At 40.7% G+C, this 142901-nt stretch overlaps 9 protein-coding genes across 12 annotated transcripts; 2 read left to right on the top strand and 7 right to left on the bottom strand.

Moving 5' to 3' along the window:
* Positions 1 to 3065: 3065 nt before the first annotated feature.
* Positions 3066 to 10466, bottom strand: zpax4 (zona pellucida protein AX 4). Its single transcript, XM_030779140.1, has 18 exons — positions 10323 to 10466; positions 9981 to 10078; positions 9519 to 9649; positions 7089 to 7178; positions 6822 to 6949; positions 6452 to 6595; positions 6251 to 6325; positions 5820 to 5990; positions 5620 to 5716; positions 5291 to 5514; positions 5060 to 5213; positions 4661 to 4869; positions 4373 to 4490; positions 4069 to 4274; positions 3852 to 3969; positions 3511 to 3680; positions 3303 to 3397; positions 3066 to 3195 (listed from the first exon to the last, which is right to left on the bottom strand). The coding sequence occupies exons 1-18, from the start codon at positions 10464 to 10466 to the stop codon at positions 3066 to 3068; spliced, it is 2502 nt and encodes an 833-aa protein (XP_030635000.1).
* A 31165-nt stretch (positions 10467 to 41631) lies between these two features.
* LOC115816992 (diamine acetyltransferase 2-like) lies at positions 41632 to 45384 on the top strand. Of its 2 annotated transcripts, none has more exons than XM_030780207.1 (7): positions 41632 to 41659; positions 42379 to 42462; positions 42928 to 42979; positions 43119 to 43202; positions 43798 to 43899; positions 44134 to 44174; positions 44481 to 45384. In XM_030780207.1, the coding sequence occupies exons 2-7, from the start codon at positions 42400 to 42402 to the stop codon at positions 44652 to 44654; spliced, it is 516 nt and encodes a 171-aa protein (XP_030636067.1). In that variant the 5' UTR covers positions 41632 to 41659; positions 42379 to 42399; the 3' UTR covers positions 44655 to 45384. The 2 variants fall into 2 exon arrangements, with proteins under 2 accessions (XP_030636067.1, XP_030636066.1); XM_030780206.1 differs by lacking the exon at positions 41632 to 41659 and adding an exon at positions 41688 to 41806.
* A 2380-nt stretch (positions 45385 to 47764) lies between these two features.
* tnfsf12 (TNF superfamily member 12) lies at positions 47765 to 54160 on the top strand. The gene is made up of 6 exons (XM_030780204.1): positions 47765 to 48357; positions 49854 to 49935; positions 52306 to 52362; positions 52495 to 52518; positions 52694 to 52821; positions 52988 to 54160. Exons 1-6 carry the CDS (start codon positions 48184 to 48186, stop codon positions 53240 to 53242), a joined length of 720 nt encoding a protein of 239 aa, XP_030636064.1. The 5' UTR covers positions 47765 to 48183; the 3' UTR covers positions 53243 to 54160.
* Positions 54161 to 57145: 2985 nt separating this feature from the next.
* Positions 57146 to 106520, bottom strand: chd3 (chromodomain helicase DNA binding protein 3). The gene is made up of 40 exons (XM_030780173.1): positions 106355 to 106520; positions 104017 to 104159; positions 103589 to 103762; positions 102703 to 102830; positions 101697 to 101935; positions 101124 to 101251; positions 100146 to 100275; positions 99424 to 99599; positions 98126 to 98386; positions 97518 to 97721; positions 96658 to 96875; positions 96361 to 96492; positions 96084 to 96174; positions 95628 to 95819; positions 95255 to 95455; positions 94857 to 94994; positions 94461 to 94582; positions 92677 to 92850; positions 91969 to 92110; positions 91388 to 91519; positions 89923 to 90040; positions 88573 to 88697; positions 88025 to 88256; positions 87088 to 87254; positions 85088 to 85265; positions 83968 to 84054; positions 83651 to 83736; positions 82080 to 82213; positions 81776 to 81920; positions 81119 to 81284; positions 77877 to 78025; positions 77374 to 77629; positions 76975 to 77112; positions 76693 to 76824; positions 76096 to 76204; positions 75289 to 75421; positions 72380 to 72575; positions 69723 to 69886; positions 69013 to 69139; positions 57146 to 59369 (listed from the first exon to the last, which is right to left on the bottom strand). Exons 1-40 carry the CDS (start codon positions 106518 to 106520, stop codon positions 59266 to 59268), a joined length of 6237 nt encoding a protein of 2078 aa, XP_030636033.1. The 3' UTR covers positions 57146 to 59265.
* A 1533-nt stretch (positions 106521 to 108053) lies between these two features.
* cyb5d1 (cytochrome b5 domain containing 1) lies at positions 108054 to 110275 on the bottom strand. The gene is made up of 4 exons (XM_030779139.1): positions 110155 to 110275; positions 109997 to 110073; positions 109540 to 109758; positions 108054 to 108284 (listed from the first exon to the last, which is right to left on the bottom strand). The coding sequence occupies exons 1-4, from the start codon at positions 110273 to 110275 to the stop codon at positions 108054 to 108056; spliced, it is 648 nt and encodes a 215-aa protein (XP_030634999.1).
* A 1378-nt stretch (positions 110276 to 111653) lies between these two features.
* dnajc3b (DnaJ (Hsp40) homolog, subfamily C, member 3b) lies at positions 111654 to 119767 on the bottom strand. 2 transcript variants are annotated; one of them, XM_030780194.1, is made up of 13 exons: positions 119338 to 119767; positions 118171 to 118281; positions 117605 to 117729; positions 117323 to 117397; positions 116881 to 117024; positions 116359 to 116540; positions 115901 to 116020; positions 115587 to 115692; positions 115176 to 115296; positions 114290 to 114422; positions 113796 to 113944; positions 113222 to 113383; positions 111654 to 113045 (listed from the first exon to the last, which is right to left on the bottom strand). In XM_030780194.1, exons 1-12 carry the CDS (start codon positions 119420 to 119422, stop codon positions 113232 to 113234), a joined length of 1503 nt encoding a protein of 500 aa, XP_030636054.1. In that variant the 5' UTR covers positions 119423 to 119767; the 3' UTR covers positions 111654 to 113045; positions 113222 to 113231. The 2 variants fall into 2 exon arrangements, with proteins under 2 accessions (XP_030636054.1, XP_030636053.1); XM_030780193.1 differs by having other exon boundaries at positions 111654 to 113383.
* Positions 119768 to 121049: 1282 nt separating this feature from the next.
* cldn15a (claudin 15a) lies at positions 121050 to 122726 on the bottom strand. Its single transcript, XM_030780205.1, has 5 exons — positions 122382 to 122726; positions 121759 to 121923; positions 121545 to 121626; positions 121296 to 121403; positions 121050 to 121146 (listed from the first exon to the last, which is right to left on the bottom strand). The coding sequence occupies exons 1-5, from the start codon at positions 122596 to 122598 to the stop codon at positions 121050 to 121052; spliced, it is 669 nt and encodes a 222-aa protein (XP_030636065.1). The 5' UTR covers positions 122599 to 122726.
* Positions 122727 to 126290: 3564 nt separating this feature from the next.
* On the bottom strand, positions 126291 to 128766 carry fis1 (fission, mitochondrial 1). Its single transcript, XM_030780209.1, has 5 exons — positions 128721 to 128766; positions 128157 to 128289; positions 127822 to 127898; positions 127627 to 127732; positions 126291 to 126892 (listed from the first exon to the last, which is right to left on the bottom strand). The coding sequence occupies exons 1-5, from the start codon at positions 128763 to 128765 to the stop codon at positions 126792 to 126794; spliced, it is 462 nt and encodes a 153-aa protein (XP_030636069.1). The 5' UTR covers position 128766; the 3' UTR covers positions 126291 to 126791.
* Positions 128767 to 128963: 197 nt separating this feature from the next.
* On the bottom strand, positions 128964 to 131713 carry LOC115816996 (cytidine deaminase). Of its 2 annotated transcripts, none has more exons than XM_030780211.1 (5): positions 131621 to 131713; positions 131158 to 131268; positions 130950 to 131061; positions 130632 to 130689; positions 128964 to 129694 (listed from the first exon to the last, which is right to left on the bottom strand). In XM_030780211.1, the coding sequence occupies exons 1-5, from the start codon at positions 131625 to 131627 to the stop codon at positions 129581 to 129583; spliced, it is 402 nt and encodes a 133-aa protein (XP_030636071.1). In that variant the 5' UTR covers positions 131628 to 131713; the 3' UTR covers positions 128964 to 129580. The 2 variants fall into 2 exon arrangements, with proteins under 2 accessions (XP_030636071.1, XP_030636072.1); XM_030780212.1 differs by having other exon boundaries at positions 131158 to 131248.
* Between the last annotated feature and the right edge of the window lie 11188 nt (positions 131714 to 142901).

Genomic DNA, 142901 nt, shown 5'->3' with positions numbered 1-142901 from the left:
TCCACAGACTTGTGAATAAAGCACTGCCCTCTGGCCAAGGGACATACCAGGTTGACATGGTTCCCTACCAGGATGCTGCTTTCTCCAGCCCTCTCAGTGGGAGTGTGGAGGTTCAGGTGGACCAGCGGGTGTACGTTGCCGTGAGCGCGAGTGGAGTTGACAGTAGGCAGATTGCCACGGTGATAGACTCCTGTTGGGCCACACCTACCAGTGACGCTGCATATAACATTCGCTGGGACCTCATCACAGAGGAGTATGTGATAAAGACATTTAAATTTTTTCTCATTGTTATTAAAAAACCTTTTAGATGCAAGGATCCTAAAATGTTACTTTGATGACCACTCCTTGTCCATTTTCAATGCACATTTATAGATTGAGGTTGAATGAATGATGTATTGTACTGACTTGTCTCCAATCTCTGTCATCATCTTTGCAGATGTCCTAATCCTACTGACAGTACTGTTGAGGTGATTCAGAACGGCATTTCCACATCCAGTCGTTTCTCCTTCAGGATGTTCACCTTCACCAGAATCTCTGACAGAGTCTTCCTGCACTGCCAAATCCATCTGTGTCTTGTAGAACACGGCAACTGTGCAACAGTGAGTTTAGAAATCCCTATTTCTTTATATTGGCCCAACACTGCCAGTTCAGCCATTACAAGCCTCTGTTGGGTTGGTTGTCTTTTGCAGCCGTGTAATCAGGAAAACCATCAGAGGGTACGTCGGTCAACAGCCTTCCATGATACAGCCACCATTTCCCTGAGCCTTTGATATGAGTTGGACAGAGAGGTATGTGATATTTAAACCGCTAACTAATAACGATAAGGTTATGCCTATTATTGTACAGACAGTAGTTTAACATTAACTTTAAACCTTTTATTCTGTACTTCTCTTTTGCATTGCTTACACATTTCTTGCTTTGTATCATTTTATTCCAGACACTGGATTCCCAAAGCCAGAAAGCACATCAGTGGCCCTGAATCCATATATTACAGTTTGTGATTACTCACTCAAATGGAGCTGATTTCCAGGCATTAACCTTCTGTACTAACTGGCAGTTAATAGTGTCTCCTCCAGAAAATCATTTAGAATTTAATTTTTGGAATGAATTAAGGTACTAAACATAATCAGAGAATCAAGAACAAGTGATTTTGTGGCATGGAAATTTATTTTTTGGAACAGGGAACTTTGTTTATATTGATTTCTTGACAAATTTCTTTGGTTGGTATATCTAAAGTATTTCAGCACAACCATAATTTTGCTTCAAAGCTAAAAGTGCAAAAGGTCAAGCTAAAAGTACATACTGCATAAAAACACGTAGAAGAAATCTTTCATGTTAAAGTACTCATCTGTGTGGACCACCTTTAGCCTTTGCAGATAACTCATGCAACTCTTGCCTAGACAGTATGTCTTTTAAATGAAAACATGGGCTACTCCAAACACCGGACAGTCATGACTGCTTTAGTAAAATACTCCAGATTTTCCATCTGTCTCATCACTGACAGCAGTGTAGGTAAGTAGGATCCTTACCCAAACCCTGTGGTATGAGGGCATCTACAATTTTACATATTTGAAATCATACCAACTCCATTTTGCCTCTGAGAAAGTGGTCAGCACCACTAAAATCTGCCCTCGTAACATGGACAAAACCAACTCATGTCTACAGTATACCTCGACACATCTTGCAACAATTTTGGATCACCTCCCCAAAGAGGAAAATAAATTGTTTTAAATTAACAGTTTGTCTCCAACAATTTTGTTACCAGTCAGAAACACTCAAGTGTGGCAAGTTCATGTCAGGTGAAATTCTGCAGATTCACTCAACTGACAGTGATGCAGTTGCAACTTGGACAATGACATACTGGTCAAAATTTTGCCCTTCACCCAAAAATGCCCTGCTGAAGCATCACGTACATCCGTTTAAAGAATACATACTCTAGCATGAGAGGAGCTTTTGATCCCTTTCACCATCAGCCATTAAATAAAACTTAAATCTGTATTAAAGTTTTTAATTGTAGACACACCTGGTACTGTTCCTGGGGATGAGCCCTGCTAGTCAGAATCCAAGCCCAAACCAGTTCTAAGTATCTTGTAAAATATAAAACTACTAAATCTCGTCATTGGATTCAGGATATAATCCCCTTATCCAAATAGTAAGTCATTCTTTAACTCAGTGATCAGTATAAATCCAAAAAGGCAAAAGTCCTCAAATCCCCCGCCCCCCCCTCAAAAAAACCCCCTCAATTATGGCATCAGTTCTAGCACAGAAAAAGTTAAAAAAAAAAAAAATCGGGTAATTTGTCATGAGCAAAGTATAAAACTCTCTGGCCTCTTAAAGAATCCCCTCCTTTTCCTAGAAGGGGAAGGTTTAGTACAGGATACTACTTCCTTTGTTTTAAAGCATTACCCTTGGGTTTCAGAATATTCCAAATGCACCAATGCTTATAGTCTATGAAAATGGTCCCACCTACAGAACTGCCTTGCATACCATTGTGTGAACATGTTATTCAACACTGGCAGATGTGTTCTACAAAAAGCCACACCACCAATAGTAACAAGCGCATTTATTGAAAATGGTCATTAAAACATTTTTTCTTCCATCAGTGTAAAATAGCACTAGTGTTCATTCATTCTTGTAGAAAGATGACAGTATTAAGCAGCAAATATTTTACAACACAGGTGTTAAGCAACTGAAACTGACCAAAGTTAGATACCCGCCAGGAGAAGCAGCCTTTTAGTGTACCTATAAGTCATTACCTTTCAGCAGTCTGACCACCTTTGTCTGATTCGCCACATTTGTCCTCCAAAGGAACACTCGGACATATCTTGCTGGCTTTTGAGGCTTTTCAGTTGAACTTCTGACTGGTGTCTGTGTAGGAGGGATCCTCTCTGTGGCAAGCTGTTTGACTGGAGCCTCTTTAATACGAGTTGTGGGCTTCAACACGATAGGACTTGGAGTGACCTTTTCTAAAGAGGGAAAAAGCCCAAGAAAATGAAGTGGATAGACAGACACAAAATGTTCAAAAGAGGAATAACTCCAAATACACTGTATTAACCAAGCTGAGTTCACTTGCCTTTCATGGGAATTTTGGGCTGTTGGATGGACCCCATCCCAGGTGCCTCAGCTCTGAATTTCCTATCTACAAACAGTCTGTTGATGCCGTGTACTGGATAGACGCATTTAATGATCAACCTGCTCAGATGACAAGGAGTCAGGAGTAGCCCACACATCTTAACACTATATAAAAGAAAGTTCCATAAGAGGTTTATACAATTAGTACTCGCAAACATGAAAGTTCTTACTTTGAAAGTTCTCTTGTGACGACTGGCTTCTTCACAGAAGCTAGAGCCATGTCAAACACGATTTCATTCTCATAAGTCACATACAATTTGTTAACCTGTTAAGGGAAAAAAAAAAAAAAAAAAAAAAAAAAAAAAGTAGCTTGAGCTGCTATGAAAATAGTTGAAATACTATAAGCATGGACCAGTAGGTGGTTAAATGTTACTCCACCAAGACTCTTGTTCCACAGGTGTTCAGTCCAAAAGTAAAGAGAACTCTGTTTTCATCCATTTGTTTGGGTTTACAGGTCTTGTCCAGTAGGGTTATTCTTGTGTGGTCTGCTTCAGGGACTGCTTTAGAGACGTCACTCACCACAGTCATGACCCCGCTGGTAGAACAAACTAAAGAGGACAGTCAAACCTGAGCAGTTGCAACACTAACAAAAAAACAGGGTAAAGGGCAGGCAAAGCGCCCATCTTACAAGGACATTCCCTCTTAATCACCAGCCCTAAGAGAGCACTGTTAACATTAGTCCCATAGAACTACAATTAGGAATGTAACCCCTTAGTTACCTATGAGCTCCGAGGTATTGAAGGGACAGCGTTTGGCTGTAGACTGCACAATTTCCAGGCTTTTTGCATCTCTCGAAATAACTTCAAAAGTACCAAAGAACTGCTGCAGAGTAATATTCTGCGAAAATGATGGTAAGCAAAAGGTTAGAGCCAGTGGATTCTCATTTGTTGGTCATTTCAAAACAAGCCAATGACCCCTCCACCCCCCTGCCCATACCTCATAAATGTAGCCAGTGGTGAAGAGAGGAACATTCAGAGTTAAAGTCTGGCTATCATTGTGCATAATGTATCCACAGTGGTCTGCCAACTGCTGGGTGAGAGGGTACTGCCCAATGCAAACTTCCCACAAATAATCAAACTCCGTATGGTCCAACTTAAAGCTGATGCCCGAGTCAGTGCAAAGGGCACTAAAGGCAGGAGGGACTGCGGGGGGGGGGGGGGGGGGGGGGATCATTAAAGTCAAGCACACTGGAATATTCATGACTCAGTAACATGGATTCTGTTAGATTTAAACAGCTTACAGACATCCTTGATGTCTGCCACCACAGAGGCTAGATGGTAATACTGCTCTCCCTTTGGCATGATGCTCAGGGTGTAGTTGATGTCCAAAGAGTACTGAAGGACACCCTCATGGAGGTACTAGAGTAAATGCCAAAAATAAAGGTGGTCAGGAGCAGCAACATGAGTCACCCAATGCAGCACTCATTTGAACCCAAGCCTGAGATGATGGGTAGCATTAGAGAAAGCTTCAGCAGACTTATAAAATGGGTCCAAGGCAGTTAAGCATAATGCTTGAAGTGGCAACCCACCATCTTAGTGACAACTGAGTCCTCAAATGGCACCTTAACAGTGTAGCCATGGGTGTTGTTGGAAAAGGGGATCTTGGTGATGGAGTACCCCCTTTCAATAGCATCAGGCAGTGTGAAGTTGTACCCATTGAATACCACTGTTACCAACTCCACATCAAAAGGAAAGTTACCAACAAAGACAGTAAAAATGCGTTCCTTTAAGACAGTCTCTGCAACAAGAAAATGGGAGTAGAAAAACTGAAGTTGCAGTACTCCCTGCCGTAAAAAATAGAATGCATCTCACAATACGAACATACATACAAGCATCCAAACAGTGAAAGCAATTTATCAAGACAAGATTAAACAAAAGAGCATCTGTTAACTTTGATTTCACAAAGTTCTTGAATAAACATGACTCACGGTTAACGGTAAAAGGGTGCTGGTCCAACAGAGGGGTAACCAAAGGCCTGATTTGATTATGTCTGGTCTCAACTCCACTGTCATCTACAAACACATGTTCATAACGCAGCTGGACCAAGTGGAACTCGTGGTACACGTTCTCCATTACAAAGCTCTGGTGACAAGTGTCAAATCAGTCACCTCACAGCTGAATATCCCAGACAAATCCACATCTCAGTATCCTGCCCTTACCTTTCTAAAGGCTCCCTCAGCAGCATAGGGGACACTAATCTCCACAGTCCTCATGTCAGCAGCTATGGTATAGCCATGGTCTATAGCGGTTTGCTCATCCAAGAGCTGGCCATTCATACCAACGCGAATCTGCTGGCTCTCAAACCCAGGGAGACCAGATACAAGTGGCGCTACTACCATGGGAGTCTCCCAACTCAGACTTGCACCATCAAAACTGCCATCATCTGAAACCATATTAAGAGCCAGCTTGTGCTCGAGATGAATCCACCTCAAGCTAAAAAATAAACTTAGGACAGCATATTTTTCACAAAGCAGTCACAGTTCCTCACTTAATGTACACGCAACAACTAGGTCCACCATTATAACCATCCATCTTTGTCTGAAGAATATCGTTGGACGGAGGACTTCAACTGCAAGGCCATTGATCTGGGGGGGGGGGGGGGGGGGGGAGAGAAGACCCACACAGTTGAGCGTAGCACAATACAGACTGCATCCAACTGAAATTACATCTGTACTCATGAAACTTCACCATTTCGATGACTGAGTGTCGCTGCCCATAAGAGGAACGGAACACAACCCTTCCAGTTGTTGCATCCAGGAAGTAGCCCATGTTGCTGGCCTCCTCAGTGGACATGGCTTCTGGAAGATGACCATCCCCTAGGAACATCACCTGCCAGGCTGACACAGCAGAACCTTGGGCCTACAAAAAGATGGTAAGTGACGTGACTTGGTCTCGAAGTGTGATTACAATCTAATGTACTGATTCAGGTCCTTAATGCAATGGCTTCAAGGCTTTTGGGTCAATCGATCAGCAGACATAAATTGCGAAGAGTTCAACCCGAGTCACTGGTGCTGGAAAGCCACATATATACATACATACATACATACATACATACATACACACACACACACACACACACACACACACACACACACACACATAATAAAAAAAAAGCTTACTACAGAGAGTGCAGTAGTCAAGTCCTCTTTAAAAGTCCCTGTATAAGGACAAGGGAGATCACTCTTCACAGACACCTGGGATCGAAAAGAAATTCAGAAACCAAACTATGTGGAAGCACTCTTTTCTACATGACTCTTCAATTGATCTAGTAAGCACCTTCATTAGAATTGCATTTAGAGCCATTCCATAGATACAGATACCTCCATGTAGTTTTCCTCACAGATGACCTCTCTGGGAGCCCAGGGTAAAGTCAAAGAGCAGGTCTTTGAGATGTTGAGTGTGGACTCCTCACCTTCACGATCAACTGTGATCAACTTGAACTTGAAGGTAAAGACTTCATCATTCTGTTGAGTGTTGAAGGCAAATGGACAACTCAAATGGTTGCAATCAACCACCCAAAAGTACTGGCTTGCCAACACTTGCATGTAATGCTACTTTGAAAGACTTTACTGAGGAGACATTAGTAAAATGTTTAAAGTGTAGCATACAAATGGGCCTGCAACTGACTGAAAGTATCTCAGTTTTTATAATATGGTAAACAATGAATGACATCATGTGATGATTAATTACCTGGTTATCAGCGTGGCAGGAAAAGTAGGAGGCTCTAAGAAACACACGACCCAGTAGGGGCAGGACACTGTATGTGTAGCCACACTCTGAACCATACTGCTGAGTGATGAGGTGAAACCCATCCACATCTGACAGGACAAATCACAGTCCCAGAAACTTTTTAAAAACTTATTCAAGATACCAGCATGAATCAGTCAAAGAAAAAAAAAAAAGAAGCTGAAGACCAGAGTTCACTTGGTTTATTTATACAGCAACAGCTTTACCTACCAACAGCTTCAAAATGAGGCTCAAGGCCTGAGGATGGCAGAGGAACTGAGATAAGGAGGTACCGATCTGTACATTCAACCTCAAAGGCACCTGGTTGAAAAGAGCAGAAGGAGATAGCATAGTTCATGAATATGTTCAAAACCCAAGAATGATTCAGTGACAACTTCATAGCAATAAAGTAGCATTTCCTACTACCTGTGGATTCATCACACTGTGCACCAATGAATATTAGGAACAGTAGAAACCCTCTGGAGGAAGAACAAACACAGTGCAATAAAGGCAAATTTCACTTAAACACTTCCAAAGCCCAAAACAACTAGCCAACACTTATCATAGACTCACCCTGTGCAGAATTCAAAGGCCATCTTTACCAATTGAGTCTAAAAGCGTCTAAAACTAGGGAATAAAACAGCCCTTGAAACCTGCACTATAACAGACACATCAGGAACCAACAACCTTCCAGAACTGCTATGAAAAACAGAACAGAACCACAGAGGTAGCAACTTTTAAGCAATTTAGAATGACTGGCCAATCAGAGTTCAGCTGTGCTGATTGGTTAATTGGATAGGCAAATGGTGAAGAGGGTGCAGAGCTGGGGTGCATTCAAACAGTCTTTTCTGCTTAGGAAGGTTCCTAACTAAGTGAAATGACCCAGACAGATCTGAGTGGCAGCTGTGATAAGAGCTGTTCAAATTCTCTAAATGCTAAGGAGAGGTGCCTCAATGTTTCCTTTCAAATCTCCTTTAGCACAGGGTACACTGGACCATCCTTTACGAAAGGAAAAGAGAAACTGCCGTCCCACAACTCCTTGAGGCAGCAACAATCGGCCGTTCATGAAAACAAGTGATCAACATGACTGGAAAGGGATACGAGATGTTTTTAGCCAGCTGCTGTTTTTAATTTAACATGTTTGAAACTTAAGAATGATGATATGTGATTTAGTAGTAGATTTGTAGTCCTAACATGTTATGCTTATCTTGCATAAATGTAACAATTATTTCCATGCAATCATACTAATTTGGATTCGTGTCGATAAATATGAGTGGGCAGGAGGGTGAGCATGAGTAATCATTCTCAATGTGACAACTATTTCATAGCCTATATTCCTTTTTTATTTCAATTCCAACCTTGGTAATGAAGTAACATTTTCACCAGGTTGACCACATTTATATAGCCTGCATGAAGCAACATGGTAAGAGCACACAGGATGAAAACTCCAAGATGTGCTTTTAGTAGTCCACCTTTGGAACATTGTAGTTTCACCATAGCAGACCCACGGCAGTAACATCTGCCATCGAATAATTACGTAGCCTAGTGTAAGTGCAGTCGGATTCTCTTAAGAAAAGACAACCACGGTGCTAAGCCCTCATGAATTCTTCTTCCCATCTTTCCTTGACCTCATGACATTTTCCAAGGTCAAGGAAAAGTGGTTAGGAAAGGACATAGGACATACTTTTTTTTGACTATTTGGATGCACCACTGGCCTTATGCACATATGGTTAGAGCCAAGACATGTCTTAGGTAAATTCTGAATCAAATGTGGCCTCCTTCGGCACACTCACACTTAAATACTGAAAATGGAAATGTACCTTATCCACAAGAGTTAATATGTTTTACACACTACTGTGAAAGGTCAAAATTACTAGATTTCCTATTCAGACCATCTTCAAAATAGATCCTAGAAATTGTATACAAACCAAAACCACTGTAGATGATTAGTAAGAATAAACTTAGCATCAGCTCAAGTCAAGGCTTATTGGAATGATATAAATGGTTTAAAACAGTTCAGTTTTCTGCATGTCATTCTTTTTCCAGTTCTCATGTGTCATTTTTTTCAGTGTATTACACAGAATATAAAGAAACAGAAAAAAGCACTATGTTGGATTTCCAATTTGTTTAACGAGTTGTGGTTTCTCGATCATTGGAAGTAAAATAAATTCAGGTAGGAAAGGAAAGGTTGGGTAGGAATTTTTTTTTTTTTATTATTGTCAGAGGAGCATTTTGAGGGACACAGCCATTACAGAAATCAATGCCCCCATTAAAACTGGAAGATATGACTCAGTGAAACCTGGGGGAAGAGGTGATAAAACTAGGGTTATATTTCTGGCTTGGACAAATAATGGCACTTTACTAATGTAAGACTGTGTATTCACAGCTGAGATCAATATAAAACCAACCACTGTGTTCAGAATTTGATGCTTTTAGACCTTGAGTCTGAGGACCTGAAAAAACACAAGAAGCCAGAATTCACCAAAATGGAAATCAGTGTATGTTAAGCAATCTACCGGTCAAAATGCCATTGTACATATTTGATAATCCTCTATATCTGCTTTCTGCACACAGGAAAATTACTGTCATTTTATTATTATTACTATTATCTATCACATATAAAACCAATGTTCCAAGACTATGACCTGTTTAGAGGCTCACCCTTTGTGGTCGGACCACCTCTCATTTCAATTATGGAGCCAGCTCCCATTGTCCATGGCTCATTTGAGGACATGTGGTCTGTGTACAGGCGAGTGGTTTTGGTGACGGGATAATGACAGCGAACAGTCAGCCTTTATGGAAAAGTACTTGAAAGTAAAAGTGTTTAACCTCATACACTCAAAAAGTTTTTTCTTCTGTATGATGTTCCCCAGGCTCTCATCAGAGTTTATTACATTTAAGGTAATATTTTCCACACTTGTTTAATCTGACCATTTAAATGAATGTTGGCAGCTCAGAACAGTGCAGCTTCATATAGACATGGCAAAAGAGGTTCAATCTGGCCAATCAAGTACTTTGAAGAATTAAGTGGTATAACTTTACCAAGGAAAAAAATAAATAAAATGAAAGCTATTGTCTTTCCAATAATTTGCACTGGGCTTATCTGAAGTAATGAAAAGGTACCTTAGATCAGAGTCTCTGGTGATAACGGATGATTGGTGTGGAGCGAACTCTCGATGAAAAACTACTTCATTCTCATAAACAACATGGTTTGACTCAGTCTGAAAAGAAAACAAATGAAAGGTATTCAAACATGGTGGAGACATGGCACAGCCTTCATTTATCTCACCAACTTAACCCTGACGACACAAGACATTGTATCTTCATACTAAAAAAAGGCATCAGTGTTCCAAAGGCAGATGAAATCTAATATGTTAGTTGTAAACGACATCAGAGACAGGTAACTTAATACATTTTCTCATAACTGTATGAGAAGGTGACAAAAACATTTGTCTTAACACATACCCTCACTTTGGTACCACAGGTGTTTACTATGAAGGTAAAGGGAACACGAGACTGGTCCACCTCTTTAGGCCGGCAAGTAGAATCCAGAAGAGATGTTTGACTCGGTTCCACTGGTGGCACAGCCATAGATGTGCGGGTCACCATGGTAACCACTTCACCAGGGGAACATACTAGAAAGGTTTACTGGTCTCTAAAAAAATGCCAAAAAGCTCTAAGTCCTTCCTTTACAAGAGCTAAGTCATTATATACATAGCAGGACAATTTCTAAGATGTACGCTAGCTATCAAGATTGGGCACTTGTATCTGACTAGCCAGAGAGGTCAAGCAAGCACTGAAAATAAAGTGTCTGGTCACACAAGAGAGCAATGTAGTTATCTGCATCACAAACAGACTGTACAAGTTAGTTCACTGCTCTCAAAAAGGCAGTGCTGCACTGTCACTCCCATAGTTTGCAGTGTCTTGCTGTCCCTGGAGGTGATTTCAAAGCTTCTAATGAACTGAGTCAAGTTAATGTCCTGCACAAGAAGGGAAGGAGAAGAGAGACTGTATTAAGCACAGCTATTAACCACTGACAGCCAAATACGCACAACATATTTAAGACTACTTACAGATATTAGAAAACTTCTCTTTTTAAAACAGTGAAGCCCTCCAAAATTCTTGACAAGTCTTGACCTGTGAATCCATCACTATTGCTAATACTACAAAACTTTACATCATAAGTAAATCCTATAGTGAAGAGGAGGACCTCTGATGTACCCACGATGCACTGCTAGCTCTGGGGTGAGGAAGTAATGGCCGATGCCAACTTCCTACAGGACGTCCATTCCTTGGTGCTCCACCGTGAAGGTGATGCTTCTCTGGTTACAGACTGCAGTCATGTGGGGTGGAACTAAAGACAAACAGCAATGCAAGTCGATGGCATCAGCTTCCCTTATCTTTTTAGGCCACTGCAACAAAATGTAAAATCCCACTTCATGATACTCAAGTAAAACTACATATGTGGTAATACTACACACTATACTAGACAGTGGCGTGCTGTCAGGGCAAGCAAGGCAAGCACTGCTGGCCTAACTTTCCTACACGAAAATAAATGTCAAAAGATATATCTCTTAAGAGTGATAATTTTCTATGTATATGTACAATACACAATCTACTACTGTCTATTTGTGCTTTTCTGCCGTGAATAAGCTGTGCTTGCCTACAGCTCGTTAAACTCAACGGCTGATCTGTTCCGCTAATGTCATGGGTCCCGTTGAAAAGTGTAGGCGAAGGCAAGCGGTTTTAAAATCACTAGCCCTGACATCAGTTTTTACATTGAAAGTTTTAAAAACACACTCGCGCCTGCGTATTGTGACCGCACGATGACGCTATGGGATAACTACCTGACTGGCGTGCTACTTTTAGCAACGTTTCCGCTGAACTCTCTACAGTTGACGTTACACAGTTAACATCAGAAACATAGGAAAGGCAAGCGTTCTTGAAACTGCTTGCCCTGTTCTGAGATCAGTTGTGTATTTGTGTCCTGTGTTGGGCGGTAAAACGATTGAAACAGTCCATTGGGCCATACTGGGCAGACTACAAATTCCAGAGAGCAGTATGGTTATGCTGTATGTCCATAAAATGGTATGTTTGATGTTAATTTTCAACTTTTTTGGCTGTTTCTGTAAGTGAATGAACTTATTGCCTACATTTGTTTATTCAGTTTTCACAAATAAATGGGATTTGGGAAGAAAACTCACCCCATCAATATTCTTGCCATTTTATTCCTTATGGCTCACTTTGAGTTGCAGTCGCATTTGAGTTGCATTTCTAAAATTGTCTGAAGTCTTTTGTTCAGAGTATGAATGACTCGCATTTAGTTTCATGTTACAACTGATCAACGGTGGCATAACAGCCAAATTTGAAATAAGGCTAATAGAAGGCTAGGCCCGCACCTGCAACCAATTCTGTTTGTAGGCTGATGCAGTGAAGAGGATGAGAGAGTCAGTAATACATTATTCCCCATCTTCTCAAAGGTTTAGCGATATTCTCTCAAATATATGAGAACACTGAAAGAATTCATTTTACCTTTACTGCTTAAAGTAATTGATAAACACACCTACTTTTACATCAAAACTCGTGATACGTCAGCACTCTGATCAGCTGACTGCGGTTAATGCTGTTAGCGGCCGCCTCAAAAAAAGGTAACCCTTTAGTGCAAAACCAGAGCCGCCGCTACGTACACACGCATCACGGGCTGTGCGTAAAGCACCAAGCGCTGGAAGGGGCACCAAAACCGCAATTACACTTTGGGCACCCAAATGGCCATCTGCTGTACTGGGGAAAACATGTTGACAATCAACACCACAGCATTTTCTAACGATAAAGATCCAAGCAAGACAAACTGTGATGCAAGTAGATTTTATTTTAGATTTTGTTTGATCTCTTTGTTTTACTGCTTCACCAGGCCCAGTCACCCGGGAAACAGCAGGGCGGTCCTAAGCGGCGTTGAGCTGCTTCGGGCAGCAAGTTGGTCTGTCCGAGGGCAGAGTTCAATAGTGTCCTCTGGGGGGTGCGGGAGCTAATACTGCTTTACACAGCTATAACATGATCCGAGAAACAGAACTGGAAATGTCTGCATCCGATCACATTCTGAGGTATGTATGTATGTATAAATAAATAAATAAATAAACACAAATTCTCTGGCTTTGGAGGGTCTCTACCACATGTATGAATCAAACATAAATACTGTACCTTGAAGTATTAGAAGCAGACTACCCATACAGGCCTCTTAATATTCTTAAACCTGCAAAATATATAAATGTGGTTATTTACTCATACATGATAACTGGATTAAATAGAGCCCTGAAACCTGAATGATATCATGGATGAATAGACATAATTTAAGACTCTAATATTAGTGTTTCGACTGTAACATGCTAACATCTAATCTAGAAACAAAAAGTTAAGCAGAGACTGGCAAAAATTCCTCAAACTCTGAAAGGAGATGATTCAGTGAATAGTGCTCAGAGGATAGGAGACATGCTAATCTTTCATTGCCTTGAAAGGAAGGCCGAAGGTGTGGTCTCTTCCACTTTGACCTGCGGGTGCGTTTCCATGGGGATGGTAGAACAGTAAGGGCTACGTGTGTAGTCAGAGGAAGGGTATGTGTACTGGTGTCATTCACTGGATATCTGCACTGTAAGGTCAGCCTTCAAACACAGAAACTGAGTCCGTCACCATAGAACTTCACATAGCAGCATACACATTAATACACAGATAACAAGATTATCCTTTGATGAGAGGAAAATGAGAGATACCAAGAGGGAAAAATTCTGATAACTCGTATACTGGTTTTAAACTGAACAAAAATAGACCATAAATTACTGCAACTAAACATCTGCACTTTACCAATCAGTTTATGGCTTGAGGCCTATGGCCATTAAGGTGTGTGTAATAATTGTGCTTACATAAACAGATCTGTGAGGTGTTTCTTACCTGTATGGGGCATCTTTGTGTATGAGGGGATCATCGGTGGGAAGCTCCTGGACATATCTCACTTTATTCTCATACACCAGGTAATTTCCCTCCACCTAGATTGTTAACGAGCTTCAATTTGTCAAACACACGGAACCACGGGCAGATAAAACAATCCAGCTCTGTGTGCAGTGTAGTTAAAGTGTTCAGTCTCTGTGTTTGCAGGAGTCCAACTGCAATCACCTTCATTTTGGTCAGAGTTCATAATCAAATGAATAGGTAATACTGTTCCAGTGCAAACATCACATTACAGTGGCAGCTTCTGCACTGTAGCTTCTTCCCAATCCATACACTCAGAGAGATGAGCAGGAAAATTAAAAGATTTCAGTTGCGTGTTTCTGCCAATTTCCTCTCTGTGAGAACTCGGAGCAGGAGACTCACCTTTCGGGTTGTGCCACACGAGTCCAGACTGAAGTTGAATAGGGCTCTGGAGCCGTCTGTGGCCGTGGGCCGGCAGGCCGGGTCCAGCAGTGTGGTGCTGTTGGGCCTAGCGGGAGGGATGGAACGGGTTGTATCTGTAACTACAACCATCCTTCCCTCTGGAAGGCACACTGTAAAAACAGGATACAGTACTCAGGCAAGTCCAAGGCAGGCCCAATGCCTCATTATGAAGCACAAATTCTCAGTTAACTCCACAGAAATGCAATACAGAGAGAGAGGGAGAACTGGGCACCTTTAAATTATGAGCTCAACTCTGGTATTGTTGGAGCAACTGTGAACAGCTGTGTTAGTAAGGTGTCAAGTAAAATAAGAAATTGTGTGTGTGTGTGTGTGTGTGTGTGTATTTTTACCAAGCAGTTCTGTGCTAGGAAAGGGGCAGCGCTGGATGAGGGTGTCCTCCACTTTTAGTGTCTCCACGTTAATCACACTCACTTCCACCTTGGCAACCAGCCCTTGCAGAGTCAGCTCCTACACAGACACCTCATTGCTCAGTGTTATGTGTAATCTGTTTAACACTAGAGTCACTCCAGTGTCATCGCACCTCGTCAGCCAGTAAAAACACAGTAAAAAAGGGCATCGATTTTTAGCAAAGACAAGTTGGAATGGAGTCTTATAGTAAAACATATGATTAGAGAGAGCAGCAAAGAGGTAACAAAGTGATTTTTTTAACCACAGTGTTAAATAAGGTATGAAAACGGGAGTGGACCAACAAGTTCCTGAATAGAGTTATCCAAACACTTTAAAACTCTACCACCAACCGCAGAGATATTTGCCAAGCCTCTTAAACTGCATGAGGTACACAAACCTGCCCAATGGCTGAGTGTGTTTTCACACTTGGTCCCTTTAAGGCAGTTTTTTTGTGAAGGCAGAGTGGCTAAACCACAGTTTTCACGTACAAATGAACCCTTCAGCTATCTCAGAATCCTCTGAAGCAAGCCAAACTCAGACTGTCTCAAGAAGTGGTCTCAGTTTGGTTGAAGTTTGCAGTGCGGTTCACTTTATTGATGTTTCACATACACAGAGCCCTTCTGGTTCACATGTTTTGAGAACTGCTTTTGGAACAAACTTTTTCTTTCTTTTTTTTTTTTTTAGTTCTGAGCTGAAAAAGACCAGCAATAAATCCATGTCCTCTTTTAAAATGGAGACAGTGTGCATACAAAACAAACTCTGTTTCTGTTTTTTAGCTTTTGATTTACTAAACAGGGGATAATGTTTGTTTTTTTCTTTTCCCCACCCAAGACAACCATATGTGAAGACACCACAACTCTTGGGAATGATTGGTTTGCATTGTGTGGAGAAGCCTATATAGTTACCTCAAATGTCATGCTGGGATTGTACAGAGGCATGTCCACGCTGAAATAATCTTTGTCACCGGCCAGCATAAACCGCCCCATCTCCACCAGTTCCCAGTCCAGTCTTCGTCCGCCCACATACAGCTCCAGCTCCTGCGCCCGCTCCCCCGAGCCGTAGTGGAGCAGCACCAGGATTCCTCTGTCCGTGCACTTTCCTTCCAACCAGGGACTGACAGCTGCAATGGTACAGATGGCAAAGAAAAGTTCAGCTAACAATGCCAAGAGGAGTCCAAGGCATAGAGAATGGCAATGAAAGAAGTAGGAGGCAAAAAAACCCTAAAGCATCAGTGACAAACAAAAATAAGACTAATAAATTGTGATGACTACGTGTGGCAAGTTATGCTTTGTTTTTTTTTTCCTCTCCTTCAGGCATGGGTTTTGGTTTATTCACCAGTCATGGCTGCAACATAAAGGGTTTGATAATATGTTGGTCTGTACCTGGCCAACAAAATGCTTAGATCGGCAGTTGTATCTACAAGTTTCATCAGTGTAAGAGCGCTGATCAGGGATCAGTTTATACTATTTTAATCCAAAATGTAGGATTACATGGACCAAGGGGAGCAGATCCAAGATCAGCAGTCTTACTCTGAGATGCTAAATAGATGAGGTCCCTGATCTCTAACACAGACAAAACAGGTGATGAGGCAGTCTGGGCATTAAGCAAACGCATCTATGCCATTTCAATGAAATAGCCGGTTTACAGAGGACTTCAAAGTGGTTCACCTGTCTCTTTCACATCACACACCACTGTGGCGTTGTATCTATAGATCTCTCCATAGGGTGACACATGTAGGGTAAAAGTCAAGAGCAGACTCTGTCTTCTGTAGCCTCCACCAATTTTCTGATCAAAGAGAAGAATGTTTATTCTCGTGAGAACACTCACAAACTGCATTCCGTTAAAAAAAAATGTTTTACGTCACTAAGGTGTGACTTAAAAGTTGATTTTTACCTTCTGAGTTGTCAGTGAATGTGAGAATGGGACCTGAAGCAGATAGGCGTGGCTTCCATTACTGTGAGGGATCTGGGAGATGTGGAGACCTTGATTTCGCACCTCCGTCAACGACAGGCTGCTTCCCCCCACAGTAATGTTTAGAAGTGAGACCTCACGAGGAAATGTCCCCAAGATGACCGAGAACAGCTCTGTTGACGGGACTGTATCTGTGGGTGCAGCAGAGAACAGATGACCAACGACACCAACTGCCAAAGCCATCTATAGAAAAAACAATGACTAAATATAAAATAGAACCCTAGTAAAATGAGAAAAATCACAGTCAAGTAGATACTCGATGTGAAGTTTGTGGCCACCTCTGCCAAAGTGATAACAATTAACTGCCTGAGGAGTCCTTTGGACAGGGTTTCACCCCCACATCCATTTTGAAAATGTATCTTAAGCAACAACAACTAGCCAGAGTACACAAAACAAAAACGCCTGAGCCCAAGTGCATAAACCACTGAGGAAGAGGAGACCAGAAAAGAAAAAAAACATTCTGAATGCCATAACACAAGATTTCTCAGCTCATATGTGTGTGTTTTCTGTGCGTGAGCCTGCTCGTGTCCTCACTGTTTATGAGAGTAGGCGCTCTGGGGACATATGGTGTGTTGAGGAGCCTGTAAGTGCGATGTTGTGTCAGAGGCCAAATTGCGTCCGCCCACCCCTGCATGTAGAACAGGTCCACAGAGACGGCCTGGCTGTACCGCCCGTTCACCACACGGCTCTGAGAGAGGGAGGCAGGGACAGATGGAGAGAGGGACTGACCGAGGGAGGAGAGCAGCGATTATTTAGCACATGTCTGTGACCCAGTCATGTGAGTTTACTCAGACTTAAAACAACCCACTGGGGCTCTTTCTGGTTATTTTATTTTTTGTTGCTGTTGTTTGTTTATTTGTTTTGGTCTGGGACTTTGGAGATGGCTGACTGTAATGACACATCACACTTAAAGCAAGACATTTTGACACCTGATCACACAGTTACTTATATTTAACCCAACAAATGAAAACTGCTCCAACATTAATTATTATATTTCACCGAAGAAGCGGTAGAGAGAAGGACGTACATAAGCACTATAAAATCTTCGGTTTTCAAGCTGTTTTGCTAGCAACATCTCATCAAACACGTCGCACTCAATTACAGTTTGAACTGGGATTTTTTTAGTGTGATGGTTACCCTCACACGTCCCCCTTCAGCTCCAAACGGCACCCTGATCTCCATGGTCCTGCCCCTCCGGCGGACGCTGTAACCTCGCTCTCTGTTCACACACTCCATCAGGGCTCGCCCGTCCACTCCCATCTGCACACCCTCCAATCGCAGCCAGCCAGAGACCAGGGGACGGAGGAGGAGAGGAAACGTCCACAACATCTGAGTGCCATCCACCACGGCTTCATCTGACAGAGAGAGAGAAAGCAAAAGAGTGAGTCAGTGAGCGAGTGAGTGAGTGAAAGAGAGAAAGAAAGGATGAAACAGAGCAAAGATTGATTTAAGAGTCAACAGGGGAATCAGTCTAAAATAGAATTTCACAGTTTTCAGGGGAGAATTTTTTTTTTTTTAATTATTTCAGACTGATAGAGGAGCACATCATAAATAAAAATCAATAAGGGGTACACAGGCTGTGTCCTGCAGTGCCACAGCAGTCATTCATAGACAATGGATGTCAGTTCATAATTATAAAAAGGTTTGAAAAAAATATTCTGACTTGTAGTGCAGGCCACAGAGGCATCCAATGAGATGACAGATCCTTGGTATGGCAGGAGAATCACAGCACTGACCACATCCACCTCAATCCCTTCTTCCTATGGAAAAGAGGCTGAACTGCATTGGTATATTTGAAACATAAACAGGAAAACCTACTTATCGATATTGGTATAGAAACAGTATAAATAATTCTTGGATAACAGTATAAATAATTCTTGGATAACTGTATAAATAGTTCTTGAATAACTAGGACCTGGACGACTGAGAATCTTCACAGACATATAAATAAGACAGATTTTGGGAACTGACGGTAGATTTACTGACTGAAAGTGGGGTGGATATCACTTACTTTTAGTGAGTAGGAAAGTGGTGACGCGTAGCCGCAGCGCAGGAGGATTCGGGTTTCTGTGGTGACAATGTGGTAGCCCAAGCTTTGAGCCTCTTTGATTGGCTTCGGTGTGTCATGGGCGTGGCCTGGCCTGTGAAACAGCACAAACCCCGCCCCAAGCTGCTCAGCTCTCTCCTCAGAATTCTGAAGGTGTTTCAAACAGAAGAAATATTAAAATATGGAGAAAACAGAACAGGAGATGCTAAAGGTCACCAGAGATGTTGGCCTTGCTTAATGTGAATAGTGTTGAACAAGCATGTCCTGTTTCTCTTATGGCATCTTGTCTTATTTCAGTAACTCTTTTTGAAAGAATTTCTGTTAACGTCTTATTTAGCAGAGAACATGTGTACCATGGATGTCATATTGATCCACTTCACTCTCTCAGCAGACACCACAGGAATCTGTCGCTTTAAAGAAACCTAGAAAAAACACAAGAGATCATATGTAGGACCAAGGACTCACTTTCTTGTTTCTGTAAATAGGATCATTTTCTTGTTTCTTTAAAGAGGATTATGTTCTTGCATCATTTTCTTGTATGGAAGTGTCCCAGGTTTGTACCAAATAAAAGCAAGTCCAATTTTTTTTTTTTTCTTTTCGTACACCCACCTCCATGTAGTTTTCCTCACAGGTGATCTCACGAGGGCCCCAGGCCTTTTGGAGAGGGCAGAGAAGAACAAAGGGGTACACCGAAACCGTCCCATCATGCTTCCTGTTCACAAACCACACCCGCAGCCTGAACTCAGACTCTCCCTATAGCCAAACAAAACAAGGGAATGACTGCTTTGGAATGGAACATTGTCTATTCATGTAGAGAAGGTGGCAACATGTTCTACAGGAGATAATAATAATTAAAAACATACTTATTAACTCTCCAGCCGCTGGAATAACCATCTTAATTCATGCATGGCTGTGCACGAGTGAACACTGAAAGTTAGAAATTTACTAGTCTGTCAAAGTGACTGAATATGAAGATTGATTGATTTGAATAAAAAGGCCAGTGTTTTCTGGTTCCAGCACATGGGACCCACAGATCAGTGTACTGTGGTTCCACACCACCTTTAACACAAGTCACTGAATATAAGTTGCTAAAAAGTTGAATCAAACCATACTCTGTAGGTCTTCAAGAGTGAGTTTAGGAAACACCAGGCCACACAAACACACTACCCTTAAAACAAAGGACTAGTCTTTGAGCAAAATATCCCTTAGAAACCCTGCTTCCTGTACTCTGCAGAGGAGTAAAACAATTCCTTCAAAGTGTGTGAAGATATCTGGTATTTCCTCCTGGGATAACTATCCCACCTTATTGTCCACGTAGCAGGCCAAGTATGAGGCCCGGAACACAAGATCTCCATGGTGATTAAAGAGCATTGTGTAGCCGCACTCAGCAGCTCGCCGGCTGGACAGGAAGTGGACGCCGGAGTCGTCTGTAATACAGTAAACAATGCATTGTTAAGGGCTTCACATAAAGACAAAATACATTCCACTCACACTGAAGGAATCATACATAGCACAGAGTTATAATTCATTATAGCATTGTAATTTATTCAGTAATGAATAAAAGAGAACAGCAGATACCTTGTACTATAAAACCAGTTTTGGGAATCTACTCTCCCCCAACCTGCCCTGCAGCCAAGCCTTAGAACTAAGGTTCTCTGAGAATGCTTAAACCTGGACATTATGTTTGAACATTTACCTTCGACGTCAAATCGTACCAAGGGCCAAAGAAAGCTAGATTTGACGGACAGCCAGAAGTGTCGTTCATGGCATTCAGTGATGAATGTTCCTTCATGTGATGAGGAGGTTATTAGTCCAAGACACATTATGGAGACAAAACAATGATATTTTTAAATTCAATCTCCATTCATGGCACAGACCCCATACTGCCTGCTCTTTTTCAGTCTTACTGCTCCGTAAAATCCATTAACTTGTCAGAGTAGGAAGCCGTAAGGAAAGAATTTGCTCTTTTACAATGTACATCTGCGTTAAAGTGGCAAACATGAGTTATTTGAGGTCAAAGTAGGTATGCCAAACACCTGCCATGCTCAGGAGGAGTGGTGCCATAAATAACATCCAATATATTGCAAAATATTACATCACTATTCATAAAAAAACAGGGCTAACACACAAGTAAACAAGTCATACGCAATTGAACAATATCCATTCCTTTGAAATTGTCTGTGCAGGTGTGAAAAACAGCTGCGGTGTTCTTTAATTTCCTGTTTTGGTTATGACATAAACTCTCTGAGCACGCTGTTCCAAGCACTGTCTGTGTTTACCAGTGAGACAGTTGACTCATCCATTGTCTTGAATTCACATGTACACGATCACATTTAAAAACAACCTCGATTTTTTTTCTCTTGACACATAAAATTTGATTAAGATTGAGTTAAGGGTGAGCTGGTCTTAATTCACATTATAGTTCATGGCTAAGGTACAAAATAAAAACCGAAAATAGGGAAATGAACCTCTAAGATTTAGAAAAGGGCTTTGGTTTGACTTACCGGGTAGTACAAGGATGGAAAAACCAGTGGGCAGAGCACAGAGGAACGCTATGCTGGGAGGATAGGAGAGGCCTATTGATAGTCCACATCACAACAGCATAGTGACAATACTTTTTTAAAAGAAAAAAAAATAATAATCCGAATCATCTTCTGTTCACGAATTTGTTTTTTTGTTGTTGTTGTTTGTTTTTTAACGACAATTTGTCAGAATAGCCAAGAGTAACAAATTCCTGACACAGCAGGCCAAAGCTATTCAGCTGTACCCAAAAGCCTAAGAAACACACAAAATAATTGTACCTTAGGCGCATCTCGAAGCCCCGATGGAAATGTATACTGGAAAATGTCCTGCTTCGGAATTTCCAAGATTCAATTTGAACTCAATCGTACAACTATCTTTTCGGCAACTTGTTCAATTTGCAAATTCTACCCCCAATCGGTTCTGACACCATTTTGACCGTGCCTGGGAGAAACACCTGTCAGATAATTGTGCACCTCTGAGGCACGTGCCCATCATAAAAAAGCAAGGCGTAATTCACCTCAGGGCTACCAAATTCCGCCTGGCAAGCATAGACCTCGAATAATTGGTCTCTTAATAAAACTGAAATCATATAATAAATAAAATGAATAAATTACAACATATAAAATGCCTAGGAATATCACTGTGGTCTTTGTTTTCAACTTTCATCCCTCATACAACAGGTGATATTCTTTGTTTTGCGCTTTGCTTATCAGTAGAAACATTTAGATGATCCCTTGCACGAGACCTCAGCTGCAAGAAAATAAACCAGAAGACTCGCGATCAACCGTGGGTTATGTGGATTAAAATGTTAACCTCTGAGGATTAAAAAACGAACCAATACATAAAACGTCGGCTATAAGAGCAAATAAGCAAAAATTAAAGGTTCGCGCGTCGGAAAATCCGAAGAGATGCTTATATAAGATATTTTAAATAGATCTTATTTTCAAGGCGTGACTGTGCTTGCAGCCATCGTGAATGACGATACATCGGTGATTTTAAGATCGACCACTGTGCCAACATGAGTACCAGCAGTGTAAGTGTTTCTCAAATATGTTTTATTCAAATGCATCGTCAAATAACAAAATATAAGTGCGATTGGAGAGCTTCGTGCCAGCATCAGTTTAGAAGCCGTATTGCAAATTTAAAAGATCATTTCATTTTTTTCTCAAATGTTTTCTTCCGTTTTTATGTTTCTGGGCATATGTGCATTTGTCAGCATTTGCGATGCTATGCTGTCATTTCGGAATAGCCGCAGAAGTACTATTGAATCTATTTATGCTAAGAACACAGGAGCGCGTTGGAGGCGTTGCTAGGAGACAAGAGGTTGGCGGAAGGGCAGTGGTACAAGTATTAAAAACTGCTTGTCTCTCAGATATGGGTTAACCTTTGTTTGACTGCATCATCCAGGGACATATAATAACGACGAGGCCTGTACTTGAAACTCGAACAACTGTTGTTTATTGTACAGTTTTGTTTGTTTGCTTTTAATTTTGGGAACAGAAGAAGGAGAGAGACCAGAAAAGAAGACTGCAGTGCTTTCTATCTGACCTGGCAATCTTGGGGTCTTTGCAGGTGACATTTTGATGCAAATGTGTTTTGAAAAAGAAAAAAAAAGAGAGTTTATACGCTTAAAATGGCCTTATTTTTCAATTAAGAATATTTGCATAGTCATATGAGTTATATTTGCCATGTCATTCCTTTCAGAGTTTTGTCATAAGCCTAGTGTTTAGCCTGGTCCCTAATTTCTGACAGCCCTCAGTTTTGATAGTCCTCACTCAACATGTCCTAATGACAGCCTAGCAAGACCCTCAGCACTGATCATCTTGTGCACAAACACATCAGACTCAAATCATCAATGGATATGATTACCAGATTATGGTTTGTTAGTGCTGTCTTAAAACAAAACAGTTTAGTCTATTAAATATCCAGATCTGGAATTGGACTGATGCTCTAATTTATCACAAGACTATTTTAATGATTGTAGGAGTACATTACTACACAAAACATTTTTTTGCCTCAAGTATATTGGTGCGAGACTAGATTTGACCGAGACCTGGTTCTGAATGTCCCTTATTGCTCTCTGTCCTCAGGGTTTTCGATACTTCCAGCCTTGGCTCAGAGGAAGAGAGGAGCTGCTACTGACAGTAGTCAATGAGGACTTGGTTAGTTTCTCACACTTTCCCTCTTTCTCTTTCTCTCTCTCTCTCTCTTTCTCTCTCACTCCCTCCTCCCCTCCTCTCGCACACTCCATTCCTTTTTCATTGATAATCATAGTTTATAATATCATACAGATTCAGTGACCGTACACTTCCACCTGCACTATAGCAAACACTGGTTAGAGCGGATCTGAATCAGAGCGATGGTTACAAAAAATGGCCACTAGAGGGCACTGGTGACTTTATTTGACCATGAGACAATAGCAGAGAAGACACAGTACATGTTATTATATTTAATACATGATTATTAATTTTCATTCTTGTATCTGTTCGTTCAGGGCTGGCGTTCTCCAGGGTTTCCTGTCTCAGTAGCATCCTCCTTCAACAGTACCTCTTCCAGTAGTACCTACAGCCTGGGCAGTGGCTATGCCAGCTCCCCTTTACACGAGGAGGGGGATCCACAGCCCAGACAGCACCATCCACAGAGCACACCACAGCAGACCAGCAGGTGGAGGACACACACACTCAAATATACATACAGTGCATGTGCAGTATTAACTGTGTAAGCATACACAAATATAGTAAGTCAGTCGTCAGTAAGAGACAAGAAGTTCCCTCACCATCCTCAAAGCTGAAGGGTCACATATGCACATGCTCTGTGATAAATGTAATATGGAAACAAATATAAATGAATTCACATAAATACACACACAAACAAACAAACACACACACACACACGCACACAGAGCTAAATCCAGTTCTTACTGTGTCTCCTGAAGGAATAGTGAATCCCATCTTCTCCCAGCCTCACCCAGTGAGAGAGAGATTGCTGTGCCTGTAAGTAATTATAGAATTATCATATCTTATTTTGTGTTATTTTATCTTATTTATTTGTTTAATGAAGGTTTTGGAGTTATACATGTAGTGTTATAAGGAGCAAAAGTAAGAACTGGTGCTCGAGTAGTGGACTTCCATTCTACATGGTCTGCTGGTTGTCTGAATGGGGATTTATGGGAGAAAAAGGGTAATTTCTCTCTGTGCAGGAAATGAACTGCACTCTGTTCCTTTTGGCTGGTTATGCCAAATATGGCAGACCCTACGCCTGGATACGGTCCAATCATGAACGTTTGGTCAACATTGGGGGAACTGATTCGTTAGTGAAAGACACACCCATGAAACTGAAGTCTGTCACAGACTGGGTTTGCACTTCAAAAGGTTTGAAAAATATCAGTTATGATATATCAGTAGAAATATCACAACTAAAATGATTTTAGAACAACATGAGTTCCATTCCATCCCATTTTACTCACATTCTATTCTATTCTGTTCTATTCTGTTCTTTTCTGTTCTATTCTATTCTATTCTCGTGCTTACTTTTAGAATATGCAGATTACACTTTCGTCATTTTATAATAAGCTCTCACATTTTACATATTTGATATTTTATAATACATAATAAAGTATATTACTGTACAATGTGTCAAATCTATATTTGATATATTCTATAATAAGCTAGCAATATGACAAAAATTCTCTAAGAGTAGTTAGAGTGTCTCTCTGTAATCTGTTTTTAGGAATTCGAGTGTGGGATGTGGTAAATGAATTGGTGGGACTTTGTACCATGCCCCCTCCTGACAACCCTTTCTCTCTTGACATGCGCTACCTCCAAACTCTTCCCCTTCCCGAACGTTTCTTGGTGACTGGCGCCCTCCTTAATTTCCTGGAGATGATTGTGGTTCAGGGCAGTCGTGAAGAAGTGTTCTATGACATGGGTGGGTTTCAAATTGTGTGACCATTTAAAGAAACCATGTAGCTCCTATTAGGAAAATCCTCCTTCCTGTGAGGTAAACTTCTATATTTATATGTTTTGTCTTCCAAACCCCTCCCTCAGACCCTCTATTTTGACTAGACGATAACTGGAAGTGAAATGGAAAAGCCACTGATGAGCTAACTGGAAGTCCCCAGAGAAAACCAGTGCTTTCAGTTCCATGAAAGACCAAGGGGCTAAATGGAGATAAATCCAGACACACAGTAGAAAAAAAGGAAAAATGGGCAAAAACCTGGGACACTAATTAGACACAGTTCTCTCATGTGAAAGGCAAACTGCTACTAGAATGTTCCATGCCTGTGTGTCTGTTTTTAAGTTTACCCAACACTGTGTCGCAACAGTGTTAGTATTACTAATGCCATTTAGTCACACAACCCAAAGTCAACTCAGAGCTGAGCTCTTGTTACAGACTTTTAAGAGATTTTCACACCCGCCAGGCTGCCTTTTCATTTACCACTCCCTTTCACTCTCATTTTTGTTCTCACAGTTGTGGAAGAGACAAGGCCACTGAGGAGACTCCATTTTCAGAGCCTTGCCGAGGTGCAGCGACTTCACGGAGATGTCAAGTGTGTGGCCTCCTCACCAGAGGAGTCTCCCAAAGAGGAGTGAAGGTCTTAAGGCAAACATGACTACTGAGTCTGGACATTGCAGTCTGACTGAGCACAAATGCAACACTGAGTAGTATGCCATCTTTCAAATGAGAGAGTAAATTCACAGAAACACTGTGTACCTGTATTAAGCCACAAAGGATCTCACCAAATGATCCTCTGTTGAACGAATGTGAACAAATGTGAAACCAGTTCCTCCTCAACCAAAACATAGTGAAGGACCAATACTAGCTGGGGTGGACATTTCTAAATTCATGTCGTAAGGAGTTCAAATCACACTGACTGACTGGAACCTAAGTCTGATATTGGTTTGAATATAATCTGTATTTAGGTCATAAACATTTTGCTCCATAGTGCAAAAGTTTAGTGTATAAATCTGAATTGTCAGTGAAACACAGCTATTTCAGTCCCGGTAGAGGTGAGTCACTATTTGTTGGTATTATTACTAAGCGTTACCATTTATGTATTTGGAAAAAATAACATGTCTCTTCACTACAACAGCTGTGAGTCGAATCCTAAAATGCCAAAATCCGGTTAAAATGTTTAACTTGTGTATTTTAAGTGAATTTCTTTGAAATTGAACAAAATGAGTCACAATGGAACACCCTTGTCCTTTGGCACAGCAGACAGTGTTCCATGATGTCAAAACAGACCTTTCTGTCTCTCAGTCCATTTTGGAATTTTGCTTTTCCTGGAACATAAGCTATCAGCTTTTGTGGACGTAAGGATAGTTGGGATGTAAGGATGTGTTTTTTTGTTGTTGTTTTTTTTAAATGTATTCAACTTAACTGACTTACCTCAGTGACCATAGAGCAAAGGAAAACTACAATGAGGAATTATAAAATATAGACAAAGGCAAAAACTATATTTAACTAAAAAGTTTAATATTCCATAAAATACACATACATATTTGAACATGTACACAAAAATATATATATAGAATAAAAAAGACAGACATTTATGTAACATTCAAAACTTCCTGGAGCAGGCATTTGCAGTGCTTTAAGACAGGCACTATGCCTTTGTAATCTGGGAGACATTTTAAAATGAATTTATTTAAATTCATTATGTTAAATGAAAAAAATAAATTAAACAAATAAAAGATCTGTGACATAATAACTCAACCATCAACCATCAAAAAAATCTAGTTTGAGCCCCTTATGCTGATGTAAAAGTCTCAGTCTGCCAGCATAGAAGTATGCAGTAAAACTAATCACTACACTAGTCAGCAAAGCACTCTCCCCTCATTAACATTTACATGTACGAGACCAGGCAAGATAAAAATATTCATGCCTTGAAGCTTAACTTGCAGAAGAATCCTTACATAATTGTTGCATCATAGACAATCTAATAAGTACTTCTGACAGTTCTCAGCATTGTGATGTCACAGTTGTCCCTCGAAGAAGCTAGTTTAGCATGAAACAGCAAGATTCTAAGGACAACAGTGTTCCAGTTTGCAAACCTGCACAGTCACTAAGGTATGAAGGGACGGGAGGGGTGGGGAAGTGCCCATGCAGGGTAACCTGGAATGAAGCTTTCGGAATGCAGGTGCACGGCAAGCTTTGACCTGAATCAGCTCAGGCACACTGTGTTCCCGTAGCGAGCAAACCCCTGAATACTGAAACATTTAACCACTTTTTGGAATGCACTCTCTTTAATTCTAGTTTAATCCCTGACTGACTTTCCTCCTAAATGCAAATGAACACAAAATACATGAAACGAGGATGGTCCTCATACAAACAGTTTGAGAATTTCATGGGCTAACCTGTAGCAAGACACGTGTCTGTTTCTGAAATATAGTAGTGCTGAGCCGTTATATGTTACTCATTACGGCAAAAGGGACAAAAATGGCCCAAAATTCAGCCTGTAAGGTTACGATAATGCTTTAGTTTAACTTAATGCACAAAACTGCTGCAATCTTAAGTCAACAATTAACAAAACTTCCTGGAGATCTCTGGATGATCTGAATGTGTGCATTTGTGCGTTTTGGACAAGTAAGCAAATCGTAATGTTTTTGGCAGTGACTTTCAACTGTTCCTGCACCTGAACTCCTTCAATTAAGTTCAGTTCGAGCATGACTGTGCCATTTAGTGACAATACCAGTCACAGCTGTTGACCGTCTTGGGCATGCTTCACTAGCTTATCCCAGCATCCTCCCTGTTCTCACACAAAGTTTAACATGACACCTCTTACACAAACACCTCTTTCCTGTTTCACTATGCTGCTATGTCATGTTCGCCCTCTTCCCAAACACGTCTGATTACTTTGGCAGACAATACATGTCTCAATTAGAGAAACAGAACTCAGGAATAAATATATAGCTAAAAAAAACACTTGCCTCCCTGTTAGCAACTTGTCAAGTCAGGTTTGTTTTGGAATGTCTTTCAAAAGAGATCTAACGTCCCTTGGTTGTAGTCCTTTTTGAATACTTGTGTGCAAATATTTTGAGATGTTATGATCCGAAAGATGAAAACAGGTACTTTGGAACAACATCTCATTGACCTTTATGACCTACTTTCCCTCTCATTGACCTTCTGTTAACACCCCCTCCCCAGACTCGTCCGTCAAACTTTGAAAAGCATGTCCAAAGCTAATTGTGACACCAGTTTGACAATGACCCCAATCTATCCATATTTCAAGGGGGAATTTGCTGAAATCACATCCCAGTCCTGCAAAGATCAGCTGTAGTCATCACTCCCTTTCCTTCCCCTAGGTCCTGTGAAAGTCCTTTGGGATCAGTGAGTCCCTCGTCAGGTTTGAGCTCTAGGCAGTCTGAGACGCTCAGTCCCAGCTGTCGCTAGCCGATCCTCTTCTGGTGATAGCTCGAAGGGGACTTCGAGACACAGAGCCTCTCTTTCTCCAATGGACTGTTTAAAAGAAGAGATACAGATCCGGTTAGAATGGAAAGCTTTGAGGAGCAAGGAACACATTAGAAACTAATATAAATGTACATATGAGAAAAGGGGATTACAAAGATACCATCTCAGTATTGGGTTACGCCTGTTCACACCTGCATTAGTTTTAAGCACTCAGAAACTCTAACTGCAGACTGAGTCAAGTCAAAATGATCTCTCAAGATTTTCTCATACTGTACTCTCTTCCCTCTCAAAACAAAGTAACCAACTTTCCTGCTTAAACACTGCGCTTGACACAAAACTGACAAATCCATGAAGGAACTTTAGCCCTGAGCCGGAAAATACAAATCAAATCAGAAGTACCGGTATCCTTCCCCCGCCACTCACCTTTCCCAAGGCCAGCAGGCAACGTGGACCCTCTGGAGGTAGTGGGTGTCCCTGTCATCTCTGCCTTCTTGCTCAGTCCCTCTCCCTGGGCGAGTGTGGCACAGGCATCCTGCCAGTCACTAAGTGCCCTCTGAAAGGAGTGTGCTAGGCAAGCAGTCATGTCTTTGGCCCTTTCAGCACGGCTGCACCAGAACACCCTGCACTGTAACTGCTGGCCAGGCTGCCGACAGATGTACAGGAAAACGTTGGGCCTTGCCGTGTGGGAGGCGCAGTATGCAATGTCGTGAAGGTAAGTCTTCGTGAGTTGCCGACCTGTGCTCAACTCCTTCACCTCCACGTAGCGAGGACGCACCACCAAAGCGTGATCCTTGCCCAACTTGGCAGGGGCAGAATCCAAGAGTAACTCAATGGCATCTTCAGCTTGCTCCAGGTCCAGGGAGAAAATCTTCTTGGTGCCCAAGTAATGCACCTTGAAGATGGGGTCACCATGGGACAGACTCTCTGTGCGGTCCCGTCGGAAACGCCGACGAATAGCTGCAGGAGAGTTCTTAAGCGTCTGCATGAGATGAAAGGATGAGAGAGACATTGTCTTCTTAGGATGAGCTGAGACCTTTTTTGCTCCCAAAGCTCCCAGTGTAGTACTGTGCTGGTCACTTTCCAGTTCTGGAAGAGAGATCAAAAAGAAATTAGGCCAAAATTAAAAAAAAAAAGGAACATTTAGGACAAAATTGTTAAATACAATATGATGAGTCTCCTTACCCATCCAACAACCCAATATGTTTAACCTACTATTCAAGTATTAGACAGATTCAGGAAAGCAGCATACTGAATGGAGTTAGCATTTAGCTAGCTCAATTGCTATAAAAAAAAAAGAATGCAGCCTCAGCATTGTTTGTAAACTTGCTTTCAGTCTACTGCTTGCTTTCTTAAGAATGAATCTCCTTTCCTGAGCCCACCAAAGGCGCACAGTCACAAGAATTGGCAAGAGGGCACATACTGCTCACTCTGGCAGACAAAGCTGTGGAAAACCGGACAGCCCTGTCCTTGCACGTCAGGATAGGATCAATTGCAAACGTGACGTATTTGCATCAAATATTCATTTGCTCCCAGTTCCCACTTTCCATGCAGAGAAGCATCAAACATTAACATACTAGATCTGTACCTGCAACTAGGGAAAATTACCAGTGCGCTCAAATGCCACCTGAGTCGCTTCAGAGACAAAAACATCACCTTTGAGTGTCATGAGACAGGAGTGGGAAAAACAGAGCAGAGTAGTTTTCCACTTGCCTGACCAGCTTTATTCAAACTAAGACTATCACTGATGTTTACCTGAATCGTTCCTTTAGCGGCATCTCTGTCCTTCAACATTATTCAGCAGATGTTCAGATTCTTTGGATTCAGATTTCCCTAAATAAGCATATTAAACTAAGACTGTTTGAACTAAGATCCTGCAGCTAAAGTAGAGGGTCTATATATATATATATATATATATATATATACACACACACACACACACACACATATATATATATAGATATAGATATATATAGATATATATACACACACACACATATATATACACACATATATATACACACATATACATGTGTGTGTATAAAGGGGGAAAAAAAGCCTCATTTAGAAATGAATCTTCAACCTCCTCAACAATAGTTTAATTTCCAACATTACAGGGCCATCAAACAATTTTTTTCCCATGACCTATACAACCTTGACTGTTTTGTAGTCAGTCAGCTTTAAGTATGTACTTCACATCCCCACTTAACATGTAAAACTCCCATCAAAAGTGTGTCATGCATTTAACTGCTGCTGAATTAACAAGCCCTAAGGGCACACTTAGGTCAGCTTCACTTTTATGAGGCTAGTCATGAGTCAAAGTGGGCCATACGAACTGATAGCCGTTATGCAACTTCCACAGCTGGTCCTCCTTTGTCTTGAGTTCCCCCAAAACATCTCACTTTTTAGCACATTGTGTGCACCCATGGTCCAAACCATTGTGCTGCGTTTTTATTTTTTCCCCTTTCTCTTTTCTGGTAATTTTTTTTTTTCAACATCCTCCGCCCTCCCAACTGCCTCAGATGTTGGCCAGGGAGAGGACCACCGACTGTTTCTACAGTGATAACCATTGTTAAGCTAGCACTCCGCACAGGAAACAGCTTTACTCCACACCACCCCTCAGGACACACAGACGCACAAACCAAAAATATTTCTCCTTAGGACAACGGTAGGTTTCATTGTGTGTTGAACACAAACTTTCATGAACTGACCTTACTGTTGACTTGACCTAGTAGTAGACCGAGAATGCATAATTAAACGTCCTATACCTGTAAGGTGCTATATTGTGGCATGAAAGATATCTTTGGGAAAACCATTGAGGGAAATAGAAGCTGGCATTCTGCCCAACGTGTTTTTAAGTGTTTGTAACCGTTTTACCTGCAGGCGTATGCACTCCTATTTTACTGTTAATTAGGTCTCCAGACTCGCATCACTGCTTAACTATAACAGTATACCACACCGCAAATCCATGCAACAGCATACAAGTAAGTGTGAAGACGTCAACGGTATCTTAAGCTCAGCAATGATATCCCAATGAGTGCCAAACGATGCCTAGAAAGTCGGTCCTAATAGAGATTAGTCAAGCAACGTCAATGAGTACAGGTGGTTGAAAATATCGGTATGTGAAGTGTGGACATACAAGACAAGTCTACCCTAATAATGTGTTTCTGCATACCAGTGGATCTAAAATTCAATTAAATTGCGGGGCAGCATCTGTCGAGGTGCATTCCAAATGCTGTAAAATATTAATCTAAACATAAGCTAACAAATTCAAGATGTCTATGTCAAAATCCATTTCCAAAAAAACCAGCAACAAAATAAAGACCTTATTTTGGCCAGAAACAAATGAAACAAAATTAATACCCTAGTAAAGAGACAATGAAGCATCTTCTTACCTTTCAAGCACAAGTCGTGCTTCTTCGACTCCAAAGACAAGAAAACCATGCGTTCACTCGTCCGGACTTCTTCAAATGGATCTGTGGGATACTCTAATTGTTAGAACAACTAATGTGCCAATGCAAATTACAAGCTCGCCCCTTACTTAAAGATAGACGGCAGAACTTAACTCAGGGGCCGGCACCCAAATCTAGCACCGAGTGAGGAAAACGCCGACTTCTGTGACCTGTACTCGCTAAACGCCTTTCAAAACTACTGCGACAAATATTCAACTTCAGCTTCATCAAGCGTAGCAGCGGTAGGCTTTAAAGTGAATGAGCGAAACGTGTTCCACTGGGGCAGGGCTGACTAACTCTGCCTGCTCCTTACGTCTGACTGGCTCTGAATGACTAAAGCTTGCGTCTGGAACGCTGTATTTGAGATGCAGAGGCACGCCTCCAGGCACGAATCGAGAAGAAGAGGGTCTGAAGCGCGTAGCCTACGTGTTGTGGCGTCTTGAGGAAGCGTCTTAGAGATGATAGAGGGACATGATGTGCCGGAGGGCACAACGGGGAGGAGAGCGTGTCATCTGTGCAGTACATGAAAATGCATTAATATAGATAGCATCGCTCTAGGGCTCAGGCACAGTTTGTTTAGATAACGTGAGTGCGTGGTTTAAAATCTACCTTAATCACGCTCACTTGGGGTGGAAATGTATCGAGTTCGATTTGTTTGCAGGTAAATAGTGTGAGTACAACATAAGGCTGTAAGTACACTGTACCCACAGACCGACGCACTTAGTTGTATAAATATCCTTACTCACCACCAACAAAAGAAACCCACTCTCTAAAATTTTGTCAGACATGAAAAACCGGAAAAACACGACTTTTTTTTCTTTAAATGGCTGATAGTCTTGATGAGGCTTGATGAGTTTAACATTTTCTATTTGTTTTTAATGGGTTATCCGGGGCTGTTGGGACTGGCAGAGCAGTGGAGCAGGCTAAATGGTACCATGTGTGTGAATAGAGTGGAACAGAGAGCCCCTGTGTAGTCAGGATTTAGGTGGTTTGGCCCAACACATCCACTCAGCTACCTTTAGGAGGACAGGCGTTCTATTATTAAGCTACTAGTGACGCCACTGACACCCCCTCCCCACACACACACACCCAATACACCTACAAACACACACTTTTCAGTGCACCACATGAAAGCTTGGTTTGTCAAGCTAAAGTCACAGTTGCCAAATGCGTGGATGACTGACTGTGTGTTAGAGGTTCAGCTTCTGACACAAAAGCTTGACCGTAGAAACTTTGTAACGTGTGTTTGGGTGAGGGTGCAAATATCAGTGAGTCTCTATGTGTGGTTTTAGTTTCAAGGAGTTGGTTAGACCTGTTTTTCCACCCCTGCTTGTGGGTTAGAGAGGGGAAAAGGTTGGAAAAAAAAAATGATTGTCTTCATTTGGTAAACGTTATGAGTTGTTCAGCATCCATTATATGAACAAATGAAAGAGCCATCAAGTCAGAACACCTCAACTGTCGTCAGATGTTTACATTATTTGCAGTTCACAGTTTACCGAAACCGTTAACTGAAAAAACAAAAGTGTGTATAAAGGGGCTTTTGTGAAGTTTTTAATCTAAATCAGAATCTGGGTCCAATCAGGGTCTCCACCCATGAATTCTTCAACCGTTTCTTATCCACTATTCCTCCTCTTATCGACTAGAAGTCTGAGACCAAACTGAGACTTTCCAACAAAAACAGGAAAAGTCTTTTAAGAAGGCTGTGATTCCCAAACCAAACCCTATTTAGAAACACTCACAGTCAGCTCTCCCACCAAAATGATGATATTGTATAATAAGCAACTGGAAAAGTATGTTGAACGAACTTGTTTGAGGAGTATTTCATCGACAAAAGCAAAAAAAAACAAAAAACAATAACAACAACAACAACAACAACAACAAAACAATGTTCAGCTCTGTTCCCTTGCTCTTTCTTTCTCTCTTTCAGTCTCTTTTTTTCTGTTGCATCATTAGGGGGTTTCTTTTCTTATTGTTTTGGGTAATTTGGTTTGGTTAATGACATGTATGTTTTTACATTCATTCTCTTATTGCAGAACATAACACAAGCCTATGTGTAGTCCCCATTCATTTTGAACACGCCCTGTTTCAACCCATTTCAAAAGCAACTGACTCACCCCAGGCTGATGAATTATACTATGTGTCTGGGAACAGCATCATAGGGTTAGACTCTATGGTTACATAACTCACTGTATTTTCACTTTCTTGAATGCACAGATATATATGGTCAGCATGAGGACAACACTACATACTTCTCCTGCAATGTGTGTCATTCTTCCCTCTTTACTTTTCTCTTCCTTGTCTCTTTCTCCTGTGAAAATATTTCACATACAGTCCTCTATACTTGCTGAAAAGGGAAACCAGCTAATGTAAGGTTCACACAAACAAAATGTGAGCACAGAATGTTTTCATGAACGGGCTAGAAAAACGTAGGACATGATTACAAAAATGTACCTGTTTTTCATTCACACTGAGTCATGATAGCTGGTAATATCGTCAGTATAATTGGATTATTGGTCATGAAACTGATCAGTTACAGGAAGATGACAACAGACTGGTATCACAATTTATATGCTCCTCACAGACCTAAATACAAACAAACAAACAAACAAATTTACCAAGTGCAGTGTTTAGCACATACACAAAGGTTTGAGATGTGGGTGAGCCAGTGCTCCAGATGTCAAAAAACGGACTATTGATTGCACCAATCAATCCTCCAGTTCACCAGTTTTCTACAGCAGATCTGTAAACTGTTCATATTGAACCTTCCACCCTCTGGCTCTGATACAAATTAAGCAACATGGACATCCAGTAAGGTAAGGTCACTAATATAATGAGAAGAGCTGAATTGACAGACTGAGTCAACAGCCCCATAAATGCCTTTAAAGCTTTTAAAAATAAAGCAAATTTAAAGAGTTACACCACCCAATGTCTGTCAATTAATAAAAACAAAACAAAACTAATAAACAAAGAAAAAAACTATGTATTACCCATGTTAGATTTGACAGTGGCACTGTTGCAAAACCCTTAATGCTTCTACAGCCAATCATTTGATTTCTGTGTGATTTATTACAAACACTAATGATTTAAAGGCAAAAATGCTCCAGTGCTGTCTTCTTTTTGCCAAATATTACAAACAAGGTTACTGTGTGCGCCCTCTGAAAGAGCATTGCCTTTATCCTTAAGGTTTTCTGAATGTTTTCAGTCTAATGATCAGGGAGTTCTGTTGAGGTTCACGTCTGTGTTTTAGGTGTGTGACTGTGTGTTTTATTCAGTGGTGGCATATTTCAGTTTCCTCTTTATCCTCATGTTTATTTTAAAAAATGAAATAACCTCAAATAACAAAAGTAAACATTTGTAAGATAGCACTATCTCTATTGTCACACAGTTCTTACAGTAAAAGGCCCTTTCTCAAGCCAGTCTGTTTGTTTGTTTGTTTGTTTGGGGAATAATTTGGACAGTGCCCCCACACACAGCACCATATAACACACACACACACACACTCCTCTCTGCCTTTTGGACAAGGTACAGGATGAAAGCCGTTTGTTTATATTCTACTCTGTGTACGTGTGTGTGTGTGTGTGTGTGTGTATGTATGTAAGTGCATGTGTGTTTGTGCTTACGGTAATCCCAGGAGGCAAATAAACTGTCTGCTGGCCAGGGTACATCCAAGTTTTCCATGCTACTACTACAGTATCTGCGTATCGCTGAAACGACAGGCTAGACTATTGTTTTAAGAGATGATTATCGACCGTTGTTACTATGAAGTAATATCTTCCTTACCAGAAATGTTTGTCACCCTTTGTCTGAGATGTCAAACACTGTTACTTTTGTAAATGTTCGGTGTTTTCTCAGAACATTTGTTTTATGGTAAATGCTTTCTGTTAATCATCAAAATGTGGTGGTCGTTTCCTCCAAATGTTTGCACACTGCTTTGTTTAGCTTACTTATCTGTAATGAGTGGACATAATCACTGGACATAAAACATTAAGTAATCAAATAATGGCGCTGGGGGCCATCTGAAATTAAATTTTAAATGATTAATGCCCAAGAAAAAGCAATGCAATCTGATCAATCAACTTTATTTATCTTTATTATAAAGTGAATGTCATTTTCATCTGTAAGATGAAATATAGTCAAAACAGGATGGAACATAATGGAAATACAATACGACAACGAAAATGGTATGAATAAATAAATGTTTCAGACACTGTGCTTTCAAAGTACATTTTCAGAGATCAGCTATGACTCAGCAGTATATGTTTTTATTTCTAGATGTCATCATGAACAAGTAACACAACATTTTAGCGGCTTTCCCAGTCCGCCTAAAATCGAAAGAATTCTACAAGCGTTCTTGATGAATAGGTGTAGGCCTACTGATTCGCTATCTTTAACCCACTCACTACAGAGCCTGTTAGCAGTTTCTTCTTGCGGTTTCTTCACAACAAACCGCAGGGAGGAACATACTTGTTTGTTTTCGGTGAACACAAACTTTGACGTTTTGCAAAGTTTTCAGTAAACATTGTATCCTAACCTCGTCGCGCTCTGAGGCTCGGTTAAATAGGTCAGTCTCTCCTCCGACAGGCCTCCAGTGATGTCCTGTATGGCTTTTTCAAACATTATGGTCAGGTACAATATTATCTTTTTCAAAGGAGCTGGTGCCTCGTAAAAAGTAAATCTTATTGTTGCAAATTAACTCGCGCTTCCTGGAACTTTTAGGGGTGTGTTCAAAAGCACATTTACCGATAGACCGAGTTACTGAATAACTGTCTCAGGTCCAGTTTTGTTATTGTCTTTGTATATAGAATTTCAGTTTCAGCGGAAGGTGACCCGGCGCGACCTCGACACATGACTAGCGCAACCAGTCTAAACCATGACCGCAACTATAGGCTAGTCTACAGTCTGCCCCTTTCCTCATTCTGTTGTGTTAGTGGCGGTTGTTCTTTTCCAAATATGGAAGAGAAAGAGAGCGCTGGGCAGCAGGAGAAAGAGCGCTACTGACAGATTTTTCCCCTACTAACTTTCTTGCGGCTTGGTTACATCAGCTAGTTGATGAGCTAATTTCCTGCTGATGTCTCTCATGGTGTGTGGAGTGCCGTCACTCACCTTTTAAAACTCAAGACCTCTCGCAACTTTCTAATTATATCGGCCCAACACACTTCTATAACAAAGACACGGAGAAAAAGCAAAACGATTGTTTTCTAAACAAGTCTGCTACAGTGATAGGTGCCACGTTAACAAACTCTCACACCCAAGGCTATTAAACAGTCGTCCAAAAGTTTTACGAGGAAAATTGGGCGAAAGATTTGTGCACAATCCTGCCTCAGCTGGTACACATTTGGCAGACGCTGATTATGTAACGACTCTGTGCGAACTGTAATGACATTCTGATGATCTTCTTCCCGTGAATGTTAGACCGCTATCACAAACCCTCAATCACAAAACACCCTCCTGTCCTTTTCAGACTGTACAAGTCTGTTTTTTTAATGTTCGTAATGTGATAATGTGATACATTTTATGTGCTTAATTCGCCTTCAGTGGGGTTCTGTAATATTACTAACGTGAGTGGCAGGTGTTTAAGGAGATCTAAAATATTCTCTTGGTATTGCAATGGTTTTGATTCGATAAAGTATATTTGCCCCCTTGTGCACCATTATCCGCAATGACGTCTGCTCCTAAAAATAGCACGTAAAGTTTGGTTGAGGCGGAGCCGGTCAACGTCTATTCTAACTGCGGTAGAAAACTGTCCAGAGAGCGAGTTCAGTTACATTGCATCATAGACTAAGGATGAGACGGGGCAGCTTCCTTTGCAGCACCAGGAGGTGTAATATAGCTAAAAGTGTTAAGTTCTAATTACTGTTCTTGTTACTCTTTCAGTTACAGTTGAAAATCTATGAAGTCAGTGGATAAATAAAAGGTCTATCCGCTAGCTTACTTTTAGAAAATACCGTTTTTCCATAAAAGTTTTCCGTAACCTTTATTGAGATGTGTTAATGTCATTTATGTAACAGTTCTTGGCGTTTGAATGTCTCTCATGTAGTCAGCTATTCTGGGCTCAGACGTACAAAATTCACTAAAGGGCTGTTATCCTACTTATGAGTCCTCCACCGGTTTCAAAGCATAAACTCATTGAAACGGTCCTTCTTACGTCAGCCGCGCCCTTGAGAGAGGGATGCCAGGCGAAAGCCTCGAACAAGCGGAGCACTGTTCTTCTGTGAAAATCATCTTCTGACGCTGTTTCATTGTTGCACCTCCGCAGTTTTACTGACTCTTTAGACTACGTCGATCAAGAAGCAAAATGGATATTCTTTTTCTTCGACTGTAGAAATGTATCGACTACATCACATCAGTTTAATATTCACAGCCTCAGAGGACAACATTTGTGGCTGAGGATACGTTCCTCGAGATGCAAGCCCGTGCGTCATCACAATGACTACTGTGACTAATGAGAAACAGCGGGCTTGGGTCTCTCGCTCACTTCGAACAGACTGAACGTTAGTCAAACCACCTCGTCAGACCACCTCCATCTCGTCACCTACAAAATAGCTGTACACCAGGTCTATTTTTAGAGGCATACTGCTCTAATGTTACGAATGATAGCAGCCCCTGTCCCCACCCGTTTCCTCTCCACCCTGTGCCTACACAAATGCCCTGCTATGCGAACATTTTTAGCTTCGAGCATCAACAAGCAGCTTTTATTTTTAGCTTAAATTCGATTAGATCATTTGTCTTTACTCAAATATGTTAATATTGAAGTAGTTCTTTTAAATAACAAAAATGCACAGTAGGTTGACAAAACTTTAATATTTATCATTGCCATAATCATATGATCTAATAACCGAATGAGAATCAAAATGCCTGCATAGTCTGACTCTACCATACTCTGAATCATGGACATCAAACTAGAGTGGCGATGGTCGTTATTGCAGAAAGAAGAAAGCTTTTAGGTCAATGTTCAGATGTTAATGTGATCTGTGAAAAGCTTCATATTTGCCTAAAAGAACTTCTAAAACCTAAATATTTCAGAGGTTGTATGAGTCATGGTGTTTTTTTTTCTTTTGCTTCAGGCATCTAATATTTCTAAGGGGCCATTGAAGACTATTTGCGAAAATGTAACTTGTGAATGTTAGTTGTGAAATGCTACCCTGTAAACATTGCTGGAGGCACTAATTTTTGGGCTGGCATGAAATATTATAGATATTTGACATATATTATGCACAGTATGTCAGGTCACTGTCTGGTTGAGTGATGTCTGTGTTTCATGTGGTGTAACTGACTTTGCATAAATTAAAGTTTAACAGACAAAATCACCAGACATCACCAGATGGCTGACAGAACTGATTAACAGGAAGGAGTGAGGGAATTTCCAATGAGAGAAGCCCCACTGACATCACACAGTTGCTGAAATCACAACTGAAATGAAACTCCGCCAATATTATTATGACCTCTAATTGTGGCTCTCGTACCACTCCGGTCATGACTTGGTGATCATAAGACACAAGCACACACATTTGCTCTTTATCATGTGACTGCAGGTTTTCCTATCTGCCCCCCCCCCCCCAACACACACACACACACACACACACACACACTTCCTTTAGATGACACATAAAAATGAGAATTCTTGATTGTGTATCCTAACTATGCCTTTTATGGGCAGAGCAGACTATTATTTACCCTGTGGAACGATTACTCATTGTTGATCTTTCTTCTGGTTGCCCGCTCTTTGGTCTACTGAGCATTTGACCATTAATACTTAACAGTTATCTGTCCGTATGTTCTAATAGTCTGCTCATCCTCACATATTGTGTTGTCTTTCCAATCCATTGTCTTACACTTCACATTCTGTATCTTTCACATACTATACCATCCCTTCGTAATGTGATAATGTCATAGATATCATTAGCTATGGGTGATGCTTACCTTGACGTGTCTTTTACAGTACCATCAACCCACCCTGAGTCTGTGTTCCACATCATGCAGTGTGTGTCAGAGATGCTTTATCTTTAACTGGGTTCAAAAATTTCCTGCTGTGGTTCAGGGTTATTCAAGAATAAACTTATAAAATACTTTCATTTAAGAGTAGACCAACCAGCTGATCCGTCCATCTTGATTGCTGTTGACTTTCTAGTCAGTTGCATCGTATCTGTGAGCATTTAGAATGCCAGCCACAAAATGATCTGATTGGTCCCTTACGTGGATGATATTTAATATTAAGGTGTGAGCAGTCAAGTTTTAAGGGCCATTCAGTAGACTTAACTGAAATTAATTAAAATCAGATGCTTTCTAAGAAAGAACTGACAACTGAAACACACTCACACTTCATTGTGAAGACTGAAGCTCTTTTTCATCCACCTGCTGCGTTACATCCATTGAAATAACGATGGTGCAGTTTGCAACTGGATTTCTGACGGGTTTAACCCTGTCAGTGTAGAGCAGGTGTGCGGTGGGGGCATCTTGGCCAGGTGGGTTTTGAATAGAAGTGTGTGGTGATACCGCCAATGTGAATCTCACATGACTTTTGTCAAATTATGGAAATCATCTCCAGTTAAGCTTATAAATGTCTAGTAATGGGACACTGCCCAATCTGGCCCACTCATGGTCTTGCTGCATAACTGAGAGAACTTTGCTGTTGTCCTGCGGCACCATCTTCAAAATCCAACAAATATGGATTTTTTTTTTTAAATATAGTTGTGCTCAGAATGAGACTTTTCTCTTAACAGTTAGAGTGTGTGTGTGTGTGTGTGTGTACATAGATCTCACTGATGACAGTGTCATGGTGATCCATGTGTCTAGTGTCATGATGATCAAAATAACATGGGAAAAATACATACATGGTCATTTTTCTTTTCTCTTTCTGTCACACCCTTCACTCCCTCCATGACATTGGTTTTTTTTCTGTATGCTCTCTTTTGAAATCTGGCTTATTTTATTAAATTACTCAAAGAAACCACTTTGATTTCCAAGAGTTATTAACACTCTTTAACTTCAATATTTATTTGACTTGTCTTATAAAACCATATTTAATGCCAGTATTCATTCAACTTGTTATGCAACTGCTCTGCCCATAAAAGTATTTTTTTAACCTAATGTCCAGACGGCTGGGTCTCATTTCAATGGAAAATCGCATTGACTTTAGTTAATTAGTGGATTGGGGTACCTCAACTCTTGCTTAGGTCACAATACCCATGTTAATTTAACATGTGTTTAGAGTACAGATATCAGAAAGAAAGACTGTAAATCAACTGGCCTCAGCATGTCCAGACATTATAAGAGCAACATGATGTCTACCATTTTGTGTTGATGAGTGTAACTGCAGACCAATTTAAATTTGTAAAGTTTAAATTGTGATAGACTTCGCTGTCCACCCTTTTTGAAGAGTAACTTCACTGCATACCTTAAATTTATTTTAGCGTTTTTCCCAAAATCATGGGAGAATTTCATTACAACTGGTGATTCAGTGTCTTATCGCCTTGTCTGCCCTGAAGCAACCGCACTTTGACCATTGACTCACTGTATTGAATTCAACAGCCATATAACTAAACCGTGATCTTGGCTGAGGGCGAACGACTCAGGTAAGGTAAATCCAGCATTGTTTAGCCTGGTTGTTCTTAGCTCTCGACCGATATTCTCTTGCCGTCTCAAGCATTAGGCCTAATTTGATCTGACGAGACTCGTGCCTCACGCTAGCGTTCTGTCACAGCTGCATCTGCAATAGCCTAGTAAGAATTTCCGAGAGATATATTTCCTGGCAATTTTTTGTTCCATAGTAGCCAATGCGTCATTTCTGTCTGTTCTGTGGGAAAACAGAAATATGAAAAATGTGTGTTTGTGTGAGAGAGAGAGAAAGAGAGAGAATGAGAGGGAGACAGAGACAGAGAGACAGAGAGAGATCTCAGGAGTAATCCTCGAAACGCAACTTTCTTAGTGCAATTTAACAGGAACATTAAGCTGCTCTGATGATTACTTACAACGAATACTGGAGTAAGAGAGATTTTACATTGTACTGGCCAAATATTCATAAAACCTAATTAACGTTATATTTCCTGCATTTACGAGGTAAAGTACTGAGAAAATTCAACGGTTAAATGCGCAATTTTAATACAAGTTAAACATAATTACAATTAGTGAGTAATTCAGTGGTTAACGTTTAAGACAGTACTACCATATGTCGTCTAGATGGCGCTCTTCTAAAAAAACAGGTCTACTTAGGATACATCTGACCATTTTATGCATCAACCTCTTCCTGATTCTCAGAACAGCCAATACAACCTTTTTGATTCTCTGTTATTAGACCAACACCTGTCTTGTAGTAATGGATTTCACGATTCGGGCTGCCACGCTTGAAGACTGCAAGGACATCTCACGCATGATAATGGTAAGTCGAAGCATTAAGATGCTGTGAGCATGTGCCTCGCACGTGTTGTGATTTTCGTTGGCAAACGGTTGTCTATGACAGGTCATCCAACGGTCATTTACACAGAGTTGATTGCGCATTGTCATTGCTTTAAGCCGAACAGAAGTTGTCTTAAAATAAAAACGCCTCGTTTCTGTGTATCTTGTGGCAAAGATGTACTACGTGAACTGTGAACTGCCTTTTATGTAACCATGTTTGTTCGGTTGTGTGGAAGTAATGTTCTAGTTTATGCTGCCGCTGCTGTAAGATACCCACTCAGCTTGTCACTTATTACATCCCACAAATCACGATACTGTTTAATATTCTATACCATCATCATGTCAGGTCACTGCCTTTTACGATTGTGTGTGTGTGTGTGTGTGTGTGTGTGTGTGTGTGTGTGTGTGCGATGTTCAGTATTTTGATGTTTTCATTTGTGTTTGTCAGGAACTGGCCGAATATGAGAAACTCTCGGACCGCGTTAAAGTTACTCAAAGAGGTATAGCAGTTGTAGATTTGACTGATACCATGTAGTGTCTAATTCGTTTATGAACATTGTATATATATGTATATATGTCTTGTCATTTGCAATTTAGACGTTAGCTGAAGTTGTTGGTATACATTCTCATCCTTATTAGACTTGGAGCAGGATGGATTTTCCAAAAATCCATTTTTCCATGGAATAATCGCAGAGGTTCCTGAAAAGCACAAGTCAAAAGAGGGTATGATGCATTTCAGTTCATTTTCACCATTCATATTGATTTTCATTTATTCTAGTGTGAATAATATGTTTAATGAGTGGACACATTCTGCATTCCTACCACGCTGGATTCTCATGGTGTATGTATGTATGTTTGTATGTATGTATTTGTGTATATCATATGCAGAAGGTTTCCACACAATACATTTGTATTACTCTGTTTGTAGCTGTCTATTAGAAGTGTTTGTGTTTTCATTTCCATAATAAACAGTTGCCCTGTTAAGAACTTTCATTGTACTTGTAATTCATAGTAATAGTGTATTTATTATTTACACTCCATAATGTAAGCCAAACTATGGGCAGAACTGTAGCCAATGTGATCTCCCATTTTAGGAGTAACAGTGTCTTCTGTACGTTCATAACTTGAGAATAATGTTAATCTTTTTAGAGGAGTTTTAAATTCCAATCTCCAGACATTTATACATTTAACATGTGTATGCATGGCTGTGTTTAAGAATATGCTATAAAAAGGCATGTAAATGTGTGTGTGCGTGTGCGTGTGCGTGCGCGTGTGTGTGTGTGTGTGTGTGTGTGTGTGCGCACGTGACTTTTCACAGGTCATACCAAGGTGGGTTACTCCTTGTATTTCTACACATACAGCTCTTGGAAAGGCCGCGCTGTGTACATGGAAGACCTGTATGTGATGCCTGAGTTCAGAGGTCAGTAATGTCATGGCCTTTTGCCTAAATAGCTGAGACCTGTGTCAGAAAAACCTACAAGTAACATCCTCAAACATTTAAATATAACTGTCTGCTACATGAATGTCAAATCTAGTTTCAGTTGTTGTCAAAACTGGGTCAGCGAGTATTTTTGTAGTAATGTTTTGTGCATGGCTATAATTCACAAACAGTTAGTTTGTTAATTTCATAATTTGTGTTTGCACCTCCTTAAAGGTAAAGGCATTGGGAAAGCGCTGATGAGCAAGGTTGCCCAGGTGAGGAACGTCCCTGTAAATTCTAATGAATGTTAATATTTCACTTTTAAATATTAAAGACAAAAATGAAACCTCCATGTTTCATGTGGTAACTGCAGGAAGTTTTAAAAAGTAATAAATGATTAGAGAGGTGTTTTGATGTTTTGTCTAAATCAGGGGAATGGGTGATATGTTGTTGGACGTTTAGTGTAATTTTTTTCTTGGAAATTAATTTTGGACTGTTGACTGATGTGATGGTCCCATTTGTCCTTGAATGCTGTATTTTAATTTCTTGTGTGTGTGGGTTTTTTTTTTTTTTTGCTTCAGCTTGGTCTTGCTGCTGGATGTAACCAGTTAGATTTTACTGTATTGGACTGGAACAAGCCGTCGCTTGATTTCTACCTGAGTCAGGGCTGCTTGGACATCACTGCCAACATTGGGTATCACTGCATGCGCTGTGAGGGCGACGCCCTTGAACGCCTGGCCCAGGGTGACACTTAAAAGAATGGAGCACGTCTGCTCACCCCTGACCTCATGCCTTAAGGCCAGAGGTCACACATCTAACTTATATGACAATTCAAAATAAAGCAAAAACATTGTACAGTACCTCATCCAGGTAATATATGAAGTAATGTTTTCCACTCTGTGTGTCCATCCGTCCATATACCCGATACACCAACCCCATCTTAGCTGTGAGGTAATGAGGAAAAGGTGATGTCAACCAAAGATTTTCGCAGTTTTGTAGTAAAACTTGAAGTACTGTTCATTTTTGTGAAGCACAAAACCAGTAAGTGTTAGACGTCAACCTGTTTGCTGCTGAACGATTAGTCCTGTTGTGTCCTCCCTCGGGCTATAACTGAAAAACGACTGCGACTGAAAAACGACAAGTAACTCAGACGTACCTTGGGGCTCAGCTGGTTTTTGATTGATTGGAATCCGTTATATCCATTGTTCATTTTAGGCGCTTCATTCATAAATTTGATCTCAGACATTTAAAGATAGTGTCGGTCATTTCCAGTTGGTAGAATGACCACATAAAGCCATTAACTGTTTCATGAAAATGTTTGATGTTATAGCTGTGTTGTAAGTAAATAACCACTAACAGGGTAGTTTAGGAAACAGTATGAAACAGGCGATGGTTAATGGTTAAGAGTTTTGTCCCAGGGTTTTAATATTTAGACTGTTAATTTAAACATATTTGACCAGTGGCCTGATAGGACAGGCCTCTAAACCCATAACACCATCACATATTTTATATAAATAGATATTTTAGCTTCTGTTTTTTAAACCAGATGTTTTTTGCACCGCTGAATATTGATTCTAAACATATTTTGTCGATTCAGTCAAATCCCTTTGGGAAGGATTTGAGTGAACAAAGAGCACCTTAAGTTACAATCATTTTGCACAGTAGATGGATAGGAAAAAGGTAAAGCCAGGTCATGAAAACTGAACATAGTGTCAGGCCTTCACCGTGTGACATGTAACTGACTGTCCAATGGTATCCCAGCAATCAAACCTACTGCCAATGAAAGGAAGCCTGGCACTTGTTATGCAAATTTTTTCGCTGTCTTATTTGCATAACGGAATAATGAAACACGTCTGTATAGTAAGAGCACACAATGGTTAGAGCACATTGTCTCTCATTGGCCCATTGGTATTTCCATTTTTGGTAATTTAGTTTTTGGTTCATTTTAAACTTTTAAACAATGATTATGCATAGTTTGTGTTGCTGGTCTTCTGGTGATGTGCCATGTGGCATTTGATAAGGAGATCATAAAATTGTAATGTATGAAAAGCATGTTATCTCAGTACATATGCACTGTACCCTTTAGATGGGAGATCCTATTTTAACTGTGTTTGAATGTTGAAAAGCGCTAAATCTCATAGCCGTTTGTTCTAGCTCTCCTTGGCACAGAAACACCTCAGTGATGTTTAATCCCTCATAACGAGTTAGCACTTGTGGTGTGTTCTTTAGACTGACTGCCAAATAGTTTGGCAAGAGCAAAAGGACCATAATTTAGAGGAATACCTGACAGATGAGTTGATATTGTAAAACTCTGTGTACATTACGTTTCAACATCTAAATGTAACCCCCCCCACACACCCCCCGACTGATTCTATACTGTAACCTTTTGTGTGTGTGTGTGTGTGTATGTCTTGCATAACAGAGCGGCCATTTATTAAACCCTAGTGTGAAATTGTAAAACTAATCTGTTAAGCACTCTCCAGGTCCTTTAAGGACTTTCTCTAAACTTAATGCTGTGAAATAAAGCGCTATGTTATTTCAATATCACGAGCATATTTTAGTGTTGATTTTTTTTAAACCACATTAGCTAATAGTCCATTTAAACACACTTCAATTTTAGTTCTATGTTCTGTGGCATTGGTTCTACGTTATAGTCCTAGGGACCCAAAGGAGATCACATTTTTGTTTTAGGCTAGCAGAATCACGCCTGATGGCACTAATCTACACATTACCGAGCCACTAGATTTTTTTACTCTGCGTGCTTACGCTAGGTGCGCTCTCTGGCGTGTCTGCAGGAACAGTGTGAAGTACTATCCTGAGGACATGCTGTTATTTTAATTTTTAATCGAACACTTTGAGTTAAAAACCATTTTATGAAAAGAAGACTAAACGAACGATTGTATCTGGATCGCCGATTTTTTCAAAGACAACATTTTAAGAAGAGCGACGAGTCTACGTATCGAAGTAGTAATTTAAAACAAGACCATCTTTGTTTATTTACACATGACCAGATCATTGGTCTTCGCTAGTAGACTGACTGACCCACTCTTGTACTTGAATATGGGTAAAATGTTTGAAGAAATTATACAAGTTTTCACTGTTTTCATAACAGAGAAACAGTGCAGCAGATAACTGATCGGGAAACTATTTTGGACTGTCGAAACCAAATAACCAAACCGAATTGAGGTTGGGTTTACGGTGTCCTTGCGAGATGTTAAACAATAGTGCCACCTAGTGGGCGTACTGAATTTAGCCTTCACTTAGTTCAAGCTAGACCAAATAAAATATTCTATATATCTAACGTGATCATATATAGAATAAGGGGAAAGTATAAGATTACCACCGATTTACTTTACAGCTGATGCTGCCGCATAAATGTGCAATGTTTTAAAACTCTCGTTAAGACGTTATAATTTTCATGCCTACATTAAGCTTCAGTAAATGCATTATCATGTTAGACGGTTGGTGACACAGAGGTATTCACTTTCATACATTATTCAAATCAGAGGATCGCGTAGCTAATTTAACTGCATGAACATGAACCGGTATACGAAGCTCTAACTATGAGTCTAAATTAAAATAAAAATCTCCGCCCAGTGATTTGGGTTACAAAACGAGATCCATTTATGTTACTCGAATAAAATATTGAGTGCACTTGTTGATACTGAGCGCGAGTGACCGACTTAAATTCAGAGGAGCAGAATATTTTGGCATGTGGAAAAGGGGAAGGAAATCTTTTTTCCACTGTTAGCTGGGGTGCGTGTCCGGGCTGAACTGCGCACTTAGATATCGCTTTGAAATTCGACCTTTAACCATCTGCAGCACGTTCAATCTGTCAACAACGGGACGAGGATGTCGTGTCAACGTATCGGGTCTCCGTGAGGACGCATCGGTAATTCACACAGCCTGCTCGCACAGTGAACAATCTGTTAGTGTGTCCAACGAGAATATGAGAAATGCTTTTGCCAGCTGCAGGATTTCAAGCAGTCGGTGCAGACAATTTTCCACTTGCCGAAGCAATTTTTTCAGCGGCAAATTCCTCGCACGTTAATGTAACGATGTCACTCAACAACTGACAACTATCAGAATCCATTAACCACTTTGGACAGAGTATTGGTGCGGACTTCCTCAGACATCTGCATTTGTACTTAACTCAAAATATATACGCACGTTGCTTCTGCAAGAAAAAAAGTGAAGAAGGAAAAAATGTTCGCGTGGCATGAGGACAGAATGTTTGATTTGAAAGTTCTGGAATGGTAAAGTGACCATCGGGTGCGTAACACAATGCATCGAATTCTGCAAAGGAGACGGGTACGCACACTCAGGTTTCTTTGGTCACTCATGGCCGTGGTCGCGTTGTCGCTTGCTGTGTTCAGTGCAGTGTTTACGGTGTGGACATGGCGACAAACCCAAGACCTGTCGACGTCTTTAATAACTCTTCGAGAACGCCTGGAACAGGTAGATATCTGATTCTTGCATTTTCTTGCAAATACTTCAGGCTGCATGCATGCATTGACCCTTTTTACCATTCTTACTCGTACTGACAGTAATTACAGTGTGTTAAGTTTTCCCTCCTAAATTACTGTTATGCAACGCCATGCTTTGGTCCTTTTAAACCCCTTGTGGTTCTGTGTGGGACCTTGCACAGGAAAATTCAAGCACGCATGCCATCTAGTATTCAATTATACCCTTAAACAGCTGAACAGCTGTAGCTTCGCGGGGGATCAATATCCACAATTTTATTGCTTGCGGACTTTACGCGCAGAAAGCAGCGAATTATGGTTTATTTCGCCTAGAAAACTTTGCCAAGCGCATTGCTTCGGAGCCAGTTGTGCTCCAACTTAAGCGCAATTTACTGGAAATCCTTCACTACTTGGCACGAGCACACATCGTTGCCAACAGACTTTGCCTTTAAAGACTCGAGTCTCGTAAAAACATCTGTGTAATTATAGCTGAATGATTTGTGACTGGTAGGCTACCATTTGGAACCTCAATTTGCTTTCAGACCGTTTGAGTGCTTTGTCATGAAGACTGTGGTAGAAATAATATAAGCATGGGATGCTGAAATTGCACGGCAGTACAAAAGTAATTATATGATGTGTACGCATGCTCAAAGTCAATGCTGAATCAGCCAGCTCCGCTAGTGACACTCGCATCGATCACTGACGTGCACAATCGCTGGCAACTACGTTTCTCAACAATATTTCATTTGTTTAGGATTTAATGTCTTGATGAAAATTTCCCCAAATCCGTAAATTGCTCGTTGAACTGCCTCCATGTTCCTCTTTAACCTTTTAAAACACTGAAGTCGTGTGCTGGCATATAATTCTGCTGACAATTAGGCTTGATGGAGGTGGTGGAGGGGCAGAAAACAGAAATTTGTCCTTTCTTCTCTTTTTTTTGAATGTTTTGGTTTGCTCTTATTACAAGGGCTCAAATATTCCAGGAATGTGAGGCTTGAAAAAAATCCGTAAGGTGTCGCAACCATTTTCCACAAAGAGGAAGTGGGTAACCTGTAAAAAAAGTTGAATATCAGCACTTTTTTTTCGTGCCAAGCCGCAGGAGACTTTGTTTGTATGGGGACAAACAGAGCCTCCAGTCTGGAGCTCTGATGATATTTTTTTGATCACTAGTGTTTCAGCACCAAGTCTGACTGCCTTTTTTTAAAGTTTTGTCTGGGGCACGGAACTATTTTGAGATAGAGGCTAACAGTCTGTTTGTTCGACATACCTGTTGGACCTCATAACATTTTAGGAGCATTTCACTCTCTCTCTGTCTTTAATCTCATCTTGGAGTTCTTTCATCTACTACTCCAAAAAAAAAAATCCCATTTTTTTATTTCTCCCATCCTTCATTCCTCCCTCCCTCCAACTATCTACTATAGTTAGTCTCTCAGGCACATTCTTCAGCATGGTGAATTGATGCTCCTCTGTCACCACTTCTCTCTCTCTCAGGTAAACATGCAGCGTAAGGCTATTGTCCAACTCATCCTGGAGAAGAGGGAACTTTTCGAGGGGCACAGAGTGAGGAGAGCAGGTATGTGGTGAGAATGGGGGGGGGGGGGGGGGGGGGGGGGGGTCAGAGAGAGGAGAGTTGGAGAAGGGTTCTGTTTTCATACCAACATTCTGTGAGGAGGACTCAAGTGTGGAGTGTGTGTTAGTGAACACACTGTGACAAGCTCAGCCCAACATGAACATGAGGAATGGTTCAACTTTATCGAAGGTCACATGTTAAGCTCAAGAGCGCATTAATGGGATGATAAGAAAATGAGTATTCCAACCTTCTTTTTTTTTAATGTTGAAACATAATGCACATTTGAATTTAAAAATATACATTTGAATTTCTGAACATGGGTTGTTTTCAGCTGTCGCTCTTTCTACGATTTAGAAGCTGCATGAATGTATTAAAGTATGCGTGTCTGTTTCACACGACAGTGAAGACATTTTCAACCCACTCTCAACCCTAACTTTAGAAAATAAACCAGTCATGAGCCATAACAGTGGAGTGTCCTCTGTAGCTGTACCAACTGACCTGTACTGCCAAGGCATACTGAGTCTGAACACTCGAATGCTCATGTCATTTTTCGTGGTCACATGCTCCACGTGTTCCAGTCAAGCTTGTTTTTCATGATTTTATTATCATGGTTATAAAGGAAGCCCAGATCAAGTCTTGATGATAATGCTACATGTTGGTATTTAAGCAAAATGGAAAAAACAAAACAAAACAAAAAAGAACCCACATCTCAGCTTCAAATTTATTTGAACTCATGAAAAACCTTCCCAAAGGAAAAAATGAAACAAATGGTGTTTCTGAGTCTTGTTGATGGTCCTGCCATGTATGTGTGGAACGCGTGACATAGTTGACGTAAAAAAGCTCAAATCAGTGATCAGGCACAACAGGCTGTTCACCACCACATCACGCCAAAAGGAGAAGACAGTTTTATGAGAGGGCCAACAGGACAAGCTTTAAAGGACGAATGAAGACTAAAAAACAACTTGTCCATTTTTTTTTTCTTTGGTTGGTTGGTTGATACTCTATACTCCCACAGGGTATTTAAAGAGATGAGCTCGTTTGGGTCAACATGGTACCTTGAGTAAACAAGTGGGCACACATTTTTTCCACAAAGTCCCCACAGGAAGCAAAAGTCAGCCAGCTGAGCGACAGAGAAATTACAGGTTTCAGCTTGGTGGACGTGAACCCAGTGAAAAGCCAAGCGTGGCATAAGAAACGTCCAGCTCTTGAATCGCTCAAAAACATCTAAACCAGCTGGCCCTGTTGTCGAACCCCTAAATAACCTTAATTAGCTATCGACTGGTTTCCTGCAATGCTTCCACGGCTTTTCTCTCTTAAGTGGTTTGATAAGGAATCTCGAAACCCAAGTGGGAGAACTTTCGTGGTACGCATGTGACGGAGCCAACATGTTGTTAAGCACAATGGCGAAGAGATTAATCAAACTATCAACAGCCAGGCTAAATGAAAGGCTGAATAGCCTTCCCTGACTGCTGACAACTGACTTAGTTGGAGATTGAGATGCCTGTCTGATCACTCGTTAATTTGTTGTTTACTTTCCTTAAAATAGTGGCCCTTGAGGCAAGCTAAGGCTCCAGTCAGCCAGGAATAACTTTTGGATCAGTAATGCCTTCTGATGTACCGTTGATGGTTGATTTGTGTGTGTGTGTGTGTGTGTGTGTTTGTATGTGTCTGTGTCTGTGTCTGTGTCTGTTTTGTTCAGTTTGTTTATGCACATTTTGTTTAACTATCACACGATCTGACATTGTCCATAAGGCCAGACTGACAGATAGAGAAAGAAACACACACACACACACGCACACACACACACAGACAGGCAAAACAAAACTATGAGCTTCAAACAAGCCTTATTCGGTTTTTCAAAGAGAGCGTTTGTAAAAGTGCATTGTATTAAGTTGAATGGTAGCCACGTCCGTTACTCTCTTTAGTTTCACAGACTGGAACTTTATGGTTCTTCGGGGTCACGGTGCAGCCAAAGACCCTGTCTCCTTCTTTCACTGTCTCCCTCTCTCCACGTTTTTTTTTTTCCCCCCTTCTCCTACTCTCTTCCTTTTTTGTTGACTAGAACCAGCTGGCAGTCAGAAAATAGAATATACAGCGCTAGTGGAACGCGCGTCGAGAACAACACGTAAGGTGGCGTAGAATAGAGGAAATGTTTTCACCATCTGCTCAGATAATCAGCTTTTCAGCTGGTAGATAAACTGTCGGGGAGACATATGTTATGTTTGCATCTGTGTAACTCTTACAGTGCCCTGGCTCCAGCTGTGTGTCTTATGTTGTATGTATTATGCTTCAGACAGAGCTGAATCTACTGCTGCTGGGTTTTGGTTTTTTTTTTTCTCCCCAATGATTTTATTTATTTATTTCTTTTCCAAGTGGGAGGTGGAAAAGGACGGCCTGGAAACGGACGGAAAGTTGCTTCTCATTTCGAGAGTGAGTTTATCTCCTGGTTATCTGTTTTAACTCCTTATAAATATCATACTGTTTGTTTACTTAGTATGAGATACGGTACATTTTTCTTTTCTTTTCTTTTTTTTTTTTATTCTTGGTTTTGTTTTCTTACAGTTGCCAAAGAGCCCCAGCAACATGGTGAGTCGCAGTGTCAAAAGTGTGTGTAAACAGGAGTGTTTAAACAAGAGCATGTTCATTTCCGAGTACTTACATTCTTTTTGTTTTTCCGTTGGCTCAGCTACATGTGTAATTGGTTATATCTGTGCGTGACTATGTATTTGTGTTTGTCCATGTCTTATGTGTTTGTTTGCAGTGGGGAGTGAAGGGGTCATTAGGGGTTGGATGGAGGAACCGTTGAATATGAGCAAAGCAGTGCAGTACAACACAGACACAGGCACCTTTAGAGTGGAACGCAGTGGTGTCTACTTCCTGTACTGTCAGGTGTGTTGGATGGGAGATGTAGTCCTTATCAAGTAAAACTACAAATTGGTCAAAAAACCTTACGTAGCAACAACACGAATGAAAGCTAATCTATGATGAATAATAAAAAAAAACCTCACCTCACACATACTCTTTTCTTCACTTCTCTCTTTTTCTTCTCTGCCAGGTGCACTTCAATGAGAACCAGAGCCAGTATGTCAAGCTGGAAGTCTATGTTCCGAAGGGACCCAAACTGCAGTGCATGGAGGGATATGGAACCACTCCTGCAGCCGGCTGGCACCAGTTCCACTTTGTCAAACCGTGCCAGGTGTCGGGCCTCCTGCGGCTCGACAAGGGAGCCGAGCTAAAAGTTGTCACCGGCTCCTCGTTTACCCTCCAGAAAAACGGCAAACACTACTTTGGCCTCTTCAAGGTCAACTAAGAGCGGAATCCACCAGAGGGATCATTTCAAATTTGGGACTGCAGCTCAGGAGCAAGCAGTTCGCTCCAAGGACATAACCTTTTTTTTTTTTCCGAAATTCAAGGTCTGTCTGGATTCCTGATGGGCTATGTTTGTTATCAGTATGGTTCTAAATCCCTGAGTCTCTACACATGGGACACTTTGCTTCTTGATGAATTTCTTTTTGACGAGGAAAGCAGTCAGTTGGACCTTTACTTTCCAGTACAGTCAAAGGATAATGTCTTTGGACGTGCTAAACTTGTCATTTACAGGGATTCAATCCAAGAACTGTTTCTCAAGGCATTTCCAAGCGACCCGGACAAAACGTTTGACTTGTCGCGGTGCTTTTCACGAGGATTTTACTTAAATGTTCACAAACAAGGCCCCCCATTTTGTCGCAAGACTACAATGATCTCACATATGATAACTATAACCACAGTGTCTCTGGGACAGGGCCCAGCTCTGCATCATCGATGAGTCTTGCCAGTGATGCTAACAATGCAGGATTAAGCCTCAGTCGTTTTGACTGATGGCTAGAGTGAACTGATCTGTGGTTTGGCGTAAACCTAAATCTTCGTCTGATTATAACGTACGTTCTGTGTTGGACATACTGAACTCAACCGCTGAACCAGCACAAGTCTTACTCTTGAATATATTATCTAAATTTGTTTTTAAATACAGTACCAGCAATAATGCAAAATAAATAAATAAACAGTGTAACCATGCTCAACAGATTAATGGACAAACTGTTTTACTTAAAATGATGCTTGTTTGATTGATTAGCCTTGATTTATTTTCTTTGCATTCCATGGATACTGAGCTTCAGTTACAAATCTGTATTATGTTCCTGGTATTTTGAAAGCTGTGTTATCAGAAACTAAGGCAGCATCTGGGGGGAGAAAAAAAAAAAAGATGCTATTGTCTCAAATTCTTAAGTCCCTCAGGACCACAGGACAAACCATCTACCACATGACGATGCCTTACAGATAAATACCCATATCTGTAAATACCCATAAACTCCTCAGTCTTCTTCTTATCTTAAAAATACTTTGTGTTTGAAAAGAGTATATATATATATATATACATATATATATATATATATATATATATACACACATACACACACACACACACACACACACACACACATACTTGTTCCATGTGTACCATTCACGTTTTTAAGAAATCACTGTAAAGAAACTGCCTCATTGGGAGGTACCTGATGTGGTTGGAGAGAAGTTTCGAGACAGCATATTCTGTGCAGGCTAGACAGTCTATACTACAGTATCTTGTAAGTATTATTGGTTTTGGACAGTGTATAAATTTGTTTTGTTGGTAATAGCAGAAATATATGTGTGTAAGAGTTTTACTTGTACAGTCTGAGATGAACTTAACATTGAATGATAAAACCATGCCATTATGTTTTTTTAATAACAATATAAAGCACTTTTATACAATACCTTTTAAAGTAACACATTTTTATACAAGGTTGATTAAATTTGATCTTAATGATTATTGATGTATGAAACCACAGCAGTTGAATTTTGAGCTTCGTTTTTAATTTGCGGTCACCTTTACTCCCGGTCTCTTAAAACTCCCCCAGCTCTCCGTAAACATTGCTATTTTGGTTAATTAAATTTGGAATGGAAACTCTCCTTGCCATTGTAAACTCGGTTTTTGTTTCAACTGGATTTCTTAATCGCGCCTCGTCTTCCCCTGTGTATATCCGGACCCCTTAGTGCCCCTCACTTCTCCCCTTCTAGAGCCTTCTCTGTTTCCCCATACCTCTGGCTCTCACTTCCTGCATCTGAATTCAGACCAAATAGCAGAAAACCTTTGAGGAAAAACATGTGCTTGTGTTCGTCTCTCTCTCTCTCTCTCTCTCTCTCTGTCTCCCATTCCTTTCCCCTTTTCTTTTTTTCCTGTCAAACTTTTTTTTTCCTCTAATAGAATCCACTTTTGGAACAGCTTGGGTTCTCTGATTTTAAAACAGGAGTCCAAGACAAACTAGGTTCCAGAGTTGCACCCGAACACAGATTGATTGTGTGTTTAAGTGTGTGTGAACTTATAAGAAAGCATGTTTTTTTTTTTTGTTTTTTTTTTGACGGGGGGGGGTAAAAGTTCTCAAATGTGAATTGATGTGTCTGCAATGTTTCTGAATATGCATTTGTCCTTACTTTTTTCTAAATACAGATCAGGAGTGTTAGGTGGTTTACAAATTTACAGATGATTAAAACCCACAATGGACTGCATTCCTAAACTCTGCTTTGGGTTGAACTTTGGGCTGAAATGGATTGTTATGACTGTAGGGTACGACATTAGTTGTCCATTTTTTTTAAATAACAACTCAATTCTTATGTTTCAGTAACATAAGAAAAATGGGTTCCAGAAAGTTCTGCAGGGTCAAGTCAAACTGCAGTGCCCTCGATCAGAAAAAATGTATGAAAACTTTTGAGTATTGTGACATTATCATAAAGGTTGCGTCATGTGTTTCCTGAGAAAAAATGAAGTAACATGAACTAAAGTGTCACTTCCATCAAATAAATGAGATCATTTTTCATTATGAAAAAAAGAGCTAAGGATGAGAGTCCCGTTTTAACTGCACAATGACATAGTTTCTTTATGATATCACAGCACTCCTGGCTGTGATTGGCTGTTGGTGTATACAAACATTACCACTGCTATCAAAGGACATGACTCAGTGGCCTCTAGGCATTCTAAGAATTGCTTTTTCGACTTAAGTGGAGACTGGGATGCTATGGTCCTCAAGACAGCTGACACAGATTCAGTTCCAAGTTTAGTCACTGAAATTCAAAGTAAGTGTTGTCACAAATTCTGATTTAAAATGACCCTCTCTGGAGGGTGAGTGATGGATTAGTTAATGAAAAACTGAATTAAGATGATGCTTGATTTTAGAAGGTTTTCACAAATTGAAAAGGTTGAGAAAAACAAAGAAATATTGGCATCTGGACAGTGGTGCACCTTGTCTCCTAGCCAAAGTAAAATTTACTGTGAACTAGAGAAGAAAACGCCAGCAGTACCACACACTGTAGTAATTTGGTAAGACAATTTCCGAAACCTAGTTTTTTTTTTTTTTTTTTAAGATAAAGATAGCCATGGCAATAGGGTTAATGCTGCACTGATAATCGTTAAGATAAAAGTTACTATGGTACAGTGAATGCACTCCATCTCACTCCAACACGGTCTAGTGGAGTATCAGAATTTCATCAAAGTTGCAAAACTTCCATTGACTGAACCAGCGTTATGATCTAAGCCTGTTGCACTTTACAACTAACGGCAAGGTTTGTTTTGGCACCATTTCAAAGACGCAGAAGAAAATCAGCTAGCCCCACTAAAGTTAATAAGCAAGCAAACAAATAAACAGATAAATAAACAGTGGAGAGGTTTCTCATCTCCAATCGTTTAGAAAGAACAACACGACGTTTCTATTTGAAATTTTATTTTATTACAAACAAAACAAAACAAAAAAACAGAAAGAGAGAGAGAGAGAGAGAGATAGATGCATTATTGACATGGTTTTTTTCCCCTCCATTCTGAGTCCACCCCGGAAACAGTTACAATACAGCCACTGATTGCTTGAAACCACGACATACACAGTGACACTTCTCGAGAAACAAAACAAAACACAGAAATCTCAAAAGAAAGAAAGACAGAGACAGAGAGAGGGAAAGAGATAGAGAGATGGAAAAAAAAAAGAATTAAAGAGAAGAAAGTGCGTTATCTGACGCTTTTTTTTTTTTAAGTCAAGAGGGGTTACAAAACTCTCTCAGTAACATTAGGCGCTGAAATGTTCTTTTTTTTTTTTTTTTTTTTTTTAGCTTTTTTTCAGTTATCGTTTGAGAGTTGTAAGAGGGATGAGGGGGGGAATAAATTAACTTTTCAACTCTTAACAATGTGTTCAAGTTGAGACCTAGCTAAAGTTAGACTACAACAGCAAGCATATACAGAGTTTTTTTTTATGTCCTCTGATGAAGTCTGAACCCTTTACAAGTTTTCTTAGCTTTAAGGCGCTTACAGTATGATGCTGTGCATTTGAGAAAATGTCTGTGAGCCAAAGAAGTCAACTCTGAGTCCTCCAGAGATGAGGGAGTATAGTTTGCTTATTTTTCTTTTCTTTTTTGGATATAAATGTTATCTATAATACTTTCGATGTGTTTTAAGGTTACATAAGTGATCCGTTGCATATAGATTATGTGCCAGCCTTGAGAATCTAAATTGTAAGCAAGAAACAACATCTTTGTTTGCTTTTTTTTTCTTTTCTTTTTTTGCATTTTTTTCCTCCGAAGTTCGTTTAACCTCTTCGTTCGCTTTTATTACAAGATGCTCGAGAAAAAAAAAAAAAAGAGAAACGTCAATGGACGAAACACATAATTTATGATCGTTCAGAATTTTTTTTCTTATCCATTTGGTAGAAGCTTCGCAAATTGAAACATCGAGGACACCAACAGCAACGACAACAATTAATAATCATAGTCATAATAACAAGGATTAAAAACACAGGAAAACACAATGATCCAAGCTTAAATACGCAAACAATATCACAGAGTTTGTAAAAATGAGAATTAGAAATGTGGAAAAAAAAAAAAAAACGAGAGTGAAGAGGTGTGAAGAAGTGAGGACACAAATAGGAGCGAGGAGGGTGTGGGGTGGAAAAGGGGGTGGGGTTGGCAGCAAAAAGGGGTGTGGTGAAAACAAAGCACTATTTAACTTGGTACTCCCATTAGCATTCTTGGGGCGATGCCAAAAAACAAACAAACAAACAAAAAATCAAACAAACAAAAAAACTTTTTTCAGGGCCGGAGTAATTTCATTCTCAAAAGCGTTCATCTCAACCCAATTCAAAATATATGGGCTGTTAATTATAACAGGGGCGATATAAATTACATACTACTTCTCTGTTATCCACATTCTGGCTAGACTACCAACCTCGCTGAAATTTTGCACTTAATACTGCGTTAGGATGCGCGTAATACTTCAGCTGACATTACACTTGGCTGTAAGACATGTATTCAAAATTTGAGAGAACCTGTAAAGGCATTTGATTGGGGTTTAGCAACGGACAATCAGAGCCAATTCACATTCCATATTGCACTCACCAAGATTAATTACCCAGGCCTTGCTTAGACGGTTCCGCTATGGAACACGTAAAAGTGTAACATTCCAGAACAGTCCGACAGAAACATTACTGCGGTCAATGTCTGCTGTGGTTTCTCCGATACAAAAAAAGGTCTCTGACATGCCGATTTTTTTCCGATGGGTGATTGGCAAAACTGTGTTTAAAAAAAAAACAAAACAAAACAAAAAACTGTACTATAATACGGTAGGCACAGCTTGATGCGTCGATAGTTCCTTCCACTATATCACATACTTGTAAAAGTAGCATGCTTCAGAAATGAATGATGCTGACATGGATGTGAAGCTATATGGAAAAATGTTTTTACACATACTCATGCAGCTTCATGTCCTAGCTGAGGGCGGTTGCGAGGTTTTGGGGTTAGGTTTTTTTTTTTTTTTTTATCGTGTTGTGACTGTGTTGTGTGTGTGGGGGTGTGTGTGTATTAGTGTGAGTGTGGTAACTGCACTATTCTTTTTTTGTTTGTAGGAGCTAGGTTTGAGGCAGATACTGTCAGAAAGAGAGAGAGAGAGAGAGAGAGACAGAGACAGAGAGAGAGAGAATGGACTGATGTAATCGTGCAAGGGAGTGCCTAAGTGTGTGTGTGTGTGTTGTAATATTTCTATGTTCGTGTTCAGGTATGTCTGGATTGCTGCCACAGCTGATTATAAAACGTTTTGCAGAGTGCCTTGTCACTGTGTGTGTATGTGTGTGTGTTTTCATGTGTAATCTGATGAAGTGGCACAACTGTAAGTCAGTTTATGTGAGTGTGTGTTTGGGTGTGTGTTGGTGCACAAGTGTGTGTGTGTGTGTGTGTGTGTGTGTGTGTGTGTGTGTGAGTGTGTGTGTGTGTGTTGTAGTATGGCTGGACTCAGTCGTCGATGCAGATAACTTCTCCACTCCGCTGCTCTCTTCTTGCCATTAGATGTTCAGCCTCCCTCTCTTTTTTCACTGACATAGGGGGGCCATTCAGCACTGTGAGGACACACACACACACAAAACAAAAACAAACAAACAAACAAACAAGCAAACACAAAGTTAGTAACTGATATGTACCTTTAAAAACAGAGTGCACTGCCCACTTTTTTTTTTAAACATTCCTCTCCTTTTTTTCCCTTATATATCTCCATTTCCCCACCATTCTTCTTCTTGTATCTTTCTTTCTTTTGTCTTACTCTGTCTTACTTTCCTTCCTATTTTCTTTATTTATGTCTTTTCCATTCTTAAAGACTCCCTCCTCCCTTTTTCGCCTCTGTTTAACAATCTCACTCATTTTTCAGTTTTAGTATCTGTCTTTGTTTCTTTTAACTGTTTCTCCTTCTCTCTTTCTCTCTTATCATTATTTTTCTTTTTCTAGTTCTCTTCATGTATCAGCTTACTGGTACAGAAAAAGACAGCAGTGTTCCTTTTGAGTATTGTTTGTTTAAATGAGCATAAAAAATAACTTTAACACATGACAGGGCAATTGTTGAATTTTTTTTTTAATTAGCGAGCTTGCTTATACAATCAGAATATCATATACCTAATAATACTGATACAAAAACACATTGACAAAACAAAAAAACCAAACCAAAACAAAACAAAGTACTTTGTCTTTGTATAGTGACAAAGAGTACACTTTACAGGATTTGGGGATTGTGTATTGCATACACAACGCGTATGTCTCCTTATAGTACACACACACACACGCACACACACACACACACACACATACAGTACATTTTAGAAGGTGAGCATATGCTTTCTCATTACCTTCCTGATCCATTTTAAGAACAGAGGGGAATGATAAGAAGTGTGCGGAACACCAAACAACATCGCATGATGTCGTTTTGGTCACCGTCAGCTGAAAAGTCGTGTTTGCTCATTCTCAGTTGCCACGCAACCCATGTCTTAGCTTATGTTATAGCCTGCTAGTTGTATTAACAAGATAAAAATAAGAGTTATTTACAATGTATACCGATGCATACATGCATACATGATAACAGTGATTGTGTAAGAGAAAGCAAATTGCACTCGTAGATAGCATATCAGTTTCCTTGGCTTGCATGTATGTGTAGTGGATAGATACAATGCTGAGATTAGGATTATGAATGCCACAGACTACACTAGATTTATCTAGACTTAATTTCGGTGCATGCGATAATCAGGTTTGCCAGCAATTCCACCAATTTTCGCAATTTTCTGTTCCTTGTTATATGCGTAATGAAAAAAAATTAACACTTATTTGGTCTACAAATGCATCATTGCTTCGCTTTGATTAGTATTACGAAGGGAGAAACTGCTACTTTTCCTCTCTCTCACTGGACTGCACAAATGGCTTGCTCTCTTACACCTCAGTACCAGAGTCCATAAGGGGACAATGTTGCCAGGAGGTCGCCTCGCGTGCTCCAGTAGTTAGACGACCTCCACATCGTGTTTGCTGTAGACCCCTTGCAGTGGGCCTCCACTATTCAAAAAAAAAAAAAAAGAAAGAAAGAAAAAGAAAAAAGCTGCTAATCCATCACAACATGCGCTCCCTGTCTCTGTGGAGAGCATGGAAACTGATACAGGAAAAACTTTGCCTTTGGTCTGCGATCGTTTAAGAACACGAGTAAGCTTACATTCAGTCGCATCGTGACGGTCTGCGTTACAGAAATAAAATGGCAGTCGCTACAGTACACTGACAGTCAGTAACACGGAAGAAATACCAGAAAACAAGTCAATGTGAAGGTCTGGTAACATCTGAGGAGCAGCTACTGTAAGTGCTGTCTATCCAGGGTACATAAGTAATGAGACAAGAGTTACTATTACATAATAGGGAAATGCTACAAATGTTACATACTGTATGTTACATATGGAAAGAGTAGCACATCTTTTATCTCTTAGTGCAGTGACAAAAACATAGCACATTTCACGTTCTGTGATGTGAAACATGTCAGCTTAAAGGCTGTAACACTGTGTAAAAGTGAGAACTAGCTTATCAACTGTAAAATGTAGGATGCATGTAGAAAAATAAAAGAAAGTAATGAACCTCCAAAGTTTCAATCAAGTGAAGCTTTGATAAACTAGGTTGTTCATTGTAAATTTTTGAGTTTTGAGAATTATTTTGAGTCCTAACCTTTTGGTTTTAAAGTTTGCAACCTTATTCTATGACAACTAGCGAAGACTCAAGGCTTCTTCTAAGACTATACGCTAATCACAAACATGTATGACTGGGTGGTTTTGAATGTTGAAAACTATACATGGAAGAAGAAGGACTTGATTTTTTTTTTTTTTTTTAGTTTGTTGAAATCTCATGAGTGCAAGGTGAAAGATTTAAAACAGCAGCCCATAACTTACAATTTGGCCTGTTTTCAACTTTTTTTCTTTTCACCGCTTGCTAAAACCTGACACTCAGGAAATGCTTAAATGCCGCGTAACAGAAGCCAACACTCGTCGTAAACATTCTCAAACAGACTTGAACTGATAGATCAAAGTTATGCTCTGTTTTCTAACAATGTGACAGAGAACATGCAAAACACATATCCTCTTAAGGACTTAGTCCCAAGCACACACTGGAACGTTCTCCCATTCACAAGAAGTGCAGACAAAATTCAATCAACTCTCAACCAGCCTTGGTTTTGCAAAAAGCCTTCGAAAGTAATTTCCATGCTTTTCAATCCTCAGCCAAAATGAAATCATATCTCATGTTTAAATCATTTCCCTGATTGTAATCTCTCCCCCAGTCTCTCCCTCTCTCCTTGTCTCTCTCCCTTTCTCCTTGTCTCTCTCCCTTTCTCCTTGTCTCTCGCTCTCTCCTCCAGTCTCTCCCTCTCTCCTTGTCTCTCTCTCTCTCTCCCCGTCTCTCTCTCTCTGACTTGATCCAGTGAATCAAATGCACCTATTCATTTGAAGGTACCTGCCCCTGAAGCTGAATATCGTTCATCTCTAGCAAACCGTAGCAGAAAAACAGGCAGAGTTGGCAGCCTGCCTCCGTGACCTTGCTTGTCTAAACAACCACCAGTTACACAATTAATCACTCACTTCAGGGCAAAAATCAAAAGACAGAGAGAGGGAGAGAGAGAGAGTGAGAGAGTGAGAGAACCAACCTGCTGCATGTGCAGTAAACCTAAGTTTATACAAGCCTCTGCACATTTTTCAATACAAACACACAACCTCACCCAACCCTGACACACACACATACACGCACATACACTCACACACCAAAAACGTTACAATGCATTTGCTGACACACTCCTTTAACAGATATATTGTGTCTGGAATGAGTTTTGTTTTTTTAGTGTGTTTGTACATTTGTAATGCTGCGTGAGAGTCAGAGAAAGCAAAAGCAAATGTGTTTGTGTATGGTACAGTTATGGGATGTGCACGTCTTCCAGCAAAGGTAGGATCTGACTAATTGTGTGAAGACATTTGGACCTACTGGCTCGAACGTTTTATTGTGCTTCATGTGAAAGATGGTTTGTGCATTTGGGTAGCCCCCCCGCCAATACGTCCTAACATGTCATTTCATCCTCTTCACTGGATGTACCCATCACAACGACAGTTAAGCCTCAGCTTATGCTCCAATTCCTGCCAGGCCTCAAAATCAACTCTGAAACATTGAAGTTGATAGATTTATGATATCTACACACACACATGCGTACACACACGCATACACAAGCACACACACACACACACACACAATGGCAAGGCCTTTCATTGGTGAACTTAAGTTTCCTGCAACTTTCCTTTCCGTCGATTTGAGTCAGGTATTGTTTCAAGTCTGAAAAATGCCAAGAGTGAGTCTCGGTGCTCAGGAAAATTAATGTGACATGATATTTTAGAAGTCTGTCCAAAAACACATACACGCACACACAAAAAAAAAAAAATTCAAGATTGTCCGTTCCTTCTGTATCACATTTCAAACCCAAAAAAGTCTTGGAATGAGGAGAAAGGGAAAAGAAACAAACTTGCAATCTGTCTTTGGAATTCCGACGCTGACACTCAGGGAAGTTGCAGTGCACAGCATTGTGTGTGTGTGAGAGAGAGAGAGAGAGAGAGAGAGAGAAAGAGAGAGAGGGAGAGAGAGAGAGACACTCGTTGTGATAAAGGGATGCAGGAAAAAAAGACAGAGGGCTCTTGGAGGAATTAGGGAGGAGAGGAGGACCCGGGCACTTAAATCAGTGCATTCGCGCTCTGGTCAGATTAAAAAAAAAAGAAAGAAAAAGAAAAAAGAAAAAACTCTACTGGGAGTTCTCTCAAAGTGAAACATGAAAGACAGAGGAGAGAGAGAGAGACAGAGAGAGAGAGAGAGAGAGTGTGGTGATGAGGGGGGAGAAGAAAATAAAAAAAAAAGCAGGGACAACATAAACTTCGCTTGTTTGGCTCTTCTGTCTGGCAGAATCCAAACGGCACCCATATTTCATCTGTGCAGTTGGGTAATATCTTCTTTTGTCACCCTTTCTTTCTTTCTTTCTTTCTTTTTTCCCCTCTTTCTTTTCTGTCTTTCCAGCCCCCACGGCTATGTGTGTTACTCTTGATGATTTTATCATCCTTGCTTTGGCAGCTTCGGGGATCATTTCTTTCCTAAGCAAAAATGCCTCAAGAGTCACACGTTCCTCTCTTTGTCTCTCGCTTTCTCTCCCTCTCTCTCTGCATCTTTCTTTCTCATTCTATCTGTTAAAATATTTCCAGTTGACCTCCTGCTCTTCCCCTCTCTTCTACTGTCCATTTATTTAAAAAAAAAAAAAGGAGTGTCTTTAAGGCTACCTTTTCTCTCCCCCATTTCTCTCCCTTCTCTCTGTCTCTCTCACTCTCTCTCCCTCTCTCTAGTTGGATTCGTGTCTCTGTCAGGGTTTTTTAGGCCTGCCATTGCGGGGCAAGTTCTCCACAGTATTGCTCAGTCGATACTTGACGATGATGCTGTGCACGGTGGACTTGGGCATTCTCAGCTCCGCCCCGATGGACCCTTCGGACTTGCCATCCTTCCACAGGTCGACCACGCGCTGGCGCTGATGGATGTCGTGCTCCTTGGTCTTCAGGCATGGGGGGGCTTCTGTGGGGGCAGAAAGGGGGCAAGACTGTAGACACGGCGGGACGGAGCGGGCTAGCACCATCAGAATTCACTTTTCAGTATCAGGCCGACAGAATCGCATAAGCCGTCAACATTCTCTAGCAACCATTCTTTCTTAAAAAAAAAAAAACCAAAAAAAAAAAAAAAACATATCAAAGGTCAGAGTTCAAGAGGCCAGGAGAAAGGCTGGCAATTTAAGAAAAAAACCAAAAAAAACCCCCAAAAAAACCCAAATCCCCCCTTAAGACATAAAAAAGAAAGAAAGGAAAAGAAAAATGTAAAGTACGAGAGGAGATTCCAATCCACTGCTAATAAAATTCGTCCATTTGTGATTCCTCCATTGGAATAGCATTCTTTAGAGTTTGGTTTCTGGTTTCTCCCAAGATGTAGACACGAAATGTCTTTTTTATGACTGCAAGCAAATTAGTTTGCAGTATTTCAGGGTGTCTACAGATAGAGCAGACAGGAGTTCGGGGATAAGGGACTTGTGCTGATTTTGAGCTCAGGGTATAATGTGTCCGGTTTAAGTGCGTAATCTGAAGAAAATATGGGGAGTTGTGAGCCAGAGAGGCCGTTTCACTTTTTGTTTTTTCTGAACTGCTTTTAGAACAGTGTGACTGAAGTATGGAGTCCATCTAAGGTCTGTGGGATCTAAGATAAAGTGCGGTTCATGCAGTCCTGGGCCCTCTGTCCTTTCTTTCTTTCTTTCTTTCTTTCTTTTTTTTCTCCTCCCTCGTTTGTTTTGTCTGGCCGTTTTCAGTCCTCTCTTGGCTCAGTCTACGTAGGGGTCACCACAGCAGCCTCAATCAAGACAAACTCTCAAATTTGCCCCATGTGTGACTTATTTTTAGCCAGCCAGAGTTCACTGTGTACGGCCCGCCAGCAAGTCCGATCGGCCCCCTCTCCCCCCAGAGGATCTGCAGTCTGCTGGGTCTATTTCAGAACGCAAAGAGGAGGGAGAAAGCGTCTAGCACAGTCTCCTAAGGTTCTGGCCCAGCAGTCAGAAACAAGTCCATTTTCTGTGTGTGTGTGTGTGTGTGTTTGTGTGTCTTTTTTTTTTTTTTTTTTTTTAAACACTCTTAAAAAATATCTCTGTGTAGAACAGAAAATGCATGGACAATTCTTCTTGGCACTGACAAAGTGGTAAATCAAGATAATGACATTTTCAGAAAAAGGCACAAGATCTCATGAAAAGCTGGACTACCACACAGCGCGCTTAGATGTTCCGCCCTTTAAAGCAATTCAATACCGAAAATCAACAAGAACACACTGCACCCCACGACACAGTGGGGTTGGACCCAGCAGGGAACAACGTTTCACACCGAAAGACTGGATATCAATCTTGGATGTATCACAAACACAAATAAAAATAAGTATATATGTAGTGAGTGTACTCCTGCACAAGTATTTGGTTATGGAAAAGATAATGTTGCAATAAACCCAACTGATTAGTAGACCAAATCTCTTCTTTTTGGACTAGAAAGGGATGTGGGAAAAAAAAAACAAGAGTTTTCTGTCACCCCTCTCAGGAGGCCCTATTGAATTAAAATATAATTACCATGCTTAAAAATCCAAACCACATTCTTTCTTTTTTTTTTCCTGGAGTAGTAAAATATACTGAGTTTGTCATCAGGTTTACAGCAAATGACAGGGAGAACCAGATTAGTTCCTTACTGGTCAAATATTGAGCAATCTCCCCGTTTACCATTAGGCAGTGCAGAGTTTCAGGGACCTGCTGGACTGCACATTTTGCTTCACGCCTTGTTGTGCAAGTAAACTTAAAGAGAAAAAGAAGCAGGACGTCTTAGTAATGGATAAATAAACTGAACCAGCAGTGGTATTGCTGGGAAAACGATGAAAGTACATCATTTTCCCCCCAAATGTGTCCTGTGTGTTACCTTATGACTGGATCTGAGAAGAAAAAAAATAATGACAACCCAAAAGGGAATGTATTATGAACAGCTATGGTGGGACCATACATACATATATACATCCATACACATTACGTATGTGTGTGTGTGTATATATATATATACATACACACATACATATACATATACATATACATATACACACACGCACACACACACACACATATATATAAAAATATATATTTGTAGGAAGGGATGACTGATGTGGTTGTCAGTCTCTTATGTCCAAACCCTAGTTGATTAAACATGTTAACGATGAGTGAATGGTGTTTTTGTATAACCATTACTTATAATGTGAAAGAGAGGATTATGTAATGATTTAAGTGATAAAACGAAGTGGTTCGCAAAATAAACCCTGAGTATGTGTATTTGTGTCTTCACCTCCAAAAAATAAATAAATAAACCAAAAGCAGAAAATAAACAGGTGATTTTAAATGAAATCAGATCCAGGCATGGTAACCTATTTATTTCAAACAAACACGAATCTTGGACGTACATATTGTGATTTGCATTAAATCAGCCAAAGTCATCAGCAAACCTCATTCCTTTCTACAATGAAACTGCACACTTAATACGCTGGACAACTGATGCAAGACAGGTTTTGACATGTTTACTCTAAATAGTGACGTTCATAGAGGGGAGAGGAATGATCCAGTCCCCTCTGGACTTCCAGGTATTGATTATTATCACAACGAGAAGCCAGAAATAGTCAAAGTAATCCAATAATCAAACTGAAAAGAAAACTGACTGAAGTTTGAATCAACCCGTGTCATCTTTTCCATCTGCAAATTCATTTTGGAGTTCCATGTTTTGGACTGCTTTGACACAGAATCCTAATTTTCATCAGAGTACGCTGTCTCCCGTAGTCACGGTACACTGCATGTGTGAGATCTATTTGGGCATGGTTTTATGCTCAATGAGTCTGGCTTTGTGGGCAAACCTGTCCCCTGTATAATAATACAGGCTATGCGAGAATAGTCACTGATAGATGCTGGGTGTAACAGACAGGACGCAACCAACACATTCTCCTACAAAGGATGGAAGTATTGCTCTTCAGGTCTCATAAATTCACAGTTGGTACGGTCATAAATATAACACGGACACACCAGAATGTTTCTGAAGTTGGAAAAAAAAACCCTCCTTAACTCAATTACTCGTTGCTAGCTAAAGTTGTTGAGTCTGCTAGCTAAAGTGGATAAACAAATTTCTGCCAGTGTTGCTCTAGAAAATGTGAGAATGTCAGGCCGGGAACCTGGACACCACAAAAGCTTACTCCACTTTACAATCCCGAAGCTGAGGCTTTTGAGTGTTGTTCAAGTGTTTAAATCCAAGTCAAAAACTACAAAATTACAAAAAACCCTATAAATTGAGCACTCTGTAAGATGATAAAAAATAAATGAACTATAAAACTCTTTACAGTACCTTCCTCTTGACTCCAGTGAGATTGTTTTTACCGTTTCTAACATCAGGGTAAGAATTTTCTCTTCAAAGTCAACTGGCAGCATTCCGCTGAGAACTTTGACCGCAAATTGCCTTTTTTTCCCATGAGTTCACAATTATCTCACAATGAAATGAATGAAGCTCAGGTTGTTTTTGGCTCCAAATACTTAATACACAAAGACAATTAACCTGGTGAGGACCGACTCCATTTTTCTTCCACTTGAGGGAAGACCATAAAGTTTACAGCCCATGAGAACATCCTGGGATTTCATATGAAAAATCATAACTCCAGTGCATCATGTATATGCTGACAGATATGCTGAATATGCTGCTATCCTAGATATGATCTTCAAATGTTCTCTCTGGTTCATTACGTTTTCAGTAGTTCACCAATAGCCAAGCCATAGCCCACTATCTTGTTACACTTCAGATGTTAGGCCACAATGCAACTTTTATTGCAAACATTTCCACTTTTAACTTAATGATCTTTATTATGACCAACTTCAAAAACATCTATCTATCTATCTGTCTATCTATCTGTCTGTCTATCTGTCTATCTATCTATCTATCTATCTATCTATCTATCTATCTATCTACCTACCTATCTATCTATCTATCTATCTATCTATCTATCTATCTATCTATCTATCTATCTATCTATCTATCTATCTATCTATCTATCTATCTATCCCAACAACAACATCAGCAAACAGAATCTCAGAGATTGAAAGACAAGGTTTTGTGACACATTCAGAGGAATGTGTTTAAAGGTTTTTCCAAAGATTTCATGATGAAAGTTTTTATTAATGAAGAATAAAAGCTGGATGCAATTCACAAATCTTTCGTGAGTTTTACATGTGAGTTAAAACTATACTACGTGTAGCTGAAACTTGAGAGCACAAAATATACTTTGACACTAACTATGTTGGACATATTTTGATAGCATTAAAAAAACATTTGCACCATAAAATGGATCATAAAATAGGACCAAGTTGAGAGGAGATCGGTTATAAAATTCAATTGGCCAATATCTTACTTTCTGTACACTTTCAAAATACATTTCTGAGAGACTCTGTGTTATAAATTTTGCTAGACCAAAATATCTAAAGTAATTTTACCAAGAAACACTGTCTTCAAAAAATGAAATGGTGAGATCATTAGTAAAACTTTCATCAGATCTTGGAAAAGTCGTTGGGAATAAAGTAAGGATACTGACCTGATACAAAGGACCCAGGAGGCATCTGACTATAGTTGGCCCCACCCAGGGTCAGACCCGCAGAGGGGGCAGGAGTGAATGGGGCCCCAAAATTCTGTGGGGTGGCGTAAGGTCCCGGTGGGATAGGCTAGGGAAAGAACAGGAAATCTCTATGAATTCTGAAATGATGAAATATTTCATTTCCCAACTGCTGGAAATGAATATATCGATTATTGACATCTGCCCAGAATTCCCATTTTCAGTGCATTACTAGAATTATGAAATACATATTTAACATTTTAGTCTCAATGTTTTATCTCTTTTATCGCAGTGACAGTTGATTCAAGAGATAAAACAGATGCAGATGTTGATAAGCCTGCATGTTCCACAGTTGACCTCAGTTGTAAATGCCAATGTTAGTATGTCGAAACCGAGCTATTAAAACTGTCTATAAAGGTGTGTTAATGCAAGAACATGAAGGTGAGGTGAGAAAAAAACAAAATCCAACTAAAAAACTCATATCTTGGAGTTGATACAATTTTCTCCTCTCTATACATATTCTTTTTTTGCGGGGTGTTACAAGTTCACTTTGCATTTGAAAATTGCCTTTTTAAAATTGTAATTCCCTTTAAAACTCAATAAACAAAGTTATAAAAAAAAAAAAAACCCTCATATCTTTATGCTATTGGGGTACTCAGTCTGTAAGAATCGGTGTGTTTCTGTGTATTTACCGGTGGTGTGTGTGTCTCGTTGCCCTTGTTAGCCAGCCTGCTTAGGATACTTCTCTCTGACATCTGCAGACGGGCGGCGATTGGCGGGACTCTGGAGAGAGTGGCGGGGAGTCGCGTCACATCTGCCTTCATATCACTCAGTAACTCCTCCAACTGGTTAAGAACTGCAATTAAGACACAACGATTACCCCCGATCCAGTCGAAACAGCCTGATCTAAAAACCTCAAAGCTTCTCTCTACTCCAAAGTTCATTTCTGTTTTTCTTTTGCCCTCCAATAAAGTCTATCCAACTAACAGTTCTTGGGACAAGGATAAAGTGACGGATTGCAAGCACTGTGTTGTAAACTGTAGTAAAAAATTACAGCAGTATGACATGACTGATGGTGTAACCACTAGCCAGAAAATGGCCAAGCAAATGATGTTGTCAGCCTTAATATGCAGGGGTGTTAAGTAAGGAAGAAAAGGTACTTTGTTACTGTACTTAAATATCACATTGGCAGATTTGTCCTCTGACCGGATATCAACAATATAAGCAACTTTTACTTTCTGCTCTACTACATCTATTGAGAAATGATATATTTTTACTAATTCACTACTTTACCATAACTATTACTCTGGTACATTTTGATTGATAGATGTCATTCCTCATTTTATTTTCACATGTTAGTCAAAATAAATGAATTGTTTATTTATTTTTGTTTTACCTTGCGGTAGCCGACTAAGCGTGTGTGGGAGTTACGACGGCAGGTTATTTTAATCATACTTGTGTTTGGACCTAACTGATGCAGATGTAAACAAACAGGTGCAAGGCTGTGTGTGTTCGTGTGCTTAGCTCATAAGCCGTGCTATAGTACTAGCCCCGACATGTACTCATCATCTCCAATGTGAGCGAGTCATGTGGTGAATGGCAAAGCGGTGTCAGAAACATAAAAATGGTGTGGGCCATGGCCGCAAAAACAAGTCAGAGTTAGCCATCAATAGTACCAACAAAGATGACCATCCATGGCCTCACTAAAAAGAAACATTTACCTCTGTTGGTGCACAAAATCATACACACAGAAGGAAGTGCCTACTTTGCTTATCGCGGGATAGAGAAAGAAGTGTGTTCAGATTCACCTTGAAGAGGAATGTGTTTGGTCATGGTTCATTAAAAGTAGTATGTTTTTTGTCATTTTGTACTTTTAAGAATTTGAGTACATTAAAAGCCTGGTAATCACGTTGGTTTTTTAATGGGAGACTTGCACCTTTACTAGAGTCATTCCTTTATGGTTTATCTTTAATTTTATGGTGTTATGTTTACTTGAACTCAAGTAAAATATCCAAATACTTTTACCATTCCTGCTAATACGTTGCCCTATCCGTAAATGTAGGGGTAAAAATTTGCAATAACAAAAAAAATAAAATTTCAATAACTTTTCCTGTATTGGAAATATCAACGGGCCATCTTAACTTCAAGACTCTACCGGAGACTTCCAACATTGCTGCATAATTTCCTGTTGATATTGATCATGGGCTATAGCACACTGAAATCCAACTGGCATTACCAATGTGTGCAGCTCAGATTTCTCATAATTTGTTATTTACGAAAGATAATTACCATGTCTTTCAGACAGCAGAAAAAGTAGACGTGAAGAGAAAATGTGCACGATTCAGTTTTTACAGAGAACAATATCTCACTCTGAGTTTGTTAACAAGTGCCAAAATGACCAAATGACTGCAAGACCTGAGAGTTTAAAGATAAAACTGCAATTATCAAGAATTTTTCATCTCTCTTACAGAGATGTAATCTTCATCTTCTTAACAGAAAAAACCATCAAAGAATTTGACCACTGCAAGGATTTTGACTTAAACAACGCCTCTTTGCTGAACAATACATGAAGTGTAATTTACTAAAATAAAAACCAGTTACAGTCTCTGAAGTAGGGGAAGTAAAATACCATTTTAAGTCATTAAATGATTTTGATAAAATTGGATTTCCTAACTTGTCTATAGGGCAGAGCTGGTATTCAGATCTAAGGTTGAAGCATGTGTCTCATCATCGCTGATTAATCCCACAGGACCTTTACAGGTTTGGCTTTGCGTCTGTGGTCTAGCACGCAAGTGGAGGGGGGGGCGGGGGGGCTTGGGGATGGGGGTGATTTTGATCATCATATCAGACTTCAACATGAGGAATTTGAGGGTCGAGTATTTCAACATAACCCAGAGCTGGTAAACTGATAAGCTATCTGAGAGGGAGAGCCAAAATCTTTTATTTTTTTAGATTAAGCAGCAACAAAGATACAGTTCAGTGAGATTACAAGAAAAACTATGAATCTGAGAAACTATTTTGACATCCTGATCGTTCCAATATTCTTGTGATACTGTAAAAAAAAAAAAAAAAGGGATGGAGTTCTGGCAGAGGCAGTGGATTTCTGGGTATACTCAGCAAAGAGTGTGTGTTTTATGAGAGTGGGGTTTTTTTTTTTGCTTGTTTGTTTTTTTGTTTTTTTTTTTCAGAAAAAAGCACACACTCATAAAGATGTAAAACACACACATTATGCAAACAAACACATGCTCAAACATCCTTAGACTCACATAAACACGGATGCTAAGGCGCCAACAAAAACACATCGAAAGCACATGCTTATACACACACACATGAGCGCCTCTGCCCTCACCCTTATGTAACACTGCATTGGCAGGCTTGTTGCCGGCCAGTGACTCTTTGCTGAGGTGCTGATGGGATTCCGCGAGGCACTCCACCTCTGCAAAGCGTGCGTTCAGGGCCATGGCCGGGTGAGTGGGGTCCTGGGTCATATTCAGGTAGGCTGCTCTCCGCAACTGCTCCTCTATAACTAGAGCCTGCTCCAACAACTGAGAGAGAGAGAGAGAGAGAGAGAGAGAGAGAGAGGGAGGGTTGATTTATGACGAGAAAAGAGCGAAAATGATGGCCAGAGTGGAGAGGTAAAATGAGATGAAAGAAAAAGGGTGTGTGTGATAAAAGAGGCAAAAGAGGGACAAAAAAGGAGAATATTAAAGTTTGAGATAATGTAAAGGGGCCAGGGTTGGGGAAGAGAGAGAGAGTGAGAGAGAGAGGGATGAAAGAGAGAGAGAAAGAGAGAGAGAGAGAGAGAGAGAGAGAGAGAGAGAATGGAGAAAAACATTAAAAAGTATCTTTTTGGCAAACCATGAAAACAACAAAAACTGAACAGTTACAATAAGCCATTCAGGGCAGATTTATGTGCCTGACAAAATTTCAGCAGATAATTAAAAGAAGTTCCTTTGGAACTCTTTGCTCTATTCATGTTGCACAACGTCTTCCAAATTATAGGAGAGGGCCTGAGAAAAAGAGGATGGGCAAAATTTCTAAAAAATGGAGAATGAAGAGAGGATGAAGAGAGAGATGGAGAGAGAATGGGGATGTTGAGAACAGGATATGAAACATGTGATGGTGTGAAAAACAGGAAAAAGAACTGTGAGGGTTGCGTTTCACAAGGCTTTCCAGTCAGCAAAACCAGCGAGTCCGCGTGGGTGACAATATGACACAGCACAAAGTAAATACCATCGGATGCTAATTTAAACACGACAAAAAAAACTTCTACAGAAATACACGAAACAACTCCTATTGTCATGGAAAGTCAGTGTAAAATCAAGGTTAACACAGGTCAGAGCAGTGACATTTAGTATGGTATTTTCTGGTGTACCACAGATCTGTGTTCCATGATAATGGTAAGAGGTTACACCACATGATCCGGTATAAAACATTATGATATGACACCACATGACAAAACAGAATATCACCATATGACAGGGTATGATATGACTCGAAACACATTATGATCTAGTTTAGAGATACAAAGCTTGGGAGCATGCAATGAAATACAACAAGATGCAGGTTTATGGAAACACTGTGATATAAAGTGACGCGACGGCAATGCAGAGGGTGAAACTGTAGCAGGGTAGTGACAGAGTGAAGGACCGACGGACCGTTTTTATCTTTGCATCAATGGACTAGTCTATTTTCCCATAGCCATTGGATTCTGGCCACTCATATCCGGTTTAACCAGATGACACTGGTCTACTATAACTGAATTTGGAATGTCAGGTGACTCCACGAACTCTCGTAATCCTCCCCTTCCCAGACGTGAACACATGCCATCTCAGAAACCAGTGAACGCTACACACTGAATGTTTTCACACTCTGAGCTGTGCTAGCACGCCAAGCACCATAAAGTACGTCAAAGCTATTCATATTACAATACCGGAAGTTACACAGATACCTGACCGTTAAAGGTCACACAGAGCCGGGGGGGGGGGGGGGGGGTGTGTGTCTTTTAACCACCTTCAAGACATATGAGTAAGTGCTAAAATTAAGGAAGCACAAACATGAGTTTTAATGGGGCTTTGGGCCACCACAAGGCCCTAGTACAGCTCCAATGTACCTTGGCACAGATTCCTCAAGTGTCTGGAACTCCATTACTCGGATACAACATTACTCTTCCAAGAGAAACTCCGTCATTTGGTGTTTCATTAACGGTGGTGGTGGTGGGAGACGCTCTCAGCGTGAAGACAGGGTGTAAGGAAGACTCACTGGGCCACATGACCCTTTTTCACTGCATACTGTTCCACTGCCAGTGTTCTTTGGTCCGTTACACTCGCACTGTAAATTTCAGGTTCACTGAGACATGTACATACTCTAATCCAAACATTTATGTCCCTCTGCATAAAGTTCTCAATGGGCTGCTCTTTATTACATTGCCTGTTTGTGTTTCCTAAGTTCATAATTGCATTTGCTAGTTTGTCTTGCCCTTCATTTTGAACCAGTGCACAGGCGTCACAGTCCACCAGAATGTGCTTTTGACCACAGCTGAATCTAGCTGATGCTGTCCTTCCCCTCAGATTTCCATGCCAACGTTTCTCGTGAAACAATGGCCAGATAACATTAAACACAATTTCAGCACATTTTCAACCTCAACTGCTCTCATGTTCCATAATCACTTTATTCATTTAATTGGCATTCTTGTCCATAGTAACTTTCTTGGGATTAAGAACAAGTCTCGCTAATGCACATTAGCATTGAGCTGTCACGTTTAGGATTTGAACTCGCGACCAACTATTTCCTAGAACCCATAATCCAGCATGTACCAGACCGATTCCTTCATAATTACAAGAGCCTAGGCAGTGAGGTATTCATTCTCTCATTTTTGCCACACTGTACCACTTTACAATTCTGTGCATCTAGGTCACGTTCTTATCATTAGTTTCTTGGGGATTAAGTGTTTTACTCAGAGGCCCATTGGCAGTGAGCTCTTATACTTGGGATTTGAAACCATTACCTACCAAGTGCGAGGAATCCTAAACCCAGTGGCTACTATGCAAATTCCCACACCATTACCAGAAGATACACAGTGGTTATTTGATAAAACCTCTTGACTATATAGCATTACATATCTTAACACAGATCATGTTCTACTGCAGTCACACACCAGCCAACAGTACTGGGAAGCATTAGCAAGTTTGGCAAATAAATTAATAAATTTGGCGATTAACAAATTTGGCAAGTAGCTTAAGATGTCGGTTATCATACCTTAAACCGTCTGGCCAGGAATTTGTTCTTCATCTCCAGGAAGTTGCCTTTGTTAGCTTGTGATTTGAAAGGCTCATTGACGATGGCAAATTGTGGGTCGTTCTGAATGTCCTGCCACCGTGCATAGCCATGACTACCACAGGGTAGGTCAAAGGTCAAGGTTAAACATAACAGGTGCCATGTGCTAAAACAAATAATTCTTTTGAAAACACAAGGTTATTGATGCGCGGGGTAAAAAAAATTTTTTTTTTATACAGTAACATAAAGTAATGCTTTGTTTAATTCATTTGACCTGCATTTTTAATCTGAGAAAAAGAAAAAGAACACAGACATTTTCTAAAATATGGGTTATGAGTGAAATGCAAAAGTGAGAAGTGTCTCAAACAAAAACACAATAGAGAACAATATAACTTCCTCTTCCCTCTCATTCATAAATGGTGATTTCCAAGAAAGGGGTACACAACATTAATCAGAAACTTTCCAACCAATTTGCATTGTTAATGAAAGGGAAATGAATCTGTGACCTACCAGGTGACCGACTATTTAACATGTAACGGTCAGACAGACAGTACTTCTGTACTGTGTATAAACACATCATTGTGGTGTAGCAACCTATTTTTGGGGGAGGATAACCTTTTAGAAATGCTTAGCTTGCTAGTCTGTGAATTCTGCTGTTAAGTCAACAGTGTAGCCATCTAAGGCCTCCAAACATAGTAACCACCTCTGCGTATTTGGCCAAACACAAGGCAATAAATAATATGAGACGAGACCGTTTCCACGGCAACAATCATATGTCTCCAAGGATACTGCACGATGCCTGCCAATAGCCAATAGTCGTGTCTCCGATGCCAAATCTCGTTCATCTTCCCTGAGGAGATGGCGGCTCTCTCCTCGTTCTGCCAAAGTGTGTGCAGTTCTGCAGAGGAGGGAAGAACATGAGGACAACGTTTTATTAACGCTAGAGCAATGTTTGAACACAACTGCTCAAAATATTCCCATTTCTGACTAAGTTTATAAGAATGTAAACACAACCATGTCTTAGTTTAGCAGGAACACGCTCAGGAGGATCTCCCAATGTAAAAATGTGTTTCTGACTGACAGCTCACAGACAACTACATATAAATTTCTTCAACACCTGGTCTTTTCACCCTAATCTTTACCAGATGCCTGAGTTACACAAACAAAACACATAAAAATTTTGTGTATAAAAACAGTCCTCTTTAGGATTTTAATTATGCATTACGAAAAAAACTTGTAAATTAAAGCCAATGAAAATGTTAACCTGAGGCCTGACCCTGAACACCACACAGCCTTCCCGGGGCGTCACGTTATCTTAGGTAAATAAATAATGACACGCAGCAGAGAATGCTTGGTTTTTACGGGTTACTGCACAAACGGTTTTACCAGTAAAGCCTCCGTCCGCTATGTTAAACATAAATCTGGGGCGTTCTGCAGGTTTCCCGTTGCCCTTAGCCGCGTCCTCCTTCGGCCCTTTGACTTCTTTCCCAGCATCCTTTTCTCCCTTCACCTCTTCTGCTGCCCAAACGCATAAAAAGAAATAGGCGGGCTTATTGAAAAGGAAGAAAAATCTCATGAAAACACAACACCTTTGTTGTAAGAGTTGTAAATATAAAATCATTATGTTCATCACAGGAAGAGAAAAAAAGCACTGCCTTCATCGCCAACCTTTCTTAACCTCAGACCCTTGACTCTCTGTTTTTTCTTTGCTATCCGATGTTTCTGTAGCAACAGACGGCTCCGCATTCTTCTCCTTCTCCTCCTCCACTTTCTCCCCTGTCCCTCCTTTCTCTCCTCTCTCTGTATCTGCGATGACAACAAAACAAAAAACAATAGACCAATAAGCTCTTATACAAGTTTTAGTGACTGCAAAGACGCCCAATCAAATTCCCCACTGAACCAAAAAGAATGTGATCTAGTTCAGACTAAATGAGCACACACTGTGATTTACTGATTTAGGCCTGTTCTCTTTCTTTCAGTTTAGCCAGCAATATGGAAGTCAGTGCTAAAAGTTGCTGGGAAAAAAAATAACAACAACAACAACAACAACAACAACAACATAAGAACCTTGACTCTCATCTTTGACAGCGGGAGATCCTGAGGAGCATTCGTCTTTTGTTTTTTCACTAGGTTTCTGGGTCTCCGCACTCTCCTCCTCCTTCGCCTTCTCACTCTTGTCCTTCTCCTCCTGAGGGCCAGAGGGTGTCCCAGGTGACTCTTTAGTTTTGGACTCCTGAGTTGCTGTATTGGTAGAGCCCTCTGAAGTCTCTTGCTTCTCATTGGCTGGAGGCTCCTGAGTGCTGTCTTTCGTAGTGTTTGGAGCCTGAAAAAAGAGAAGGAGTCTCATTATTGATGGATAAACGCACGTGCACACACACACACACACACGATCATACAAACAAATACAAGCTTGTATCCATACACATATGCATGATCTGTACAAGGACCTCAGGTTGGTTGGATGCAAGTTGCTGTGGATTGACAGTGGTAAAGAATGGAAAAAGACCACCAAACTAAAACCCCCATGCTGGAGGTAAGGCATTGTCGTCATGGAGAGCGCCCAGCCTTACCTCAGTCAAATCTGCCGCCTCCGTGCCCTCTCCCTCCTTCTCCTCTTTTGCTTTTTCTTTCTCTTTCTCGGTCTCAGGCTGGGTCTCACCCTCTTCTTTTTCTCCCTCCTTCCCGCTCTTTTCGTTCTTATCAGGTGGAGAGGGTGTTGCTGTAAATCAGGTCGTTTTATTAAGGTGGTGAACGTAGGTGCATGGGGGCTTTCTCTTAACAGATAATCAATCCAGGACTTTTCCCAGGGCCAAAGAATTTTATAGACATCTTTCTTTCCTGTTTGTAGCCATCGTTTGAGTTCACACATTTCCTTATTTAGGCCTGCATGTCTAAGATAACATGGTCTAAACTGTTAAAGTTTCAGCAGCAACGAGTCATTTCAGTTACTCAGTCTCTCAGTTAAACAGCACAGATTCTGAAGGCTTGTCTGAGACACAAAAAGAAGACATTTATGGTTACTACAGACGATATAAACAAATTATAATAAAGACAACAACTTTATCATAATGTAAGTGTTTGACCATTTAAGTGTGGGTTTGACTGTGAGTGGGTGTGTGTGCGTGTGTGTGCATCTCAAAGTTAAACAGAGACTTGCAAACTCACGCTGTGTCACACTACAGAATGAGTAAGCTTTTTGCTCAGGAAAGGACAGTTGCTACTTGAAGCAAACCATCCTACCCAAATGTGGCTCATGGTGGTATTATGATAGCGTTATGTTTTAGAGACAGGCAATTAGAACCAAACACAATGACAAATTGAGGTTGTAAAAACATACACTGGCATTTACATTTATTCGTTTGGCAGACGCTCACCCAGTGTGCATCATGACAGACAGCTCGCAGATAGAAAACATACAAAGACGCACTTCTCATCCACATCTATTATCTACGTCCTGGCAGACCAGAAGACAAAAAGAAAAAACACACTACATATGAAGTGAGAGGGCATTTCGGTAGGGCTAGGCTGACGAGTGATAGGGTGTGTGCAATATATAAAAGAGCGAAGGGTTATGAGACAAACAAGCAAAAGGGGAAAAAAAAAACTTAAAAGGAAACAAACAAAGATGAAGATGAAGCAGTTACCCGGCATTGCATCATGCTGAGGTTTGCACACACGTTAAGAGATGAGGTTCAGTTTCCAGGATTACAAAATGACGCCGTCTGCAAAACTCACAACTGCACACGTGCCGAGCACCGGAGGAAGACCGTGTCTGACCGTACTTACAGTGTGCATTCTGACAACTCCTTTTAAGATGAACAAATTTATGACCACTTTAAAACCTGACCAAATACAGGTTTAATGAGAATAACAGAGAAATAAATATAGTTAACGATCTACCTATACACCATGTTCATAGCCAATTTAGAATATTTTTTGGTGTCTTACAATGACACGCCGAGACTCAAACCTATTAAAATGAATACGATCGACTAGGTTCTTCAGCCAGAGACCCTGGAGTTCAGATAAATCAAGTTATGTCTTGGCATGCAAAGAAATGACATTAAAATTCAACTACCTCTCTACCAGTTTATGTTTGTCTCCACTATCTGTCGTCATTTTAATACATAACAGTCACAGCAAAGGCGCTGGGTGGCTGTAGCCTACTAATTAAATAAAAGTGAGAGAGGTGCAAAATGTCTCTGGAACTGGAAATGATTTGCATTGCGTGGTGCCTATATCTAAGAAAAAAAAGAATAAAGAAAAAAAAAACACATTGCGTTTCATCGTCCGTGACAGAACACTCGGGGACGTGTGTGCACTTGTTAACATAAGACTGCTTCCCACGCATCAAAAAAATAACGCCAACGACACGTGGAGGAGATCCATAGCCTTCGCATATACACTGAGCATGCTCAGATGTGGATAAACAAGTAATCAGGAATGAGGAATAAATGTAACTGAAGATTTCAACAGGTTCATGTGGTCCAAAGCAAAAAAAAAAAAAAAACTTGTACTGCAATCAAAGTGTATTTCAGAGAAATGGCGCAAGTGAACTCACGCAAGCGCCGTGTTATGGAGCTCAAAGCTCAAAAGACCAAACCCCAGAGCTTTCAAACTACATCTACATCAGTGCATTTGTTTTAGCCGATTTCCATGTGCTGACACAGAAAACGCTCCGTGGCAAGTGCTTAAACTCACGCTGTCTGCTCACAAAAAACAAAACGCTGTGCGTGTCTATGGATTCCTCGCACCTGAACGCTGTGAAAATAGCAGAAGCGCGTTTTATGAAGACCATTTCGAATTTGTACGTAGACGTTCTCTCGTACTCTTCACGAAACGCTGTGTGCTTTACGTCCACTCATTCTCTTCTCTTCATTCTCTCTTTTCCAGATTCCCATGAAATTCCACATTTTTTCAAGTCTAGACGCTGTTATTCTATTTTTCCATACCTTTCCCAGACTTTCAAACCTGTGCAGGCTCTGTGTGTGTGTGTGTGTGCATGTGTGTGTGTGTGCGGGCACGCGTGTGTGTGTGTGTGTGTGTGTGTGTGCGTATGTGCCTGAGTGTGTGCACGTGTGTGAATTAGAAGTGTCTTCAGAGTTTTTCCTTAGAGATTCATGATTTATTTGAGAAGATACATTGAACAATAAAAGTCTAAAGCTGTTTTTATTTAACCAAACCAAATTTATTACTAACCTTCAATGAAATGTACTATAGCTACAATTTATACTGCAAAAAATTTGATTATATTTTCATATGAGAGAAAACAAAACATGTACAAAGTTTATGGGTAAAACCATAAAGCCCAGTCATGCTGAATAAGTAACATTTCCCTCTGTCAGAATGACTGTTTTCATGGGTGTTCCAAAGGCACAGTGGCTTCGGTACTGACAGGCATAATATGCTTCAGGCTTTGTCACTGGCTAGTGTCAGCTAAAGGACAACATCGCCCTCTGCTGGTAACGCACTTCATAAATTCATCACTGTATTATCTGGTTGTAGCTGAGCTCTACTGTATACGTGTGCATGTGAGTGTGCATAGCTGGATTGGAGGCACATGCTGTAAGGTTGCAGCTGGGCTTTAATGAATTTATATGCATAGCTAGCTGTGCATTTGTGTGTGTGTGTGTGCATGTGTGTGTTTGTTTGTACCTGATTGGAAGGTGCAGCGTGTTGGGTTGTGACTGGGCTGTGATGTACGTATATGTATATGCATATGTATATGTGTATGAACACGACGTGTATGTTTATGTGTAAGTATATGTCTAAACAGTTGTGTGTGGGTCTGTGTGTGTGTGTGTGTGTGTACCTGGTTTGGAGGTGCAGGGTGTGTTGTTGCAGCTGGGCTCTGGGGTGGGCGTGGCCGTCTTAATGACGGGGGAGGAGGCACGTGAGGATTTCTTTGAGTCTGCAGTGACATCAGGCTTCAGCTCTGGTAAACTCCACTTCCCATTGATGTGTTCAAACTCCTGGACCTACACAACATAGGCATAATGCCTGTTACACATACATATATAATGCACACATGTACATACGCATGCACGCGCACACACACACGCACACATACGTACGCATGAACACATGTACACACATGTACACACACGCAAACACGTATATGCACGCGTACACGTACACACACACACACACACACACACACGCTGCTCCACATAACCAACATGCGCTTTTTTTTTGGTTTGTTTGTTTCTAATGTAAAACCAATAACAGGACAACTGCCTTATTAAGACATTTTAAAATTGTTTTCTTATGCCAACTTCATATTAGAACTGATGATTGGCACAGGAAAACAATTTTAAAATGTACACAAGATTGATGAAACGTATAATTTTGGATAATGTATTACACTCAGCCTGGAGTCAACTCTCATACACAACTAGGATAGGCAGCTTCCCTCAGATTTTCTTCCAAAACACCCCCGCCCCCCACCCCCCTCAAAAAAACGGCAGACCTTTTTCTTGACCAGGGACATGACACCAATTCGGGTGAGGACAGGCTGACGACACAGTCCTTCTCTCGGGACGCCGTCCGCAAAAGTCTCTGAGCCGTCAGCCACCGGCTCACACAGATGCCTCATGAACAGAGACACATAAGCCCTGAGTCAGAGAGAGAGAGACAGAGAGAGACAGAGACAGAGAGAGATAACAACTTTAAGCCGAATTACTGGATTTTACTAACTTCGATGAGTGTTTTTGTCTCCCTTTGTGTTATGTGTTTAACTGTTTTTCAAGTCTTTCTTCTCTCGGGGCTCTTACTTGAACTCTTTCTCACTCTTTCCGCGCAGGTCTCTGACCAGCCACTGACAGGAGAATGCGTCCTGGGCTGGCATTCCCCACCTCATCACTGCGTTTAGGAAGGCTTTCCTCTGACGAGTGTTAAAACCCAGCACCTGACACACAAATGCACACACACACACGTTGTCATAATCATCATAATTATCAGTGTTAAAGAAAGCTTTGCTCTGGTAACTGATAAAACCCAGCAAATAAAAGGCATACACACGTACACTCACAAGACATACACACAGAAACATACACATGTCGTCATCAGTGTTAAAGAAGGCTTTCCTCTGTTAACTGATAAAACTAAACAACTGAAAAACGCACGTGCACTAACACACACACACACACACAGGGACACGCACACCTTGGTGCTATTGTTGCCCGGACAATGGCCCATTTGCCCTCTTTTGGCCAAGCTGCCCCTCTGAAGGATTTTGATAGCTGGGATTAGACTTTAGTAGCACTAGTACATCACTGCTGAAGTTAAACCAAATTAAATCGCCATATTATTTTAGTTAAAGCTATTAGTTATACACACACAGGACCAGCAGTACATACGCGTGAGTTTCATCATAGCTGTTATCAACTTGAGTGATATATTAGTAAGATAGTTCATGATTGGTTGGGAGGGGCTATGTGGCTTATGTGCATTATGTAGCCTGCTTGGGTTCAGTGTAAACAGTTATGAGTGTTTGGGGGGGGGGGTATTTTTGTGGAACATTTGATTTGTGCACTGTCAGTGCTGTAAGGCTGTATATCAGAAGCACATTTTTTTGGACAAAGAACCTTCATAGTAGTGTAGATTTGCAACACTCCCTCCTTCCAATGGTTTTTTTTTTCTTTTTGTGTAATATTATGGTTGTAACTTGCTCATAATGCTGGAATAATTGTGGCCATCCCCCAGAACTGTTTTTGTAATTCAGAATTAATTTACACATTTTGCCACAATCTGACATGTGTCTTAGCAACACTGCTGTGTGTGTGTGTGTGTGTGTGTGTGTGTGTGTGTGTGAGTGTGGGGGGGGGGGGGGGGGGGGGGGGGGGCCTTTGGTAGGGCCACCACTCCTCTGAACATCTGTGCACGTCATTGCACACACACACACACAGAGGCAGGCACAAGTACACATATTTAGCCAGCCGACATGATTTAAATCTTAGTTAACTGACATACTAAACTCAGAACTCATTCCAATGACACTGTTATCTGATAGAAGATCATGCGTAATCTTTCTACAGGTACAGATAACAGAGAGACATAAGAAATCATTACAGTGACATATCAGGCACATAAGGAGTCATGGCAGGGACATAAGGAGTCATAACAGTGACATAAATAATCCTAACAGGGACATAAGGAGTCATGGCAGTGACACAAGCAGTCATAACAGAGAACTAAAGAGTCATGGCAGTGACACAGGGGGTTATGAATGCTATGGACTGTGTTTTGACGATTCTTTACATAAGGCTGTAACGAGTTCTGCCAGTGGAAAGCACTGACACTCAAGCTGACAGTTCGTTAGTGTAAACGCTCATTTGCAGATTACCTCAAGGTTACCGCCCACTCTAGCCAGCAGGGGAGGCAACGGCTTGTCCTTCTCATTCCTGAGCTGACGCCGGGACTGACGCCGGCCTGACAGACAGAGAGAGAGAGACAGAGAGAGGGAGGGAGAGAGAGAGAGAGGGAGGGGAGAGAGAGAGTGAGAGGGAGAAAAGAGAAATGGTGGGGGGGATAGAGAGAAAAAGAGTGAGGGGGGAGTTCAAGAGTTCATTTTTCCCTGAGCAACTCATTTCCAATAATCCTGTAGACTGAAATCATTTTGTGTGTGCATGTGTGCGTGTGTGTATGTGTTTGCCTCCTTACCTTCAGGCCTCTCATCGAAATCTTCGTCCTCCTCCTCGGATCCCACCGAGTATTCAGATTGGTTATCTGAGATATCAGCATGCCACTCTGAAACAGGATGTCATTTAGCGTTAGTGAGCAAAGCCATGGAGCGGAGTGTGTTTCACCAAAACACACACACTGTACCGGTTCAGCATTAGCACTCTAATGAGGTCCAACACACTCTCCCTCATAAGGACGTCCGAGATGGGCTTATGGATTAGCTAGCAATCTTAGTGGGGATTTCATTAAAAAAAAGAGAGAGATCCTTGCCCGAGGACACTTGACTGGACCTCAGTGATCGTTCTTGGACTCAGTCTCTGTCATGTCACCAACTCTAACGGACTATTTGATGTAATTAAGGAACCTGAATAATGGAAGGAGGAGAAAAAACACCAATACATTGTTGTTTTGGGCTTAAATAATCATCTGAGACATGTTTAAGTTGTTTTAATTTAAGTTAAAGGTGACTGAGAGTCAGAGACCAGGTCTGAGACTGTGAAAACAGCAGTGTGTTTAATAGATAACACAGAGCCGACGGGCAGTTTTTTTTTTTTTCCCTGGATAACTTAAACTCAAACTGAACACAGCTGTTCGAACTGCCTTGATTTAAGAAACAGACACAACCAATATCCCTCTGTCCCACCTCAATGCCAAACCTCTAAAGTAACAATGTGGAAGACACATTAAAAAAAGAAAAAAAAAAAAACAAAAGATGAAGAACTGAAGTTTCAAGGCTTCAGGATTTTGGACGGCGTGTGTGTGCTTTTGGACAGTGTGTATGTGCTTTTGGACAGTGCGCGTGTGCTTCTTGTCTGTAAGTGACGGCTAGGTGATTCAAATAAAAACAACCAAAGTCAAGGAAAAGAAAAAGTGTATTCAAACCAATAAATAAACGAGAGACCATGACACCTGGCTAACTCGGACACTTGGACTGTCAACTTTATGATAGTCTGACATTTAGAATGACAATAAATATGACAGTTTTTTATTGCAGGTGAAATGATAAATATCGTGTCAGTTTTGATGTTTTTGTTCAAGGCTGGTTTTTTTGGTGTCTGTGATGTTCTTTGCTTGTCCTGTGGGGGGCAGTGTGCTGTACCTTGGTCCTCCTGGGCGGCGTCGTTGTAGTTGACCTGTTTGCGGACTCTCTTGCCCTTGCCCAGGTTTCGGGCTAAATCCTCCTGCTGCTGCTCGTAATGGTGTCTGAGCAACTTCTCCCAGTAGTCGGGATCCACATTCTCCTCCTGCTTAATGATCTCCCGCTCTATCTCCTCTATCTAAAAACACACACACACACACACATAGACACACATTTAGACACACATGCGCGCGCACACACACATACACAGACACGCACATACACCCACACGCACAGACGCACGTAGGCACAGACGCAGGCACATGCACATGCGCACGCACACACACACACACACACACAGACATACACAGATGCACAAACAAATACAGACAAACACACACACACACATACACACACACACACACGGGAACACACAAACCAACAAACCCACACACACACACACACACACACAGAGAAACAGATGGTCAAAACTGAAGTCTGAGCGTAGTGATTGATTTTCAGTGTGAGTACAGTATATAATTAGAGCCAGTATTGTTCTTCCTCCAGGATTTCACACTAAACACATGGCAGAAGACTTACTGTTTATCTGTTTTGTATTACAGTTTTTTTTTCGATTGCTAACACGCGTTGGTCAAAACCAGGGCTGTGGAGTCGGAGTTGTGGAGTCGAAGTCAGAAGCAAAACTGGGTAAGTGGGGTCGGAGTCAGAAGCAAAACTGGGTAAGTGGAGTCGGAGTCAGAAGCAAAACTGGGTAAGTGGAGTCGGAGTCAGAAGCAAAACTGGGTAAGAGGGGTCGGAGTCAGAAGCAAAACTGGGTAAGTGGAGTCGGAGTCAGAAGCAAAACTGGGTAAGTGGGGTCGGAGTGGGTGGTACCATAAACTGAGGCGTTGGAGTCAATGGTTTTATGTACCGACACCACAGCCCTGGTCAAAACTGAAGTCACATTGTCAAAACTCTTCATACAGTCAACAAAACAGAAGTCTATGTGGACCAAACTGTGAACCTTTTTTCATTTCTTTCACACAAAATGCATTCAATGACCACATTTTCCAAAACCTTCACGAATATTTACAATAAAATGAAATAATAATTATTCAAAACACAGCGGATTGCAATTTCAGCTGAAAGCCTACCCATGTGATGTTGGTGAGAACTTGCGGCCAAATGCATGAGAGAGGGAGGACAGTATGAGTGATTATACTACACACTGCTGATGAGGTTTTTTCTGTAATTACTATTGCAGCCCCAAAATTTCAGGAATTTGTTTTTTTTTTTTTTGTTTCATTTTGTTTTATTTTTCACAAGTAAGCTGGCGCATGTAAAGACATAAAAAAAAATAAAGGATATTGAAGCCAGTTGCTGCATTTCTGATTCATTCTTGTTACATATACTTTAGTACAGTCAATAAAGTGAAATGGTGTTATTCTTATTCTATACTGATTTATGCGAAAAATCTTTTAAACTTCAAAGATTAAAGTTCATCATTTATGTAATACTCCCTGTTGTTAGTGTTTTTTAAGTCAGGGTGTTATGAGTGACAATGTTTGCTTTCTTGGTGAGAATTGTTGCCAGTGTTGTGGTCGGATGAGCTTATTTTGGGACATGTATGAGGTGTTCTGGAGGTGAGATTAACTGTTTGGCAAAGAAGCGTGTTGGTAATGCAGACTGTATGAGGGGTTTTGAAAAAGTGGCTTCAGTATTGACCGTTGCTTGTTAGCAACTGAAAAAAACTGTAATGTTTTTTTTGCTCTTTCATTCCTCTCTTTTCTCACTTTATTTCTCTCCTCTTCCACTAAACCTCCCAATCTCTGAACTCTCAAAGCACCTCAGATTTCTACACTCTTCCCTCTCCCTCTGTCCCTCTCTTTCTGCCTTTCCCTCTCCCTCTCTTTCTTTACTCCATACCACAATACTACAACGCCCCAGTCCTTATCCCATCTCTCTCTCTCTCCATCTCTCTATACTTCAGCCTGTCTGCCGCCTGTCATGCTCTCTCTCACCTTGTCGTCCTCTCTGACGGTGTACTGGGCCACTTTAAAGGAGCTCAGGTACTCGTTCATGTTCTGCATGTCCGAGTCGTCGGTGGCGTCCTGGCTACGGTCCAGCAGACGCTCGATGGCTGCATTATCGTAGTGAATCACACTGCTGTCCTCATCCTTATTGTCCCCTGATACACACACACACACACACACACACAAACACACACACACACACACACGCAAACACACAAACACATGCACAAAAACCATTAATTAACATGCTCATCACCTCAGAGTCAGCGGTATGTCTGTGTTAGGCACCACTATGAGAGAGTTATACATTTAAATTTTCACAGTGAGAATCAGTGGTCATAGTTTAGAGTATAAATCAAATCCTGACAGCTGGCATTTATCATTATGACCAACAACAACTTTGTAGATTGAGAACAAATGAGTCTTAGGACTTTTCAAAAGTCTTTCAAAAGACTTATCAAAGACGTGTGAAAACACAAAAACGGGTTGGATTTTCCAAAAACAGTAAACTGAGACAGAGGCGTAAACAGACCTCTGGAAGATTGGAGATCAAAACTAAGGCTAGTTTTCTCAAAGCTTACGCTTACTGATTATAAACAAGGACAACTCCAGGACCGAATGAAATGTGGTGAGTTCAGATTCAGGGCTGACTCTAGATGAATCACTGTTCTCCATTACACAGACATGAAGCTCTATCATTCATATGAAACGTAAAAGGTAATAGGTGACAACAGATTGACATCTGAGTGGACTGAGGGCTTTTTTTTTTAGTAATATTAATATCCCATGAATAAAAACTTCTCATTCTCTTCCCTCCACACTATGACTTCATCACTTCTGTCTTGGTCTTTCTTTCCTACTGCACTCTTTCACCTATATGCTTACTTCCATCCACACACACACTCTCTCTCTCTCTCTAACCCACCCTCTATCTCATCTTTAAAGAGTTCCTCTGTGCCGAATTTGAGGATGTCGTCCAGTTCCTGTTTGGACATGCAGCCTGCTTTGGAGCCAAGACCGGGCCGCACCACCAGATGGGTCAACATCATCTTCCGCTTGGCCACCTGGGTAATGCGCTCCTCCACCGAAGCCCGTGTGACAAAACGATAAATCATCACCTTATTGGCCTGACCGATCCGGTGAGCACGACTGAATGCCTGAGAGAGGGAGAGAGAGGGAGAGAGAGAGAGAGGGAAGAGGTAAGAGGGGAATGTTGGAGGGGAGTACAGAGAGAGGATTAATCACAGGATGGAGAGTGAGAAAACGACACAAAAAAAAAAAAACCCTATGAACAAAGCTCTCTATATTACTCAGTCTTCTGTCTGCTACAGTTCATTGATGAACTGACTATGTAAATACACCGGACACATCTGTGTGCATGTATCTGTGTGCATGTGAGTGTATGTGCATGTGTGCGCGTGCACAGGCATGTTGTATCTGTGTGTGTGTGTGTGTCAGCGTGCGTGTGTGTACCTGAATGTCGTTGTGGGGGTTCCAGTCGGAGTCGAAGATAATGACTGTGTCTGCCGTGGCCAGATTGATGCCCAGCCCTCCAGCTCTGGTAGAGAGCAGGAAACAAAACTGACACGCTCCAGGTGCTGACACAGAGAGAGAGGGAGGGAGAGAAAGAGAGAGAGAGGGAAGTAAAGAGAAGAGAAGTTCAGCTGTATTTATACAGATCACACTCAATCAATTTCAATCACTGTGACACAGTTAAATGTCAGTGTCAGAGTAACTCACATGTAACAACACAAATTCCACAGTGACATTAAACCCAACCACAAACGTCAATTCTCTAATGATATTAAGCCAAATGTAAAATTCTAATGTAAAATGTCAAATTCTACAGTGATGATAAAGTGAATTGAAACTGTAAATTCTATACTGATACTATTTGATCTGTGTAGAAGGTTGACCCTGTATCAGGGGTGCAGTGGTTTCCAATGTCAACATGAAACAAGGCGCTTTGTCCTGGCCTGCAGATGGGTTTGCTCAATGCACATTCATTCATTCATTCATTCATTCATTCATTCAATCATTCAATCATTCAACCTTTATTTAGTTCTCGGGGAGACACTGAGAGTAGCCCTCATTTTCAGTGCTGCCGAGATTACAAATACAAATAAAACATAGTAAAAACAATAAAACATGGTAAGCATAGTAAACAAGCTAAAACTAGCTAAAATCAGTTAACACAGTTACAAACTGAGGCGGGGAGGTTTATGATCATGGACTTAAACTGGCCATAAGAAGGTCAAGAACTGATTTTTAGAGTGTGCTGAAGATCATACCAGGAGGATGGGGCATTAAAACAAAAGGCTGACATGTCAGGCTGACACTACACACGTCAGTGAACTGACTGGACCAAATATATTTAAGTTTATTTGCAACCTGATAAATTTATTTCAATAAATTTACCACCTATCCCACTTTACAGTTTAGTTAGTTTAGTTAGTCTTCTTTGTTCCTCCAGAGGTTGTGTGACAGTCGGCCACACAGTCCTAACAGGTAGGAACATCTACTACGAAAAAAACCAAACACATAAATAAATGGGAATGTGTTGCATGATAGAAAAAAAACAAATAGTAAAAATGAAAGAGACAAACAAACAAACAAACAAACAAAACAAAACAAAAAACAAAAACACATGTTGCCTTCAGTTCGGTCCCGTACACGGAGACATACGAGACCCAGCCCAGACATATGGAGGCAGGAGAAATGAGAGAAAGCGTCTGAATTTGGATTTTTGTGCTGTGAACGGTGCGGGCCTGAGAAAAGAGAGAGAGAGGATGTTGGATGTATGTGCAAAATGGCTTTTCTCACCGTTGAACCTGTCAATGGCCTCCTGTCTCTGTGCTCCCGTGATTCCTCCATCGATTCGCTCGTATTTATAGCCCTCGTAGTCCAGGAAATCCTCCAGCAGGTCCAACATCTTCGTCATCTGCACAGGAACACACACACACACACACACAGTATGTCTATGGTAATTACTGAGAACAGTGTGTGCGTATGTGTTTGTGTGAATGTGTGTGTGTTTGTGTGTGTGTATGTGTGTATGTATGTATGTGGGTGTATGCGTGTGTGTGCGTCAGTGTGAGAGTGTGTGTGTGTGTGTGTCTGTGTGTGTGTGTGTGTGTGTGTGTGTATGTTTGGGGTGTAACAATTCACCAATATGAATCAGAAACTGATTTTAACATTAAAGATGTGACTACATTGATACCTGGACCCCTGGATCAGTCTAAATGTACCATGAACCGGTCGATGGCCTGATTCTAAAGTTATTAATCAGTTGACTGAAGCTTTGCTGCTAATTGTACTTTAATATTTAGCTGCTGAGGAAGACTCACTGATCTAACATCAACAGTCATGTTACTTTCAAAATAATAATGACCACCTGTCATTCGCTAATAAATCCGTACAGCGTCTTGCGTTGACCTTTTACCTTTTACGAGAGTAACATTAGTCCGACAGCGCCGACACGGTTTACATTGTACCATCAAATCTAAAATCTAAAGTCTGGAAGACAATTGGATTTTATATGAAGGAAGGAACATTGGACAAAAGTCTGGCCATTTGTAAGGTCTGTAGAACAGCAATTAAGTACAGTGGTAGCACGACAAATCTCACCACTCACTTGGTGAGACGGCATGATGAAACCTACGAGGGCGACGAGGGATCTGGGGATGCTAGCGCAGCTAGCACAAGCAAGACCAGGCAATGGCCTACAAATACACAGATAATAAACACTTTGTCCAGCCGCAACTCAGCCACAACTCGGCGAGGTCTAAGGTAACCACGGTGTCTACAGGCCATTTTAGCGCTAAGGACTTGTTCATACAGTAAGTCTTTTTTTAGCTGTGTCTATTATAAAAGTAATAATCACAATGACATGTAATTCTGAGATGATTTGTCTTCTATTTTTTTCCTGTGCCAAAAAGTTGCAAAAATACTGAGGATTCCCTGGTTTCTTATGAAATACATGTATCCGAAGGAAGCAATGCCACTTTTATAGAATTTGCTTATTTTAATTTAGATTCGGAAAATGAATGTCTACATTAAACAAATGTTAAGAACTGTATCAGATTGCATCGTATCGCATCGAATCGAATCGAATCATTCGGTATTAAAATGTATCGTCCCTGAATCATATCGTAGGCCATGTATCTAGACACATATCAGATCATCGTATAAGGGAGAGATGCACACCCGTAGAATATGTGTGTGTGTGTGTGTGTGTGTACGTGTCTGTGTGTGCGTGTATATGTGTGTGTGTGTTTGACAGTAGTACCTGAGAGAAGACCAGTACTCTGTGACCCTGCTCTTTGAGTTTTCTCAGCATTTTCTGCAGCAGCATCAGTTTCCCAGAAGCCTTAGTGAGTCCCACGCCCTCATAGGCTCCACTGGGTGTCTTCGGAGCCTCCTGTAAACACCGCACCCCCCCACAACACACAGAGAGAGAGGGAGAGAGAGAGAGAGAGAGAGCAATGAGAAACACAGCAGACAAAATACACTTAAACTACACGTCACATGCACAGATATGAAAAATGCCTATTTCCACCAGAAGGTGGCAGTGTGCATGTAGTCATGCTATTGACCTTTTTCTGTCCTCACTTTTCTCTTCCCCACCTAAAATACTGTATCAGAATCTAAACATAATACTGTATCTCAAACAGTTCTTTCATTGAGTCTTTGAATGTGACAAGACTTTGTTTCAGTCTCTAAGATATTAAGTTAATACAATTCCAATTCATTCATATAGCCTTGCTGCCTCTGCATCTACTCAATAAAATTATATTTGTATAATTAAACAACCTAAGGGCTTTTTGTGACATTTGTTTCTCTTTCTCTCTCTCTCTGTCTGTCTCTCACCATGGAGGCTGTGGGGAAGAGGTAGGGATGGTTACAGCATTTCTTCAGGTCCATCATAATGTTGAGAAGAGACACTTGGTTTCCTCCTCCTTTTGAGTTCAGTGCCTCAAAGTTTCGCGTAAGGATAAACTTGTAGTATTTTCTGTTTCCCCCACAAACACAGAAAACCGACAATGCGATTAGGACATCCATTCCTCTACGAAACATTCATTTTCTTTAATTCACTCTTTCGTTTCAACAGATATTACCATTTCATTCTGCCTTCTGTATTTAAACTTCCTTTTTAGATCTAAATCTTTCCATTTTTCTCCTCTCACACATTCTTTAATCAAATATGTTCTCTATTTTTCCCTCTGCACCAGATTTCATATGTGTCCACTCATCTCATTACTGAAAGTATTTGGTCAAATTCCAGTTCTTTTTTAATCCCTCTATTCTGCTAACCAACCAACCAACCCTGTTCCCTACTCTTTTCTCTTTCCTCTCCCCTCACTCTCGGCCCAGTTCGCAGTCTGACTTCATTCAGTAGCATTAAACCAGCATGACCGTGTTTCACTCTCTCTCTCTCTATCACACACACACAAACGCACAGACATACACTTCAACACACACAGGCAGGCGCACACACACACACATACTTACACACACTCTCCCTCTCTCTCTCTCTCTCACACACACACACTCTCTCTCTCTCTCTCTCTCTCTCACTTCTGCATGGGGCTGAGCTCCACTCTGACGATGAGTTCGGTCTTGGCTGGCATGTTTTTGAACACATCGGCTTTGAGGCGTCTCAACATGTGTGGGCCAAGTAGGTCATGGAGTTTTTTAATCTGGTCTTCTTTGGAGATGTCCGCAAACTCCTCCAGAAAGCCCTCCAAATTACTACAAATTAAACAAAGAGCAATACCCAGCAGGGTGAGTGTGCATATGTGTGTGTGCGTTTTTGTATGTGTGTGTGTGTGTGTACATGTGTGTATGTATGTGTGCATATGTGTGCAGGTGTATGTGTACGTGTATATGTGTGTGTGTGTATATACACGTGTGTGCGTCAAGTCAAGTGGAGCTTTACTGTCATCTCGGCCATATTCAGTACAGCACACAGCAGAGATTGAAATGATGCCCTCCTTGGACCATACAGTGCAACATAGACAGACAACATAAATACACTTTGATAAATAAAGGGCTTTGCTGAAAAATACTATACTAAAACACTATACTAAAAGGTCTATCCGGAAACAACCAATGGGACTACAAAATAAACAAAAACACACCATATTCGTGGTCCGGAGAGGCTGCTGTATCTTACTGCGCCGCCATCTTGTGTGTGTGTGTGTGTGTGTGTGTGTGTCTGTGTGTGTATATATATGTTTGTGGGTTGTATGTATGTGTGATGTATGTGTGTTTGTGTGTGTGTGTGTGTCTGTGTGTGTATATATATATGTTTGTGGGTTGTATGTATGTGTGATGTATGTGTGTGTGTGTATGTGTGTGTGTATGTGTATGTGTGCGTGTGTGGACCTGTGTACACCTTGCATTAAGATCCGATTTTGGGGATCAGATCACAAATGGACAGCTCAAAAGTACAGGTGTAAACGCATCCAATGCGCATTGAGGTTGCATCGAGATCCGATCACTCAGACCACATTCGGAGGTGGTCTGGACCACATATGACCATATTCTTATAGCACTGTAAACGCGAATGCAAACTCCACCACATTGAACGACAGCCTACTCAGCTGACGTCCTCTGCTTACGCAGAAGTACAAACTCATTCGCATATGTACACATTCACTCACCAATGGCGTCATATTAAAGTGCAACAACAGGCAACAACAACAACAACAGACAAAATGGATATTGTTTTGATTTCTTCTTCTTCTTCTTCTTTTAATTTCCGACAGACTATGGACGGGAAGTGCACTGATGCCTCCCTCCGATTAAAAACAACAACGTTTTACGTGAAAAAGCGTAACGCGGCTTAGTGTTCCAAAACTGCGATCAATGATCACCAAATTTCTCTGGGACATCTCTTGTCAGAAACACCTCCTCCTGTCAAAAAATCTAAATGGAAATCTTAGGAGTATGGTCGTTATCTAACGTTAAGCGTTTTCCTCTCAATCAACGCCCATTATAAAGAAACAGCTTAACGTGCCTTAATGTCCCAAAACAGCGATCAGTGATCACCACATTTGTCTGACATCTCACAGATATAAGCACTATCTGCAATCAAAAAAAGCAAAACTGAAATTCAGTGAAAGGAGAAACGTGTTGGAAATGATTTACTTGTTTATTTGCATATAGAGCGGGTGAAGTGACATCCGATCTCAAGTGGTCACTCGAGACACGGATTCTAAAGCCAGGTGTAAACGGACGTACTCAGAGCTGTCCACATCTGGTTGGATCACCAAAATCGGACCTTAATGCAAGGTGTAAAGAGGGCCTGTGTGTATGTGTACGTGTGTGTGTGTGTGTGTGTGTGTGTGCGCCCCTACTTGAAACGGTTGGGGGTGAGGAAGTTGAGCAGGTGGAAGAGTTCCTCCAGGTTATTCTGTAGTGGAGTTCCTGTCAGCAGCAGTTTATGGTCGATCTTATAGTCATTCAGCCTCCGGAAAAACTGTCAGGAAATCACACACGCGCGCACGCACACACACACACACACACACACACACACATATAGACATATACACACATCACCACAGACAAAAAAATAACATTGCAATAACATTCTCTCTTTATTTGTCTGAGTGTGTTTATTCAATAGAAAAATGTATTTACAAATTGTTGAGCTTTGATAAAATAAATGAAAAAATAAATAGACTTCCTTCTAAACAGAGGTAGACAGAAATACTCTCACATGAGCACACTCTCTCTCTTTCACACACAGGTACCTTAGACTGGTTGTTTTTGAGTCGATGAGCTTCATCCACTACCAGACAAGCCCAGTCTATGGATTTGAGTGCAGTCTGGTCTATGGTCACCAGCTCATAGGAGGTCAACAACACATGGAACTTAATGGGGGCTTCTCTCTGTGTGGGGAGAGAGAGAGAGAGAGAGGGAGAGAGAGAGAGACCAAAGCATTTAAATATTCAACTCCTTCTTCCTCCTAATGGACCCACTCTAGACTTTTCTTTTTTACCTTTTCCTTTTTTCTATTCTTTATCTTCCATATCACTCCATCCAACATATCACTTCATCTCAAACCCTTCCCTTGACCCTCTCATCTTCTCTTTTATCTTCATCTTTCTTTCTCTCCACCACTCTCTCTCTCTCTCTCCCTTCTCCTCACCCGCAGTTTGAAGGCCTTCTTCCCTCCCTTTATAGCTGTGTCGTCGAAAGAGAACTCGTTCTCGCGGATGATGGCCCTGCTGTCCTTGTCTCCTGTGTATGTGACCACGTAGAAGTCTGGAGCCCACATCTCAAATTCTCTCTCCCAGTTAATGATGGTTGACAGAGGAGCACTCACCAGGAACGGGCCCTTAGTGTGACCCTGAGAGAGAGAGAGAGAGAGAGAGAGAGAGAGAGGAAAAGAGGGAGAGAGACAGAGAGAAAGGGAAAGACAGGGATAGGACTCATCATAGTGTGTTGTTGTGGAGTCTAGTTTAAAAACGTACAGGGCATGAGTGAGTGTATCAGAAAGGGCGGGGGGTGTTGGTGGGTACCTCTTTAAAGAGCGAGTAGAGAAAGACGATGGTTTGAATGGTCTTGCCCAGGCCCATCTCGTCGGCCAGGATGGTGTCGGTGCCCTGAGCCCAGGAGAAACGCAGCCAGTTCAGACCCTCCAGTTGGTACAGGTGCAGAGTCCCACCCGTTGCCGTAACAAAGTCAGGCTGCTCCTCATACTTAATAGTCGGCTGCAGAGAGAAAGAGAGAGAGAGAGAGAGAGAGAGAGAGAGAGAGCAAGAGAGAGAGATGGAGAGAGAGAGAGAGAGAGAGAGAGAGAAAGAGAGAGAGAGTGAGGAGGAGGACAGAGTAAAAAGAGTGAGAAAGAAAAATGCAAAAAGTGAAAGGAGGACAAAAGTTGCAAGAGGATGGAGTAAAGGAGTGAAGTAATGAGTTTGTGTTTGATTGATTGACTGTGTAAGCCAGCTGTAGTGTCGTGTAGAGTTTACACTCACATCGTTAAGTGGAGAGCCCGCAGATTCTTCACCCTCCTCTTTCCTCCTCATCCTCTTTGGCTTGTCTGGGTCCTCCTTCATCACCTCCTCCCTAGAAAAAAAAAAACAATCGAGGTAATCATTTTTTGGGAGGGGTGGTGGTTATTATCAAAAAAAACCCATTAAATAAAAACAATAAATAAACATAGACTAAAAAAAGGCCAAGTCCTGGTAAAGAGATGAGAAACGGACAGTCTTACGATGTTGTGGTGGAGAGAGGAAGTGGTAGTGGGAATACCTGTGTCTCCAGTAGGCTGCTTTATGGACACCAAACTCTGGGATGTCCAGATCATCTCTCTCCCACGTGCACTGGTCATACGTCAGGTCTCTCCATTTAACCAAGTAGTGGTAGTTCCCCTTCTTATCCACACTGTTCACACACACGCACATACACACACACAGTTTTATCACTCAACTGAACACACTGAGTAAACTGAAAATACCATGAGACATACTGACTAGAAAATACACAAACACACGCATCTTAACTCACACACACAGAAACACACTCACACACACACTCACACGCACAGACCTGTGGTTGATTATTCGGTGCACCATCATCCATTCAGGTTTGATGCCGTAGCGGTAATATTTCTCCTCTAGAATGGCATATTGGGGATCCTTGGCCCTCCGTTTCTCACTCTTCCCAGAATCCTCCTCTCCTCCCGAGCCGTAGTCAAGACTGGGCGGCTCGTCCATGTCCGTCTTCCGCTGGTAGTTCCGGAACATCACTGAATGGAAAATCTCCAGCTGAGAATGGAGAGATAGGGGAGGAAGACGGGAGAGACGAGAAAAAGAGAAAAGAGGAAAACAAGTTCACCCTTTGTTCATTTCTCTGTGCCTCACTCAGTTGTGTTTTTCCACTACAAACACTCCTTTTCTACAACTCAGGAATACGCTGATATACTGTTCCTTTGATGATGGTGTTAAATGTTACAGAGCAGTAAACAAGAGTGAGAAAAGAGTATCTTTCACCGTTGGTCTCTGTGGCATTTGCACTCACTGAATTAGGTAATGTAAGAGAACCTTGGTAAGTGCATGGTAATTAGATAATGGGCCCAAAAGTCCACAAAGACGTGCTTCCTCTTTAAAAGTCTGTTTATGTTCAGTTCACCGTCCTCGTTCTACAATCACTAAATTTCTCTTTCCTTTTCACTCACTACTACTTTTAAGCATCCACGCCGTCCAGAACATTCTCTCTCTACATATCGCTCTTTCCCTATATTCTTTTTGGCAACACTCCTTCTACTCCTCTGCACCTTTATGATAAGACTGGTACATTTCCAGGACCACTTTCCCTTTTGTTTTACGATTCTTTCCTCCTTCCTCCTTCCTCCACTCCCCTCCCTCTCCCACTCTCTCTCTCTCTCTCCCCACCCCTCTCTCTCTCACCTGGAGCTCTGTGATCCAGGTACAGTGCCAGTAGGACTGCCCTGCCAGCTTCACAAAGAACTCCCTCTCTGGCCGTCCCTTCATTGGGGGTGGAGGAGGCGCGTCAGGAGGAGCATCTGGAGGCGGGGGAACCGGCACAGGTGGAGGAGGCTCACCCCATCGCCAGTGAAGGATCTTTTGTACCCGCCCTTTGATTGGTGGGCACTGAGAGACAGGCAGAACAAACAACCAATCAGATCAATTGTTATCATAAATACAAACCATTTACACAGGAAAATTACCATTCGTACTGATTGAAGATCTGTCAGATGTTCAAATCTTCATTTCAAACAAGAAACAAGTGAAGGTCTAACGAAGAAAAAATTCTAAATGAACTCTCCTTTAATGCTCTGAATAAAACACATGGCAATGTGCTAAGATTTTCCAGTTTTACATCCCCCTAACTTCTCGCAACACTTAGTGGAAAACTTTGAGAACACATATACTATGGCTGTCATCTAAACTGTAACCGACCCAATGCTGTCCTGTATCACATACAAACATGCTGACCACATGAGTCTATTTGCATACCCACAGTGCGGTGTTGCCATGCCGTGTGTGTTACTCACGGTGCATCGCGGGCACAGCCACTCCCCGTTGGGGATCTCAGGGAGAGGAGGGTTGAGGCAATGGATGTGATACGACGAAGGACAGGAGTCACAGCACAGCAACTCTCCCCCATCTTTACACACTCGACAGAACTCCATATGGTCGTCCTCCTCCTCGTCGCCTCCTCCCGGCCCGGCGTCCGCGCCTGCTCCGTCATCACACTCCTCTTCAAACTCCTCAAAGTCCTCCTCTTTGGCCTCCCACTGAATCCCCTCTTTCTCCTGCCATAATGAATATGGTGCATGCATTAATATGAAGTAGAATATGATACAACATAATGTATTCAGAGGCGCAAAAAGGGGTTATGCACGATATGCAGCGCATGGGGGCACTATGCGAAGGGGAGCGCCAAAACAATGGTGAAAAAACGATATACGACAAACAAAAATGTGTCTTTGTTGTCAACTGTGTTTGTTTTATCATTTAAAATAGGTACATGGTGTTCTATAGACATATTTTTGAAGTTACAGCCAAGTCTAGACCAATCACACGGACAAGACAGGCTACTTATTCATTACAGCTGTGGTCCAATGACCACATCAATGACGAGAGTTAAAATGTTGTCATAAAAGATTCTAGATCACGAGGCTTTGCATCATCCTGTAGTGTAAGCTGTCAACTTGTCATGACATAGAAAAAATAGTATTAGTAAAAAAATTGTGAAAGTTAAAAATTGTGATTTTTTTTTTTCCTTCCCTCATTTGGGGCGCCCCTATGGATGGACGGTGATCCTAAATGTAATACGATACGATACGATACCATGCAATATCGCAGTTTACCAGTTGCTTAATTTACAGTCTGATTATTGACTCTGGTGTTTTCTGATGTCTTCCAACATGTTTTGCTACTGTTAAACCACATGTAAAGCTAAGTGAAGTACATTTAAGGGAGATTTATTAGTTATCTATGGAATAACTGTGCTCATGTTGGTTTAGGGTTTATCATAATGCTGCTTGCATTTTGTGGCATTCTTTGGTTCTCCTGTCGAGTATTCAGGGCTGCGTGGCACATTAAACACAACTTGTGCAATCAACTTGTCTTTTTTTTTTTTCTTTTTTCTTTTTTTACCAAAAAAAGCCCTATAAACCCTCTCAAAGTTGCAACAGAAGCAATGAATCCGAGCAAAATATTACAGTCTGTTAAACAAATTGTAAAAACAGTTTATGACATATTCGCTGTATGAGAACATGAGCATAATTCACAGAGAGTGGAACCCATCCGGAAAATGTTACTGTTTATGGTAGTAAATGCGACTCACGCAGTGCGGACAGCTCCACTTTCCCTCGGGAGCCTTCTCCAACTCGGGCTCCAGGCAGACAAGGTGATATGCCCGGGGGCAGGTGTCACAAAGAATGATCTCTCCGCCCTGCTGGCACACCTCACAGTAATCCTGATGATCTGTCTCATAGCCATCAGCATCATCGTCTCCCAACACTGAGACAGACAGAGAGAGAGAGAGAGAGACAGAGAGAGAGAGAAAAAGCGAGACAGAGAAAGAGAGAAAGAGAGAGAAAAAGAGAGAGAGAAAGAGACAGAGAGAGAGAAAGTGGGGAGGAGTGGGTGAGAGGAGAGAGAGAGAGAGAGAGACAGATAGAGAGAGAAAGAGAGACACAATGTGAAGTGAGAGACAGGAGAGTAATGGAGGGGGTGCAACAAGTTTCTGTTTGAGGCAGAGCATGAGGAGGGATGCTGCAGTGAGCGAGAGAAAGGAGGGATGGCTAAAAATAGGGTGCTCTTTTCAGAAGAGGGAAACAGAAAGAGAAAGGGCGTGAGAAGCAGAAAGCAACAGAGCAGAAAAGAAAAAGAGAGACGTTGTTGTGAGAAAGGAAATAGATGAGGTGAGGAGAGATGCAGGCAAATACATAAATGGAATCGGAAGAAAGTCGGCAAAGAAAAATGAAAAGACTGTTGTCTCAGACTGAGGAGTCTCTGTAGCTAAGGAAAAGACAGCAGGAAGAAAGACAAGAAAGTGATGCCCACTTTTTTTCTTCTTTTTGGCTGGACGACCCCTCTTGTTCTTTTTGACCCGTCCTGAGCTGTCGGAGCGTACAGAGGAGCTGTGTACACTGGAGTTCTCCTGCTCTGAGTCATCGTCATCCACATCTTCACTCTGCATAGAACACACTTGCAAATTAACACATTAAAACACACTCTGGTGTATTCACCCTCTCTCTCTCACTCTCTTTCTCTCACACCTGCACGCACACACACACGACAAATTAAAACACACGCTAGTACGGTTTCTCTCTCTCTCACTCTCTTTCTCTCTCACACAGAAACACACACTCACCTACACACCTCAAATTAAAACACACTCTAGTATACTCACTCTCTCTCAAGCACAAACTCACACACACACACACACAAGTCAAATTAAAAAATACACCAGTATACTCTCTCTCTCACACACACAGACACACACACACATCAAATTAAAACATATCCTAGCACACTCACTCTCTCTCTCTCACATACACACACACTGACACAGACACACGTCAAATAAAAACACACACCATTATACTCTCTCTCTCACTTAAACATACACACACATCAAATTAAAACGTACCGACTGTCTCATTCACACACACTTCCCCATGAACACACACACAGATTACTATGCTCTCTTAGACATGTTTACACATGAGTAATCACACAAAGCAACACACATACACACACATATCAAAGTAAAATACACATAAACACACACACACTATTATATTCATTCACTTCCTCACACACACACACACATACATTTTTACAAACTCTCTCTCACTCACACACACCCACACACACACACACTTATTTATGAGTAGTAACACAAACAAGTGGACACTTTTCAGACCATAGAGAGAAATAAATCAGAAATAAGCACATTCGCTCATCTGAGGACAGATGCATGCTGTACACACCCTACACATTTACAACATTGTAGAGACACACCAACCCAAATCTTACCGAACTGCTCTTCTTCCTCTTGTTACCCAGAACTCCCAGTTTGATTCGGAGAGGAGCCATCTTCTTAACCTTCGCTTTCTTCTTGTCAGGAACCCGAGGACTCTTACTACGCTTCTTATAACCAGGACCTGACAGAGTGAGAGCATTAATACATGAATAATAATTCATCTTCCATATCACTGCATACTAATGCAGCAAATGTCTTCATCTAAAATCAATTTTCAGTGCCTAATGTGAACCTCTGAGCCCTGCAGTCTGAATGCAAAACTTACACAGCTTATACTGCAGTCAACCACACATTACATGTTGACTTTCGTAAAGCCAAACATGTCAAATATTCACTTTTTTCTGTAACACTATAGATCACCATCACACCTCCAAACTACACATAACAACATCCACAAGGAAATTTACAGCATGTAAACTGTTGATATCGTACCTTACTTTTAACTATTGTATTCCTATTATAATGTCATACAAATACCAAACTTCCTAACTAAACATAATCAATAACATAAAACACAGGCACAAGATGCTCCTGTGGTGTCCCTCCAGTCATACCCCTCATCTTACCTTTCCCCTCTTTGGTTTTGGCCTTGCGGAGGGGCGGCGGTTGGGGTGGGGGCTCTGGGGAAGCAGTTGCCGCGGAGACCTGCTCGGCGACGGCAGCGGCTGCAGCTGCAGCTGCGGCTGCGACGGCTGCAGCAGAACCCTTGAACGGGTTGTTGGAGCTGAATTCCCGCCATTTGGCCCCCAGGATGGTCATCATCTTGGACATGGGGATTTTTGGGTTCTTCTTGGCTATCATGGGCCTGAGGAAGGCAAGAGATTATAAGATAATGCTCAGATCTGTATTTAATGGAACCAAACTGTTGGCTGCGTACCAATACGCCTCTGTGGTTTCCTTTCCTTGGCTCCTTAAATTGGTGTAAACCCAAAGAATTGACTGAGTCACAGGAAATGTTGACAAAGTCCCTTTCACTAGCTTTTAAAACATTGCTCTTTCTTAGCTCAGCTTATGGAAGAAAGCTCCTTTTGCTCCAGGCTAAGGAATGGAGTGATGGACACAGAACGATGGTAGGGCTTATAGGATTGGATGAAAACCTTATGCGGGAGTAGCAGTTCACACTGACCTTTCAGACGCTAATCTAGATCTCCACTCAAAAGCACCTGAATTCCAGTGCTAGTCTAAAACTAATTAAAGTGAGTGTGAAATGGGGGAACTAATTGGCCCTAAGCTCACAAATTCTCTTAAGAGCGACACCCTTTGGATGTTGTGTGCAGTTTTTCTATTGAAAGGAGGTATTTGGAAAAAATTCAACAGTCATGATCAAACACACTGTATAAGTCATTCTCCTCATGTTACTTATGACTTGTCCCATCACCAGAGCCAGTCCCTTCTGAAATATCACACACACAAATAAGACAAACCTTTACCTGGGCACACAGAGGACTCACCTTTGCCCAGGAGTCACTGGTTCACTTCAGACATAGGCTGTTGCTATGACAGTGGAGAACATTCTATCCCTGACTATTAAAGGGGGGGGGGGGGGGGTGGACAGGTGCATGTTAAAAGTACCTCATGAACTGGCTAAAAGCTTTGTAGTTTGTGAGCGTGCGGTAGTCCTCATCTGTAAAGGTGTGATCCACGTCCTCAAGGCCCCAGTCTCTTGCCAGCTGGGCAGATGTCTTCTGCTCCACCGGCTGCTACAGCCAAAGTGAGAGGCAAAGCAGTCAGACAACTATCATATCGCAGGATGTCTTGACACACCTAACTGAACAACACAGATGATTCCAGAATTGTAGTAATGAAGCTGCTGAGGCAAAGATATAGTAATGTCCTTTCTGATAAAAAAAACTGAAATGAAAACGTTGTAGAGTGTAAACGAGGTTATCGAACAGCCAATTTGATTTCTTACAAGCATTGGCGGATTCAATTTTTTTTTTTCCAAAATGAGACACGATTTTAGTGTTCCAAAGTAACTGAAGGAAAAAATGAGTCTGCACGCTCTAATCAGACTCACATTAGTTTTGTGAACACATATGTTAATTTACTCAACATTTAGCTGACCAGTATCCAAACTGTTCAGACTATAATAGCTGGAGTGTTGACTTTATTTCAGTTTCTTTAATCAGCTTTTTAAAGTAACATCTTTCTTCTACAGTCACTGTTTTTTTTTTATGTATTCACACGCATTCAGCAGGCGTTGTACCATTTTCTGATTACAGCCGACAAATAAATAGCCTATCTCAAGGAAGTTTATTTGAAATTTTATGGAAATGAATACAGTTTGATGATTTAAAATCGTTCAATTCAATGTTCCATTAAAAGAGGTTTAAACACAATATTTCGCTATTCCTGCTCCACTCACTTTAATCATATCAAATAACCATACAAGTCAGGTCGACTTTCAAAATAAAATTATTTCAGTATCACGAAAGGTATAATAACACTGCTTTCTTACTTTTGTTGTCTCCTCCTGAGCGCTGTCTCCATCTTCTTTCCTCTTTTTCTTGGTCTTTTCTTTCTTGTCTTTGTGTTTCTTTTTCTTCTTCTTCTCTCCACCACCAAAGTCACTAGGTGCACTATCTGAGTTTTCTCCGAAGTCTCGCTCGGAATCCCTCTCTACATCGCTATCCTGGGAGAGAAATTGCTGTTTGAAACTAGCTACAACCGAGGCATGAATCATAGTTTTCTCAGGGTAAAAAAAAACACAACGACAACAACAACATCAAAAACACGTTACTTATAAAACACGTTACAAAAATGGCAGATTACATTTAATCACCATGACCGTTAAAAATACAGGAGTTCACGTTACAAGACTAAACGAGCGGCTTAAACTCCTCCTTTCAATGCTAAAACATAATGAGTGTCACTAACTCAACTTACAATTTTTTTACGCTTGCGAGGTTTTGCTGGTTTGCCATCTTTATCCTTGTCCTTCTTCTTTGTCTCCTTCTTTTTCCTGGGACCCCGTTTCTTCTTTCCCGAACTGTCCCTGTCGGATGTCTCTCCTCCATCCTCAGCATCGTCTGGGTGTAGGAACAGCGAAGACGCAAGAACCATGGTAGTGACTAAACAGGACTGACAGTAATCCTCGCGAAAAACCGTGAATTAGCCATTTAATCTCATTCCAAAAACACTAAAACACAAAAGCTTGACGCCTAGTGGTCCGAGCAGATGACAAGAGCGCCTCAAGCATTGTTATCGAGGAATTAACTTTTATGTGACCTGTGACCCATACGATGTAGTAACACCACTTCAGACAATCTTGTCACCATGCGCTCTCTACGCAGCTCTAATTACCCGTGACATATTTTGAAAAGGATTAAACGAAAAGCAACAATGCTTTACAATCAGAACGCTAACCTACGCAACCATTCATTCAAACGTATTCAAACTGGACAAAAATACAAGTGAACAACTTTTTAGGAAAAAGTATGTCATTTGCCATGTATTGTAATTGACTATCTTCTCGACATCATATAAATAATAATTAATTTAAAACATATAGAATAAGAAAATAGGCGGACGTACAATTGATAATCTTGAAAAGAAAAAAGACAGAATACTGACATTTAATTACAGCTAGTCTCCTCGTCTCTTTCTCATGACAAAAAATCATTAGCTGGTTTAATGGTGATTTTCTATTCAAAAAAAAGTTACTTTTTGCTTCAACTGGAATAGCGTTCAGAATAAGATTTTAAGATGAGAACTGTTTCAGGTTTTTAAGGTAGGTTGGTGCAGTCTAAACAACACTGATTTTCTCTTTTTCAACCACCAAAACGTTTAAAAGGAAGTGCTGACATTTTAACTGAAACAGCAGACTTACACGTTTGCTTTTATCTAGAAGAAACCCCAATAACCCAGAACTATCGCTTGCGGCCGCCATTGCAGTTGATAAATTAGTTCGATATTATTGTCTGCCTTTTGTTGGTGAGACGCAGTGAGCCCTCCGCATTCATGTCTCTTAAGCTGTGTCGAGCAGCCAGAGGCGGCAGCAACACACACTCGGGGCTCGGTGATTCTGAGGCCGCAAGCCAGACAGGGCGATCCGATGAACTGAAACGGCTCCCCCCACTGTGATTTCCTGCACCTGGGACCAGGCCACCAGTCTAACCGCTGACAGAGGTCGTAGGGAGTTGCAAGGGCAAGTGGGGGATCAGCGCTAATTGATTTGCGCGCATGTTCAACCAACAGTAGACAATTTCAACACACTGAGTATACTAGGAGGATGCAGAGAGAAAAAAACCCCTCAAACAATTTATGCAACCCCAAGTCCTTGCATTGTATTGATACAGACGGCAAAATAATACATGAACAATAGTCTGAGCGCGTTAGTTTCAAGACTTCAGCACACAGAGAGACGTTTTAGTGGCATCATTAACGTGTGCTGTGTCCCCGTTTTCACATGTTTGTACAACAACGTTATACCCGAACTTGCACATGATTCCATGTGCTTACTGTATCTGAACCAAATCTGAACTAGGCTAATAATCTTACATCGCTGCATGGGTACATTATCAACTCAATGACACAATATTTCGTTACAGTGACTCACTTCTACAACCTAACAAACTAAATGCTGTATTATGTTAGGGGACACTGTCTGAACGTTTGAATGTTTAATTTGAATCGCGCAGCCTATAGACACGTTCTCGAACTTTTACCGTGGCATAGTCCACTGATGGCTATCATGTCCTAGACCGTCGCTGTCAGAGCCACAGTGGGTCGGGTCAAGTTTATTTACATTCTGTCACAACACTTCTCTTTCTATCCTAGTCCTACACTCACGCGTCTGAATGGTGCACAGACGTGCAAATACACATTTTATGAGGCTCTGGGATCCGTATTTTCTGCGAAGGCAGATGTAATACAACCTAAACCAGCAGCTGGTGACATTAGCATAGATAAGTAATAATCAATTATTAATCACTACGAAGAAAAGGAGCATTGAAGGATCAACCTGATGAATTGAACGGAGTGGGACTAAAAGGAGATGTGTCAACTTCTGGCTAAACTTGGTTTCAGCAACTTAAAAGCGAAAGCGTAATTAGAGGCTTCTGGGCTGGGAATGCCATGACAAGTTACGGTGACACTACTTGGTAGTGGTGCTAATGTTTCTACAGTGTTTCTGAGCGCACTTTTCAAAAGTATTTGTCTTATGTTACGATGTGTTTCTATTTTTCTATGCGCGCTCCCGAGTTAGCCAGTGTCTGTACAGTACCTGGCGCGGCTAGTGTTGCAGTTTCTCTAGGCGCCGCCGGCGAGTTTATGTCGCTTGCGTTCTCGTCTAGGTCTCCGTCGTCTTCTTCTTCTTCATCAAAATCTCCTCCCTCGGAATTAACCACCATGCCCTCATCTTCCTCACAAGAACGGAGAGGAGAGGACATTATATTCCTGTCACCGACCCCGTCCTCGAAATCAAAAAGTGTATTCCTCCCGAATTATGATATTTATTTAATATTCAAATCGACACACAAAAAAGTGGGGGGCGTTTTGGAATATTTTACACTACAAGGCAGAGAAACAAAGATGGCCGCCCTTATATTTATTTTTTAACAACCCCCCCAATAAGAAAAATCCCCTTACATAAAAAATGGCTGACTATATTATTTCAGAACGCCCCCCCTCCTCCTCCTCCTTTCTCCCTCTCTCGCACTTTCTCCCGTCTCCCCTCCCTCCTCAAAAATATTCACATTGTTACACGCAAAGGGGGTGTATAGCTGCATGTAAATTGCATTTTTTAAAAAACTCGTTTATTTCTCTTTTCTTTTTTTCCGTTCGCTTTGTCACGCAGTCAGACTTGCCTGGTAACTGTAGGCTATCTTTTCCGAGAGTGTACGTAGTAACCCGCGCACTCTGCACTGCAGAGAGCACAAATCCAACAAATATGGCCACCTTAATATTCTTAAAGCCCCCACCGTTGTGTAAAATTATTTTGGAGCGAAGGGGGCTGTGTGACGGGAGCTCGAGAGGGGGGTTGGGGAAATCTGCCGCAGCCATGCCCAGACTTACATCAGATTGTATTGCTTAAAAATTAACTATTTGGGGTGGGAATGGAACAAAAGCCTTAACGGTGCAAACAGAAGTGACGCGAGAATGGTAGTAGCAATAAGAAATTTATATGTAGCTAATTTTACATGACGTAAAGAGCTTGTTCTCATTTTTTTGGATAAATGTGCAAAACCACCGTGAATTGAGGGAGAAATAACGGAGCGTGTTTGGTTGGAATTTGCAGCATTGTGTAGGGACAGTGAGTTTTTCCGCCTGTTGACGGTTCATTGTTCAAATCAAGCGGACCGCAGTCATCAATATATAGATAAATCAAGTCAACAGCTGGAGTGAGACTGTCAGATTAACTTGTTGAAGAATGATTATGGAGTAGCCTTGTTTTTCAGAAGACCTGTAATGATATTTTTGAGATGTACAGAATAAATTAATTTTCATTGGGACAGAAAAAATATTTAAACTAATACATTTCATGACCGTAAGACAATCTACGTGGATCCCCTGTTTGACATTTCATTTTCAGCATATAAGTATTATTATCAAGAGTAACAACAACAGTAATAACAATTTTAGGAAAACAGTAGAGTGAACCAGTCACTGAATGAGGGGTATCAGAAACTAGTGTCATAAACGTGACTGAGCAGATGTTGTGGCATGCTGCAGACCATGACCTGTTATTATTTGGGGACTTTATTGTGTATAATGAAAAAAAAATATTTTTATTATTTACTGACAGTTTATGTGGATGTAGAAGACTGAGAGAGACCGTTCAAAACTAAAGAAACACAGACTTCTGAGTAAATGCAAGGACCCCTATAATCCCACTAATGTATTTACTGCAGATTATTAAACTGTGGGATTATGGTACAATTTTTTCACTTGAACTTATTTTTCAAAAAGTACACATCTCAAGGTCAGAATTCAGTGAGGTCGTCATTGAAGTACAGGCAAACGGACTGGGAGAAGCGGTCACAGTCCAAGCGTGTCTTGTAGAATTCCTCATCCTCATCTGGAATACCGTTCTCGCTTAAGGTCTTGCTCATATCCAAGTCGAACCCATTGTGCTTCCAGGTGTAGCTCTTAGCGTGTGAATTGTAGAGTAGGTAACGCTGTAGAATCTCCTCCAAGGTTTCCTCAGAACAGACCTAGTGAGGGGGGTAAGTGGAAAAAAAAATGTTTTTATGGTATTGGTAAGACAAGCAAGAGGAGCAAAGCACTTACAATCCAAAGTTTCTTCCAGATTTGAATGACCTGTTACATAAAAATTAAAATGTTCTGGATAAGAGTATCAGCTAAATGGGTAAATTTAACTAACTTCACTAGTATGCTCTCACAGAGGAGCTGTAGCTGAGATATGGAAATTTGACTATTGTCTGGTGGGGGTTGAAATACTTTCTTCTGAATTTCAGGTTTCGACAGCTTAAAAATCACCATAGAAATGTAGTTTCTTAGATTTGTTGAATAGGGAAAAAAAGGAGCAAAGGAATTTATTTATGCTAGTTCCAAGGGGTGGTCCTTTGCCAAGAACCACTACAGTAAGCAAGGGAGGGAGAGAGAAAGAGAGAAAATGAGTGCCACGCTGAGCCCCTGGCCTGTGTGGAGAGCACTGCTGCCAGATGGGGCAGTTGGCATAAGTCTGGTGGCACTGCCCGCCCCACAGAGCGTTGGTGAGAAAGCTGAAGGTGACAGTACTATACATGTGTGTGTGTGTGAGTGCGTGTATGTGTTTCTTTGGGCAAAGGATTGTGTGTGTGGGGTGCTGTGTTGGGGGGGGGGGGGGGGGGGGGGGGGGCGTATATGCCCTGAGGCATACCAGTGAGCTCATTTCCCTTAGCTGCAGAATGGAGGAGGTTGAGATGCAGAAAGGGGAGGGGGGCAGTGGCGGGGGAGAAGGAGGGGAATGGGGAGGAGACAAACAAAAAGTCATCAAAGGGCGCCCTCTTCAGTATAAAGGAGGGAAGTGCAAGAATCCTTTTCTAAACAAAGGCAAATTGTATATATATTGATACATATACTATGATTAAGCCAAAACAAATTTTGAAATCACAATCTTTCGTCCTCAGATTAAATACAAAGCCCTCAATTTCTATTTAAACAACAACTGCACAATTGTATATACTCTGAAATTGTTTATTGTATTGCGCGTACTTCAGTTTAAGTTGTAATTACCTTTTTGTTCTGAATTGAAATTGTCTTTTAAAGCTATACAGATCCGCTATAAATACATGGGGTAATAAAAGGAACCACAGAGTTGGCTTGAGTGATGTTTTTTTTTTCATACACGGAGTTTGAGCCTGTTGCTCATATGAAAGCTAACACCAGGCCGTGGATCCAGCCACTCATATGATATGCATGCCTGTTGGGAGGGAATTCATTTTTGCCAAGTCTAGGCTGGCTTACCTCCAGTTTCTGTTCCTGGGAGGTAAGTGTGTTGATAATTCGGATCCAGCGCGTCTTGGCAGAGAGCAGCCCTACCTCGTAGCGACTGTCCTGCCACCATGGCTTCCCAAAATCGTTGGCCCAGTCAGTGGTTGGGAAGGGAGGGGGCACATGCACAAAGCGCCCCCTAGGGGTGTAGTACTTTACACAGCCAGTTAGGGGGTCAGTGTGGGTCAGAATCTGCGTATGACAAAAATTTAAAAAGTGTGAGTGATCTCCACAATCAGCCTCCTAGGACTACACAGGTCCAGTCCAGCGCTAAAAGCCAACACGTAACTCTATTTATTAAAAGCTTGGAGATTAATTGGAGATTAAATGAAGTATGGAAATTGTGCTAAGCCGATCTTAAGGTTAGAGAAAGTGATGAAAGTTTTAAAAATGTAGTACATGAAATGTCATTCAGTCATTTTTCACACACATCTTTGGTCTTTGGGTCAAACCAATGAGTGATATCCTTGCCGGCGCATTCTAGGATTGGCTTCAAAAGAACATCCCCTGCAAGAAAAGTTAAAGATTCAGATAACAGTTCTTGCTAAATGATGTAATACGACATATAATTTCGTTCAAGGTTCTCACCTTTGTATTCCTCAGCCAAAGGGGTTAAGTTATATACTTTGCCCAGGTACGACACCCACAAATCTCCAGGCGTGTTGTGCAGAGATACTTCATTTGGTGTAAAATATTTCGGTCGCGGCATTGTATCGGCCTCGTTAACTTTAACAGAAAAATTAAAGAGCCGTTAGGAGTTCAGAACGGGTTGCATATTTCCTGACTTTGCTGTCACGGTCTCTTATATATGATAAAGTTGAAGTCAAAACTTAGCAGCGATTTAGCAGACTGTTATCCATCACATACTGAAGTGTACCGGAACAAGTAAACGCACTGTTTCCATAGTAACTACGGCGGCGTTAGTAAATAATATAGCGTACATATTGAAGAATAAAATTATATGCGAAGTACCAAGAACTCACTCGATCAGCCAGATTAAAACAGCATTTATGGTTATAACTAGTTTATCAACTTTACTAACATGAGAGACAATGGCATATTGAATTACGCTATTGGAAAAACTGAAACCATCTTAAGGCCAGTCTACTTTACAAACACAACCAGGAGCAATGGTCTGCGCGACATCTGACAGCACATCTTGTTTTGGTTCTTGTTGCGTACATTTTCACACCAGGTCACACGAGTTAGGAGAACGATCCAGGAAGTTTTAAAGGCAAGTTAAAAATTCAGGGGACCGCAAAAGGGAGTTCTAAACCCGTTGTGGGGTACAATAAAGAAGACATGCACGATAGCGCATGAACATCTCTCTGACAATGCTTGAGAGCCAAGTGGTTCTTATCCTGATTTAAGGAAGTTAAGAATGACAGAAGAGACCAGTGCTGCATTCTGAAATTCTGGCTCGAGTGAGGCAATATTTTAGGGTCAGTGACACCCGTCAGCTTTTTGGACTGAGAAAAGTGGTACCCTCTGCTTTTACCCCTCGTAGTGTGACAGTTTCCGTCTCCCCCTCATGGAGAGACGTGAGTCGTCCAATTGTCCAAGAAAAGTGGAGCCCTGCTAGTCTGCTGCTATGAGGGTGACAGAGGTGAAAGCACTATTGATAAAGGAGGAGAGAATGAGGAGCAGAGAGAGGTGTACAAAAAAGCTGAAAGGTGTATCTGCAGGGAGGCGGAGAAATAGAAACTGTGAAGAGAGAGATAGAGAAATAACAAACGACAAGCCCCAGAAAGGGCAGGAGAGATAAGGGAGGAAAGAAGCTAGAATACAAATAAAGATAAAAAGACAGTCTGACAAAGGTACAGTGTCTTATTGCAGGGGAAAAATTAATTTACATTCAGTCTGCATTCTTGTCATCCATCTGACAACCTGTTTGACGTTTTATTATAGCAGGACAACCGCGCCCCACTAAAAGTGTCATTTTTTCTTCTTTTTTAGAATCATGGTGCAGTAGGAGCCTAGTAACTTTAGATATTGTAGATAATGAGGAAAAATGTAAATGGAATAAGGAAACAACGCTGAAAAGAATCACAATAAATCACAAGTTGTTTTCAACATTCTCTCTTATTTTTAAAGTACAGTCTGTTTTTGGAACATTTTCAGATGACCCAGTTTGGCTGAAAAAAGAGCACACAAACAAACAAACAAAAAACAGAAGAAAAAAACCCCACACAAAACTCATTCAGAAAAGCTAGGAAGACTGGTGTCTTTACACCACAGCTCATCAAAGAAAACGAAAAAAAAAACCCACCAGTAACAGCCTACTGATAAAAATTTAACACCCCCATCCCCCCAAAACCCCACAATGCTTTTAAGTATGGTTACTGCTTACAGAATAAACTCTAAAATATGATCACTGAATTATTTTCTCATTCTCAGATATCTTCCAATCCAACTGTCTTTTCTTTGGCTCGAACAGCCAAATGAACTGTTAAAGGAGAACAAAACAAGTGTTTGGAATTATGTTTATACTGTTTTTTATCAAATCCCCAACCTTATCAATGAGAATTGTGAAACACAAGCATAACAGCTTGCTAAGTTTTGAAATATTATTTACTGTTTTATTTAACATGTCACTTTGATGAATAATTTGTCTGTCTCTGTAGAGACACTGGTTGCATCATTGAGACTGGTACATCAGTTTGGGTTGGGAACGTATAAAACTGCGCCTTTTTTTTTTTTTTTTACCATAGCCATACTTTAAAAGTCTGTGGTGTATCGTAACTTCAGATAACCGACTACCAGAAATTAATTAAACCCAAAATGTTTATCACTGAAGATCTTCATCATATGTGGTATGCTCACATTAGCTCTGACTTAGCAGAAGGTTTTTTTTTTTTTTTTTTGTCAGTAACAACATGACTGAATTAGTTGGGAGTGGTTGTTGTTCAAGAAACGAGACAGAGGGAAAAAAAGTGCCAGAAAAGGTATTCAAATTAACAAAAGAAGAAAACAAAAAACTACAATCAAAAACACCCGCAAAAAAAACCCTCAGTTCAGACAACTCTCTCAAGGCAACCAACAGCAATAACAGTGAACAGAAAGATCTATGTGCAACAAATATCGAGATATATCGATACCCTTGGCTTGGAGTGTTAAGACTGTAATTATGCAAAAAAAACGGTATTCTCTTTGTCTGAACATTTAATATCAGATAATTTTAAAATGTAGCCCTTGTTTCTTTACAGGGCTCTTATCTTAAACCTAGAAGAAAAAGCAAAGCAATTTTCAAAAGACTTGAAGACAAAATAAAATGGCACCGATGTAAGAAGTAAGACAAAACAAAAAGCACTACTGCAGAGAGAAAAAGGGTCGAGTTGCAAAGAGGTTTGGCCGTATTTCCTTCTTGAGTTGCTGACCGCGTGTTTGTTTTCCTTGTTTTGTCAGGTTACAGCAGACACCGGCACTCTCACCAGTTCAGATCATATTTTAATTTCATTCCCAGCGAGGTCCACGACAGCCTGTAGAGTCAAGTATCAGAGTTCAGAGTATCCCCTTTAACAAAGCTCCACCCCCCAGAAAAAAAAAAGCTCCAATCTGAATTACATGTTATTTCGGCCACGGTTTCCTTCATGGGTTTTTCCTGATCCATTTCGTTTCCTGTTGTCCTTTGCGGTCACCAGTCGGCGTCTCTCACCTTGACCACATTAGTTGTAGTGAAATTTGAAGTGGAAGTGTCCGCCAGACTCAAACGGGTTGAATCCACCGAACGGCCAACCGTGTCCCCCGCCGCCCCCACCTCCCTGCTGTGTCTCTGGATCCAATGGATCTTCACCTGAATCAAACTTCTGACGCATCTCTGCCAATAGAGAGGGGGAAAAAAAAACAAAACACAGATTGATCTTTCCTTTCATCTCACTTCACTTTTTCCGTTTCAGCACGTTAAATGTTCCATGTTTACGCATCACATTTATCTACTACTATCTTTGGTTCTGGGGTCACTCCACTTCAGAAAGTTTAGACCATGGATCTATGTCAGCTGACCACTGTTTTCCATTTCAGCTTATACTCAGAGAACTCTCGCTGTAGAAGTTCAAAAATATAAATAAACAAATAATAACATGAACACGGATTGGAGAGAGTGTATAAATAATAATTAAAATTTAAAGGATGACGACATACTACGTTTTTTTCAAGTTGAGAGTGTAGTACATTTTGGAAATAGCCTACGTCGTCGAGTTGGTTTTTGACAGGTGTTTCTGTGCTCCTACCTGGATCTGTAAGAACCTCTTTGGCAGAGGCAATGTCAATGAACTTTTTCTCTGCCTCTTTCTTGTCTTCCTGAGATTGGAAGTTGTCTGGATGCCACTGCTGTGCCAGCTTTCTGTACGCTTTAATGATTTCCTGTTTGTTGGCACTCCTGAGGACAGATAGATAGAAAGAGAAAGAGAGAGAGAAAGAGAATAAAGTGGATATTAACAACTGGGATCCTTTTGGGGGAGAACTAGCCATGCCAGTCATTTGAAAGAGAAATTTCGTTCAATCCACGCTACTAAAAACCAGCCCTCTGAAGCATCTAGAAGGTCAATGAGTGGAAGCACCCCAGCGTTCTAGAACATACTCAGTGGTGCTCACGTAAAAGATGCAAGGGCCCAAATAAATAACAGAGGAAGTATGTCAGGTTGACAAATTCTCCATCTCAAGTTTAGCGAATGAAATGAACTGTTTGATGGAAATGTTTGCTGGAGAGCCTCTTGTGCCCTACCTGCTTACTCCCAGGATCTTGTAGTAGTCCCGTTTGCGTGACTGCTTGAGCAGTTTCTGTGCACAGTCCAGACCTTCGTGAATTTCCTGGTTTTCTTGGTCAAACTCGCGAGCCTCCTGATAGTCCTCCACCGCTGAGGCAAAGAAAAGAAAAGAAACATGTCTTGTTTAATTCAGACCTGAACTCATCCAACCAGGAACACACACAATCACCATCAGAACTACTTCAAATCGCAAAAAAGTATTTCCATGAGAAACCAGACCACAGACAATTAAAATCCACCTAACAATGATGCAAAAATTGAAACACTGCCCGTCACTGAGAGAACCTAAGAATAATATCAAGGTGCTGAACAGAACAGAGTGGGCGGGAAGAACGAAGCGTGTGTTCTGAAAGGTCATTTAAAGGTCGTGTAAGTACATATGGGCAGGCAGTTCTTTGTAAATGTCAGAAGGGAAACAGAGGTGCTAAACTGGCAAGTCAGTGTTGGCCACAGAACTCATTACCTAGTTCTACAATAAAAATGGTTTCAGAGACACAACTTCTTCAGGTATACTGTTGTTTTTGGTATTAATTTGACAAAACAAAGACAATAAGTTTCGTTAGAGCACACAACCTTATAGCTTATAGCCAAGTGTACTAGGTACATTTACACTGTATTTTGCTGTTGTTGCACTCTTTCTAACTGCAGCATTGTTTGAGTTATTTTATATTGTATATATTATATACACACACACTCACACAGCAGCATTGTTTGAGATATTTTATACACACACACACTCACATATATATATACATACATATATACACATACACACACACACATATATATATATACATACATAGATATTAGATTTCATTAACTGAAGACAGGAAACTTATGTACCTTTCTCATAATCCTGTAAAAGGATGTAGGCCTCTGCTCTGTCCCTAAGGATGTTGATATTTTGGGGGTCTCTCTTGAGGGCTTCCGAACACACATCCACTGCCTCCTCTGCGCGGTTACTCTGGGGGGCAGGAACGAAAGCGTGTGTGACAATGACCTGATTCAAATCGTGCACAGAAAGACTTTGGAACAACCCCCTCTGCCAAAACCCCCCTAAAAGATCAAACACTGAACGTTTCCTCAGTCTTGTCTTTATTACTAGCTTTATGTCGTTCATTAAGGCCTATAAAACATTGTTTTCTGTTAAAACTTTACAAGACTTTCAGACTTTAAGCAATTTTCTGTCAGTTCATCTCCTCAGATGAAAAAGTGAACTGCTTAAGTCCCCTGTGGTTTTGGAGAGGCCCTAACCTTGACCAGACAATAGCAGATCCTCTCCTTGGCTTTGCTGGTGTAGAAAGGCACGTTCGGCTCTGTCTTCATCGCCGACTCGTACTTTTCCATCGCCTCCTGATACCTGGAATGACAACCAGAGAGAATCAGTCCATTTAACCCTATGGAAACAAGCCGTTTTGCACCCGTTATGTCTCGGCTCTCCTTCTTTTTCTCCCCCGCGAATCCTTTCTCGTCACCAGAAGTGCTTTTGTGGCAGGATATGAAAGTCTTAATGAATGCAGAAACCATACATACACGTATGTAAATCAGAGACTGTCATTCGCCTTTACCTCTGCTCCTCGATTAGCTCTTCGGCCGAATCCAGCTGCTTACTGAGTTTCTTCACCTGTTTGTAATGGGCAAAACATTCCTTATCGTCCTGATCCAGCTTCAGGCACTCGCGGATCTGACTGAAAAGGGAGAAGGAGAAAGAGACAGGAACTAAATTGAAGGAAGAAATTACAGGGTTAAAATATTTGGACAAATCCACAGTCGGGGGGGGAACCCTATTTTATAAATAATTGGTGTTTCCACAAAAATGTTCAAATCTCTCTGTACAAGCGTCTCTAAAGATATAATGCAGTTTGTAAGCACAAAACAAACTCTTTGAACCTTAATGTGGGAGAAACCCACAAATAGTTTATTTGTGAGTGTGTGTGCTTGTGTATGTGTGTGTGTCTGTGTGTATACATATATACGTATGAATGTGTATGCATGTATGGGTGTGTTTGTGTGTCTGTGTCTGTACCTAAGTGAGTTCTGGTGCTCTCCCAGGTTATAGTGCAGGTGACTGAGTTTCAGGAAAGCTGCTCGGTTATCTGTGCGGAGATGAGCAGCTGGAGCCAGGTCTGAAATGGCTTTCCGTGGTTCGCCCATCCGGATATAGCATTCCGCCCGCAGCTCCCGGGAATCTGGGTCCCATGGAGAAAGCTGGGGAAAGAGAGAAAAAAAAATCATGCGAACATACAGACATTAATAAAAATGAGAGAGAAAAAGTGAGAAGCTGAGGGAAAAAGAGAGAGAGAGAGAGAGAGAGAGAGAGAGAGAGCGAGAGAGAGAGAGAGAGAGAGAGAGAAGGCATTCTGAGGTCGGTTCAGAAAAAGGGAAGACATTTCAGCAGACAGACAAGTGTTGGAAACATTTCTCCAAACTTCTGCTTGGAAACCCACTCATAATAAATGTTTTCACCAACACAGAAGCAAAAAAAAAAAAAAAACATGGAAGGCTGCGCATCTAAAAATAAAGTCTCACTTCAAAAACAGAAACTCACCTCTATCACATGCTCCAAAACATGTACAGTGGCGGCATAGTCGCCGGTATGATATGCATGATGCGCCTCCTCCTGGAGCATCTCCAGCTCCTCTGTCTTGTGGAGCTGTTTTCGTGCTTCCTCCTGCTGAGGGGAGCGGTCCAACTGCAGAGGAGGAACAGGAGGACAGAGGAAGAAAATGAAGCAGAAAAATAGGTTCAGACATTAGAGGATCAGAAATGATAGAATACAAGAGAATAGAACAGAACAGAATAGTAGGTTCAGAATAATCCATTTTCTACAGGACACACTCAAGCTGGCAACAGAGTAACAGCAACAGCAGTTATTCCTGGCTTTGCCACACAGTTAAGAATATGTACCAGCAGAAAAGTTCTAATATATACAAGCAGGAAAGTTGTGAGAGATGCGATTGAGGAAAGAAATTGATTTTAACTACACTCACCACTGCCTGAAAGTCTTCCCTAGCCTCCTGAATGTTTCCCTGTTTCAGCAGAATATTGCCCCTTTGCAGTCTGGCCTGAAAACACACACACACACACACGCACGCACGCACGCACGCACGCACGCACGCACGCACACGAACAAGAAGAATGTACATCAGTGACGTTCAACCTCTGACAATACCAACAGATGTAATGTTAACTGCTAACAAACATGTAGTATTGCTGGTCCTTCTGCATATGTACTGGATGCTTCTGTGTTTAGGTTTAATGAGGGAACTCACAGCCAGGAAGTCTGGTTTGAGCTCGATGGCTCTGGTCAAGTCGGGGAGGGCAGATTTGGATTTGCCCATGGCCAGGTACACGGCCGCTCGCTTGTAGTAGGTCAGGTAGTTTTTGGAGTCACCCTCTGTCAAAGAAAACATTTTAAAATACTGTAAAGTCAGCTTTATGTTTCAGGACTACAGCACATTATGGCACTCTGCTTGTTCAGTATCCATTTACTCCTAGTGTATGTTCAGTCTGTTCTCTGAGACAGTGATAAATAATTTATGCACACTGTAAAGGAAAGTGAAAGAAATTCTTATCTATTCATTTTTATCTTGCTTGTTGCATATATGGCTGTCACATCTTAACAGATATTTTAAGTTTTGATTTCCTATACATGACTGAATGTTTTTTGGGAAAATGAGAGTGAACATTCAACTAGACAAGAGGCTGGGACATCCTCAGGCTACGACAGCAAAAACCCAACCCTAAACTGTCCCACTAATTTGCTCACAGTTCAACTACTCAAACAATTTTAGACATCTTTACATGGCTGTGTGTGTGTGCGTGTGTGTTGTCTTACCCACTGCGGAGTGATAGTGAGAGAGGGCCTCGGCTAACTGGCCAGCTGCAAGCAGTTTCCGCCCCATTTCCAGGTGCTGTTCAATTTCGACAGGGGTCGCACCCAACACACCTGGAACATAGAAGGGAATGAACCATGTATGATGCTCCTATCAGACAGTTCACTCTCTCTCTCTCCCTCTCCCTCTCACTACCTCTCCCTCTCCTGTTTTTAAAGGAGCTTTAGGATTAAACAAAACTTTTTTTTTTACATCTGATAACCAAATAAATGTGTATCTCCCAGAACAAGTAGGAGACTTAAATTGGAACAAATGTAAAGCAGAGGGCAAGGCTTCTCAATCACTTGTCACTGATTTCTCGCACAATCTCTTCACACCTTCTCTGCCACAGATGTTTTTCTGGGTATATGTTTTAAACTGTAAAATCTGAATACTGAGCAGAAACGTGTTTCAGCTCTTCCTCTCAGTAAGGGTAGGCCACAGTAAAGTACTATTGCTCCTGGGGTTATGTTACATTTCTTACAGTCATTCACAGATCAGTAGTAAAGCCCAGTGTGTAAGCTACCAAGAAGAAGCCGCTTAAACAAGAAGTAGGCACACATTTTTTTTATAACTCCTAAGATAATAACACTAGTCTGTTTTTTTCAGCCGCGGCTAGGAGTGGTGTGTTTATCTACATTCGACTCCAAAGAACTTCAGCTCTTCCTTCAGTCATCAGAATTCATGTCTGAGCGACTCTTTACCGTTTTGGGGGGGTTTTTTACATGCTGGTACATTATACACACATACGAGCGTCACTGAGTATGTTACTACTAATCACAATCACGCGCTGAGTCTGTGTTGAACCATGAATTAGACCTTACTACGTTCTGCACAAAGACGCGATACTGCTTCACTTCAAATTTATATTTTCCTGTCGATAAAAAATAGGCTAGCTATATTTGCCAGTGATCGTAGTCATCACCGACTATACTGAGTGAAGACACTGGACATGCAATTCTCTGCGCTTGGTGTGCGGCTTACTGGCTGGACAAAAAGAGATGCTGCATCCAAGACGTTTTTTCCAGAAATAGCCATAATCGCACGGTAAAATATTGAACCAGGGTTATCCAGTAATAATAAACAGACCCGAAAGCCCATCCTTTCTCTAGTTTCAAAAACAATTTTACCATCCAATTGTAAGTCCAGGACGACGCACAGAAGCGAGAGAGAAGACAGAACGCTGCTCAGACCTCTACGTCGTCCCGGCTCCATGACAGCACTCCAGGTTATATCTGTATGATTCACGATTAAAAAAACTTGTAAAGTGCAATTAACGCGTAAACGATCACAGTGATCACCTCATCGTTGTGGATAAGCGATAGCTAACTAGCCATTTTTGGCTAAGGAGATGTGTGTACAGGGTCCGAGTTGAAATATTTCCGACTTGAATACAAGAATGTGCGATAAAGTTCCGATAAGCCTTTTCGTATCCTTTTTGACAGCCCAGTGGGTCTTCCGCTGCTTGAGAAAATGAAAAACTTTTGATCGAGGTTTCCTGACTTGGCGTGACAGTGACTGTTGCTGACAGGTGTTGACTTTGCGCTTAAAAAGCGAAACTTCAAACCCTTCCCGTTCTCGGCCCCGTTTGGGAGTGTAGTTCAAATTGCCCTACATTACAACGCAGCGAGTGGCTGCCCTGGACATGCAAACATCCGTGTTTGCTAAAGAACGTGGTCCCGTTTCATTGGACTGCTTATTTTAACACAGACTCAAACGACACTCCCATGTACTTTTATGGTCAGGCAGCGCACTTGGTGACGGACGGGGAAGCCTAGACCTCTCTGGGGATATTTCCAATTAGACAACCGACTCTCAGTGATTAGACTAATCACTGGTAATTATAGACTAATTATTCTTTGTTTGATAATATTTTAACTGAGCAGAGATTATGCAAATGATCTGTAAATAACAACATCGAACTCTTTAATGATGGATTTTTATTTATTTTATGACATTAACAAAACACGTTTGTCAAATACGACATTACATGGAATATCATATACGAGTGAACGAATGAATTCCAGAGAATCATCAGGGTATGAATCCGCTTCTTTTGACCTTGATCCATATGTGATAATAATAAAATGTGCGTCAAAATAAAAAGGGGTAATATGAAAAAATCTTGTGCTAATGTAAGGCAAACGTGAATTTTTTGATTAGAACAACACGTTGATCAAATCTTTTGCAGCGTAGTCAAGAACATTGTTTCCCTTCTTTACATTACTAAACCTGTACAACAAGATCAGAAATCTCTCTTTACAGTACCACGAAAGACAGTAGACCGAGAGGCTTGTCATCGAGAATAAGAGGCATACGTAAGATAAGACTTTTCGGAATTTAACATAAAACAGTAAACAGTGCACAGGCAATAAGTAACTCGTTGGGGGCTATTCTTTGTTTTGCTGGGAGAGTGAAGCCATAGGGCTCTTCTGTTAGGAGGTGTACTACTTTGTGTTAACTAACTCTGAGTTTTCACTAAACCCGCTTTCTGAAATTCCCCCACCTCTTGCCAGAATGCTTTGTTGTAGTTCTTTCACTCATTTGGTTATGATTTCTGTAAAACAAGACTAATGCTTTATTTGCACGGTAAAGACTCAAGATTTTTAATCCACCTCTCTAAGTCTACACTCGATAATCTAATATGTACAATTCTCAATATTTACATATTTAAACAGATACAGTTAATAAGTATTGTAAGATACAATGTCAACAGTCAACAGATACTTTTCAGAAAAAAGAAGGGGCTTTGTTAAACATGTGGACATTAAATTGAACACCCCTAGCCAGCTTGTGTGTGTGTGTGTTTGTGTTGTTGTTGTTGTTGTTTTCATGCGCTCCTTCAGACATAAGCATTTCGGCTGTAAGTGCTCGCGGCATCCCTTCTGGATGCTGCCCCTGAGTACACAGTACCTCTGGCTGGATTGTAGGGGTAGGGCCTGGAAGACAACATAAAAGACCACTGAGTAAGGGCTCAATTTACGAAACATTCTGCATTTAATTATGTCATACAATGACTATAATCAATACGTATATCCATATACTATCAGTTAAATGAACATGAAAAGAGAAAGGACAAAGAACTCACGCTTTCTCTTCAGTGTCAAATTTGCAGGCAAACAGTAGACAAATTCCCCCACAGATGGCGAGTGTCCCTGAACACCAGCCGATGTACAGCCCTTCACCCAGCTCATATCTAAAAAATGCACATCAAACAGTCAAGTATGCATTAACACCATCATCACAAAAATTACAGTGACATGTAGCTTTTATTCATTATAATATACACTAGGGGGCAGCAGTTCGACAGATTTGAACGTGAAAGACTTGGACTTACTTGGTCCCGGGGTAGAGAGGATTAAAGAAGTCCTGGGTGATGTTGAATGCGTACCATGAGACCGATACCATCGTACACATGCCTTTGGTTTAAAAAGACAGAGAGAGAGAGAGAGAGAGAGAGAGAGAGAAAAGGAAACAGCTCATGACTGACTGTTTCATTCGGGTCACCAGACTAATTTTCCGTTGTGTTTGGTTCCCTTGAACCAGTTTACCTTGCAAAATGAAAAAAACGCCCCCAATTCCAGCGATTCTGCCCTTGAGAACGTAGTTGTCACCGCCAGCTTTTGAACACTGCATACCAACTAATGTAGCGACCAGTCCGAATGTCCCTAACACAACAGATGCTATCATGAGCGCCCGCGAGGCCTGTATGTATCCTAGAAAGGAACAAGAGAGAAGAACATTCTCAGCATTAGTTTTCCAATACCAATATTCCAGTTGTTTACCAGTATATTACATTTTATGCCTAAACCTCTCTCGTTCGCGCTGAATCTGTAGTCTAGTCTAAATTTGATCAATTTCAAACGAAAGCCTTTAAAATAAATAAATAAAACAAATAAAATTCACATGTCAAATGTTGTGTAGGCCTACTCTTTGAATAGTTCTCATATTAACTCTGCCACAGGCGAGAAAACATTATTTGAACATTGTTACATTTGTGGACTTTAATCGTCCCCATACGTGACGTAATTCCACGTGTGAAACTGTGCAACAGAAGAATAAAATCATGAAATGTACTTTTTCAGCGTGGCCAGACCATTGCAGATAGAGCTCCTTTACTAAGCTAAATGATATTCATTGTAGAGAACACAAATTCACAGAAGGTAATTCTTACCAGATAAGGCCAAAAGAGATGGGAAATCACGGCAGTTGCTGACCCCAGTTGAATCGGTGGCGCAAGACATCCACAAATTTTCATACAGTGTTGAGGTAGTGATCACATTCCCATCAACAGTAGAGACCTTCCAGTAACGGTTCGGTATGGCCACGCCAACCATTACCCATCCAAGAAATCCAAGGATTAGAGCCACAACTTCAACAATCGCATCCATCCTTGACGTTGTGACTTGTTTGAAGTGAATTTTTTTCTATCCGTGAGAAGGTTTTGAATTAGACCAGCTCGTCTTTTCCACGATTAATCGCACTTTTCTTTTAGTTTGTCAGCAATAACCATATCCAGTCTCCAGGCATCGAGTTCGCGTGCACCTCCAGCGCTCACCTCAGGGAACTAACGGAGTTCGGAGAGTGAAAGTTAACAATTGTCTGACCATAAGTGACTCTGTGTCAAGGCAGCAGATCAATCTTTTATAATCTTCGTTGCACCTCCCCTTCCCGAGCACCTTCTAGCACCCTTTTTTTTTTTTCAAATTTAACACCCTGAAACTCGACAGGTGGTTATCTGGAGAATGGGCGTCACGAAAGTCCAATGTTCGTTCGTAGCATGACCTTCATCGTTTAACCAAATCCAGGCTGAGTGCTCGTGTGTGAGAGCTGTATTTTGGCTCATTTTCTGTTTTTCTTCTTTAATTAAATACATTACAACGCTAGTTTGGTTTCGGGTGTTTCCTGAAGGTAGCCATATAGACGGGTGCTTCTTTAACTGATTCTGGGAAAATACTTATGATAGAAGAACATTTTTCCATAACAGTGATGTCCAGTCCTTCCACTTTTTCTTTTTAATTGTGATGATTTATTTAAAACACCTCTACAAACGTATTACCTCAGAGCCTCTTGACAGACACACATGTAATGAAAGATGTTCCACCCCTAAACCCAAACCTTAAACAAAATGGTAACTGTGACCTTTCAGTTCCTGCAGAACCTTGACTTTCATCCCAAAAACTGTCTTACCCCCATCACAGCTTTTGTAAATGCAAAGTTTCAATCAGTGAGAAATTAATCACGAAAACCCTCATATGTTTTCGATCTGGATTGCAGTCGGCTCCAACTCCCACTGGCATGACTGTGCACTTCCTCTGGTTAGTCCCTATCACTTTGATTGCATAATTGCAGTAATTGCACTGTCCAATGAAGTAATATCATATAACCATTGGAGAGAAGACATTGTCCTTATGAGAGTTTTATTTGAATTGTATTTTGAGTTTCACAGGAGCAGAAGTAAAGGGATAATGTCCAAAAGTTCATTTGTTCTGAATATATCTGGCCTAAACCTAACCGTGAATCAAGGAAAAAAGATTATTCATCTACAAAATGCATAGAAGCGGTCTGAGATGCATTAGGAGCCACTGACATCTGCACCGAACCTTCCCCTTTGTGTTTTTCAGCGGGAAGCAGATAAAGACGCTGCATAGAAACCAAAAGGCATTTTAAACTAGTTAGTTAACCGAACAGGATTTAAATGATCAGGTGTTCTTAAAATAGCTAACAACTGCATGCAAAGGTCAGCAACAGCCTCTCTAAAATTGATCCACAGAACAAGGAAGGACTTATAAAACCTGTTACCACCATGAAATGGCAGAGACTCTGTTCCTTGTGCCTTGAGTGATAAGCATTTTAAGTCCCCCCCCCCAAAAAAAAAGAACAAGAAAAGAGAAATAGCTGTGGTTGATTTGCTTTGTATTTCACCCTGATGTGATCAAAAGGCAACTGTTTGTTGTTGAAGGTGAGTTCAAAAAATGCACTTTCACTTGGAATAGTTTAGTGTTGATAATGGATTTGGTCAAAAAAAGGAAAGGAGGAAGAAGAAGACAAAACAAACACAAAAACAAATGGATGTGGACATGGACAAAAAAAAAGCACTGACCATCATGTCCAAAATTAGAAACCGCTCAAATGGAACACCATTTTTATGAAATCAAGAGTAATTTTTAATAATTTCCCAGTATTTCTACTTCACTTTATTCACTAATCGGTTTCACGTTTATTTTCACATATAATTATTTTGTACAGAAACGTAAGTTAAAGACATGATAAAAATCAATGATGAGTAACATACTAAGACTTCAAATCAAATTGCTTATAACTGACCTATAACTGATAAGGGGAGGGGGTGCAAAATCACCATTTTCATCTCAAATAGTTTATTTGATATTTAATGACTCAGTGTTTTTTTTATGAACTGTTTGTGTTTAAACAGCTCAACGACCCAGAAAATTGTTTAAAAAAATCACCCTCACCCCTGTTTGTGTTAAACCTGAACATAATACGCTAAAAGACAAACTAACCCGAGACCTCCGCCTTGACATCTATCCAACCCTCCCCGTAGCACAACTCTACCAGTATCTGAGACCGGAGACATGGACTCGACAGTGTGTTAAAGGTCGCTTTTATGATGGGATTGTTTACCATAGCTTGGTTTTTATGACTCTTTTGGAAACTTTATAGTTGTGTTGACGCCCCACTGCTGTGCAAAGCCAGGTAAACTTTCTTTTTTTATAGGCCTATAGCTAACTACTCTTAAAACACTGTTTAATCATTTTGTCTGAAAATTCCCAGAAAGGGTACAACATTACAAGAGTCTTTATAGGTTTTTGTCCCTTTTAAAAGCGCTGAGAACAATTCAAGAGATTAAAAGATAATTGCATTAACCAAATAATATTACAATAACACTGACATTTATTTATTTATTTCTACGCCCTAATCAAACCAACCTATTTTTCTCACTAACGCACTTACGCTATACAAGGTTTTCAGTGTTTCAATTCCCATGTAACTTCGTGTTCCTTCATCTAATTTCACCAAATATCAAACCTTCTAAACAAACTAGCATTACAAACAATCGAGCGTTGCAGACGAACTGAAACGTTGTTAACAAACTCTACCAGCATCTACCTGTCCAGTTCATGTACAATGAGTAAATTGAATAAATTTTGTAAGGTCACTGGAGAGAAGCTGATGTTTTAACTTTTTTTATCATAGGTTTCACTTGAGTTAATGAGTAACAGCTAGACTCATAAAGGATGGTAACAACAAGGTCTCCAACAATAAAACCATGTTGGACATACACGTGCCCCTACAGTAGAGACATTGTATAAATCAGTCGTTTGACGATTTGGTCGGGTGCATTTGAAATCATGTGTGATTACAAGTACTAGATTATGATAAAACACACTTGGAGCAGGAAGACCTTGATGGTGGACTAGTACACACTGTGCCAGAGAACTTTATGCATGTGTGTGTGTGTGTGTGCACGCATCTGCATCACACATTCTGACTAATATACAGATTAATGATATCTGTATGCAAACCCAACACTGTGAAAGGTGATGCAGGTTGTATAAACGCTAAAATGGGATATGTTGTTTCTTTTCATTTTGCCTAGGAAAGTTTCAAGATTTTCATTTTTGTTCAAGGAAGATGGTAAAAACTAAGCCGTGGATGAATCACATAGATGGAACACAAATACATATGTGTGTGTGTGTGTGTGTGTGTGCTTTATAGCAATGTTTTACACTGTAACACTGATCTCCTTCATGAGTAATTGGAACAAACAGTGTCACTGTATTGTCAACCTTGACTTTTAAATCATTTGCAAAATTCAGCAAACAACATCATAAAAAAAATCTTAAGTGACAAAATGAGAGAGGAAGGAGGAACGAGACACAGGGATACGTAGAGGACGAGACATAGCGATATACCAACAAAGCACAGACACACACACACACACTCATACAATGATAACGAAGCTGAAAACAATGACACACACTGCAAAAAAAAAAAAACAGACCCAACTCTCATGTGCACAACAGCATTTTTTTTAATCAAGTGAAGCACACGTTAAGATTATAAAATAATATACACAATATATGGATTAACTTTATTGTACATATATATATTTTTAAAGTTTCAAAATGTAAACTCAAAACTAAATGTCTAAGGTGCTAAACCATCAGTAATCTATAGACTAAGACCAAACTGACCATTAAACTGTGTTTTGATTGAGAATTCCCTTGTTCAAACCTAAGGATGTGAGTAGAAAATGTAAAAAAACAGAAATCCTTATGTATTAATCATTCATCATTCAGTTGGAATACATTATTCAACATAATGTCTGGGGTAACAGAAAAAAACCACAAACTTCAACACAGTATTCAATAAAATATGAGGAAGCAAGGCCAAAAGTCTGAAGAAAAAAAAATCCCACTGAAAGAAAAAACAGAGCTAGATGGCACGGGTCCTGTGGTAATATGTTTCTATGGTCACCACAGGCTTTCCTGAACTTTGATTGGATGATAGTGAGCCAGTCCTTACTCTGGGAAAACCTGCATTTATCTTGTCTCCTTTTTTAAGACTTGGCTGTCTTGGCTACCGCCAATCCAATAAGACTTGCCAATCCGGCCACTCCCAGACCGATACCTCCAACGATCGCCATGCCAACCAAACCGTCTGTGAAACAGAAATGTATTTATTCTGGTTGTCAGACGCTAGCATTCCCAAGCAGTCTGAAACATCTGACTGAACTATCTGAAGATCTGTCAATGACTTAGTCATGGCTAAAACAAACAACAACAACAAAAAAAACCCAATTCATTGATACCCAAAGAGTGGTGAAATGCTTTAGTTAAACCTAAAACGATAAGGCATCATTACTGATGCTGTAAGGCACTTTTTTTGTCAATGTTTGCTGTTCCTTCTTTGTCAAATTATCTTTTTTTTTTTCTTTGAAATCTTGACAGAGATAATTCAGTTCATGATATACTATGCATCACTGTTGTCTCAGTGACTCAGTGACTATAACAATCGCTCCTTTGTTTTGTACAGCACATTCATTCTGTGTTCCTTTCTGAGAAACATCATGTTTTCAGTTTTCAAACAAAAAATAGAAACCTTTTTGCATTCCTTTGTTCTCCTTTACTGAGCAAATATGAAACAATCTACTGGCCGCTGAAACAGGCTTTGAAGCTGCTGATTGGTCAGATACAACAAGTATGTGTCTAATGTAGATCAGCCAAGGAAGAGATGGACAAGTCTGCACCCTCTGACCATCACAAGTCTTCATTCAGTCGTTGTCAGATTCCCACCGCCACCCCCTCCCACCCACACACGCACTCACACTCACACTCACACACGCACTCACACTCACACTCACACACGCACTCACACGGGCCCTTTGTTCTCACCTTTCTTCAGAGCACGGTCAATGAGTTTCTCCAGCTCCAGGGCTTGCTTATTTCCCGGTTCTTGTCTGAGCAGTGTGCGGATGTACTTTAGGGCTCTCTCATACTCCTGAGCAACAGACAGATGTCAGGTAGTGTGTGGGAGACTAAAAAAACGCTAACGTAGTTACAAAGTAGAAGTCATCTTTAGAAGCTCACCTTTAGTCTGTAGTTGGCGACAGCCAGGTAGAATAAGTAGTCTCTCTGATCATCCTTTGTGCTCTTCTGAACTAACTCTAACGAAACAAGTGATATTAAGAGACTATAGTCATCATTTTGAAGTTGATGGTGTTATGGTTATGACCATAATATTACTTTCACACACCTATCACTCCTGTAACACGCGCATACACACACACACACACACACACACACACATACAAACAACCCAATTCATTATTATAATAGTAATGCTACACATGATAGAACTTAGGTCATAGTATGTTTAAATATAGACTATACTACTTCCGTCGCTTTTACTCACACATACTTACCCTCCAATAGCTGAATGCCTTTTCTGATATCGTTAGTGTATTTGCTCCTTATTAAACACCATGCATATTCGAACTGGGTTTCCTTGGAAACGGCTCCTTTCACGAGTTCAGCATTGTACTTTTTCTCAAATTTCTGTGTGAACATAAAAATTGAGAAGAATTGTGAATGGAATAGTATGCACTACGTTGTTAAATTAAACGCCGTTCAATAAAGGGATGATGTAATGGTCACGCGCTCTGGGTAAGATAACCTACTTAGTCGATGCGATATATCTTAGAATTAACGAGTTTGTTTATCAAAGACTGTAGTAACGATATAATTCATGGAGCTCTGAGACTGTGAGGAGACACCTGCAAATCTATCTAATTAATCTCCGTGTACATGGTATCATTCGGGAACATTCGCAGACATTTATTGTGTATGTTTATGGGAGTTGGTGTTACGTACAGCCTTGACGCTCATAACAGTTATAACCCTACAACATCATCTTGGTGTTTGGAAACTGTGCCGCGTCGTATATTGTAACGTGATACAAATAAAAACAATTTCCTAATCTTATTTACCTTTAAGTCTTCAGGGGCTACTGTATCTGCCACAACCTCCTCCATTGTTCCCGGAAGTAGCTCTGTTCATACCACACCGGAAGTAAACAGTTCGCTATGTAACTTCTACCGTAAAGCACGTAGATAAATGGCTCGGTTTGAAATAAAATGATTGCAGGACACCTTATTCCCCTTGTATAAGAGAGTGTTAATTAACCACAATTTGTCACAAAAAAGGCACAACATTTGGATACTTCTTTTAAATAGTGTTTAATCGATCAGTGTAAAACTCTATCCTGTGTTATCAATACGAACCTATGTTCACAAAATCCTAACTACACGCAGGCATAAAACGGGTTACAGCAGTTCTACGGATCAGATCTTTGACTAAAATTGAACTGTTCATGGTGTGCAAGATCAGGTGAATACAATCGATAATCTCCACTCCTAAGGCGTAACCATGCTGTGTTTGTGTTTCTCTGATTTAAAACTGGGAATGGTGCAATGATTGATCTTTACCAGAAATGACCATGATTTCCCTGTTCTTGGCCAAACACATAATATTTCCTACAAATGACAGCAATGAGGTAGTGTTACATTACCAGTATAAGGACAGCTACTTAAATTCATTTAATACTTGGTTCAGTTCCTGAGGACCCAACTCACATTATAGTCTCGCTCTAGTCAAAAATCAACATGATATATTAAGTTTACTAACAGCATTGTAAGCTACTCATAAACCATCAAGTCATTGCTGAGTTGGATCACGTTTATAAGTGTTGGGTTAGATTTCTTTAAATGTGCAAATACATCCCTGTGACTAAGGCTGGAAATTCCTAACTAAACCTCAGTCAAATAAAATGTGTGTGTGTGTGTGTGTGTCAGTTCTTTGTGAGGTCAGCTGGAGAAAAGGCTAAAGGCAGCAGTTCCTTCAGGCTTGTTTTTTTGTAGGATCCATCTGGTTTGGTCAGGTAGATGTCCCAGTCTGCTCCAAACTGAGACAAGGGAGTGGAATATTATCAAACAAAATGACAAAAGAAAAAACAGGACAGGTCAATTGATAACCGTAGTCTTTTAGTGGAAATGTGTGAGCCGTGGAAATAACCTGTTCCCGTTAATCCGCCTTGATTAACAATAAAATTAACGGTTCGCAGAATAATTAACACCAATCGCACAAATAGAGTAACTGAATACCAGTGTCATTTCGTGATAGTATTATTTCTCTTTACTGAGCTGTGTAGCATTATACCCAAACGTTCTTGTAATTTGTGGATAATTGTAGCCTACTTTCGCTCTCTGCCGACGGGAATATTAATGTCAAATGCGCTCGTCTGATTTGCAAGATTCTGCCGATTAACTGCCTGCAAAACACAGTGGATTGTCTGAAGCTTGTGTTCTACAGGCTAGTGCGTGAAATTGTTTAACCAGGATGGCAGTTAGGTATCTGAATACGTATGCCATTGGAAAAATAATCACTCAGTGTGTTTTACACTGTAGCTTTCTTGTGTTACGAAATTCCAGAAATTCCAAATAAAAACCGGAAATAAAGTTACTGAAATCGATCTCAGTTTCTGAGAATAAATTTATAGGTTAGAAAAAAACAGGATCGTTTATCTGTATAATTCATCAGCGTTGAGTGCAATGCACAATTAAGTTTAGCACTCAGGCCTATACTAGATTGCGAAAAACAGTAACTCTATCACAAAATGCCACTGTTAATCGTTTATGCCTACTCTATTTACTATTTCTATTTATTTACGCGATTGGTGTTAATTATCCAGTGTATCGTTAGTTTTATTGCTAATCAAGGCGGATTAACGGGGACAGGTTGAAATCAAAGATAGATTTAAAGGGGAGGTTTGTTCCTCCTTTGATCCCGGCTCACTCAGCCGCCAGTGATATATATAAGCCTATAAAATTAACAGTTCTCACCTCCACCAGTACCTGTCTGCAGGCTCCACAGGGTCCCACAAAACGATCTTTTATATCACTGGGAGTAAAACACGAATTGTTCATCACTATAAATTACTGACAGACTAGTTGTGGAGTTTTATTAAAACAGCTTAACAATCTTATGAAAGTATAATGAAAAGCAATGGTTAACATTCTCACATAAACGACCACGATAAAAAAAAAAATGTATATATATGTATACACACACACACACACATATATTAAACGTGAGATAATTCCATGGCACTGTCTGTTGGTAGGCTATACGGTCTTAATATTGAAATCCGTAAAGTTTACCAAGTGACCGCTATGGCTGTGAAGCTTCTGTGTCCCTCTGCTATAGCTCTTTGTATGGCTGTCCTCTCAGCACAAACCGTGAGACCATAGGACGCATTCTCCACATTACAACCTAAGCATGAGAAACAAATATGTAAATACAGTAGAAAAACACAAAAAAGCGGGGCTGAACGATAATTCTAACTGTCTGGGACTGAAAGAAAGTTACCAGTGATTATAGCGCCCCCTGATGTCAAAATGGCGGCTCCAACTGGGAACTTGCTGTAAGGACAATACGCCATGTCGCGTGCTTGCAGGCACTTGGAAACAAGTTCCGCTACTTAAAACGTGCGACGGAAAACAAAACACAGAACTTCACAGTAAACAAAACCGGAAAGCAAGCCGCTAATGTTTCACCCTCACTTCTAGCAATTCAGCGACTTAAACGTGCATCTAATGAATAGACTGTCTAACGGGTGATGAAGTCATTCAGTAAAATATTCTGCAAATAGCCCACAGTTCTAGCGTTGTAAACAGTAAGCAGGCCACTGTAAACTTAGCTCAAATTAGGTCTACGTATAGACATGCTTGTCCTTTCTCGGCCCAAGCATATTCAGTTGGTATATCTTCTACATGCCTTCGGAAACAAACATTGCATGTTCTAGTTTTGTCTGTTATGGCTATAAACTCACCCGCCATCTTAACCGCCAAAGTTTCTGCTGTTTGCAAAACCCTATGTTTTTTCAAATGTATATATACGTAGGCTATACTGTACAGTATCAAAGGCGAATACCGTTCACTTCAGGCATTTTGCAGACCAGTGCTTTACGTTTTCCGACCCAGTCGGTTAAAACTGACCATTGGTCAGGCACGCTTGCGTCATTAACATATGAGTTCCCAGGACCCTTAAATAGCAATGTAACCCATATCTGGACTGAACGGAACTTTTAGATGCCAGCCAGTAATGACTAGGGAATGGTAGGCCTAAATAACAAAAACAGTCTAGCTTCTGAGATGTTACACTGTTCAGTTTAAGTTGCGCAGATATACACTGGTCATGTATTGCATCACGTTACTGTTGCTGTATTAAAAACCTTAACAGAAAAAACTCTGATATTCAAATTTTATTGCACGACTGACGCAAATTTAGCGGGTTAAAGTAAAACGGTGACACACCTGCCCTGTATAGGACTCGTTTGGGAATTGATTAAATTTAAATAGTTTTTAGAGGAAAAACTACAGAAGTAACAGTAGAGAAATAACAAGATGATCACTGTTTCTTTGTTATGCTTTATTGTGTTGCTGCAGCAGACGTAGCAACCTTATGAGTATGTTTTCACATTATGTGACAACAGAGGTTGGTTTCGTACCCTCACACACATGTGTAAGAGAATAGAACCACCACAAACTAACACTAAAAACATGAAAATGTAACACAAGTTATTAAACCAAAAGGCAAACATATACATAGTCCTGTGACAGTATTTTCCACTGTTCGTGGAGGAACTGGGAGGATAGATGGAGTAGACCCAGAAGCTTCCTAAGGAATAAGACACAGAGGGACACTGTGGTTTGAGTGAATTCCTTTGAACTCATAAGTCTGGTGAATCTAATCCCTAACTGCTATAATATCAATAATTAACGTTAGAGTTTGTAAATGGGTTATGTGAGAATCACATATCTGATTTGAATCACATATCTGATGTTAAAACCATTTGAAAAGCTAAATAGATGTGACAGTTTTCTTAATAAAAAGAAATACCAGTGAACCTTTCATTCTCTGGATATGAAGCACCATACTTTATTTCAGAACATTCATCCTTCTTTCATTCTTCTCCTCCCATCCTCACTCTTTCTTTTGCCCCATACTTCCCCTTACCTGCAATGAACCAGCATGTGTTGAACACACACGTGATGGTTCTGACAACCGAGCACAGTGTGCTGAGGAGCCCCTCCTGGAGCGAGTTTTTTAGGTAGCACATCATCAGAGTGAGAAGACCAGATGCTCCAGTCACAGTGAGATAGATGGGAATGAGGGGCTGGACAGGGCATTCATTCAAATGCATGGATCCTAATAGCAAACAAAATAAGTCACACATTATTGTAGATGTAGAGGGAATTGGAAGACAAATTAACTGGCTTACCGATAGCTTGTACGGTACAATGTGGTCTGTTCTTTTGTTAATGTTCAATATACTCCTTACTACAGTGAAAGAGTTCTGTTTACATCCTGCAGTTCACATATCAAAGTTTAATTATGTAATGAGGATGACCAAAGGGAAATGGTACTTACCTAATCCGCTGGCTACAATCAGCAGCATCCATGCAATCATATTCATAATCACTGAGGAGTCCAAATATAACACATTGAACTTGTATTACCCACATCATAGGCATGTAAGTATTCACAAAAGCATTTCTGATGTTTTTATCTTTAAGCTGAGGTTGAGGTTCTTACCAATTATTGAAATCATCAAAGCCGATCTCTCAGTATGCCGCATCCTCTGTCATTTCTGACCATATTTATAAAGAACACAGAAATCGAGGCCACGTTAGCTTAGTTTCATTTAGTAAAACAACTTTTAAAAGCTTTTTTTTCTGTGTTTTCAAGATTTTTTTTCTATTCTCAAAGGAAGCTTTAAAGCAAAGATATACGTTTGAATTAGTATTTGAATGTGTACCTCGCAATGCAGAAATGTCGAATATTGTGGTGTTTCAAAGCAGAATGAAGCTTCAGTTGAAGAATTCACACACTGCTGTGGTTTTCAAGCTTGCTTAAAAGGGTTAGGAGATCTTCCTCTTTTATGAGCAGTTATTAAGGAACTAGTGCACAGAGCCAAAATGCACTGGGCTCTTATGACACAACTGCAAGTGTGTGTTAATATGTGTTGTTTCAATGCTGGTTTGTTGGTGTCTTAACAAATACTTTTATATGTCAGACATATGGACATAACAGTATAATACATTTCGATAAGATATGATACGACTTTCCTGTTTGTTTGTTTGTTTGTTTGTTTGTGTGTTTGTTCTGGGGGGGATAGCAGTTGAATTACTGCCTCCCACCAACAGAATCAATAGGTTCTGATTTCATGTTAGTGTTACCTTTGACGCTGCAATTAAAAACACAGAAGTCACTCATATGGATAGTATATTCTGTATAAAATAGCTCACACTGCATGTAACCCGCATAGATGTACAAACTTACAACATTCATGGCGTTATTTTTAAGTTGACTCATTTACAACTGAGATTACACGTGCCAGCTATAAGTTACGTCATACGTCAGGCCAAATGAGGAATCAGACAAAGAGTGAACCAGCCAGAGAAAATTCCTGCTTTGGCACTTCAGATACATACACCAAACAAAAAGACACGCGTTATCACAGTGGAACGACAGAGCTCCAGAACATTTTGTAAACAATGTCACAGTGTATCTAAGCACAGTTCTTAAAACAAAACTCCTTTTCTTATAAGTATTATAAGGCGGAAAACATTCTGTACAAATGACTGTATCAGTTAAACTGTAGAGTCCGATTTCGTTTGTGAATTCCAAGGGAACGGACGTCCTGAGCGGAATGCTACTACCACGCAGGTATACAACACTAAATATCCCAAACAGAACAATATCAGGGCCAAGAAGATAAAACACATATTGTTGAACCAGAATGCAAACATATACAGCGTCTTCTGACAGTAGCGAGTACCGCTCGCCGAATCATAACTGGGAGGATAAATTGAGTAAATCCAGACACTTCCTAAAACAAAGAAGGGAAAAGCTGGTCAACTCATTAAAAAACTTTCCCACTCTCAAAAATAAATGAATGAACAAATTGACTAATTAATTAATTGATTAATTAACACACATAGAGACACAGACACAGACACAGACACACACACACACAGACACACACACACACAGACATAAACGCATACATACATGCATAAAATGAAATAATCAAAACTGAAAGACAAAATGTTTTGAGAACAGTCATTCCTGAAACTGCACATTGCTTGATGTTTCAGAATAACATATGAAGTCTAATCATAACCATCACAATCACTCTGCTCAGCATCACTCATTGATTTCCTCATTCCACATTGTCCACAACATTCTCACCTGTGATGACCCAGCAAACGTCAAACAGATAAACAACAAAAATACAGCCGACATAGGCTATACTAAACAGAATAGTCTCGATTGCAGTCTTCAGGGAGGCCACGAAGTTGGAGGCATAGCCAAACACCACCGAGGCCAGGCCGAATACTCCCAGCACAATCAGATAAACTGGGATATAGGGCTGGGCAGGACATTCATTTAAATAAGTAGCCCCTAGAAACACAAAACAAAAAAAAGTGTGTGAACAGCAATAAGACTGAAGATGAAAGGCATCTACCATATCATACCATAGCATGAATTTGTTTCTTTTCTATTTCACAATAAGAGTCTGTGTCTCTTACAAATGATAGCCTAATACTGTCGGAAAAAAGCATGTGTATTAGTGTTACTTACCTACACCAATAGCAGCAGTCAGGAACACAAATATGGTGATAGTTATCATTACTGAAATGTCAAAGGATTTCAGAAGTTATATACCTGACAACACAATGTCTGACCTATAGCATGAAAGAATCACTTATATTTCAGTAGTAAACTTGTTTTCATAATCAAAACATACCAAATATTGACATGTAAAGAGGTGATCCTTTCTTCTGCTCCATTGTTGAATCCTGTGTCATCTCGTGTGAAAGATATGTCTGGAACAAGACAGTAATTTAGCAATAAACATCATATGTGGACAGGCAAAGATCCTTCATTTATTTTTAACTGAATTAATTTATATCTAATTCATTAAAGTCACTTACTCAATGTTTGTTGGGATTTTCAGTGAGTGTAATCTTCAGCTGTTGTGTTACTTTCATTAAAAATGGGTCCTTTGAGAGACAATGTTAACAGTTATTTCCCAAGACACAGACTGGAACACCTTGCGTCACCTTGACTTCTGCGTTTCCTCATTCCATGTCGGTTTATGTTTCCCAGACTGTCAAGCTGATAGAATGAGTTGTCGGCTATCAGTGCATTTATTGTTATATATTTCATAACAGTATAATGTGCATAATGCAACACGGAACATCTCCAGTGTTACCTAATTGTGCCCTCTGAGGTACTTAAGTTCTGACTCACTGTTGTTGTGTCATGTTGAAACCTGTTCATACACGTGTACTGTTTCCCATCCAACTTCTGCTCAGGTACATGGACATTTGATTCATTCAGAAATGACTAAGATCAATTAAATGTATGCACAGGACTGAGTTTTTTTCAGTCACTGATGACAACAGATTCTGCAATTTTGGAAAAACTACACACCCTGGAGACTAAGCATAGATACTTTTCTTGTTTTCCAGCTAAAGTAGATAAAAAAAAATCGAAACAATAAAACTGTGTGGTGCTACTTTAGCTGTACACTGTAAGATGGTATAGTGGCTATGCCAAGAGGAGGGTCTTGCATATGGGACAGGATCAATTTCCTTTCTTTAGTTTAGTATTACCTTATGGAGCCAGAGTTGAGACCAACAAAAAAAAGTTTTCCACTTTTAGTTCTGGCAGCCACAGTTATTATACGAGTAAGTGGTCTGTCAAAACTGGTTACTCTCCATTTTAAGACAAACATTTCTGCACAGTGATGAACTTCCTCCTTCTGAAATGTACATGCATGGCATATACATGTTCTTTAAGGCCAGTTTGGTGGTTTTGATAAGAGGTTCCATTGTTTTGCGTTTTGTTGATAGTGGTTGAAAATGCTGTCTCAAGCAATGCTTCCAAGTCTCCCTCGTGTGTTCAACTGGAGTGAGACCTGGTGGATTAGAGGGCCATAAAATATGATTTATTATCATAATTCTGCTCAGAGGGTTGTCATCCCGCAGGAGACCACACCAATCAAGATAGACATGCTCAGCAATAAGATGAAGTTGATTGGTCAGAGCTGCTTTGTCAGGGCTCCAGACTTTCCCATTGGCAGCACTGACGCTACCAACTTTCTCAATTGGTCGCACTAGCACATGATCTGTCTGCACACCCCCTTTTTCTTTCTTTGGCACAGAGTGGTAATAATCAATGACTGTGCAGGCTGATGAACAGTTGTCTTAATTTGCATACCCTTGTTCTGCATTGAGGTAAAGATTGACAGGCACTCAAGACTTGATATTTGCAAACTATTTTAATCTGAACATTGAGTTTCCCTGCCACGAGCGGTGGCTAACAAAATACATCATCTTCTATTATATCGTTTTAAAAGAAAACATAACAAAACATAACAAAAATGTTATCTAATAAAAGAAAAGCGTAACCACAGCGTGTGTGTTTTTACGTGTACTCCTATGTTTTTACTTTTTATTATATGTTGTATTTGGACGTCAGTTCTCCCGCTGCACCGGCCTCCTCCTCTCTCTTCTCATTTTGTTTTTTAAAATAATTAGCTATAGACCGTTTCATTTTTGGAACATGGTGACAGCTAAATGGATTGTTTCGCACGTTTCATCGTCAGCGTGCATGTACTGAAAGTGCAGAGAGGGAGAGTGCAGGTAGGGAGAAACCAACTGAGCAGTGAAGAAGAAAAAGTACTACTTTAAACCACAATGGCTTATACAGCACCCATGCTGGGGGGGCAGCAAAACAGCCTAATGATCATCACGCACTCACACAAATGTGACCACATGAAATTTTAACTTGTAACCATTTCTGGAGCCCTGTTTGTCATTACTGGCTTTTTTTCGCTGCCCTATCTAAAGAAGCAGTTTTAAATCTGTTCCTTCATTTCTTTTTTACAATACAAATTTATATTGTGTGTGTAGATCACTACGGACCATGGAAAAGCTGTTTTTATTCTACTTGACAATTTTTAAACATGCTAATATTAGCAGATAATGCAGAATTTGTAATGATTGTTTACACCATAACCATAGCGATGCTATCTTCCGGTAGGACTGTTGGATTAGATCTGCCGTACATGTTCAAATTTTTGAATGCATGCAGACCTCTGTCAGACTCAAATTTCTTCGCACTGCACTGGTTCAGACCCATTCACATGTGGTCTGTGATTCCACATAGGAAATGAATGACCTCTGGTCGTCTTGGACCTCAAACTACACAACAATGTAAAGGTGGCCATAGAGCCTGCGTGTTGGTTCCAGTAACTCTCAGCAGCCAAAGATTGTGGATCCTGGCAGGCAAGCTGCTGCGGTTTTCATGATGCCATAAGTGTCCTCCCAGAAATGATTGTTCATCTCTGAAATCTCTGCATCTGCGCATGGTTCTGATTTGTCTGAGATCCGTGTCACTTTTAACACTTGCAGTCTTCCCCAGTATGGAACTGACCACTGCATCGGCAAACTTTTGCGGCAACTTTTGCTTTCACGGTGATGGGACATCGCACTTTGAGATGTCATGCTTGGCCATCAGCGCTTCAGTCAGCTTCATGGCTTTGTCAAAATCTCCCTCCGAAATTGTTTATGAATTTGACCAGTTTCCATTCGAGATTGTCAATTAGGCCAATTGAGTCTGTGACAGAGAGCGTGGAGCAAAAAAAAAAACCCTGGTTGCAAATTTGGTGCTGCCAAATACTTTTCAAATGTTACCAACAGGAGCAGAAACTTTTTTGTTTGAATCTGTTGCAACAGTGAATCTGCTTCAAATTTTGTCTTGCCATTTTTCTCTGAGCGCGGAGTAGCAAATGCACACGGCCACAAAACCTTGTTTAGACTTATCCTTATACTCATCAGCCAGAATGGCGAAATAGGTATTGGGAATTTGAAGTTCGTTCTTTATTTTTCCAAGTAGCAGTGAGGCTGCACATCCAAGAAGTTCACTTTGTATTTCAGGGCTCATGAGTGTTGCATTGCACGGGAGCTCTTTAAGTCTAGTCTTAATGGCAGGGTCATATTTGGACACCAATTTAAACATTTCTGAGAAGTTTCCTTTATTATGGGTGTCGCCACTTTCCCTGTGTCCTCTAAGAGGGGTATCTCGTTTGGCACACATCATGACTATATCTTGCACAACTTTTAAATGTTCTTTGTTTCTCTGCACAAATGCATCCCCATGAATTTGATTTAAAACAGTCTCTCGGCTGTTTGGCAAGTGGCTTTCTCTGCATGTATCTGGCTGACTGAGTGCAACTGTGTGCATCTTGCCACAAGCATGATGGGAGCATGTTTGAGGGAGGTATTACCAATCCTGGAATCCATCTCTCACAAAAGAGTATTCAGTGTGGCTGTGAGGAAAGTGCCTGCAAGCCTTGTAAAATATTCCATCCATAGTCTTACTGTACTCAATCCACTTAAATTCATCATATGATCAGCTTGAGACGCACCGTTCTTTGCCAGATATCACACTGATAGAGAATGAGACGTGGTTGGTTTTCTAGTTCATGTACTCCTGATTGATCTGATGGCAGCATTCTCCCACTCTCAATGCGTGCGGTCACTTCCAGAGGTAGATGGGCATCCTACAACGGCTGGTTCAGAATCCCGTGGCAGGATGAGCCGAGCTGATGGATCGCACTCCCGCAGAGTACCTGCAGCTGGCGGGTTGGTTCCGGGTGATGGCTGAGTCCTGGTTGATGGACCAGAGCCAGAGCTAATTAGCTGGCTGGACTGATCAATGGCTCATGAGTTAGCATTAGCATTCGCTGCCTGTACCAGGCTACTACTGTATACTCTCCCTTGTCAGTGTGGGGTATTTTAAAGTAATGTTTAATAGAGTTCTGCTTCATTGCTGCTGCTGCTACTAATTGGCTAATACAGATGTCAGTCAAACCCATCAAGCATTATTCAAATAAAAAATTAGAACACATTTTCTTTTTTTCAGGAGCATTTGTGATGATATTTTAGTTATCAACTAATTTAACAAACAATAATGTATTTCAGTATTAATTAAATAATTCCATCCTAAATCAGGGGGCCTATGCGTCTTTTGGGCAGGCCCTAGGCCTGTCAGGCCCATCTGTTGGCTACGCGCCTGATGTGTAGACAAAAGAACTTTTGGATATTTTAAATTACAAAGAAAGATCCTCTCAACCAGTTTTTACAGTTCTAATTTACATTTTTCAGGTTTGCAGTTAGTTAAGAGAACAATGCAAAACAATCTTTTTCATAAGGAGCATGGGCGTTGCTAGACCTCTTTTATAAGGACACATGCTTCAGTATTGATCAGCTGTGCCCCAGTAAGATCTCACATTTGAGTTTTAACAAACTCCTACATTTGGCAGTGGATTAATTTAGATTGATAATAATGGGAAAAGAATGGATTTTTTCCAATCCACAATGTCAAAGCAATGCAGTTTTACCCAAAATACAAGCTGAGGTGTGCACCTTGTGGTCTGGGTCTGTACACCATGGTGTGCACATTACTGTCTGTGCATGGCAGGGAGCATGTCGTAGCCGGTGCACCACGATGCCCATGCAGCAATCCGTGTATTGGTTTGTGAAACAAGAGTCAGGATTGAGGAATGATAACACAACGGAACTAAAATATGTTTTTAATAATACCGGTGATCCAATTTTGATTTCAATTTGACTCAAACATTATTGACTGCTGTAGTTGGACGTCAGAAAATTCTTTGGACGAAGCAGAGACAGGGAAGCAGTAAGGAGAGATGAGAGTGAAGTGACCATTTATCCTAATATTGTTTCCATTTGTGAGCCACAACTGGTGTTGACAAGGGAATCTCTTGACACTTGTTTGTTGCAAAGAAATGAGGTCCAACGGAATTTCCAAAAATAAGATCTGGTTTATTACATGCTTGAAATGTTACAGGTCTTTTAAACAGTAAAGTAAATATAAGAAAAACAGAAAATACTAGGCCACAGAGAAAAGAGGCCAGCAACTACAAGGTCAAAAGCTGTGCGCTCCTAATCAGCCACACCCCCTGCCCGTTCCTCTTCCTATTTAAAGACCTTTTGACCTGTAGAGGGCACATACTCACAAAACAGAAATACAAAAGAAAGCATTATAATAAATGATCAAATAAATAGCCCCTACAGAGACTGAGAGAGGTAAGACCTGGCCGTAGTCGGTGATAAACAAGCTAGCTAGCTAACCTACTGCAGGTCTGGCAAATGCAAAAGCCTGAATGATTATATGTATTTGGGGATGCTGTAGCTGATCAGATTCAGTTTTTTTTTATGTTGCACCAGAGAAAGAGGAGCAGAGTGCAGAGGAGGAGCTGGATGAACAATCAGTGCAAAGCGAGAGAGAGAGGAGAGAGACAAGTGAGAGACAGGCGGAAGACAGGAGAGGCCACACCCCAGAGATGAAACTGAGGGAGCAGTTGCCGCAGTAGCAGAGAACATCAGACTGAGGACAAGGGAAAAAAAACAGTGTCCACAATCTAAAAGGGAACATTACTGACCTGGTGGAAAGGCATTGTGGCCCAAACCAAGTAAAGTTGTCCCAGTATCCCTAAGCACAACGTTGGGTTAAAAAAGTGGTCCTTTAATTCTAATTGGTTTGGAAGCTTTCCCTGGTTAGAATATTCCATATCTTGAGATGCAGCTTTTTGTTTTTCATGTAGGATTGCAATTTACAATTTGGTATTTCGCAGACACTTTGAAACCAAAGTGACTTACAATTAGCGTATCAATCAGGTTTAGCTAACTACCTCATATGCAAAAGATCGCAGTAGGAATGCAAATTAATTCATTTCAGTACCTCGCTCCTTCATGTCCTGCAACGATAAAACAGAAATCTGCAAACAGAACCTGCAGCATAGAGACAAGGTTAGAAGAGGTTTGTTTGGTTTTTTTTTCTTTTCTTTTCTTTTTTATATATTTTATACCATAAAATATATAACATAAAAGAAAGGTTACACATTAGGGGTCAGGCGGGATCTGAAAAGGTGGGTTTTCAGTCTCCTGCAGAAGATGGCGAGGGATTCCACAGTTCCGACTGGGTGAGGAAGGTCATTCCACCATCGTGAAACGAGGGCAGAAAAAAGACGTGGCCACGTCAAACGGCTGTCAGGTGCCCAAAGTGAGGGGGCCACCAGGTGCCCAGAGGAGGCTGAGTGGAGCGATCTGGTTGGAGTGTATGGAGGATGTTTGGTAAACACATGAAGCATGACACTTTTGTAAATAGTGGCCTAACGAATTGGAAAAAAAAGCTCTGGATCTTTTTAGAGAGCATGAAAAAACACCCGTCCATGAAGCAAGCATGCTTTCCTGGCACAGCTGTAAAGCCAGTGCTGCTCATGGTAGTGTTGTTGAACCGTTACACTCGGCAAGTGAAGCAGAAATCAAAGAGAGATGGAAGTACATCAGCCGTGTTGTGGCTGTCTGAGATAAACAAAACATTCCATTTCGTGACAGTCAGGGAAACTTTCTTGAATGTATGAAACTCCTAAAACAGTTTGATCCCCTTCTGCAGTCATACTCAGCCCCATTAAATATTTATCACCTTCTTCTGAAAATGAGATAACTGAATGCTGTGGTAACAGCAATTATAGTCAGTGAATTAAAATGTGGCGGTAGTGGGACTGTTTTAATTGTTCAGGCGCCAGGTGATCTCCACCACCACTCAGACAGAGTAGTTAAAATTAAAATTGTGAAATAATAATGAATAATAATGATGTTGGCTTTAGGTGAGGTTAACCAAGCACCACAAACTCTTTAACACTGCTATTTATTTATTTATTTATTTAAAGAAACACATTCAAGACCGGAAAGTTCCAAAAATGTGTTATATTTCACCATTTGGTACGCGGCAACAAAGTCCTCTCAGGGTTAAACGAGGCGGTCCTCCGCTTGGGGAGGGACTGTGGTAGCCGCGACAAAAAAAAAAAAAGAAAAAGAAAAAAAAGAAAGTGAGAACAAACTTATCTTCAAAGTCTGCGTCGATGTCTCCTTGAAGCAGAAACAATTTCGAACAATTTTTATGAACAAAAATTAACACACTGAGGAAAACGCAGGATTCAGATTTTT

The sequence above is a fragment of the Chanos chanos genome, chromosome 7, assembly GCF_902362185.1.
Source record: "Chanos chanos chromosome 7, fChaCha1.1, whole genome shotgun sequence".
NCBI lineage: Eukaryota > Metazoa > Chordata > Actinopteri > Gonorynchiformes > Chanidae > Chanos > Chanos chanos.
This window is presented reverse-complemented; position numbering and strand designations above follow the sequence as displayed.

Bases quoted from the DNA above. Each gene is read 5' to 3' on its own strand.
- cyb5d1 (XM_030779139.1), bottom strand. From the start codon at position 110,275: ATGCCGCGACCGAAATATTTTACACCAAATGAAGTATCTCTGCACAAC. The intron at 110,074-110,154 runs GTGAGAACCTTG...CTTTTCTTGCAG, and splicing joins TTTGGCTGAGGAATACAAAG to GGGATGTTCTTTTGAAGCCA. The intron at 108,285-109,539 runs GTAAGCCAGCCT...CCCCCTCACTAG, and splicing joins CCCAGGAACAGAAACTGGAG to GTCTGTTCTGAGGAAACCTT.
- fis1 (XM_030780209.1), bottom strand. From the start codon at position 128,765: ATGGAGGAGGTTGTGGCAGATACAGTAGCCCCTGAAGACTTAAAG. The intron at 128,290-128,720 runs GTAAATAAGATT...ATGTTCACACAG, and splicing joins TAGCCCCTGAAGACTTAAAG to AAATTTGAGAAAAAGTACAA. The intron at 126,893-127,626 runs GTGAGAACAAAG...TCTGTTTCACAG, and splicing joins TGACCGTGCTCTGAAGAAAG to ACGGTTTGGTTGGCATGGCG.
- chd3 (XM_030780173.1), bottom strand. From the start codon at position 106,520: ATGTCCTCTCCTCTCCGTTCTTGTGAGGAAGATGAGGGCATGGTGGTT. The intron at 92,111-92,676 runs GTGAGAGAGAGA...TGGGGGAAACAG, and splicing joins GAGCTCAGCCCCATGCAGAA to AAAATACTACAAGTTTATCC. The intron at 91,520-91,968 runs GTGAGAGACAGA...CGGTGTTTACAG, and splicing joins TCTTCCCCACAGCCTCCATG to GAGGCTCCGAAGACACCCAG.
- cldn15a (XM_030780205.1), bottom strand. From the start codon at position 122,598: ATGGATGCGATTGTTGAAGTTGTGGCTCTAATCCTTGGATTTCTTGGA. The intron at 121,627-121,758 runs GTAAACTGGTTC...TTTAAACCAAAG, and splicing joins CGTTTTTTTCATTTTGCAAG to GCATGTGTACGATGGTATCG. The intron at 121,147-121,295 runs GTGAGTTCTTTG...GTTGTCTTCCAG, and splicing joins TTTGACACTGAAGAGAAAGC to GCCCTACCCCTACAATCCAG.
- zpax4 (XM_030779140.1), bottom strand. From the start codon at position 10,466: ATGGTGACCCGCACATCTATGGCTGTGCCACCAGTGGAACCGAGTCAA. The intron at 5,991-6,250 runs GTAAGCTTTTTT...ATCTTTTTGTAG, and splicing joins TGACTACTGCACTCTCTGTA to GCCCAAGGTTCTGCTGTGTC. The intron at 5,717-5,819 runs GTGAAGTTTCAT...CCCCCCCCCCAG, and splicing joins GACACTCAGTCATCGAAATG to ATCAATGGCCTTGCAGTTGA.
- LOC115816996 (XM_030780211.1), bottom strand. The intron at 130,690-130,949 runs GTAAACTTTACG...TTTTACTCCCAG, and splicing joins ACAGCCATAGCGGTCACTTG to TGATATAAAAGATCGTTTTG. The intron at 129,695-130,631 runs GTGAGAACTGTT...CCCTTGTCTCAG, and splicing joins GCAGACAGGTACTGGTGGAG to TTTGGAGCAGACTGGGACAT.
- LOC115816992 (XM_030780207.1), top strand. From the start codon at position 42,400: ATGGATTTCACGATTCGGGCTGCCACGCTTGAAGACTGCAAGGACATC. The intron at 42,463-42,927 runs GTAAGTCGAAGC...TGTGTTTGTCAG, and splicing joins ACATCTCACGCATGATAATG to GAACTGGCCGAATATGAGAA. The intron at 44,175-44,480 runs GTGAGGAACGTC...TTTTTGCTTCAG, and splicing joins TGATGAGCAAGGTTGCCCAG to CTTGGTCTTGCTGCTGGATG.
- tnfsf12 (XM_030780204.1), top strand. From the start codon at position 48,184: ATGCATCGAATTCTGCAAAGGAGACGGGTACGCACACTCAGGTTTCTT. The intron at 49,936-52,305 runs GTATGTGGTGAG...TTCTTTTCCAAG, and splicing joins GCACAGAGTGAGGAGAGCAG to TGGGAGGTGGAAAAGGACGG. The intron at 52,822-52,987 runs GTGTGTTGGATG...CTTCTCTGCCAG, and splicing joins TCTACTTCCTGTACTGTCAG to GTGCACTTCAATGAGAACCA.
- dnajc3b (XM_030780193.1), bottom strand. From the start codon at position 119,422: ATGGAGCCGGGACGACGTAGAGGTCTGAGCAGCGTTCTGTCTTCTCTC. The intron at 118,282-119,337 runs GTAAAATTGTTT...TCTATGTTCCAG, and splicing joins CCTGGACTTACAATTGGATG to GTGTGTTGGGTGCGACCCCT. The intron at 114,423-115,175 runs GTACATAAGTTT...TCTTTGCCTCAG, and splicing joins TTTACAGGATTATGAGAAAG to CGGTGGAGGACTATCAGGAG.